The sequence below is a fragment of the Lepisma saccharinum genome, chromosome 11 (assembly GCF_977018435.1).
Source record: "Lepisma saccharinum chromosome 11, izLepSacc3.1, whole genome shotgun sequence".
In the NCBI taxonomy this organism is placed as follows: domain Eukaryota; kingdom Metazoa; phylum Arthropoda; class Insecta; order Zygentoma; family Lepismatidae; genus Lepisma; species Lepisma saccharinum.
Genome location: NC_139239.1, coordinates 31,655,373 through 31,797,133, shown reverse-complemented (window position 1 = coordinate 31,797,133; position 141,761 = coordinate 31,655,373). Strand labels below are relative to the sequence as shown.

The 141,761-nt window shown below is 38.1% G+C and overlaps 1 protein-coding gene across 1 annotated transcript; it reads right to left on the bottom strand.

Moving 5' to 3' along the window:
* Positions 1–25,152: 25,152 nt before the first annotated feature.
* LOC145994700 (long-chain-fatty-acid--CoA ligase ACSBG2-like) lies at positions 25,153–126,076 on the bottom strand. Its single transcript, XM_083130869.1, has 17 exons — positions 125,893–126,076; positions 91,804–92,016; positions 61,725–61,783; positions 61,243–61,292; positions 50,997–51,333; positions 47,216–47,411; positions 46,557–46,658; positions 45,462–45,608; positions 42,618–42,686; positions 39,389–39,570; positions 38,291–38,456; positions 36,682–36,816; positions 34,627–34,776; positions 29,986–30,126; positions 29,264–29,389; positions 28,345–28,465; positions 25,153–25,790 (listed from the first exon to the last, which is right to left on the bottom strand). Exons 2-17 carry the CDS (start codon positions 91,984–91,986, stop codon positions 25,711–25,713), a joined length of 2,244 nt encoding a protein of 747 aa, XP_082986995.1. The 5' UTR covers positions 91,987–92,016; positions 125,893–126,076; the 3' UTR covers positions 25,153–25,710.
* Positions 126,077–141,761: the final 15,685 nt, after the last annotated feature.

Sequence of the window (141,761 nt, the reverse complement as noted above, 5' to 3'; positions counted from 1 at the left end):
GAGCAATGGTAGATGGCATGCAGAATTGATAGTTCTTCCGCTCTTGAGCAAAAAACTACTGAACGAGTGAAATACACTCGAACTCTCAAACTCTCAAACCCTATTAGTAGATGTATTTCCGTAATTTGTCTACAGTAGTGGGCCCTCAAATATGGATCATAAAGTAAATGACGAAGTGAAATTTAAAAATAAGTGAACAGTCATCATCTCCACGTTAAAATGCAGTTTTGTAAATAAAGATGATTATGGGCTGAAACTACTTAGACTGACATTTTATGTTTCTAATTATTTTCACATTGAAATGATGTTCGATTGAATGTTATAACTGCATTTTATTATTTCGCAGAATATGATTATCCTTTTCGGTATGTGAACAATGATGTACACTAGGGTGGAGTGAAAATGGGCTAAAAAATTATTTTTTTTAATTTCAATTAGCTAGATATGTCAAAAGGTGCCAATGGATCAATAGAACACTGTGTAAAAATTTCAAGACTTTTGAACAATATTTTGATCGCCCTTCGCAACCTTTTATTTTGCAATACTAAGCGACATTACAACGATATAACGATATAGTCAGTCAATAGTGACTATTAGTCAGTTTAGTCACCTTAAAACTCAGTTAATGCAATCAAATGCCACAAACAGTTACAAGGTGAAGTGAGAGAAGTCACGTTTCGACTCTAACATCGGCATTAGCTGTCGAGAAGCGATGTGTGCACGGATGAAGCCATCTCACGATTTCTGTCCACAAACAGCTTTCGCCACCTCGGTCACAATCTTCACGTGTCTTTCCACAGCCTGTGCGTGGTTGGAGAATTTTGAGAAGGTGAGAGTTGGAGTCACCACCGTCGTGATGAGATCCCTGAGCTCAGTGTCTGTCATTGCCTTGATTACGGGAGGCTCCGAGATAGGGCAGATGGCCCAGTCGATCACGTTGAAGTATTCCACAGCGTCGAAGTTGAGTTTTGCGGATACCTTGAACCTCTGTATTTGTCCACTGGGGTCTGCTGCAGCTCTGGCCTTCATCACTCGTCGCCGGGCCAACTCACGTATGTGTGGTCGATGGTCCGTCATCATGGCCAGGAGCAGATTCTCCCGGTGAGCCAAGTATGCATTGCGATGAATGACGGGTTCAACGATCTTCTTGTGCTTAGGGCTGAGGTATCGTCACTTGACGAGCATCTGGTGAAGGTGCCTAGCTTTTTCTTTGGTTGACCAGTGGGCTTTTACGGCGAACCACATTGGAGCATATACGCGAATAATGAACGTCACCAGCTTTTTCAGATTCTCTGACGGTTCCATGTCGCTTACATATAATCGGAGGATTCTATTGGCTGTCGTTATCCGTCGTGAGTGATTCAGGCAACCTGGGTTTCGCATTGCCAGATTGACGCTACATTCACCTTTGCCGATGCTATTGTACATTTCCAGTAGATAACGCTGATCTGTTCTCAACTCCTTCGGGTCAACATTGGACAGTTGCTCGGTCAGCTGCACTGGTGCAAATGAGGAGGCAGGCTGTTCGCTACACGTCACTAGCCGCTTTCCGATATCTCCAGAGAATCCGTGCGGGCCTGTAGTCGTGCCATCGAGTGCCTGGAATAGATGGCGCAGGGGCAGCTCATTGGCATGGAGCAGACATACCAGCCACTGCAGAGGACGCTCCAAGGTTTCTTCCAGTCGGAGGATAACGCCCGCTGTGTGTCTCGTGTTCACATTTGTGCCGTCACACCCTACAACTTTAATGTTCTCTGTCTGCGCATTCCTCTCTTTGAAACTAGCGACTATTGACTCAGCTATGTCTTTGCTGGAGCCTGATGGCGGAGTCGTGTGGCTGAAGTACGAAGAACCAGCTTATGTGTTCTTTTCTGTGTTACTTGTTGTCGTCGCCGAGAACTTGTGTCAAAGTTTGATCCTTGTGGCCATCAAAGAATACTGCCTTATGCCAGTGTGAGTGTGGTCAAACTGGTCATCATTCTGCTGAAGTTCCTTACGAGTTTTGCTGCGTTCTCGGCGGATCTTGCTTCGATCGATTACTTTAGATCGGTCGATTGGCGACACGAGACCAAGATCATGCAGAACTGATGTTGCTAATACAGCAGCCGATCCATCCGAGACTCGGATCCGATCGCAATCTTTAGCGAGTGAAGGTAGAGAGATTGTCTTACATTGGCGATTCTGCTTTGGCTTAGTCTTGACTGATTCTGTATCTCGAATGTACTCATCGCCAGTGGCTCTGACCGACGGGTACGTGTCATCTTCAGCACTGCCGGCAGAATCGGCTTGACCTTTGCTCTCAACGGTCCTCTGCTTCTTCGTTCGTTCCAGATTGGCTTCTTCTCTTTCAGCTTTCTTCTTCAATTTTGACGTCTCCTCTTGATCTATACTGCTGATTATCATGTTTTTAGTCCTCTCTGGTCTTCAAGGAAATGACGTTCCTTTGCCGGAACTTTGAATTCTTTTGCGCATTTGCAGTTGAAAACCATGTCGAAGCACTTGAATTTGCTGAGATCAAACAGACTGTTATCTCTGTCGCGAAAGTCCGAGAGTGTCCGTTGGCAGTTGGGTTGATCCTTTTCCCCTTTGTAGACTTTTAGGATTGTGTTGTATTGTCGTGGAACCATCTGAGTTTTTCAATCGATTGTGCGTGAGTTACTGTTGGAAGTGGCCCTTTCCCAGATCTCCTCGACTTCATAGCACAGTTTGTGAGATATGTCCAAAAATGATGGGTATTTTCCATTGTCCGTCTTCAGGTGTGTTCGCAGTTGAATATATTTCTTCATGAGATCTGTGTAGGTCGGCAGAGTATTGGTCGGTAGGTTCCGTGGAGCGCCAAATATCTCTTGTAACTGCCATCTCTCTGAAAATGGAAGTTCTGGGGATGGGGATATCCTGAGGATAAAATGATGTCCCCAGGATATCCCAAGGACATCCTGGGGATAACGTGTGTTGTATAGGTAAGCTATAGGGCAAATGGCACATTTTCCATAGTCTAGCTTCTAAAAATAAAAAAATAAAAAAAATCACTCCACCCTACTATACAACACACGCTATCCCCAGGATGTCCTTGGGATATCCTGGGGACTTAATGTTATCCTCAGGATATCCCCATACAATGTATAGGTAAGCTTAAGATGGCCAAAACCTTTTCAATAAGTAGCTCGCTTATATTCGCTACTTAATAAGCCATGCTGAAATCAAACTGAATCAGGCTACAAAGTCAAGAAAAGGGTTAAAATGCCAATTATTTCAATAAGGTGAAGGCCGATCAAAGAGTTGACAGAAAATAATATGATTTTGTAGGATTCTTACTATGGACAAATGGCACATTTTCCCTAGTCTAGCTTATAAAAATAAAAATAAAAGTTTTTTCACTCCACCCTAATGTACACGTACTTCTTGCACTGTGATATGATATTTGTAATTGCTTAGGCAGGTCTGTCAGCATGCGTATCCATTTTACGTTTTGGTCTGTAGATATTGCATACTTTCATACATGCTGTATTTGAGTCTTACATAATATACAAAACTATTATTTAGAATTGTAATTGCATACAGTGGTTTCCTTCCTTGTATAGGTTTTAGGTTGACAGTGCTGCTTATTCAACTCTGAAATACGGGATGATGCCAATCATTCCACTACAAGTGCGGTACATTCGAGCGTAGCACGCTCGAGCATAGGAGATTCGAACGAGTTTGAGCGATCGAAAGTGGTCTGATGCAGTACTCTAATACACACACTTTCTCTGCATAAGAATCATCAAAAACCTGCAACAGTTTATATTTTTCTGTGCATTTTTGCTATTTTATATCACTACTCTGCCTTTTGAGGATAATTGTAATGAAGATGAATAATGATTGAAATAGATGGAATTGAAAGATTCAAAGCAATAATGGTCAAGTCCACATTTATTTGTTGCACATGATGAAAATAAAAGCATAACTAATGGCTCATTGAAACTTCAAAGAATAGATGATATTCAATTTGACATCATCAAAATTTGGGCAAGCAGATTCAGATGCGTTAAGTAAAGCTTATGAGAAGCCTTCTTACAGAGAGAAAATTGGCGATATTGTACTGCGCACCTTTATTTTGTTATTATTAGTAGATTATGCTATTGATTTTTCGTACTTTCTTTCCTCGTTGGCAAGCCCATCATTTTTTTTTCTCTCTTCGTTTTTCTTAGTCGACCGTTTCTTGTATTTTTCTTTGTCGACCCAGAAGACAGAGAGGCCGTATGGCTACCCCAACTCCTACATTCCAGCGACACCCCAGAATCCAGTATACCCAAACCCCCACATAATTAACTAAACTTTACATTGTCATAATTTTGTTCAAATAATTAATAATCGGATCCTCGATCCATTGCATAGGCATGATGGGTTATTATACATGGAATCATAGAGTGCAATAGCTTCAACATAGATTTTGTACAGGAACAGTTAGGGGTAAATAAGGACACGAGTTGGCAGTTGTGTGTGTTGTGAAAAGAGGGGTCTCCAAGAAGTGACTTTTTTTCTTCTTCTTCTTTTTCTGCAAAATGTAAAATGGAACCATGAAAGATGGGTGACCATTGGTCCAAGGGACGACAGAGGAGCCAAAGGGCGATAAAACTGACGAACTGATTGGCTATCTCTTCCCCTTCTTTAAGAAAATTGTGTTGGAAGAGAAAAAAACGTGCGTTTTCCAAGAGAGTGTGTTTTGAGATCTGACGAGAGGAGGATTGTGAAATTGTGTTAAGTGAGGGAAGGAGAAGAACTTTCGTTGTCCTTTATGTCTTGTGGTGAAGTGGATAAAACACAAGTACAGTGGATGGGAGGACTCATCTTCCATTGAGTTGTGCTACGCCGAGGGGAGATAGCTGATCCAGACAAGTAAGTGAAGCCCGACTGCAGTAGTGCCAGTGGCACTTCGTACTATCGCCCCGCGTCTCCTAGACCCTCACGGACAGAGGAAATGTGAAGATAAGCGTGTGGACCTAAAATTTATCTAGTTGAATCTGGAACGTGCACGAACGGAACTAAACTCAAAATTTCAAATAGCTATTTCATTTATTTGTTTTCTTGGCCAATGGGGTTTTAGTTTATGTAAACAAAAAATGGGTGGGAGAGTTGTACCTTTTGTTTTTATTTTTTTTTATTCTTTGTTTTCATTTCATTATATAGAATAGATTATAATATAAATTCACAGCTATTTATTTGCATTGTTGACTAACAATAGTAATAGTGAATGGCAGCTACCCTTTCCCAGTGTCTGGTCGGAGTGGCAGCGGAGAAGAATGAACCCTGGGAGTCTCATGCTCTGAATATTCTTAACCCTTCGCTACTGCTCTGCCCAGCACAATATATTACACGTACACATTCCTCATATGATCATGATGATCATACCTTGAATCACTTCAGCACACAATGCTTACCCACAGGCACGGTTGGCCCTATTGCACACAGGATCGGTGAACCCCCAGTAATATATGGCATTTACCTCGAGAATGGACAATAAACAATGTCTTTACCTTTCGACAATTTTTTGCTAAAATTTCTACACAATAAGTCATGTACTTGTGTCTGAAACACAGCAAATTCTTTTGCTGAGAAAGAGAAACCGCGAGTCGGTCGCCCTGGTGCAGTTCCTCAGTTGAACCCCACAGGAGAGCTCGTGCCATAGTGAAGGTTCGTGTGGCAGGCAGAAGCTCGGGGTGGCTATATGGGCAAACTACATGGAAGAGGATACTGAAGAACCTTGATCTCCAAGAAACAGACATGCGCAGTTCGTGCTCTCACAGAAGCAGCAGCAGAAGCCAGAAGGCACTGTCCTCGCTGTGAGTGAGACCCAGCTGGTTCCTCCCTTCCAGTGTTGCCCTGTGAGGTTCAAGTTTGAAGCGCATTTGTTACATATTCAATCTTCTCTGTTGAATAATTTTTGTGCCGAATGTCTTGGCATAAATGCAAAATTGTGGCAGAAAAGTATGAGTAGAAATGAACGAAAGCTGGAATTAGACATGATGAATTCAGACTTTTTGGCACGATCTTTGACAAGAAAGGAAGACGTGACAAACCCTGTCAGTGTCAATGTCTCCGGAGGAAGGACTATGTTACGTCATTTGATGCAGTGTAGGTGTTGCTGTCTGCAAAGGTAAGAAATGACCGCTAAAATGCATACAATTAACGGAAACAAACTTTCTCGTCTGCTGAAAGAAAATTAGAGATAAAGTGCCTCGTTTGTACCCCCTGGGAAAAAAAATTATCTTGCTTCCCATCCCTGTAACAAATCCTGACGACGTCCATGATTTTCTAATAAAACACCAAATTTATTTCATGGAGGCACAATTTATTGTACTTAGTTTTAGCCCTAAATTTATTCGCACACCTCTACTATGAAACCTCAATCTAGGAAAAAAATATGTACCAATCTTTTTGCTTTGCGAAGAAAGTCTATTTGCAGAAACTGAATACGTGTCATATGACTTTGGTGAACACCCAGGAAAATAATGCATGAGCCGCACCTGCTTACCCAGCATGTTTTTAACACAGGATCTGATCTATTTGCCCAAAATATGGTGATTTCACGCAATGAATTGTGGGGGAAGTTGTTCTCTTAATATCATTCATTTGGAAAGTGCTTGTGAAGTTGATGTGTCACACATGTTAGAGTGTGTACCCATCACTTGAGAGTCATTTCAGTGAGGTTACAAAAACAAAATATTGAGATAAGCAAGTTTAGAATTCATCACTTTGAACGATTGAACTTAACAGTTTAATTAATGAAAGACACTCACCAAGGAAACCTTTGCAGGCCAGGACTCAATCATGGAACCTTCGGTGACCAGATTGCAAGTTGACTACTCATTACAACCAAGACCATAAAACCTTCAACAACTGTAACATCGGTATAGATTACCAGTACAGTAAGTAGAACTTTTGAATTGAAAAACTTTCTCCTGCTCTTGTTACAACCGATAGACACGAAGGGACACTCACAACGAACACTGATGCCCAGGCTGGGATTTGAACTTGGGGACCCCCAGTGTCTTAGCATTCTGTGCTAACTACTCTTCAGCTATAAAATTTTAACAACTGGTACTGTTCTGATATAAACTTACAAATGTTCCATGAAGTGCTTGAAAGAACCATTAACTGCCTTATTTACTGTGCATAACCAGGTAACCACAATAGGTTTTGCTTGGAAAAGGGGACTGTGTGTTTACATTTACTTTACAAATTCAGTGTGTGAATTTTAACTTTTTTTTACCCGTTTAAAAAATGGCAGAATTTTGCACAAATTACTGACTATTTACAGAAATATCAGTATAATTATGCCAATTTTTATTTCAGTTTCAGTATAATTATGTTACAGATAAACCAGTATGCTTATCAGCTGATATTGAAAAAATAGCGATTAATCGGTCTTGTGCCTAGTGGATTTATTTTGGGAATGTGGTATCTTGCATTTTGTTGATCTTTGTTGTTTCAATTCTTGAACCTCATAATGCATGAAACAATATGAATAAAATATTGATGGGTAATTATGGTGAATTTATACCAAAGCAGATATTACCATCCATGTCACATGGATGGTTCATACTTTATTACAGGCTTGGGCAATTTGCGTGTACTGCAAGCTTTCTGCCTACACACTACACATCAAAGCCTCCTGCCTCGCTTACTCCCCCTCCTCCTTTCTCCCCCTCTCCCAATGCTACAGTAACGCCTCCCTGATGGCGTAGTGGTAATGTTGTTGTCTTGTAATCAAGGGATTGCAGGGTTTAATACCTAGTGGAGGTACACAGTGGTTCAGGTCCTACTTGAAATGGTAGGTTCAGTCCCAATTAACACAAGTGGACTTAAAGCAAACTTCAACACTACAGTAATGATGCTTGCTCTGGGTTCCATGCATCCATAAGAGAGCCTCTTTCACAAAATAAGGCATTGCCCAGGCCTGCTTCTTTCACATTGAAAGGAAAAGCACACATGCTAAGTAAAGTGAATAGAACATTTCCAGAATGTACAGCTACTTATGCACCTACAATGATGCAAAATCTATTGAAAATTCTAAGTTGTTCGGGAAAAGGCACACAAGTCACAAACTGCAATTTTCTGTTGCTTTCATCTATCACACTGAATAAATTAAAGAAAATGCTATAATTTTATTTTGGGCATGTGTAATGATTCTAAACAGTAATGATTCAGCATGTATATCGTAACGTCTGCTATTGAAATAATAAACAAACTCTCTGCTGTAAAACTGCATTTCTTTTATTTTAGTGCTTTTTCTTGAACAGTCTAGAATTGATTATACCAAAATAAAATCAGTGTTGTCATGCATTCCTAATCATCAGTTCTAGCAAAAGGGTTATGGGTTATGTAAGCTTGATAGCCAAATGCTTCTTCTTCTTCTTCTTCTTCTTCTCCCTTATGCCCATTTTGGCATCTGGTTCTTTCAGCCACTCCTTGAAAGAAGTTCTATCCTGTGCCAGTCTTTTCACTTCGTCTGATGTCTTCCCTCTCTTCTGTGCCAGTCCATAAATGTACTGGTTCCAGTTTAACCTGGGTCGTCCCTTCCTCTCCTTCCTTCTGGTTGGGCCTCAAATATTTGTTTTGGTTTTCTCTCTTCCTTCATCCTAATGAGATGTCCCAGCCAGCCTAATTCCCTCTTCTCGATGTTTTCAATCAGTGATTCCTGATTCAAGCATTCTCTTCTTATTATTGTGTTTTATACCATATCTCTGCTTGTCTTTCTTACTGTTTTTCTTAAGAATTTCATTTCTGTAGCAGTAAGTCTGCTCTCCGATTTGGTTTGCATTATCCAACTTTCTGATCCATATAATAGCATAGGGAGATAGACTGTTTTATATATTTTCATTTTTGTTTCTATACTAATCTCCTTTTTACCTATAATGGTGTTACTAATATTATAGTACAGATTATTTGCTTTCTGAATTCTGTGGTTAATTTCAGAGTCCATTTTCCCATCCGCAGTTAGTATGGTTCCTAAATATTCAAACTGTTCTACTTGTTCTAAGGTCTTATTATTCCAATGAATAAGCATCTTTGCTGGTTCTTGTTTAGCAAAATGCATGACTTTAGTCTTGCTAACATTGATTTCCATCTTTTGTTCTTTGAATGGTCGGCCCCACTCTAGGACTGCATTTTGTAGGCTGTTACTATCTTTTGCTATGAGAAAAATATCATCAGCAGTGATCAGAACGCTACATTTTAAAAGTAGCTTCGCTACAGCTACAGCTACAGCTACATTTTCCAAGAAGTAGCTCGCTACACTACTGCTGTTCGCTACTCGCTACTTCGCTACTTTTGCGCTACTTCTGCATACAAAAAAATTAACAACCACAAGGATATTCCAAAGAAGACCCTAGTATGATAGTTGTAGTGACTGGAAAATAGATTCTGTTATATATTATCATGATTCCCGTCATTCGGTAATTTTGATAGCAGTGTTACTAACTAACTAACTCTCTAGCCTTCTTAAACCCGAAGGTTCATGGCTGCAACAACACAGGCCTCCCTTCTGTCCCTATCTTGAGCAAGATCTATATACTCTTTTCCATCCCTACCGATTTCCTTTAGGTCCATCTCAACGTTGTCCCTCCATCTTAGTCTTGGTCTTCCTACAGGTCTCTTACCATCAGGTTTCCCAACAAGAATCCTGTAAACTCCTCTTTCCTCTCCCATTCATGCCACATTGCCTGCCCACCTAAGTCTTCTTGATTTAATCATTCTAATAATATCTGGACATGAATACAAATTATGTAATTCTAAATTATGTAACCTTCTCCATTCACCTGTCTCCTCGTCCCTTTTAGGTCCAAATATTTTTGTAAGGATCTTATTTTCAAATACTCTCAATTTATGTTCCTCTTTCAATGTAACTGTTCTGTATATTTTAACTTTTAGTTTCTTAGATATTAAACGAGAAAACAAAAGTTTATGAAGAGAGAAGTAACATGCCTTTCCTGAATTAAGCCTACTTTTTATTTCCTCTTTAATATAATTTTCGCTTGTTAAGTATTTGAATTTCGAAACTGGTTCAAACGAGTTGTTATCAATAATTAGATTTTGATTATTACCTAACACTTGGTTTCGGCCTGTAAGCATATATTTAGTTTTCTCTTTGTTAACTTCCAAACCTATCTCTTTAGCAGTTTTGAAAAATATTTTAGCATTATTCTTGATTGTATTGATATCATCCCCTAATAAGTCTACATCATCTGCATATGCTAACAACTGAGTCACACCGTTTAATTCTAGTCCTTCGTCAGTTTCTTTTACCTTCTTAACAGCATATTCTAAGGCAAAATTAAAGAGCAATGGAGATAATGCATCTCCTTGTTTTAACCCATCATGAAATGTAAATTTGTCAGACACATTAATACCCACACGAATTTTACTTTCTGTTTCACTGGTGCATACTTTTATCATACTAACAAGCTTCTTAGGTATTCCAAACTCCACTAATATATTATATAATTTATCTCTTTTGACCGAATCATATGCTTTTTTAAAATTAATGAATAGCTTATGGACATTTTGATTATATTAACACTTATTTTTCAAGTGTCTGTCTAATGTTCAAGTGTCTGTCTAATGATCTGTAGTTGATCTGTTACGTTTAAATGCACATTGATAATCACCTATAATTTCATTAGCATATGGGGTTAGTCTTGTTAAAATAATGTTAGATAATATTTTATATGTTGTTGAGAGTAGAGAAATTCCATGGTAATTATTGCAGTTCATTTTATCACCTTTTTTAAACACAGGAACAATTATGGATTCGTTCCACTGTTAAGGTATTTCTTCTTTATTCCATATTAAACAAATTAATTTATGAATTTGACATATTAACGAATTTGCACCATATTTAATTAACTCAGCTGGTATTAAATCTATGCCAGGTGCTTTGTTATTCATTAGCCTTTTAATAGCATCTTTAACTTCAGTCAAGTTAGGTTCTGGAACTAAAGGTTCTGCTGTGTGCACTTCATTTACTTCTGATTTATCTCCTACATGAACATGTAAAGGTCATTAAAGTAGTTCTTTCATCTATTTAGAATATCACTTGGGTCAGCTAGAAAATCACCATCTTTATCTTTTATCAAGTTTACTTTAGGTTGCCACCCCTTTCTAAATTCATTTACACCTTTATATAACTAACTTTCTGATATTTTTGGTCTTGCTGCTTGTTTCAATTTCGTTAATTTTGCTTTTCAAGTAATCTCTTTTTTTACTTCTAAACGTGTGGTTAACTTCTCGCTTTATTCTATTATAATTGCTTAGATCTGTATCATCAGAGTTATTTAACCACCTAAGTCTACCCTGATTTCATATTTCTATTAGATTACGACATTCATTATCAAACCATGGCTTACTTCTTCTTGGTTTATGGTATCCTATACTTTCTTTAGCTGCTGATTCTATTGCATTACGTATGTGCTCCCAATTCTTATATACGTCTGTTTCATTTATATTTTCATCATCATTTAAATCCTGCAAGACATCGAATCTATTGGACAGTTTAATTTGGTAATCTTTCTTTATTCTTTCATCAGCAAATTTTCCTGTATTAAATTTTAGTACTTTTAGATTTTGTTGCTTATGATTTATCACTGAGAGTCTTTCTCTTAATTTAGCAATTACTAAATACTGGTCACTGGCACAGTCAGCACCTCTATGTGTACGAACGTCAATTATACTAGTACGCCTTCTCTTATCAATGAGAATATGATCTATCTGATTATGAGTTTTACCATCTGGAGAAGACCAGGTATATTTATGAATATCTTTATGTTTAAAAGTTGTACTTTTCACAATTAAATTCTTTGAGGTTGCAAAAGTAATCAATATTATACCATTATCATTACTTAATTCATGAAGACTTTCTTTACCAATCGTGGGTTTAAATGTCTCTTCTTTGCCAATCTGTGCATTACAGTCACCTAACAGAATTTTCATATCATACTGAGAAAATTTATCAAAGACCTGTTCTAACTCTGCATAAAAATCATCTTTAGTATTATCATCTTTATCTTCCGTTGGTGCATGTATGTTTATTAAAATAATTTTACATCACCTACCCTGTAAAACTGCATATGATACCCTATCATTAATAAATTCTACTGTTTTAAGAGCAGAGATAATTCTATTATTTATGAAAAAGCCTGTTCCAAAATTATGATTTTCAGTACCACCATAGAAAAAGGTATAATTTTTAGTTTTACAATTCCCTTCTCCAGGCCACCTAACTTCCTGGACAGCTACTACATCTAATTTATACTTAACTATCTCATTAACTGTACACTGAAATGCCCCAGGCCGGTAAAGGCTCAGAACATTCCAGGTGCCTAATTTAATATCCTTATTCCTAATGTAGATCTTATCCTTAGTCCAGGGACCTCCCAAAGTAGTCCCCACCCGAAGATCCGAATGGGGGACTATTTTACCTCCGGAATATTTTACCTTGGGAACATCCATGGCCTCATGTTGCTGTTTCTTGACATGTCTTTTTACAGTGCAGAGTTGTCAGCTCTACGCCTAACCCCCAATATGAATGGAGGACCGCACCTGTCATTGGTCAGCGGATCCCTTGGATCTAGCTGGGAGGATCACATTGTAGTCCACCAACCATACCCCACTTCTGCCGATTGTGGGACGCTCATAGATCCATGACAGAACAGCTCTGTAAATCCCAACAGAGCAAAATGTTGACCATTTCACTCTGTTGGTTGACTAACTGCAGTGAACACGTCACTGGGCGATGAGGTCGTCACATCCCTTCAGTTGCTTATTTTCAATATAGTGTTTCAGAATAACGTACCTATGTAAGCGGCACATCAATTCAAATTTGTTATATGAGTATTGCAATTAGGATGACACAAAATTAATGATTACAACTATACACAAATAAAATTTGGAGAATACTTTATATTTATATATCAACATATTTTCATTGAGAATAAATGTTGATTTAAGTCACATAGTGGTTCGAAACCAGTCTCGATTTACTTATCTGTGCATAAAGTGGACTCCAAATAAAAACTAGGAAAGACGCCTGGAGGATGGGATCCTCCTTTTCATCCATTCCTGACGCTGCTCATCGTCTTTCATCATTCATCCTCATTCTCACATTAGCCAAAAGTGGCAGAAAGCGACTCTAGATAAGATTGATTGACTTTTTGTTTTAAGTCCACTTTATGCACAGTAAGGCTAATCGGGACTGGACCTACAGTTTAAAGTGGGATCCGAACCACTATGTGCCTCCACCGGGTATCGAACCCGGGACCCCTTGACTGTAGATAAGATAATTACTAAATAAAACATTGATCTTCATTGTCATGATTAGAAAGTGTAACAGAAAATCTAAAGGGAAATATATTGAGAAAACTGATATGTAAATCCGAGAGTTCTGTTAACATACTGAGCCATTGATTGCTGGCACTATTACTGTCATTATAGTGGAAAACGAGTCGCTCCTTTTTGCACTGCAAGTTGTTTTTATCACAGTAATTAATGACATTTTGCTGCCACTTATACTAGAGAAATCCACAATATATATTCTGGGGTGGCGCAAACGAGGTATTTCTTTTTCAGGGGTGCCACAAATGAGAAAAAAGTAGCTGTTAGCTGAAATATATTCATATATGTCAGTTAGTTATGTGGATATTAGAATTATTAAGATACTAATGAAACAAATTACGCGGATACCTATACTGCGATATCAAGATATTTATAATCTACATTATCCGTATTTTCATGTAATAGTCTTTGTCTTTATGAACCTCCTGCAAAAGTAAGTGTCATTATCGATTTTTTTTATTGATGTTGCCACATTCAAAATTTACCTCAAAATGCTGAGAAGAAATGTAGCTGTAGCGAAATTTTCACTACAACTACAGGAATTTTGTAGCTTCGCTACCGCTACAACTACAATTTTCAAAATGTAGCGCCACTACAGCTACAGCTACAAGTTTTGTAGCTAGCTACAGTAGCACCACTACAAGTAGCACGCTACTTTCGACCACTGATCATCAGCATATACTAATGCCTGTATCCATACCGGTTTCATCATATAATTTCCAATTTTACATTTTCTTGTTCTACTTTTGCATTGTTTTAGAATTTGACCCATGAATATTATGAAAAGAAGAGGGCTAAGTCCATCACCTTGTTTTACACCTTTTCCCATATTAAATTCCTTGGAGAATCGTCCATTTATTCTAACAGTCCCTTTAACATTGTATCTAAAGATATCAGTTTGGCGGTTACACGGAGATAGGTAATTAACTCTGATACACTTGCTATTCATTTTTCTGCGTAAGTTTTTTTTTCAGCGATCGATTTCGCCACTCGTCTGGTGGCTTCGTCAGGCGTGAACTGTCTGACGACGAAGGCACCAGACGAGTGGTGAAATCGATCGCTGAAAAAAACTTACACGGAAAAATGAATAGTAAGTGTATCAGAGTTAACGTTCTTATATAGACTTTGAATTCTTCTAGTAATTTTGACGTTACTTGGAACTGATCAAGGGCCTTCCATATTTGTCCTCTTGGTACTCTGTTGAAGGCAGACTTTAGGTCAATAAAAACTGTAAATAGTTCCCCTCTCTGCTTAGTATATTCTCTATTGCGTTTCTGAGGGAGAAGATTAGATCTTGAGTTTGGCAATGAGGCCTGAAGCCTGCTTGCTCTTCTTCCAATTTGTCTTCCACTTGTTGCCTTAATCTTTTTTCTATAATGTGTGAAGCTAGTTTCTGGGCCACTGGTGCTAAGCATATTGCTCTATAATTTGAGCAGTATAGGAATTATTACATTCTGTTCCCAATCTTTTGGTGTCCTCTTTGTTGCCCATATCCATTTTTCTATTTCTTTTCCTCTATATTTTATAAATTCTGGATGGATATTATCCCAACCAGGTGCTTTACCAGTTTTTAAGGATTTAATTGTCACTTGTACTTCTTTTAGTTGGATTTCTTCCTCAGCTTCCACGTTCTCGTTTTCTTCACACATGGGTCTTTCCTCGTACAATTACTCTTCTTCTCTAAGGGTTTCCACATAATATTCACTCCGGGTATCTAAAATTTCCTTCATATTGGTTTTCACCTCGTTATTCTTGTTTTTTGATATTCCTTATTTTCTTTCCTCATTTTCCTTTCAAATTTTTCAACATGCCAAAATTTTCTTGGATTCTTTTCTTCTATTTCCTTTCCAAATTGTTCCCAGGTTTCCTTCTTCGCTGTTCTCACTATCTGTTTTGCTGTATCTCTTGCCTCTATATATCCTTCTTTGTCCTCCATTCTTTTGGGCTTTAAACTTTAACTTTTTCTTTCACATTGTCGTTCCACCATCTTGTCTGTTTCTTTTTATTTGTTATCCTTACTATTCCACATATTTCTGTGGCAACTTCAATGAGGCTTTCTTTCATTACTTTCCATTCATTTTCCACGTTCCATTCTTGTCTATTGTTCTGTATTTTTCCTCTAAGTTTTCTTTCAGTTTCCTCTGGAATCCCTTTATTTTATTTTGTTTTTTTAGTGTTGATATCTTAAGTTTGGAAAGTTTATCTTAGTTGGTGCTGGTAGTGGTTTGAATCGGGTCGTCATTACTAGTAGTCTATGTTGAGTACTGAGTTCAGCGCTGTAAAAAACTCTTACGTCCATTTCCTCATAATGGGTGTTTTTTGTATATACGCAGTAGTCTATTGTACTCTGTGCTCCTCTGCTAATTGCTTCGTAGGTAATTTGATGTATTCTTTTATGAGGGAAGGAGGAGTTTCCGATACGGAGTTCATTATCAATACAAAACTCCAGCACCTTATCTCCATTGCTGTTTCGGGTCTTTCAGCAAATACCTTCCCAAACTTCCATGTCATCACCTAATTTCATTTCCCACTCTAGCATTCCAATCTCCCATTATGAATATGGTTTCCCTTGAATTTCTAGCCTCATCTAATGTTTGTTGGAGGGAGTTGCAGTTCTTTTTCTAGTTCGTTTTTATCCTCTGTAGGAGCATATACTTGTATAATGTAAATCCTACGGTTTAATTCCAATTCCAAATTCAGTCTTATTATCCTAGAGTTAACTGTTTTCCAGTCAGTTACTCTACTGTTCAGTCTTTCGCTAATAATAATTCCCACACCTTCTTTTGCTCTACTCCTTCTTTCTATTCTGAATACCTGAGAACATATCCTTTTTCCATGTCTACCTCTCCTGATCCTTTCTTTTCACTTCACTTATTCCTAATATTTCTAGTTTGTATTTCTCCATTTCTTGTACAATCTCCACTTCCTTTCCTGAGAGGGAGGTGATGTTCCAGGTTCCAAATCTCATAGTCCATTTTACCTTGCATTGTCGTCGTTGTATACTCTGTTCAGCTTCTATTCCTATGTTTCTCTGAATATGTATTATTTCACTTCATGTGGGTTATTAGCCCTACGATGAAGCTAGGGCAGTGGGAGGAGTGCTCCCTTTAAGCCTCTGCCCTTGCTTGGTTTTCTTTCTGGGTTTGCTCCCATAGCCTTCGGGTCAAAACCCTTACCACAAGGCAGTGGGGTTGTGGATCTTCCGCCTCTTAGGATGTTGGGACTCTACCGTCTTTTTCCATCTCTAGAGCCGTTGGTCGGTTTTCTGTTAGGGTTCCTTCCCTTAGCCTTTGGGGATCCCTCCCATCCCTACAAGGCAGTAGGGGCAGTGCTTATTTAATGGCGGCACTTCCTCGCCATGTCACAATGTCGTCATCGGGTTTTTCTGGGTTTTTATTGAGGAAGGCCATTCTCCCCAGACCCTGATAGCATTGTCGCCTCAGTCTGGGACTGCTTATTTGGCATTGCCTTATTCGCAGCTAACCACCATATCTGGTGACTGTTCGCTATCTGCCACCTGCAACCCGCCCAGTTGCTAAGGCTCACATCAGAAAAAAGCTTCATAGAGGCTTCTACCACTGGGGATAGCCAAATGCACCACATCAAAATGTTTAAATCCATTCCTCTTGGTTTGTGCAATGTTTTGTTGGCATGCAAGGTAAGTGTTTGTTATATCTTTTTGTGATTTACCTGAAAAGAAATGAACATGAGTAATAACAGATTACACCACCACTTTCTGGGACTTTTATGTCCAATTTGATTAAAAATCATGAAGGCCTGGATTTGCATGTGGAGGACTACAGATATCAGGCCCCCTGCCCAAGGAGAGCTATGATTTTTTTAAATTTGAACCTACAAAAAGCTACGAAAATAACATTTATGATATTTCAAATTCTTCAAGAATTCGATTTTGTTTTTGCACAAATGAATGGGTTCTTTCTGGAGAGAGAGAGAGAGAGAGAGGTTCCAGAAATCTGCAAAATTTGGCAATTTTAGTTTTACGACCATTGATGCAGGGCAATCCGACGTCCTGACTTAGTCTTGCACCACTACAGAGGAACCCCTTGATTATTGAATGGTTTCTTCGAATTACAGTGTCTAATTTTTCACATCAATTTGCAAAAAGGGGAATTTTGAATACTCTTTACATGTGAAACAAGGGTTCCTCAATGACTGCAATAGAAAAGCAACCATATACAGGAGGGCATTTAGCTCTCCACCGGTACGTCAAGGTCTGGTCCCTTTTCGCCACCACTGAGCAGAAGGATTTAAACCTGTCTTCTTTCTTAAACATCAGAGTTTATCTGCAACTCAGGGGTGCCCACAGGGGGGGGGTTTCATGACGTGCCTGCATCATGGGAATTTTTTGGGGGGGAAAAAATTTATACCAATTCTATATATCTTCACACAAAAATGGGGGGGGGGGGGTTGTATCGTCTGATTGACTTCTTATTGATTTCTAGTTTTGGCTATTATGTTTAGTTTTTCTACCTACCTATGGGTGATCGCTGCGATAGGGTTGAAATGAAACACCACTTCTTATGCAATTAGAATCGGTTTGGATGGAGGGGGGGTGCATTAATACAAGGTTAGTCGAGTGGACAAACTGTGCAGAGTAAGGTTGACTAACAACGGCAGTGAGCCTAAAGTATCTAAGTAAACTTATGGTGCTTAAATACTATGTCTGTATTATACAGTGAAGCTACCACGGGGGGGAGTCAATTCTAGGGTAGCAAGGGGGGACAAACATTGATGGCCAAGGACACCTGCAGGGGGGGAGGCACAGAGGAGCAATTACCCCTTCGATTTAAATTTTTATGCAAATAAAAATACATTTTGTAAAATTGTCTTGCTTGCTTCGCTCGTATTATCTGCTTTTCTTGTTTTCGTCAAGTTCAGAGCTGTAGCTATGGGTGGCGGGACTTGGCCAGTGATGTTATTTGCACCCTATTAAATCACTATTGTTTTCAATTGCAAAAGTTGGATCTAAAAATTGTTTTGCTCGCTTCGCTTGCATTCTACTTCCTTTCTGAAATGTCATATATTTAACCTAATGTGAATTGTATATTTGTATTGAATAAGCTTTGAATACGTACACAATTTAGTGTTAGCTTGTTACATATGTATTTTCTATTTTATGTCGCCCCATGTTGCATATGTGTAAAACATATGTTGTACATGAAAGTTACACATGTATCTTTGGAATGCATTTATAATTCATTTTCTGCCATTCAAAAATACATTATTAGTAATGCGAAATTGACGGTGTTGAAAAAATATTTCAAGTCATTTGTTCCAAACAAATGCTTTAGCACAGACTTTACCCCCTTTTGCATAATTTATGAGGATAATAACGTCTTTGATACTACTACTACTACTACCAGTAGTAGTAGCAGTAGTAGTAATAATAATTATAATAATAATAAAGCCATTATTAAAGTTATTATTATTATTGGTACGTTTATCCTGGTACTTGCCCACCCTCCCCCAAACAAAAATTCGTGGTTGCACCTCTGGTATTATATTTTTCCACAAATTTTGTCTGACAAATATAATTTGAGTAATTAATTTGGGGAGGGGGGATGTTCTACCTTTTGGGGGTGAGTGCATCATGGGCCTTGGGGGGGATGGGCACCCCTGCTGCAACTGATGTTGATTATGCCAGTCAATGGCCTTGGGTTAATGTAAATATGAGAATCTGCTTCACAGCATAATTGTTGCTAGATTTTTTTGACAAAAAAATGCCTGAAGTACTTTTGACAGATACTATTATTTTTCCAAAAAACATTCAAGAAATTAAGTGCAATATTATTTACAAGATTCTGTTAATCGGAATTTATTTTACTGCAACTTTTCTTCTTTTCTGATTGTAATTGTCTTGAACATAAATACACAGTGGTGTGACTGTACAACACGGACAACTTTCACAGTGCGTAGAGGACAACAAGGTGAAAACATTCAATGTTACAAGTCATTGGCATTTTCTGTCCCACATGTATGCAACCCCATTTAATAGCTTCTTGGTTGCCACTCGCATTTATTTTTACTGTCGAATACGATTCTAAAAGCAAAAATACGTCATGGAAACAATATTATGCCAGCTGAGACACTGCCAGGGTGAAGTCACTTATCTTAGCCGTTCCCTTAAGATAATTCATTTACAAGGTTCGCACAGACTTGAAAGTCCTGCAACTGGAGGTCAGGAAAACCAGGCTAGGAGTGAGAAGGTCTTTGGAAACACAGGAAATTGTTTAAAAGCTTTCAAAACCTGGAAAAGTCAACGGAATTAAATGACTTTTGCTTACCAGAATTTATATCCGAAAACACATTTCATTTTTTCTTCCCAACAATCTCCCTTTTTGGGGTAATATTGCTTATAAAAACTTCGTTTTATTTTATTTTTCATTTATTTTTAAAAATGTTCAACAAACTTGCATTTCATTTCAAGTTTCTGACTACTCCCTCTCCAGATAAGTCGTCAATTTTTTGTATTGTGCAAAGGTTTCGCAAAACTGGGTCAGTACATGACGGGCAACGTTCAGGGTGCCCTTCTGTGTTAGGAGCTGATGTTCTGCAGCGTGTTGAACAAAGAATGGTGACGTCGGCACAAAAGTCTGTTGAACTTACGCAAGTCAACTGCTCAGAAGGCTATACGGAAATTAAAATTTTACCCATATAGAGTTCGTGTTGTTCATGAATTGAAAGCGGTGTATGTCCCGGCACGGTTGTGTTACTGTCATTGGTTTCAATCATTCGTTTGACAAAATGGTGTCAATGTACTGAATAAAGTTTTTTTTTTAGCAACGAAGCCTGGTTTCAATTGGATGGGTATGTCAACAGCCAAAATTCCATTCATTGGGCAACAGAAAACCCACATCAGTTGCATGAACTACCCTTGCACTCTCCGAAAATCAGTGTATGGTGTGGAATATCGCGACGTCGTATTGTGGGACCATTATTCTTTGAGACAACAGTAGATACCGCTGTGTACGGGGATCTCATAATGCAATTCGTTGCTCTCCTGAAAGAAGACAAACGTGATGCTTGGCTACAACAAGATGGAGCAACTTGCCATACATGTAATGAATCTCTCTGTATGCTGAGAGAATTTTTTGGTGATCGTCTAATATCCAAGGATTTATGGGCCAGTCGCTCGACATCTGCAGATTTTTTTCTGTGGGGTTACTTAAAGGGGAAAGTATACCAAACGAGACCCAGAACATTGGAGGAGCTGAAACGAAACATTACACAGGAAATTGATATCGGTGCTGCAACCCTCAGGAAGGTATCTGAGAACATGATCAAGCGAACCAACTTATGTATCCAAGAAAATGGTGGACATTTCGAACATTTGCTTTAATTTGTAGGGATACCCACATTTCAGGGTTGCAAGGTGTATGTAATTTATTGCATATGTTCGAGAATAACCAACTTTCTCCTTTGTCGTTAAAAGTGCCTTAGTGTGATAGCCTGATGTGAAACAAGTCTTTTAGTGACATGTGACAGCAACAGTGTTGCCCGAGTCCCTCTTAATATTGTGAAAACATCGATTTTTGGACCAGCCCATTTATTCTCTTGTGCAATGTTTTTGAAACTTTGTCAAAGTTCTTTTTCTGTCAAATTCAATAAATGTCCATCCAAATTGTTCGTTGGTATTGTGAAATGTTGCAATAATTTACCTCAATGAGTTCTGTGTATCAATACACACAATTTGCAAAAAAAAAAATTCCTGCCTTTGGCAACACTTTAGGTTATTAAAACATGCATGTTCTTACATATGTTTGTGTATAATTTTTCCCAATATACAGGGCATTCTCTTGGCAGAGTGTTTCTTCTCATTCAGTTTCGCTATTCAGTTATATGGTCGTAAACACCGGGTTTCGTGACTTTTCGGACACACTGTATTTACCAGTTCAAAATTATCATATCAGTGGTGTGTTAAGCTTATATCAGTTTAGTAAGCAAGTAATGGCACAATGACGGAACAGATAGCACACAACACTGCTTAGTCCACAGTATGCACGATGTGATAAACCTACATCCTTAGGGAGCTTTCAGACCAAACTGACAGGTGACAACTCAAATGCAACCTTTCATACCAAAGTGACTCAATACTGTGGCATAGTGTTGCCACGGTTTTGTTAGTTCATCCACAGTGAATACTTCTCTAAATGTGGCTCCATCATGGGCTTTTCCAGACTTTTTTGACCAGAGGAACACTTTTAAAGGGGGACAAATAACCCTAAGAAAGACATTTTTTAACATTCATAGATTTTAAGATATTTGCATTTGTTTCCAGCCAGAAGCACAACTATAATTTAAGCGTTTGATCAAAAATTGGCAGTCAAAATCACTGAATTTTGGACAACTAATTTACACAGCACGTGAAGTGGAAAATTTTAGCTGGGAGTATGTTTGGAGGAGTCTATGAATTGAATTAGCTTGGGGAGGGGGGAGAGGGATGGCTCCTATGATTTAATATTATGACACTGACAGTTTGGGACGGGTGTTCTTTTCAAAAAAATTGCTACTGGGGGATATCTTCACTTCCTTTGAGCACTGATTTTACAGTGTTGCACCAAACTTCTTCCTGCAACGTTTGCTATGAGCGCTTTTCATCCAGTTCTACAGGATATCCACTTTATGGCTGATTTATACCTGTAGAGCAGTTTAGTTCATTGTTTCATTTCACCCGATGTTTTTTGCCTTTTGACTGGTAATTTATCATAAACAACATAGAATAAGTCACACAGTACCAGCCTCTGGTTCCCCTCTCCTTCCACCATGCATATTGCAGGTATGCTTTGTAAGAATCCCTCATTTCTGTCTTACCAACTTAATACAAAATTTTGAGGAAGAACTTCAGAGGAAAAGTAACACATTTTTAAGGTAAATAGCTTTGAAACTTGCAAGCCCTCTAGTAATCAATATATTCCACTTAACACTAACAACAGATGGGTCTTTTAGGCATGGTTTCAATTTTTATACCTTTTTAATTTTTTAATGCTGCAAATGAATGTTCTCCTTCAGTGACTTTTCGAAAAATTTCGAAGGCCTTTGAAATCATTTATTGTAATCCTTTGCTATTTATTAAGTTTGGTCAGAAAATATATTACTTGCGTTGTGGATGGATGGGTCTTTCAGGCCAGATTTTAATTTTTAAATATATTTTTTTTTCTACTGCAGAAATATCCTCCTTCGCCTCTGCTTTTCAACGATTGTCACAACCTTGGAAAGTGTATAGCCGGACCCCATGGCTGAGTGGTTAGCACATTGTGCTGCAATGCCAAGGGTCCCAGTTCGAATCCCGCTCTGGCATGGTTGTTTGTAAATGTCCATTCATCAATTTCATCATTTCATCACTCGTCCCCATCTTCGCAAATTAGCCAAGTGGCACAAACCACGAAGTAAAGTAAGTTGCCTGTTTACTCAGGAAAAACAAATATCCTAAGTTGCAGACATACTGCAGAAAAGGATTTTTTTTGTCGACAATAGTCTGCATAACCATTGTTGCTTATTTCAGTTTGTTGGTTTCAAAGCACAGGTGCCACAATTTCCTGGAACTTTCTGAACGAGTCTGCATGCACACTTTGTTTGGTGCAGAGCATCTGTGTAGTTAGGACTACGAATTTTTTTAGTTCTCACTAGTTCTTGTGAAAAATTGAAGAAATACAATAGCTCATGTACCAAATACATGAAGGCTTACTGCGGAGGAGCTGCAATGCATAAAGGAGGAATTGGAAAATTCTGAAGATTCTGATTCGATTCTCTCAAGTGACGATTGAGGAGATGTTACAGAGGCCATAGAACAAGAGGACCGGGAGCAAGCGGAATATGGACGAGGAAATGCCATTACACGAAAAAGCAGCATTACTGGAAAAAGACGTAGCTACTGATGAAGCCAGATGGTATATCTCATGCAATGACGAAGAAATTTGGTGCTCCATACCCATAGCTAACCCAGTGGGGCAACAAAGCATGCAACGTCAAAGAAAAACAAGGTCCGACATGCTGGGCAGAAAGACAATGTGAATCTCCTGCGTAGACATTCTTTTTTTTTCGAGAACCACTTCAGAAGATTTGCTCGTGGACCAAGGAAGGCCGTTTAGTGTATGTCGACCAGTGCAAGGAACTGACAACAGAAGAGTTGAAAAAATATATTGGACTAGTCATTCTCACGGGCGTATTCAAGTCAAAGAATGAAGATGTGAATGAAATGTATATTCGAGTAGAATCTCTTCCACTATATTCTCAAATAATGAGTCTTGATAGGTTCAAGGCAATAACTCTAGTAATGCATTTTGAAAACTGAGAATAGAAGAAAGCATAGGTCTCCAGATAAGCTCGAACCTACAAGAGATGTGTTTGAGACACTGACTGTGTACCTCCGAGAAGTATACATTCCTGGTTGCAGCATGACAACTTGTCACTTTTAGAGGGTGATACCACATTATACAGTACATGCCGTCAAAACCTGGCAAGTACGGAATCAAGCTGTGGCTGATTTGTGATTCTCAAACAGCTTATGTTTGGAAGGCTCAAATGTACAAGGGAAAGGAAGCTGGAGATAATTGGGAGAAAAATCATGGAGGGGGGAGGGATGGAGGGAGGGGGAGAGAGAGAGAGAGAGATAGATAGAGAGAGAGATAGATAGAGAGAGAGAGAGAGAGAGAAGGAAATTGAAGGCAGTGGAAGAAACATCACATACGATAATTTCTTCACCTGTCTCTCTCTTGCAAGGGATCTACTTGCCAACAAACTTACTCTGGTCGGCACAATGCGAAAGAACAAAGGAGAGCTGCCACCAGAGTTTACTGCCACAAAACAGATTGTTTTGCTCCACTTTGTTTTGATTTCAAGATGATCTCATGATAGCATCATATTGCCCCAAGAAGAACAAGGTGGTGATTCTACTTTCTACGTTGCATGAACAGCCGAAAATAGATGCTTCCACAGCACAGCTAAAGCCTGATGTTATAATTACTTAACATAAAATTTGGTGTTGACAAATTGGACCAAATGGTACGAAACTAGTGTGAAATTAAAAACTCTTGAGATGGCCAATGGTGATATTTCATGACTATCTACATTAGTGCACTAAATGCATGTTTTGTACCAAACATTACATCCGGAAGAACTGTGAGCGAAATTGGGTAGACGTAGAAGGTTCTTGGGAAGGAAGCTCAGTGGCAAACTAGTAATGGATGAGCAAGCCAATGGATGTTCAAATGAAGAGTAAGGTGTACAGAAGCAATCCAGAAGGAGAGGTCACATTTGTCCATCAAAAATCGATCGGAAAACAAAAACAGTGTGCTCTAAATGTAAGCAAAATGTTTGTACTCAGCATTCACGTGTTCTATGTAACACATGTTAATCTATGTTGTAAGTTATTTTTAACAAACAGTAAATAATAAAAACATGAAAATTCTTACAAATCAATAACTAATACTGGACGCCTGATAAAAATGTTACAAATATAAGAAAACTATTATACTTAAAACTCAAGTTGTTTTTTTTGAACATATATGTAATTCAATGTTTGAAGTTATTTTGTAAAACATGCAACATATTAGAAACATGTAAATGGTTAAATATAATTAATAAATAACCTGAAACATTATTTTCAGTCATTGATATAAATTAGAAAAATTGAATGCCTGAAAAAAAATATATATTTCCCTGGGGTCCAATAAACCCGATCAGACATTAACGTATAGTCATTGTAGCAGTCGTTCTAGTGTTAAGCTTGTATTAAGGACAAGTCAAAAAAAATTATATATATTCAGAAAACAAAAACCATTTATTTATTTACAAATATACCATGTTGAACAAATTCATGGCACCTTAACTATGTTCAAAAATTATTTAACAAGTTCCACCTTAAATATAAACATGGAAGAGACTGATGCTTTATAATACTCTACTCCAACGAGTATAAAATATTAAGTACAAACATTAAGTACCTCTTTACAAATATTTCCAAAAGGAGTTTTACAAAAATAATATATTACAATATCTATGTATATAACTTTAAAGAAATATTTTTCTACAATTCACAATCTTTAAACTATTTAGATTTACAATTCAATTAAGGCATCAATTGGAGGTATGCACAGACATTCGAAAGCTTGAGGATATTAATTGTCTTCCAATTACACTTTCATTTACAGACTTGTGCACTTTTTGAATGTTATTCTTTATAAATAGCAATGTGTCAATCGCAAAATAATATCTGTGTCTAAATTGTCATGTCATAGGAAAGTCTGAATCCACTCTGGTGTCCAATTTACAGTTATCTCAAATGGAAGAAACATTAATTCACTTATTCAAGTTGTCGAGTTATGATCCTTGGTAGAAATCTTCTATTACATCTGCGTATTTCTCTGCTACAGTCATTCTCTTTATTTTCAGAGTTGGACCTGCAATTATAACACGTAGTTTGTCAATAGATGTTGCATTTACTACAAATTAGAAATTCTACTAGTATAAATTTAAGAGTTTATAAGTAAACTACAATATAAAATATAATTACACTGTTTGAAAGTAACCACTGTTGTAATATCAAGACACTTGATTCTCTTGTACCAATGTTGCCTGGTTTTCTTCTGGAATTGGAACCTGATGAGCTTTTGAACTCATTAGGTTCAAATCGAGGAAAACAAAATGCAACACTGACTTTAGAAATGGTTTCGAATTTCTTATCACATAAATAAATACACGTAAACGAGTTACTTTTTCCATGAGACTTACTTTTAAAAGGTTTTGTCTTATCAACTTTATTTTACGTAATTACTTGATTACATAACAGATTTGTACTTATTTTTCTATGAAGCATATTGTTACATTCCTGGTAACTCTTCTTACCCTTTACTCCTGTAGTCGTGGACACTGACTAATGGTCTACAATGAAACCTATCTCAGGGTAGGTTTATTAAGACTCCAACCAAGGTTTGAAAAGTTTTAGATAAATGTTTATTTAACCACCTCGTAACTGGAACTTGAAGATCAGCTTCTTGAAGATAAAATAATACTTACTGGAAAGTCAACACTAAGGTGGCCCAAATCTATGGTTTGCAGAAGAGCGGCTTAAACCTATTTCACTTCTTCCTAGATTTGGAGTTATCACCTGAGATTGCCAATTTAGGTTTTAGTTCCTAAATTGGAACTGTCATCCCATTCGACCAACCTAGGGTTTACAGAGGAGCGGCTTAAACCTATTTTACCTCTTCCTAGGTTGGATCGTTCCTAATTGGCCAGTCTAGGCCAGAAGAGCGGCTTAAACCTATTTCACTTCTTCCTAGACTGACACCAGAACAGACCACCTTTCCAGGCCGAAACGCATCGTATTTATACCCAAGTTTCCAGTCTCGAGCACAGTCCTTTAGGTAATTTCCAGATACAATATTCTGAATTATAACAAAGATATTTGCAAAATACATAGTTTGGCTTTGAATAATTTACAAGGAAAGTTTACATATTAATTTGAGTTAACAATTATTTCTTTAACGTTGATAAAATCTTACATTTTGTAAAATACAAATTTAAATGTTCCGCCATCATCTAATCACAATTAGGTTAGTTCATTAACATTGATAATCTTTGATTTGAGAGTTTACATTTACATCATAACAAATGCAATTTGCCTTAAACGAGCCGACTTTATTAGATTAAGTTAATACATTTGATCAAAAGCGCCCTGATTGGTGCGTTCACGTTTGCGTCACAACTGAGCCATACATGTAAATTTATAGATATTATTAAGAAATCAGGGTGACACTATATCTTTTTCCTTTTAACATGTACATTCACAATTATGATTGAAAGTTACAAAATGTGCAGGTTGTAACAATATTTTAGCATGTGCATGCAATTGGAAATTTAAATATTATGATGTTCAAAAGCAAGCATTTACATACATTATCCTAGAATGCTTCTGGATTAATTTACTGTTGTTTATGCAGGTTTTATCAAATTAGCAGATGATGTTGCCTACTACAGAGGTTGTTCGCTTTATATCCGACCATTTTCGATTCGATGCTGCCACCTGGCATATCATGCTGGAACTATGGGTCTGCTGGCAGGAGCAGTGTTGTGTCTGACCTTGTAGGTGTGAGTGTGTTGGTAGTGAATGTTATCAAATGGCGCCGAAAATCAACCGGTATTGGGGGGGTTACATAATGGCCCTTTTCCATGCTAAGTTTTCATACGTACGCATTGTGAAACACTCGGGGTGACTACTGTGAAACCTATTGTGGCCCGTTACACACAACAGGCTCTCCTTGCGAAACATTCACCCACGAAAACCATCAGGAGAAGAGCTGCAAGCAAAGTGTCACATACCGTGACATTGACGGCAAGGGGTGCAGCAACTTTGTTCGTCAGTGCAGGGAAAGTTTCCCCTCATGGCTTTATGGTTGCGACGGGATTCGGATATGAGGGTAAGTTGATATGCAAGGTGGACAAAAACGTGAAGGTGAATACCAGGTACTTCCAAGACTACATTCTGACACCTATCTATCGGAGAGACATCCCACAATTGTATAGAATGGACGCGAACCAGATGATGATCCATATGGACAAGGCTTCGAGTCATACCACCAGAACATCACTAAGTTTTTATCAGGAAATGGCAGAGGAATTAGGAATTCGTGTCATTCCGTTTGAAGACATTCCTGTGAAAAGCCCAGATCCCAGTCAAATGGATTTTTGCGCATTTGGACTGTTGAAACGACTTCAACATCACTGCCCGCGCACCCTGGAGTGGGACAGAATTCCCATGCCTGTCCTGCGCCGGAGCTTGCTGCAATGGAAACTGCGATGCCGGGCGATAGTCTACAATGCTGGGGGTCCAATAGAACATGATCAGTGGTGGTGGCACGGTATCTCTTAAGGTGAGTACCAGTCAAAAATGGTCGGATATAAAGCGAACAACCTTCTGTATTTTTAAAAATTGAAACAGAATATCATATTCACCTAGCTCTCCTCCTGGAATTGAGAAATCCTTTGCAAGAATCTTGAACTTTTGCACTCGCTGAGCATTGGAGATTGCTTGTTTATTTGCACGATCAATACCTTCCTGGATTGCTTTCATTACCTGTAAAAGGAAACGAGTAAAGAAAACCATTGCATTATAACATCACTTGAAATTGAGAATGGACCACATTTCCCACTTTTCTGAACAATATTCATTCCTACCCATGCCTTTTCAGTGTAGCATTCTGTCAATTCAAATATTAAAAATCTGATTTATGAGGTTTGTTCCTCAATTTAATGGCTAATATAAATTGTAATACAAACAAACAGTTTCTTTCAGACTGTTATGAAACTTCAGCTCTGATTAGGCTCTGTGGGAAATTTAATAAAAATTCTGAACTTTTTCTGAGCATTAGGAACCAAGAAGCAACTTTTGTTCCCATGTGTTTTTGAATCTTAAAAATGAATGAATGAATGAATTGATTTATTTTACTTCACGTTTCTGCCACTTTTGACTAATTGTGAAGAATAGAATGAATGGTGACAAGATTAAACAAATGAAGGGACAATCACAAACACACATGGACAGAACAAATCCCACAGAGATTTTACTGGCCATGGGTCAACACGTCCAAGCCTTGTTAGTCCGAAATATAAAGTCCAGGGTGTACTATATGGAAGTGAGGTTGACATTTTCGTGTCTTCAGAAAGTGAAAAAACATTAACCATTCAGAACAAAATGAAAATTCTGGTTAAGTTTGATCCTCAATGCTTGTGGTACTTTCACCTAGAATTTTATTTCTACTCATCAAAACTAAATTCATATAATAATATTAATACATGGAAGCATCAGATCTTATATGCAAAAAGTACAAAACAAAAATTACAAGTCATGCTAGGTTTCTGTAATAAAACTTACATTGCTGTCAGGACTGGAAAGAATTTCAGAAACTGTCGTCGCTGAGCTGCCTACGGATTTGCACCAGTCTTGAACAGCAGGAATAAGATTATCTGAAGGTTCGCCAGTATCACTATTAACATCAGTCTGAAAAGAAAATTTTATGATGCTTCATATCAATATCTCCAAGCTTGCTTCACACAGTATATGCAAAAATCAATTCCAAATTTCTATTGCACTATAGGTACCTAATTTTGACAATCTGAAATTTTCACAGCATTAATGAATACTATTTTTTGTTTAAATGCACGAGAAGTGCAAAAATTTTGTTCAAGAAAAGTATCTTGGCAAAAATGGTTATGATCATTGCTTAGGTAGGCTAATTGGGAATGGAGCTACAGTTTAAAGTGGAATCCAAACTGTCCTTACCAGAAAATGAACCCAACAGTTTGATTTCTGAAGGAGACTACTGTATAAGTTTGTAAATGAAATTTAATAGATCAAATAGTTTAAAAAAATATATATTAGTACCCCCATTTTTTTTACTTTTGTTCACTCGTGCATAAGTTTATTTTCACTCCTAAGTTTACATGGAAAACTGATGCAAGTCAAGGCTAATGGGTTAAAAATGCAGCAAACATGAATAATTAGTAATCATTTTACTTTGCTATTAGTTTTGGTAGCATTAAAAGAAAAAGAAAACTTTGGTTTTTGGATGTTGAATTTACAGAATGTGGACTTACCTTGAAGGTTAATAAAATAGATAAGAACTTCCTTTTGTCTCCTATAAGCATAGCATTGCTGATGCATGGTAATTCGCCTTTAATTACATCTTCGATGAGGACAGGTGGAATATTTTCTCCACCGGCTGTGATGATTAATTCCTGCAAAATAAAATTTCAATAATTACGAAATTTCATATTTCTGCATTAACTTAACACATAGTATACTTGAACATACACAAGTGCACTTCACGAAATGAGGTGTTTCGTTGGACTTCATCCTGATGCCAAAGTGTATTGCACATACAAAGTACAATTTGTAATTTCAGAGAGCTTTCATTCAACTTTTGATCTTGCATTTAATGGATACAATTTGTGTTGATGTGGATGAGTTTGCCTGCTTCTTTAGTTTCCAAGCTCGAAATAATAGAGCAGAGAAAATTGATTTTCTCTAACTTGTGGTAATGAATACCTTAGTTTATTGGCTTTCTTCCTCCAAAATCAGATTTTGACCTTGTTTTACATATATAAAGTTCTGACATCAAGAGTTTGGTTAAAACTCAGGGTTCAAGGTTCAAACAACTTTAATCACAATTTTCACAAACTTTTCAATGAGAAGTTATGAGTTTAGCAAAGTTCTATAAGTCTGCTTTATGCACAGATGGGCTAATAGGCACTGGGCGTACTACAGTTTAAAGTGTGATGCACCTAAAGTGGAAATTTGATTATGAATGAGTTCTAGGCCTCTTTGCTTTACAAATGTATATGACAAACGTGATTAATTACAAAGAATTTGGAAGGACTGGTTTAATACAGGCCTTTTAGCCTGAAGAGGTTTCGGAGGCGGCATGTGGGAGCCTAGGCTAGCTCCTGCTTGTAATTGGATTTGTTTTAAAACCTTCCTCCATGGTGCTGCTTCATTTTATCACCCAAAGATACAATTCTCTATTCACTTCTATAATAACAACAACCATCCGTGGCATAACAGATTAAGGTACCTACCAACTCCCATCCTCACTCCGACCAGAGGTGGATTATCCAACCAGTTATGGGGAGACTTGTAGTCAGCATGACCAACTGCCAGTCAGCACCGTAGGTTTTCTACGACTGGGTTATGCTACTAATGCATAGCTCCCCAATTTTCTCATGATGGTGATTGACCACCGTTCCCATACACAGGCTGAAATTTCAAGACTCAAACCTGTGCACATCCTGTAGCAGGAGCCCAAAGCTTACAAAGACTGCACAGGCACGGTGTGGGACCTGTTCACTTATATCATTAACATTTTATTACTGGGTTCTAGAACATACGTTATATTTCAATCAAGGGTGGATTATAGGGGTGAAAGAGTTGAGACATCTTACCCTACAGCATCTTAGTTCCTTCAAAATATTTCAACTATTTTCATATAAATAGGTATGATCTACAAGATCAAATTTTATTCATAATTTATTGTGATAATAAAAACCCATGTTCAGAGTAAAAATGAGTTTTGAGGAAATACTATACAAAGCTAAATATCTTAAATTTGTAAAAATTAGAGATATCATTGGTATTGGCCTCAAAGTACCCATTTGAATGTAATCGCTGATACCAGTTGGTGCTTTTTAAGGGTCTGCGTATCTCTCAGGGTGTGCAGAGGTTTCACACAACAATTGTTTGGAGTCCAATTATCCTTGGAATTATGCAAAATGCATAGTTTTAATTATTTTAAAATCCAACACTGTTGTATAGTGTGTTCGCAACTAAATTGTAATTCATGTTAGAGGAGATTAAAAACACTGTTGATAATTAGAAGACGTGAGTACTAAAAAGATTTCCACAAAACTTACTTGTAAATGTTCTATTAATTTCGGTGACCTCGGCCACCATTCACTTTGGAAACTATGCTTCACTGTTGGGTTGACTTCCTGTTCCTGTTTCCTTGCTTACCACTAGGGGTGCTGGTGTAACTAGTTCGTCTGCTGCTTGCGATAGGTTTGAGTTGTTGCAAGTGAACAATGTTGTCAACCTAACAAACATCAACGTTCCTCAATCCTTAAAAAATCTCCTCTTTTTTCGGTGACAAATTCAATATACTAACCAGTGAACCTCCCACCCTTGACCTCATATGTGCAGCAGAAAAAGCAGTGAATTTTGCACCCAACCCGCTACACTCTGACAGCACCAAATCCCACCCAACCCACATAAAAATCAGGTCAGTTCCAACACACTTCAAATCTTGGCTGGAAGAAAAGAACTGCTGGTGCATAAAATCTGATAAAACAAACCAGTACGTGATCATGTATCAAGGTGACTACTCTCGCCAGATGCATGAAAAACTAAATAGTGATTCTTACATAACCATCGAAAGTGACCCAACCAAAAAGTGCAAGCTTATCATTAAGCATGCAGTTGAAAGTTGTGTCACACTGAACCAGAAGGATGGCAAACTACTACTCAACACCCACCCATCCCCCGCCATAGCCTATGGCATTCCTAAAAAACACAAACGGGGAATTCCGATGCACCTCGATCGCAGGGCAGGGTTCAACCAACCAACGATCCACTTCAAACTGGCTAAAAAAAAATCTCTGAACACAACCACAAACTGACATACATTTTCTGCAACAGCACAGATGCCAAAGAACTAATAATCTCAAGTGCAAGCCAACCATGCCAAACTCTCTAGTATCGATATAGTAGACAACATGTATAACTCCATCCCGATCGACCTAGTCCTCACCTCGGTGAAAAGATGGCTTGCTGCCAATAAGGTCTCGCAAGTGGAAGTGTGATGTATCCAAGTTATTGCAAATCTGCCTCACGCACAACTATTTTCAGTTTGAAGACAAATACTTCATACAAACAGAAGGATTAGCCATGGGCAACCCCCTGTCCGCACCCATAGCCAACATTGTGATGCACCTAGCCGAAAAGGATATCCTTCACTCACCAGAATACTCTGGTACATACGATATGGCACCATTGTAGTTTACAAAAAGGAAGAAGAAATAGATCTACTTATGGAAAAAACTTAGCAACATTCATCCCAGGTTGAAATTCACAATAGAATGGGAAAAGCAAGGCATTATCAACTTCCTAGATCTAACCATCAAAAGGAGGAGCAAACTGAAGAGCTTTCTCGCACTGCTTAAGTGAAGAGGATTTGAAGGAAGAAGTTACTATGGTTACAGACATAGGACATCAAAATGGGTACACAGTACATCAACTCTACATGGTGTAGCAAAGCTGAAATGCAGGTGCGACAACCTAACCAACACCACCCAGCCAACAGCAATAAAACAAAATGGATTGCCTTCCCTTACCACCAGACTACATCCACCCGCCTAGCCAAGACCCTGAAACAGTATGACAAACTCTCACACAAACCAGTGAACAAAATAGCCAGTGCCCTAAGCAAACACAAGAGATCTTTCCTTTCACCACTTGACAACCCGGGAGTATATAATGCCCAGTGTGAGTGCAACTCATTACATTGGCAGATCCATCAATGAACGTATACAACAGCACTCATCCGATGCAGCAGCAAAAAAAAAAAAAACAAAAAAAAAACTACCGGACTAGCAAAGCACCTCAAGTTTAACAAACACAGGATCGAAAAAGTTTCAGTTAGGCATACAGCGCACACAATGATTGACACAAAAATTAGAGAGATGCACGAAATTCTGCACTTTCCACATGAGCTGAATATAGACAGTGGTCGGGCACATCATGTTTCGCTCCCGCTTTTGCAACAACTCAAACCTATCACACGAAGCAGACAAACTCGTTACACCAGCACTTCTAGCGGTAAGCGAGGAAACTACAGAAACCGGAAGTCAACCCAACAGTGAAACAGAGTTTCCCAAGTGGATGGTAGCAGAGGCCACCGAAATTAATAGAACATTTACAAGTAAGTTTCGCGGAAATCTTTTTAGTACTCACTTACATCTTCTAAATTGTAATGTTTTAATTAACTCACGTGTAATTCTCAGAATATTTTTAATCTGAGCTGGTAGATTTATTTGGGTAATGCAATATTATACATTAATGTTTAAACATTAGAATTTGTGGAAATTGGCAAGTGGTGTCAGTTCAAAGTCACATCAGCCCAGCTCTAATATAAACAACAAACATGTAGCAGAAATGTGAAATTACAAATTTGCAATTATTGTTGAAAATTTACCTGCCAAAAGTCCAGAAACTGAATAAACATAGCATAAAATAAGAAAAATCAGTTTTCGCAGTTCTCAACAGCACTGTCAAGGTTAAATTGGGGGGGGGGGGGGGAAGATAAGTGTGAAAGTCTGAAAGCTCATTCCCTACCTTCTACCTGATCTTTCACATGTTTTAGTCCTGCTCTTTACATTTACTTGTATTTTGCATTCAGACTTTTTTTCTCTTTCCTGCAATTTTATGGCTGAATACAATGAGGATGAATGTTAACTAAATGTCACTGATGAAGGGACACTATAAAGGAACACTTATGCCAAGGTCAGGACTTTAACCTGGAGCCTTTGGTGACAAGATCATGAGTGAACTACTCAATGCAGTTAAGATGAGAAAGACAAACTTATGAAATGCCTGACATTTCTTAAAAACAATGAACAATAATTGTGTGCTGTGTTTCTTATTGTGTTGACAGAATAGATCAGTTTGTAATGAATTAGGAAGTGTACCTTTATTCTTCCAGTTATATACAAAAATCCATTATTGTCCACTGTTCCTATGTCACCCGAATGTAGCCAGCCTTCATCGTCAAGAGCTTCAATAGTTTTCTCCTTCTGAAGTAGGTAACCCATGAATACGTGTCGTCCTCCCATACAGATCTAAAAGAGAAAATTATAAAACAAAGTGAGCATTTTGACCAAATTATAAATCAAATCAGTTTTGGTCAGTCCAAAGGCAAGTACTTTTATTTTTCCATGTTTGATTTTACAAATTCATTTAATTATCAGAGAAAAATAAACACTAATGTATGATCCTAGAATTCAGATACGTCAATAGATATACAAGAACTTATTTTCATGTACAGCTAAACCCCTCTGCTTCCTTCCAAAATGTAATAAAATTAATTTATATTCACAACTTATGTGCATTCTTACAGTTGCAATACATGGAAATTCTGAACAGTACTAATTTGAAATAAAAGTACAATATACACCAATCAGGGGCTATCTGCAAAGCCTGAGGCACAGAGACAAATAAAGAAGAAAATTAGATTAGATAATTTGCATAAAATTTTATATTTCAATAAGATGATGCCAACCCTGATTTCTTGATAGTTGGCAACCTTGCACACCTCCTTTGATGAATTTATGATATGAGGTAATGAAGAGAAGGAAGTGCATGTGTTGAGTGCCAGTCTTCACACTTATTCTGATCAGTGCTGTGAACCCATTGTTTCCAGCATTGAATTCTCCCAGGAATGGGAAATTTTGGCACTAAAAAGAAATTCCTCCTGGGACAAGAACGGGACTGTTATAATGAAGACTTGCAGATGCGTAGAAAAAGAGCTTGTCCTCTTCAATCAGGTAAGGTGTATCACCACATTGATGAGAAATTTTTGGTTGTGTAGTTGGGGAGTAGCCACTGCCACCGGCAGTGGCTTGACTGCAGCTAAAAATTAAAAACGACAAAGGCAGGACACATCTAAATGGAGCTTAAATTGCATTGGCAGGCATTTAGAGCATGTGGAATTCTTTTAAAGTGAGGTTGTGTGTAGTGTAGTGAGTGAATGAAATGAATGAAGTATATTTTTGTGATTTATATTACGTGCTGTGTTGTGAGTAGTGACCTAGAATGGGTGACATAAGTAATGAACTATTCAGAAGGACACTATTTACTCTTCTTCCATGATGATATGCTTAAAGTTGTGAAGAATTGGGATTAACATCTCCATCTACAACTGCGATGGTTGAAAGAAGTTTCTCTCCTCTAAAGAGGATTAAGTCTAGAGCGACAAGGGCAAGTCTGGTCGAGTAATTTGGCTGTAATTTCTATAGAAAAAAGAATTATTCTGAAAATGAAAGAGCGGTCAATAGAAACAGGTTGTGAATGTTACCATGAAATTTACCAAATAGCAGAGAAGAATGGAGTTCCTGTTCAAATGAAGTATTGAAGGTAAGACATTTGTGTTGTATTTTATACTCGCAAGTAGGCCTACATAAATATTTAACAATACAGTAGGGATAGAATAGATGAATTGGTACTCTATTGGTATTGGCTAATAGAGGCATATCGATGCATCTGTAAAATTACTGATAATTTTACAGATCCAATATATCTATAAATAACTTGCAATTTACTTCAATATTGTGCCATTTTGTTATAATTTTTGTATATAAACAAATATCCATGCTGTATTTATTTATTTTTTATGTCTCTGTATGCAGCTTCCTTTGCAAAAGCTTGATTCATCTGGTAACATACATTTATTAAGGGGATCAGTGAACATTTGGAATTATATATTGGAATGGTAGAACATTGGTGAATGGTTATAGGTAAATTTTATATCGGTCCATCCCTATAATACAGGCAGCTTTTTTTTTTTATTATTATTATTATTATTATTATTATTATTACAAATATGTACGAAATTTGCAATCCTTTCCTTACTACTGTTATTTTAGAGTTACAATTTTGTAATTTTTTGTGAGGTATGCATTTGTAATCACAATGTCCCATTACTTCAAAGTTTTAAAATATTAATGAAATTAGCACATTAACTTTACCTCTCCTTGATGCTTTGCGTCTTCCTCATATATCTTTGTATAGGCACCTGGTAATGTTTTTCCAACACTGCCAATTCTAAACGAGTGAGGGTTCCCAAGAGTATGAGCTCCTGCTGCTTCAGACATTCCAAATGCCTGTCAAAAAAAAAAAATAATAATTAAAATATACCTAAAATGTGATGCCGCCTTCAGGGTCGTGAACACTTACTACTTTAATAGCATGAAATTTTAGGAAAATAAAGTTTCCTCCCTGTTCTTGTAACATTCATTTTGAAGGTCCACTGCCTTCATTATCATAGGTTCTGGCATATTCAATTCATGCATTCTTACGCTTTGACAGAACTCCCACCAACCAATTTAACCCCATAAGGATATGCGTATGGGTAAAATTTACCCAGATGATTTAAATAAATATTGTGATCATTTTTAATGAGTGCCTCAGGCCACTTTCTCCTTGAATCCACTGCGAGACTGACTGTTACACACACATGCTGCTATAGAAACACTGCTTGGGTAAATTGTACCCACTGTGTGCTCGTGTGTTTCAGTTTGGCATTTCAACGTGATTTTTCCCCTAATTTTCATCAATTGTGTAACAATAAAAATGTTCAAAAATAATAAAATTAGTTTAATCAATAGAGGTATTATTTAAATGCTTTAAATCAACCATAATTTGGATTTATGAAGCAATTTTGATTGTGGGTAAAATTTACCCAATGCACATCCTTGCATCTTAGTGGAGAATGAAAATCCTGATAGGTTAACCAATGCAGGAATGTGTCCCAGAGCCATAACCAATGACAATGAAGGCAGTGGATCTTCAAAATTTACCGGTCGCAAGAATAAGAACTATGTGGAAAAACACTCAGCTTTTCCACGCAGTATATTCACTACACCATCACAAATTATGAAATTTGTTGACTACCAACACACAAGGACATTATCTAAAGATTGCATTGTCAAATGAAGATAACCAATATGAATTGACTCAATTATGGATCCACAGATTTTTTAAAATTACTGCCATCCATTTCACTATTTTTCTCTTGGCTTTTGTCGAACATTCAGGCCAGGTTTTAGACATTTGGAAGCATAAGGCTATGCTAGTAGTAATGAAATCATGCAAAATTACCTGTAAAATAAACTCAAAAACGAAATTGAGTTTCTTTTCCAACAGCAGTTACTGAAGTCTGAATTATCCTGTGCATTATACAAAATCATGGGAAATCTATTAATTCTGCTGCAAAAATGTATTCTTTCCACAGGAATAAACTAAATCTGATATAACTACATAAATGTGATAATAGAAAGGAAATTTTTATTTTGTGTACTAAGCATAGTTTTTACATGCAATTTAGGCTTGTATTCGCCATTTTAACACCCAAATGCCATTTTATATATGGCTTTTGATCCTGAAATGCATCCAGTTTTTGCACTGAAATTCTGATCTTTAATTCACCATAAATATCTGACCCTATGGAAACCAGAAATTTTGAATTTACACTTTTTTAAATGCCAGTAACACCTTAAGAATGATTAACATCAACAGATGCGATACAATAAGTACTCTCAGTTATGGCATGATAATTATTTCAATCAAGTTACTCACCTCTGTAAGAGGAATGTCCAGGCTGTGAAAGAACTTCACTACATCAGGCGATATAGGTGCAGCAGCTGACATGAACGTTTCGCATCTGTCCAGACCAAGAGCAAGTTTTACTTTCTTAAAAACCAGCTTGTTTGCTATGCAATATCCCAAAGTCATGCTGTCTCGCCTGTGTAAAAGAAAGAGTGTGTGCATTAGGGAAGAAATGGACACTTCTCAGGAGAGAACATGAATTTATCAGCATTACTCTTATAATTTCTTATTCTCTTATCAGCAAAGCTAGTTATTAAACCACCTATTAATTTCATTGGCCATTGCCAAATACTTACTGCAAGTCCACAAGATGACGAGACTTAAATATAGAACTTCTCAAAAACCAGTTTCACAGATAAGCGAGATCTTCATTTCAGTATAATAATCAGGATTGCTTATTATCACCATCTTTCACATCTTTTTCTTTACAAATTGAAGTTTTCCTTGGCATATTCTGCCTAAGCATTTTGTGAAAATAACCTGGAATAACTAATGAATATCATGCAGATTTTTGCATAAATGCAAGTTTTTTGCAATATGCTTGTAACAGACTAATCTACAGAAAAGTATCATACACAGTTGGGGTTGTTTTTCCTTGAATGAAAATTTTGTGAAGCAATGCACATTTAAAACCACTCAATTGAAAAACTACTCAGAGGCTTTATAGGCAGAATTACCTTCCGCTAAAGGTTAATTTTTTTAAGTTCGAACCGAAGTTTTAAGTTCACTTCATGGAGAGATAAGACTAATTGGGACTCGACTTACAGTTTAAAGTAGAATCTGAACCATTCATTATATGACCTTCAACTCTGGACTAGGTGATGTTACTACTGCATTATCAGGGTGGCCCCAACTATGCAATTTCATACCAGCAATTACTCCAGTAATTCATGTTCCTTTTTGACTGAAAAGCCATATTAAGGGAAGAATCAAGTGGCAATATATGATGCACAGGTGGTTTTTTTTTTTTTCAGGATAGGGTGTAAATTGGAATTCCCTAACAGTAATTTTTGGTTGACTGTACAAACTGATATCTTTGATTTATCATACAAAGAAAGCATCACTAACCCTTCCATTCTGTTCATGCTATGCTCCAAGCCCTTGCCTTTCGCCCACACAGCAATTTTGCGCTTCCATCCAGAATTCTGCCGTGCAGTTTCGATCATTTTCTCACTGATTTTCTCCCAAACACGAGGAACACCTAGGAACCTAGTTGGACGAGCTTCCTTCAATGTGTTTACAAGTGTACCCTGGAATGAACAGAAGGAAAATTATTCAACGTTATAATGGGTGCAACAGCACTGAGGTTATTTGCACCTTTTAATGGAGGAAAAGAGTCCCCTTTAGCAAAAATAGAAATAATTGGACTGTAGATAAAAATAAATATTGCGGAGATCAGCATATCAAGAAAACACTAAAACATATCAAGGAAGTGAATTCATTATTTCATTGATAAAAACAGACATATTTGTTAGAACATGGTGAAACACGTCCAAGAACTTATGACACTATGCCATAGATAAAATTTTATATAGTCATCTAGAACAAAAGCATTTTGTACAAAGTACAACAAATCTAGTACTACAAATGCTACACCATTTATAAAAGTAAGAAATATTGCACTCAGGACACAGATGGACAAAACAAAAGAAGACATTTTAAGTGAGACAGAAGATTGTACTGGTTGTGGTTCCAGACAGCATGACCTCAAGCTTGCAGTTTCCAGGCAGTGACACTTTCAGGGATTGGTGGACCATTGTGTAACGACCCTGCGTGGTCGCCACATTTAACGACCCTGCGTGGTCGCCATATTATATTTTGTTAAGAAGAATGCATGCTATATGTCCCTCCGAGGCGTACGCTTTTAGTTTAAATGTGTTAACGGATCCACCTCTATGTATTATTTGACCCTGCGTGGTCGCTGTATTCAGTAAACGCTAACGGATCCACCTCTACGTTTATTAGCTTCGCTTATTATTAGACCCTGCGTGGTTGCTGTATTCAGAAAATGTTATCAATTATTGTCATATACACTGTTCAACACGTTGTTTAGAATTACAGAGTCCTGCGAGGCTCATTATTAATTGTATTGTCTGAATGCGCACAGTTTTAATTTATATTAACACGTGCATCTAGTGATTTTCCCACTAGTGTTTTCTTAATGTCACTTCTCGGATGTTTCTCAGTACCAAGGTTGCAATATGTAAAAAAATGAGTTAGCAACGCGTACTTGTAGTTAAAATTTTCACCACCCATGCGCCACCGCGACTATAAAACCCAGCGCAGGGAGACCGGAGCTCAGTTGGCTCCCTGATGTCAACAGGCAAACATCCAGGGTTAACTGGCCTCCCAGCCTGAGAACTAGAAGCCATCCCAGAAGGAAGGACGGAGAAAGAAGAAAGAAGAAGAAGAGCCTAGCAGCAACCTACCTACCTGGTCCGCTCGCTTAGGCTGATAGGTGCCCAGGTTCTACCTGCCTGGCTTGTCTGGGAGCACCCGGACCTTCCTTTCTAACCTGCCGTCCCTTCATAGGAGACACCGGTTGGCTTGCCAATTCCCAGCTAACGCCGGGGGTGTCGCGGCATCCTTTAATCCTTTTACCCTGCGCCCGTTATTCGGGAGTACCGATTGGTTTCGGCCAATTCCCGGCTGTGGTTGGGGTACTACGCACAACCTACTCTCTTTTACAGGGCAACCCGTGACGTCAGCGGCGACCAAGGCCCTAAATAAAATTAGGTCCCCATACTCCCCCTGGTGCCTCACAGCGAGGAATAAATTGGATGTTCCCTGCCCCCCTTATCTCTTCGAGACCAAAGGTGGTACAAGAACGTGCGTGGTACAGGTAAAAGCACGTGTGTGGTACAAGTAAATGCACGCGCGTGGTAAGGGTTTCAGGTAAAGACACGTGTGTAAGTGTGCAAACGGACACCCTTGTGTTGAGACTAAAATAAACATATATATATATATATAGTAAGCTGGTATAGTCTTTCCTTACACCCAGCAAGCCCCGAGATATTTCTGAGTCCATGTTCTACGGCTGACAAAAAGTTAGCGCATATGGGTAGACTTTTGCCGTCCTCCTAAGTGAAGTGTTTAGAGTGTGGTAATTGTGTGTAGGTGGGACGTTGCAATTGGAGGAATGTCAAAGTTTTATGTGGGCCAGATCTTCAGATAAAAAAGTAACTTAATGTCCATATTGCCATTACAAGATACAAACATGAAGGTTCCCATTATATTCATTGTGACCAATGTTTGGAAAGTTACTCATTTTAAAAAGTAACTATGTTACAGTTACTAGTACTTGAAAGATAACAGTTACTTTTACAGTTACTTTCTGGTGGAAATTTTCTTGCAAACAAATTACACTTAATCAATGATCATTAACTAATAAAAGAAATGTATGAAGACTTACACATGCTTTATTTATGTCAAGGTTAATGTCAAATTTTTCAAGGATAAACTTGAGATAGTTACTGAATGTTTAACAAACAATAGTTCTGTTAGTGCTATTAGATTTGATTCCCTATTGGGATAACTAGACGCAGAAAGACAGATGGAAGCAGGATTATCCCCAGAATCTGTGGATCAAGGCTCTGCAAAAGGAGCGGGGGGAAATCGAGTGGGCAGAGCTAAGTAGTACACACTGCTGCAAGAGCTGGTAACTGCAGTTGCTTCCCACTCCCTCCATGCAATCCCATTCCCTCTCACGTGTCCATTGGTGAAGCCATCGGGTTACTACTTGTGCAGACACTTGTTTTCGTTTGCTTTCTCCACAGATAACCAGGGTAGATTATAGTTGACCACATGCAAATTATTTTCTAAAAATGGCCTTTAAAAGAACCATTGAATTTATTTTCTAAATAAATATGACAAATTTACAGATAACCACAAAAAGGTTTCGCAAAGTTTGTTTTAGGTCTACATGCAAAGCTAATTTAGGCCTTGCTGTATAACTTAAGATAGCAACAAAATTACTAAAATATAAATAAAACAAAAAAAATGCCTAAGCCCCGCGACAGGTTAACTTTGCAGCAACTTTTCACATATATAGACCCAAACGTACGAGCAGTATACAGTTCCGCTGCAATACTGCCGATTTTCTCACTGTCTGTGATTTGAATAGCTCGGCGGTTGAGGCAAGACTGGTACGGGAGAGACTGAGCGCCGTTTTCGCGTGTATTAGTACATAAAACCTGCTGCAAACTTAACGTGTCGCGGGGCTTAGTTAGTGTTATGAAACATTTAAATTGATAAAACTGATGAAAAACAATATATATACAAGTTTGATATTGCATACCTTAAGAGCATCTTTATCTGCGAAGTAAACTGTTCCTGCCATAGTTATTGCAGCATATATATCCACAATCTGCAAATAGAGAAAATGAAGTCCTATTTTTTAAATGTTGATGGAAACCCTTTTTTTCCCAGTATTGGGAAAAATACTCCTTGCTAGAAATTTTCTTCCAAACAAATTATACACAATGAATTATAAATAATTTAAATAAAAAAAAGATTGATTTGGTTTATTTTAAATCACTTTTCAGCCACTTTTGGGTAATTGCGAAGATGAGGGTGGGTGATATGATGAAATTGATAGGGGGACGCAAAGAATACCAATGACCAGGCCGGGAGTCTAACCTGGGACCCCTGCTATCTTTCAATCTTTCTGGTGATGATATAAATCTCTCCATATTTATATTGTTACAACAAATAAATTATAGAACAAGGAGGAAGCTTGGCTTTAATGAATATTCATTTTATTATACTCTGCAAGCAACTTCCAAATGAATGTGTATTCCACCCAAAACACTCAATTAAAAATTACAAATTGCAATATTGCATGGATGTTTAAATATACTATGCAACAAAGCCTAGCTTCTTTGCCACGGGTGATTCCATGAAAATCCTTTTACTTTAGCATCCAGAGAACACAGTTGGAAAGTGTTGCCAAATTTAGTTCTTCCCCATGTTAAAAATTTTCAAGTTAACAATAATAGTGGTGTGTATGTTACAAGTAACTAGTTACATCCAAGCACTGCTTTTCATTCCTTCAAATAAAAGAGCTTGAAATTCCAAGCTTTGAACTCAAAACATTAAAAATCATTTTGAATATTACTCCTGTGGCATCCTGAGAAAGGTTCCCAAAGTTTTAATTCATTCAAGAAAAAACTTAGAGATTTTTCTGAAAGGAGTGATAATATACATTCCTTCACAATTTCCCCTGATGAAGTCAAATTTACAGTGGCATATGCAAGAGGGATGTTAGGTGGTTTATATCCTTTCCTAGTAAATAAATAAAAACAGCCAATATGCAAAAAGATCTGCAAGATATAGCACTGAAAAATCTAACCTCATCTCCTTTCAAAATGCCTGGACAGCCACTGCCAATGTATGCTAGTAGAAAAAACTGAAAACCTTCTCTGGACACCACAAAGGGTGTTACAATCTGGCACTGTTGTATGTATCTCAAATTATCTAATTTCCGATATAAATTAGATAAATTTATTCTCTTGTGATTCATAATGAACAACTGGGCAAGTCAGATATAATGAAAATAGAGATGTGTTAATTAAAATTGAGATGTGTTAATGCAATAATTTCTCAAATACGCATACACTCCTTCATAGTTGCAAGCGACTTCAGTCTATTTTCTTCACTATTGGTAACTTATAGAAAGAGACTACAGTCGATTTCAAATGATCTTGTTGCTGTTGATGTTGAGGGAAGTTGCCTTGTAAGAAAAGCATTACCAGAACATGTTGGCATCTCGTGTTTGGCATTTCAACTGTTTATCACAGAAAGAGCTCAATATCATTCTGAATAATTAAAAAAAAAAAATCTATCACCGTGTGTACGAAAGCAAAATGGCTGCACTTAAAAGTTTTGACACTCGCTGATCTCAAGGACAAGAGTTACTAGATGATATTGGCATTCCCAGGATTTTCAAAGTGGGGGGTTCCGTATACTTTTCTTTAGTGGCCAGCCCTTATTTTGCCATCTTTTCATGCCTCTGGATTTTTTTTTGTTGTTGTTGTTTTGGTTTTAAATACTGGAACAAAAGTAAGGGTTATGACCTATACCATACCCCCCTATTGGGTATGCCACTGCATCCACTTCAATCAGAATAAAAATAAAACACCAAGGGGGAGAGGGGGGCTCCCGACTGTGGTCCTTTGTTCAAAGAATAATGATAGTATTCATATCAGTACTTTAGAATACTATTTACAAATTTATGCAATTCTTAAAATATCCCCAAAAAAATTATGCAGGTCACTTGTATCACTTTGCAAAATCCCGAAGCGAAAGAGTTAAATAAATTCTATAAAAGCTTTAACTGAAAACAAAATCCTGAACAAAACATATCAGATGTATGCTGTTTGAACTCCATCTTGTGGGAAAAGTTTAAAGATCATAATACTTTCTATGATTTCTAAGTAATTTTTCCACATGGAATTAAATTAGGTGAATGGCAAATTTAGTACAAAATAGTAAAAAATTACAGTGATGTGCAGCAAATGTCGACACTTGGGGTAGTAATTAGTGGCAGGCATGCCCAAAGGAGGTTTGTATTCCCATTCATAAATAATAAAACTACATCCCATGTTATACATACATATTTTACAACTAAAAAGTTGTGGTGTAAATACAGAGAACCTAAAAGTACTGCATAAAAGTACTCTACCCCCCCCCCAAGTTCTTTAGAGGATTTACAAAGGAATCTAAGGGAAATCAATCCCCTATCTGTTCCTATAGATAGGAGATCGACTGGGCTACCCAAAAGCATGGGCTTTCAACCATTGCAGTGGGGGGTAGAGGAGGAGGTAGAGGCAGAAATCTTCCCTTTCCCTTTGGATAGCTGTTTCTACCTGGAACTGGTGAGGTGTAGAAAAAGCCAGCTAGAGTTAGCTCCTTCCAGTCTTGCCCACTGATGGCATCGAGGGACGAAAAGCACGTGAACAGAAAAGTATTGCGTATGAACTGTGGCTTCAACAAGACAATAAATATTGTGATTTGAAAATAATTAAGATGCGAGATTGATTGATCTATCTCTGATAGACTAGCTACTTCTCAGTGTATGTCACTAAAACATTACAATGTTTCAAGAAGTGTTATAATTATATTAACATAAAAATGTTATTACCTGAGCTGCAACGTGACTAAGTGGAAGGTAACTGACTAACGATTCTTTAGTATCTTTCCCTTCCAGGTAAGAAGCAACACTAGCAGCATCCCATGTCACATTATCATGACTCAACATAACACCTTTCGGATTTCCAGTGGTTCCGGACTGAAAGGGAAAAATATTAACTTGAAAAATTGCAAAACATTTGTTGGCTAATTAATCCCCTTAGACACTATTTTAATTGTGTAATGATGTGCAAAAGGAATATGCAACATGCAGAACTGTAAGAAATAAAAAATACAACGAAGGAAGAGATTTTTCCCTTAATTTTTATTTAAATGTGTAATCTTTTTTTTTTGCAGGTATAAACTCAGTTAATATAACTGATCAATAGAGGCACATATTTTTGTTAAATAGAAAAGCAAAATTTCGGTATAAAAACTGAGTCAATTTCGGGTTCAAAAGCGGTAAATAAAATAAAATATCGGTGTTATAGCGGTGAATAATCACATAAAAAATGCTATATAAAATGACATTTTGGTTTTAAAATTGTGAATATAATCCTAAATTTGATTTAAAAACTACACTTATTCCACAGAATTAACATTTCACTTCTAATAGCCCATTTATGTAGTAATCCCGAGTATTAAGTTTATTTCTGTGTAAAGGAGTCAATTTTTGTTTCTCCAATATTAACAGCAGAATTAATATTAACAGCAGAATTAATCAATTTTCCGGGAATTGCATAACTCTCAGGATAATTCAGACCTTAGAAGGTGTCGCGTCGGTGAATAAACCCTAAATTTCGTGTTTAAGAGTTAATTTCGCTTTTTCCAGTTCATTTCGCATTATTTCGTGACAAAACATGGTCACAAAATGCATCTCACACCTTTAGAAAACATTAAAAATTAACACTACAATGTGTTTTTTCAAATTTAGTTTTTTCGTCAAAAACGAAATATGCATGCCCCTACTGATCAATATTCAAGTTGGGTTAAACTAACAATTTCCATTTTGAAACAAAGATATAACAGTTACTTAAAAACTTCAATATTTGAAGTTCTGTTGAGAGAATTTACGTATGAACAAGTACAAGATACATGAACTAATTACCGTATATACAAGGGTACAGCACTGGTTTATTGCTATGCTCTTCAACCTATCTTGCAAGACAGCATCTGATTCTGCACTTCCTATTTCCATAATTTGTTTCCACTGAAAGTAAAAAAATATATATATATACATTTTTTTTACTTACTTCATGTACATTTTTATGTAAAAAATAGTAACTGGCTTTCAAAAATTGCACAAAAGATTTAAATCAAATACGTTCAATCTGAAGTTCAAAAATATATGTGTTATCAATAGATGGACACACGTAATAAACATTTTACTTAACGCAATAGTTTGTATCTTTCAGAAAATTTAACTGATATTCCATAGGATTTAAGCTTATTTTCTATTCTTCCATTTAAGTTTATTTATTTCCATTTTTGTCTGAGCAACTTTTAATTCGAAGATTTAAAAATGATTAATTACAAAATATTTCATTGCATATCCTTCCCACAGAATGCAGTTACGCAATAATCACCTTTACAATTCAGCCTTTTTTATAACAATTACCTGTGTACGGTAGTGATTACGGTACACCTTTGACACCCAGACAATTTTAGAGCCTTTCAGGTATGACACTATCAAAATCCCTTTATATTTGAATAAATGATCAAGTGACAATGACACTAAAGGTCTAATTTAAAAATGCTTTAACTTACACTATAAACTCCTTCTACAGATGGTTCACCATTATACTGAATAATTGCACGTAGCAATGGAAGCTGGTCCTTGATTTGTAAAATCTTCTGGAGTTGCTTATCATCTTCAACAACAACTATGTTTGCCCTGCTGTCTTGCAAGCAGTAGAAGCAGGCTTCAGGAGAATTAGTAGTGTAGATTCCTGCAGCAAATCCCCTGAAGAAAAGATAAATGTTTTATGGTAGCCATTGTGATAGGAATAATGCAACAGTAATTCAGGTGGACATGCTCTTTGTTTAAGGGTAACCAACACTAGTTACTTGAAAATTAGTAGCCATGTTTCTAATCTAAGATACACCTACTACTACTACTACTACAAAAAAACCCACCTCTTCCAGCGCTTAAAAACATACGACAGAATGCTACATTAGAATTTTCCATAGTATCAAAGTGGAAAATAATGGCCCGTATTTTCTATATTCCGATAGATTCAGGTATTGTTGTTGTTCTTGATTAAGACTAAATTGGACATGATGCTTGAAATCTTCGGTGAACAATAAACACAATGACTTTATAGTTACGTCAAAGAGCAAAGAATAATAGTAACTGTATAATAAGTAACGCTGTGTCTAGGCGTTCGAAATTGGGGCTCCAAATTTCATTCTAAGATTTATTTTCAGGTTAATATAGCAAAAAAAAAACTGTTCAGCTTTTGGAAAATTCTAGTCTGTCTTCATCTGGGCCTATTTAAGGAATGGGCCTAATGCTGCAGCAACAATAGCACCCACCTTAATCCCGCCCTGAAGGGAACACAAAATTTATCATCAGGTTTGAACATGCATGGATCCAAAATTGGGTTGAAAGTGCCATAGACAAATATTAAAATGTCAAATACAATAATTGTAATGTTAAGTAGTAACAAACATGAGTAAAAGTGACCTGATTGATATCTTGCAACTCTTGTCTTGTATTCTCTCGCACACACACACACGAAAGAGCGAGAGAGAGAGAGAGAGAGAGAGAGAGAGAGAGAGAGAGAGAGAGAGAGAGAGCGAGAGAATGGCAGATAATTTGATACATTCTATACCCTATATACAGCGTTATTTATATGTCAGTGTCACATTTGGGGAACATCGTGTACATGATGTATGAGACGTGCAAGTCCGAATCATGTACGTATGGAATCAGAAACTCTCTAAGTTTGTGTCACGTGAACAGCGCATGTTGTGGTGACGCAGTTGGCCACTAGGTGGCAGCAGTGTAGAATATGGCGTTCTCAGGTAACGAGAGAGCATTTTGCATGATACAGTTTGCGAAAACAGAGGTTACTGTGACTGTTCAGTGGTGATTTCACTCGTTTTCAGAAGGATCCACCAGATCGCAGGACCATCAAGAAGTGGTATGAAACTTTTGAGCGCACAGGATGTCTGTGTCTTCCTAAATTACCTGGAAGGCCGGGACCGTCAGGCGCCACTGTTGAAAGTGTTCGTAAGTTGTTTGCACGCAGCCCTCGGAAATTGACAAATCGTGCAAGTGTGCAGCTGGGAATGTCTCAGTCGACTGTGGGGCGTTTTGTTCGCAAGCAACTGATGATGAAACCATACAAACTGCAACTTGTACAGGCGCTCAAAGAAGGTGACAAGGAGGTTCGCACAAAATTTGCCATCGACATGCAGGCAGCAATGGCAGACGATTATAATTTTGGTGACAGACTCGTTTTCAGCGATGAAACTACGTTTCACTTGTCGGGGAAGGTTAACCGTCACAACGTGCGGATTTGGGGAACCGAACACCCACATGTGACAGTAGAGCATGTGCGCAACTCCCCATAGATAAACGTGTTCTGCGCCATGGCAAAGGACAAGGTTTACGGGCCCTTTTTCTTTGCAGAATCCACAGTGACTGGCATCACTTATCTGGATATGTTAGAACAATGGCTTATTCCCCAAGTGACAGCAGACAGAGGTAACTTCATTTTCCAACAGGATGGGGCCCCACCCCACTTCTATCGACTCGTGCGTGCGTACCTGAACAAGAACTTACCGCAAAGATGGATTGGATGCATTACTGACGATGACATCACATTGTTTCGGTGGCTGCCAAGATCCCCAGGCTTCACACCTTGTGATTTCTTTCTCTGGGGATATGTGAAGGACAGGGTGTTCATTCCACCGCTTCCAGCTGATTTGAACAACCTCCGAGTTTGCATTACAGCAGCGATAGCAACGATAGACCGTGACATGCTGGTGTGGGTGTGGGCAGAATTGGACTATCGCCTGGATGTCTCCCATGTAACCAAAGGTTCACACATTGAGCACTTGTAAGGTATGACAAACATACTTTTTTAGATTGTCTTTCTTTTTTTATATCATTCATGCTGATGTGTCATGTATTTATTTCACAATAAAACTCCGAAATGTGACATTGACTTATGAATAACCCTGTATATTCTATATATTAATGGTATTCAAACTGTGCAGCATGCCTCACTGGGTAGGCACCTAAGGTTCAAAGGGTAGGCACCTAAGGTTCAAAGGGTAGGCACGAGAACTTCCGAAAAAAATATTTATTTTCTCCTGAAAGTTTAAATTTATTATCTGCACGATTTATTTAGAAATAAGCATGTTCTTTTGTACGACCTATACAAAATCTGAACACACAGGTAGAGAACAGTTCTGGCAACAGTATATGACTCACAATCAGAATGGTTGTTAGAATCCTGAGCAAGCCTTCAAAAGGAAGTTGCTGCTTTCGAAGATAAAATACTGAAGATGAAAACATTGGTGATTGCTTTCCTGCATTGGGCATGTAGAAACAGGACTACAAATGGAGCACTTGTCACGACTTCATCCATCAGATTCGATACACTGTGACGTTAAGCAAGCTCATACATTTCACTGACTTGACTAAACATTGCAATATGCCTGTTATCCTGGTATTCTTACTGTCTGTATTTATCCTGCAGCTTATAAACATATGTAAAAAATTGTACATCACATTACCTGTATTGATCACACATTCAGTTTTCCTTATTTGTATGTGCGCCATCAGTAAATCAACACATGAAATTATCCTGTGTTGATCATTCATGGCCACATATATTTACCTATTAATATTATTATTGAGGGGAGGTGACTGCAGATTTTGGCACCTGAGGGGAGCCACTATCTTTTTTGAAATTTTCAAATGTAGGATCACTTGATATCTCAGTACCTGTTCTAGGTCAGGCACGGACTGACTCAGGATTATTTTTAACACTCATTTCATAGGGCGTTCTGTCACTTGCTGTTGAGACTAACATTGCTAACAAATGGTCACTAAAAAGTAAGTGAAAATTGTGGGTCAGCAAGGCAGTTTGTCTCGTGTTATTCATTTTATTTTCTATATCCCGGTGAAATGTGCATGTTCTGTATTCAGAATTTGTCAAGCAAGACAGACAAGACATGTGGTTATCTTGTCATCTGCAGACACTTGGAAGCACCTGCAAAATGATCTTCTCAAGGAGTATGAAAGGTGAAAATATGAAGAAAAATAGTTGTGTACAAGTAGAAATATCTAAGGCTATAATAATAAATTAAAATTGTTTATTATTGATTTTGGTTTATAATAAACAATTAGTTACTTTATTATTATACCTACAAAAATTTAAGACAATGCACATGAAGTTAATAGTTGCTGAAATTTAATAATTATGACACTCAGGCTGAAACAAAATAAATTGTCATTTTGAAGTCATAAGTCAATTTCAATACTTCAACTACTAAACATAGTATGATCTAGGCTCATGAAATTAAGACTTACCCTGCAAAAATCGCTGCCAAGTCCGAGATGAACCACTCCGGAGAATTAAAGCCTAGAATGCAGACCGAATGGAACCTTTGCAGACCAACTTTTATAAATGCTTTTGCACAGGTGCACACATCACCATAATATTCCTTGTAAGTACGAGACTTCCAACTTTTGTCCTCTTTGTAACAGTAGGCTTTATGGTTAGGATACTTCTCTGCAACACGCGACATCAGTCCTGGAACTGAAATAGGAGGAATTGCAGACATTCCTCTTTCGCCAATCTTCAATTTCACAGCTCCATCTGGTTCTGTTGTGTACAGGTTGGAGGTCAATATAACTTGGTCTGGCCCTGAAATGGAGAATTAAAAATTACCACACTGGAATTTCATGGAGAAGATTGTATTAACTCAACTTGTGGACTCATAGTTGAAAGCTGTTCAGATAATGCATGCATCTTTAACCAATCAATTTTCCTAAAATTTTACTAATAATTATATTTATTCATAGCCCTACCCACATGAATATCCATCACATTACTTGTACGAATAAATAATTCAAAACACACTAGCCAATCCAGTACTGGGAGGTGTGCACCCTTAATACCAATGACATAATACCTGAAAACACAGGCGTAACTAGTGGCAGTTCGGACCAACCCCAGCCTTATCACCACCTTGATTTACTTCCTTGCGTGTTTTTCTAAAATGAAAGTTATTTGTTTTGTGAAAAAAATAATGGTATCTCTTAGGTAAAATATTTGTATTCTGGAGCAATAGTTTTTAAAATTTAAAACCATTTTCCTATGAAAAGCTACTGCATACACAGTATTAGTTATAGATCAAATTAGTATATCAAATTCACCAAACATACAAGTCAAACAATTACACTATTACAAGAATACCTGAAAATTCGCCAAGTTCTTGCTCACGCATCACCCAATCAAAAAGCTGCTCAGCAGGTCCAAACTGTTAGAAGGCTGTTGCATCATGGAGTTTAGTTGTGTGTGTCGCCAGTGTCAGCGATTGGCTACAAAAGGAAATATACTGTCTTTGCCTCCTCCCCCGGTTTTGGAACCCAATCGCCTCCATTGTGTCACCATAATACTATGATGCCACTTGTTTCACAATTTCTTTAAAAATGTGATCAAAAATAAATGTACAATTTGTGAAACTGCTATTTTACGCTATAATTATTTCGGCGAATAAATTGGAAAAGTTTTGAGAACCAACGAAAATTTTTATCAGAACAAACTATAAATGAAAATGAACCCATCTGGATAGTCTTCGAATGGATAAAGAAACATTGATTTCTTAATGGTCGGCTAAAGTGTTTTGTGGTGTAAAACTGTTAAAGTGTACTGTTTTGGTTCCGTTGAGCTTTTAAAACGGATGATACATGTTGAAATCTGCAAAAAATTAATATCTACGGGACTTTTCAGACTGAGACAAGCTAGGTGTCGCTCGGACTGCGCCGTTTTCTCAATAGCATGCACAGTGCTGCTCGTCACTTCAGTCTGATACACCTTTTTCAAGTGGCACTTGTCGCTTTGATCTAAGAGCTGCCAAAGGCATATTTCACACATTCATGCTACAAGCGGCACACGTCACTTTGAAACTAAACAATCAACATCAACCTTAGCCATGACAAGCCGTATAACCCTATATTCATGGGCGTCCGGAAGGGGGGGCAAGGGGGGGCCGTGGCCACCCCCTGGAAAATGAAAGTCAACCAAAAAATATGTATTTCATACATATAATTTCATTTTAGCCACAATAATGTGTGTTATTTATTGCATGAACACCATAAATTCAAATTTAAGCAATGTGTTTTAGGGAACAACACTATTTTTGGGGAAAATTTGCCTTCGTTTGCCCCCCCCCTGGAAAAAAATACCTTCCCTGCCCCTCCCTGGAAAAAATCCTGCGGACGTCCATGCCTATATTGGATTAGTGAAATCCCCCTTGTTACTTCGGCGTAAAATCTTCCTCCCAGAAACTGACAGCACGAAAAATAAACTTTTTTTTTTTTTCCCGAGGGGAGGAGGGGTTCTACTGTGAAGTGATGTCTCATAGTACCTACCTCAAAGTTACTACAGACAACGTTCAATGTCTATTTCATTTACTTTCGTTACCGTAAGAAGTGAAAGAAACAAGCTGATTTTAATATTTTAATGACAGTGATTAAGACGACTAGTTTGGAGATTTTGAGCGTGAACTATCGGACTTCAGACTGTTTCATTTACCCTTTCTGCTCCTTCAAAGCAAATACGGTAGATAAGGAAAGTAACGAACAGTAGTTAAGAGCTAAAGGGTTATTTTTTTTTTTACCAAAATGTTTCAATTCAAAATGGTAAACAATTATGCCATCGCAACTAGAATCAACACAATGAAATAAGTTTAAGATACTAGCAAATGTTTAAAAGGTTATTTATGCATGCGGGCGATACAGAAAATGGAATTTGGCAAACTTCAGTGCCCCATTCCTCAAGTTCATTAATTCAAGGGTCAACCTTACACGATCAAATACGCTTTTGTAGAATTATGAACAATATTAATTCAAACAATTACGTAAAACAAAGTATACAAGTGGCCATACCAAAACAATTAGTACAAACACCTCGAGGTGCATGTTTATAATACTTGTGCAAGTATCTTGCGTGCGTTATCGGTCCACAGACCCCAGGCTTTACGGCAGTGGAAGTTCGCTCCTTACCTAGCATGCGCACGCAGTTCGCGACTGATAGGGACGAAAGCACATTGAACTTAGAAGACAATTCCATGTATGAAATTATGTTCGTATAAGCTTGTTACTTACATAGTCTGTAGTGTCAGACGTGATTTTGTTTCGCGTAGACTTTGACCTTAGGAAACAACGGGTTCCATCGAGGGCTGAACAACGAAGAACGGTCCTTCTCGTTTGATGTCATGCTCGGCTCTTTCGATTGATTGCTGGCGGTCACCTTTAAAAGCATTCCCGCTGGTCAGTGTTTCTATACCCTGTCGTCAGGAAGTTCCTGGTTCGTTTAAGATATCGCCAATTTAAGAAGGGTTCGATTTTTCGAAAAAATCTCTCCAAAGTTAATTTGTGATACGTTCGCTACATGTAAAATGAAAATTATTATCTATTTATTTGCAGTAGGATTACAGTTAAAGTAAAGTGCTCCCCTGTGCTTTGCACCACACCATGAAGGCGAAGGGGTGTGTGACGCGATGTGATCAGCATCACGCCCCTGACCGCCTTTAGCCCCCAGTTTTTCCTCCAGGTATCCACTTTATACGACGCTGGGTGGGCGCCGGACCCGCTTTAACAGGTGGAAAAAATCCAGGTTCTCTCCCGCCATGTATCGAACCCGGGCCTCTTGCATAGTAGTCAGACGCCCTAACGACTTTTTTATTTTTTAAAGGAAAGCCCCTAAGCGGAAGCACTTCCCATCACACTTCATTTACTCATATCATTTCATTCACATTTCTATTTCAGGACTTTTCAGGACAGACAATCCGGGACTCGAACCCGGAACCCCTGGCGTAGTAGCGCGCTCTGCTACCCACTCCGCCACGGAGGTCGACAACGACAGCTACCGCGTAAGCTTACAATTTACTTTCTACTGATTCTCTACCTATATACCGGGTATCGCGTAGGTATGGAACCATAGGTATTGTTCATATTACCATTTTCTGTTATAGATAAACCATGGCACTGAATAAGGATGAGCGAATCCAAGTTATTTTGCTGGTGGGGACTTTGAACACATTCTTGAACTGTGTTGTACAATAATAAGTTCCTAACATGAACTTTTTTCTCCTATGGGGTTTCAGACTTCAGACGGTAGAACAGATTTTTGCCCTCATGTGTTAATGTACACAGTTATGCTAATAATTAATATAAAGAAATTAAAACCCATCCAATAAAGAAAATTACATAGGCTATGTATATAATTGAAATATATGAAAGAAAAGTAATGAGGAATAAATTAAGCAGTGTCAGTACTGGTGACTTTTTTTTTTGTGTCGATGTGACCAAGGTTTAAGTGGGAGTTAAAAACATTCCTGACGGGGTTGAAAATTTTACCTCTGCTGACACTGATATTTCGGTATATTGGGTGGATCAGATAAACTTCCCTCGTTAATTCAAATCCTGCTACGGACGATCTTGACTAGACTACATCTGATAATTGATAAACATCAAATGACATCCATGCGAGAACGGCGCTCAGCATCTTCCGTGCGAGTCTTGCCCCAACCGCCAAGCTGTTCATATCAAAGACTGAGAAAATCGGCAGTATTGCAGCGGAACTATATTCTGCGCGCACGTATCGGTCTGTATATGCGAAAAGTTGCTGCAAACTTAACCTTTCGCGGAGTTTAATTTTCGTTAACAAGTTGATCAGGCATGGCTGTATGGCCTGAGCTGTTAGAAATTGTAAGCTTTAATGTAGCGCGTCACAGAGTGAGATGCTGAAGTTAATTTACGTCACAAGTTAACGCACATAATTTCCTATACTCTTGTATCTGGAACAAGGCCGCGCATAACGGAAGAGAAGGGGAGAATACGAGTTAACAGAGCAAAGCAGTGCGCGCTGCTGCAAACTGCTGGTAGCTACACTCACCTTCCCCCAACCCCCTCACGAGTTGATTGGTCGAGCCCTCTCGAGTTACTACTTGCTCAGATACTAGTTTTCATTCATTCGCTCTAGAGATTCCCGGGACAGTGTGTAGGAAGTGAAAGAGAGGCGCCGAATTACCTGTTGCTATCGGGACACACTGGGAAGGAAAATCGTGTAAGGAAGAGAGCGGCGATTGGGTGCCAAAACCTGGGAGGAGGGGAGAGGGACAGAGGAGTTTACTTTCTCTTCGTAAACTAGGCTTAGCATCAAATGTATTTATTAAATGTATGTAGACGTGCAGTTAGTTTATGTGCAGGTATTTTATATTATGTTCAACATAATTGGGGAAATTATCCCGTGCTGAACAAATATGAAGAAAGTTTACATTTCGTGCATACTGGCTCCTTTTTCAAATATGTTGCAGCACTGACAGCGCGTGCTCGTGGTAAGTAAAGAGCGTGGTTTCGCGACGCTCAGTACCTGGTACTTATATCAACCAATACAATAGCCACAGAGATTAATGACTAACAAATCCAAGCTGGATTCTACACTTTTAAAAACAGGAGTGAACAGGCTAGAATAACAATGGCCTTCCGTTAACCCGTAACATAGAATGGAGGCGGAAACAATGTTCAAGATGCGCATTACACCACCAATGCTCATACATGCAAGTTTCCGATTATCGACTTTTGTTTACAGACGAACTTTCCGTTTTTATGAGCACGCAGCGTTTCATCCCTTGCTAATATATTAATGGCGTCTCGAGCGCCAAGATCTTCAGAGTAACTTTGAAAGTAAATAAAGTCGCATTTCGTTCGCTGCACGAAACAGTTATTTAATCATCAGAGTCATACAAGTGGAATGAATTAAAAAGTGGGTGGTGCCCTGTATCCTTTGCTTGCGAAATCGCCTTTCACCCCGTCCTTAAAAACTTGAGAGGGGCGCGATAAGGTAATCTGTGCATAAACTAATTAACAATAAGAAATATGTAGTAGGCAAGCTGTTCCGGGTTCGATCCCTGGAGGGAACCAAGTCACCCAATGCGCCTATTAGACTGAGTTATTGCTCCAAGAAGTTAGGATTTGACTTTCCATATTGTATGTCGGTTTCCTGCCTTTTCAAAGTTAATCACAAGAAGGATAAAGTATGATTAGATTAAATTGATGAAGAGGTCACTAGTCACAAAGGAATCCCCAGGCTGGGACTCGAACGCCGAACCTTCTATGTAAGGATGGTACCGAGAGGGACTTGCAAAAATGGATACGATCCACATCCTTCGAGACGGGACCAAGAACGAGAGAAGGCCTCTACAAAATCGAGTCGAGACAGTATCAGACTCTGGGCCTACTAGACATGTGGGTACGATATTGAAAATTTTGCCGAAGCCAAATTTACTTCACTGTGCGACTTCTTCAAACACACCAAGCGAATATGATTTTTCTTCATCAATCATATTTTGTTTGCAAAATCAATCCATTAGTGTCGATGTGGAGTCTTGATGCGTGGTTTTATATATATTCAAGATGCGTTCAGTTTTCGAGAGCTCATAGCGTCGAAGCGAGGCGTCAAACTTTGTGAAGAAAAGATATTTGCCTTGATCGCGTTTATAGTTACAGACGTGTCTGGATTTTAATGGTCCCATTGAAATTGAATGATTTTGTTACAACCCAGAAGTACAGCGCCGTAGAGAGATTACTTCCGTAACATCTTTGGCTGTTCTGCATTTCAGTTTGGGAGAGAGTCGTAACCCCCGAAGCCACCAATCAAGAAGCGATCCGCTGACGTCATCTAAACCCAACACCTATCGCTAATCTTCTTGCTCACGCTCTACATTGTTGGTAGGCTCGCTAGTTAGACTCGCACGTGAGCTGGAGATGTTTCGAAAGTAATTGACTACCAGAAGTGTCCGTGACAGAACAAGTATCATCTCGTCTCAATACCACCCAATACAGAGTGTACCAATCACTTCACTGACACGCAATAACAAGCCATTGATAATTCATTTGGCAAATAATTCGTTAGTTTACACAGTGCATTATGTGAATTCACGAATACATGCGTGAGACCAGTTTCACATTATCCAGAATTTTTAAAAATTCTGACCTAGAAGAAACAATTGTTACACTGAACCGGAACGATTTCTACAACTGCATTTCCCACTTACACAAAACAACTCTAACTAACTCTCTAGCCTTCTTAAACCCGAAGGTTCATGGCTGCAGCAACACAGGCCTTCCATCTTTCCCTATCTTGAGCAAGATCTATATACACTTTTCCATCCATACCGATTTCCCTTAGGTCCATCTCAACGTTGTCCCTCCATCTTCGTCTTGGCCTTCCTACAGGTCTCTTACCATCAGGTCTCCCAACAAGAATCCTGTAAACTCCTCTTTCCTCTCCCATTCGTGCCACATGGCCTGCCCACCTAAGTCTTCTTGATTTAATTATTCTAATAATATCTGGACATGAATACAAATTATGTAGTTCTAAATTATGTTACCTTCTCCACTCACCTGTCTCCTCATCCCTTTTAGGTCCAAAGATTTTCCTAAGGATCTTATTTTCAAATACTCAATTTATTTTCCTCTTTCAATGTAAGGGACCAAGTTTCACATCCATATAATATTACAGGCAAAATTACGGTTTTGTATATTTTAACTTTTAGTTTCTTAGATATTAAACGAGAAGACAAAAGTTTATGAAGAGAGAAGTAACATGCATTTCCTGAATTAAGCCTACTTTTTATTTCCTCTTTAATATAATTTTCATTTGTTAATATTACTCCTAAGTATTTGAATTTGGAAACTGGTTCAAACGAGTTGTTATCAATAATTAGATTTTGATTATTACCTAACACTTGGTTTCGGCCTGTAAGCATATATTTAGTTTTCTCTTTGCTAACTTCCAAACCTATCTCTTTAGCAGTTTTGAAAAATATTTTAGCATTATTCTTAATTGTATTCACATCATCCCCCAGTAAGTCTACATCATCTGCATATGCTAACAACTGAGTCACACCATTTAATTTTAGTCCTTCTTTAGTTTCTTTTACCGTCCTAACAGCATATTCTAAGGCAAAATTAAAGAGCAATGGAGATAATGCATCTCCTTGTTTTAACCCATCATGAATTGTAAATTTGTCAGACATATTAATACCCACACGAATTTTACTTTGTTTCACTGGTGCATATTTTTATCATACTAACAAGCTTCTTAGGTATTCCAAACTCTAATATATTATATAATTTATCTCTTTTGACCGAATCATATGCTTTTTTAAAATCAATGAATAGCTGATGGACATTTTGATTATATTCCCACTTTTTTTCAAGTGTCTGTCTGATGTGAAAAATTTGATCTGTAGTTGATCTGTTACGTTTAAATCCACATTGATAATCACCTATAATTTCATTAGCATATGGAGTTAGTCTTGTTAAAATAATGTTAGATAATATTTTATATGTTGTTGAGAGTAGAGAAATTCCACGGTAATTATTGCAGTTCATTTTATCACCTTTTTTAAACACAGGAACAATTACGGATTCTTTCCACTGTTGATGGATTTCTTCTTTATTCCATATTAAACAAATTAATTTATGAATTTGACATATTAATGAATTTCCACCATATTTAATTAACTCAGCTGGTATTAAATCAATGCCAGGTGCTATGTTATTCTTTAGCCTTTTAATAGCATCTTTAACTTCAGTCAAGTTAGGTTCTGGAACTAAAGGTTCTGCTGTGTGTATTTCATTCACTTCTGATTTATCTCCTACATGGACATTTAAAAGGTCATTAAAGTAGTTCTTCCATCTATTTAGAATATCGCTTGGGTCAGCTAGAAAATCACCATCTTTATCTTTTATCAAGTTTACTTTAGGTTGCCACCCCTTTCTAAACTCATTTACACCTTTATATAACTGATATTTTTATTTTTGCTGTTTGTTTCAATTTCGTTAATTTTGCTTTTCAAGTAATCTCTTTTTTTACTTCTAAACGTGCGGTTAACTTCTCGCTTTATTCTATTATAATTGTTTAGATTTGTATCATCAGAGTTATTTAACCACCTAAGTCTAGCCTGATTTCTTATTTCTATTAGATTATGACATTCATTATCAAACCATGGCTTACTTTTTCTCGGTTTATGGTATCCTATACTTTCTTTAGCTGCTGATTCTATTGCATTACGTATGTGTTCCCAATTCTTATTTACATCTGTTTCATTTATATTTTCATCATCATTTAAATCCTGCAAAATATCAAATCTATTTGACAGTTTAATTTGGTAATCTTTCTTAATTCTTTCATCAGTAAACTTTCCTGTATCAAATTTTAGAACTTTTAGATTTTGTTGCTTATGATTTAAAACTGAGAGTCTTTCTCTTAATTTAGCAATTACTAAATAATGGTCACTGGCACAGTCCGCACCTCTATGTGTACGAACGTCAATTATACTAGTATGTCTTCTCTTATCAATGAGAATATGATCTATCTGATTATGAGTTTTACCATCTGGAGAAGACCAGGTATATTTATGGATATCTTTATGTTTAAAAGTGGTACTTTTCACAATTAAATTCTTTGAGGTTGCAAAAGTAATTAATCTTATACCATTATCATTACTTAATTCATGAAGACTTTCTTTACCAATCGTGGGTTTAAATGTCTCTTCTTTGCCAATCTGTGCATTACAGTCACCTAACAGAATTTTCATATCATACAAAACAACTTCTTACAATGACTTAGGTGATCAGGCGCTCCAAGTTTGATGGAGCTTTCAGACCAAAGTGACAAGCTACAAACTACGAGCGAGACGCCCCTTCCCCCAGGCTTAAAAAAGCCCCTTAGAAACTGATAGATCTAACAAGACTTTTATGAAAATTACTTCCGAGCAATTCTATCGACGCCAGCTTGTGCTATAGCATTGCACTTCCTAATATATCTTATTGTGGACAGCTATCAAAGGTGTGGATTCCGAACATTGTTAATTTTAGGAAAAGTATTCAGATAATTTTCTATCTTCATAAAATGTGCTGAACTATCTGATCAGATGAGCATTCACATAGTGTAGCTCACTTGTGTGCCGAGCTAGAGTTTATGGGAATAATATCTTCACTTCTCCTTTTGTTCAGCTATAAAAAAACGAGATTGTAAAAAATAAATACAGGCCAGACAACCACTACAAGAAATTCCTGGAATGGCATTGTGTAGCATAGGCTGCTGAATTTGTAAGTTCTGTTTCAAGTTCACTTTGTGCACACATAGGCTAATAGAGACTGAACATACAATTGAAACTGATCAGAAGCAGTGTGTGCGTCCATGTATCGAAACCGGGATCCTTTGCTTACAATGCAACGACGTTAACACTACGCCATCGGAGGGACATGTGTAGTGTACAGTCGTGGAAAGAAATACTTCCCGCATTAAGACTACTAGTATTAAGCCTCTATGGCGGATGTAGTTTTCTCCATGACTGTACATTCGTAAATGAATTTTGCACGAAAGAAAGAGAATTAAGATTCAATATTTCTAGTGAATCAGAAGAAATGCAAAAATCTGAACACAGACGATTCAATTGCTCGCGACAATTCCTTCATTGTTAAATAATGGTATATTTTGACGAACTACAACCATAGGTATGAAGTTTTACATTACCTTCTAAGCTCTCCGCAGGCATCTTACTCTCTGTTACTGCTTCCTGGACCCTGAAAAATGTAAAATTAAAGGTTTCAATCAATTTCACTGTCAATATTAACTTACACATTAAAAGCGATACAAAGTACATATTCACCATTATAAAGAACCAGATAGTAATTCATCCTAACTATGTAGTTAAGTTCTTTGAGACTACAACAATTTGAGATGCAGATAATTTGTAATATTTAACAGCAACTGTAATTAAATATTCTGAGTAACACGAAAAACTTAACACTACAAATTTGTTTTTCTTATTTGGTCTGAATTGCGATTTAAATGTCCTTTCACATGCTCTAGCATGTCGCCCACCAGTATAGTTACGGAAGTAACCACCAGAGCCAGCAAATTTTGAGGGTTACAAATAGTACTTTGCTACAGCCATTTCTTTCTATTTCTAGCACAATTATTAGTTTGAGAAGAACAAATTAGAAGAAACATACCTTATTAAATTGCTGTCTCCATTCAGAAGTTTAGTCTTTGTCTCTCTCACGTGAGTCTCCTGCAAAGAAAAATATAATATTGTTTAAAATACAACCATACACTATGTTCTCTACATAAACAAAATCAAGCCCTGATTAGTATTTATTATTTGAAGTCGAGTTACACTTAAGCTTACAGTTTATTTTGCACTGATTATTATGTAGATGGCGATGGATATTACTATTATAGTGAGATTATTTCCCTTAATATCGCTGGGCGTGTTCTGTATTTGCAGCTTGCGTGCGAGCACAAGAGCAGCTGTCCTGTTAGCGGACAGTTCATGGAGCGAACAGGGCATGGAGCGGACACAACTTGATTGACATGCTATAGTGGAACCACAAGCAAAACAACCTGCACAGACCCGCGACTCCTGTGCACCGTACTCCCGCGAGGAGGGGAGGGGGAGAGTGGACCATGCTTCCTTATGGCCCGAGCTGAAGGGAAAGCTGCGCGGGGACTTTTCGTCCAAGGTTTTTTTCCTTGTGGTCAATCTACATCTAGTGAACTAATCAGAAAATCTAAACCTCCCGCCCCCACGCGCTGCTGGCAGGCAGAAACCAGTTCATGGAGCGGACACATGCAGGGCCGGATTAAGACGAAATTGGGCCTGATGCTTGAAATCTTCGGTGAACAATAAACACGACGACGTTATAGTTACGTCACAGCGCAAAGAATAATATTAACTGTAATAAGTAACGATGTGTAGGTGTCCGAAATTGGGGCTCCAAATTTTATTCTAAGATATATTTTCAGGTTAATATAGCAAAAGAAAACTGTTCAGCTTTAGGAAAATTGTCGTCTGTTTTCATTTGGGCCTCATGCTCCAGCATCAATAGCACCCACCTTAATCCGGCCTTGGACACATGTTCATCTACCTCCCCCCCTTGAAATTGTTACTAAAGGGTGGATGGATTTCTATTTACGTCCACTTTGTGCCAAACAAAACTTTCACATATCCTTACAATGAAGTGCGAAAAGGTCTATACTTAGTGCCAGCCGGGACTGCGTGGTAGTGCCTCGCACCAGCAATGCGACAGGGGGGTCCAAAGACCCACGGATGCGACAGACCCGCACGGATAACCGTACTCTGCCTTCAAATTGAAGGCCTAGCCACATCAGCAGCATTAATCGGCTTCGTCAAACACGTACATTTTGTGCTACGTCAAAAGTTCTTTACATGGTATCAATCCAGTTTCGGAACGAAGACGTAGTCTTCAGAAATTTAGGCCTAGTTCCATCAGCGGCATTAAGCGAAGCTGCTTCGTCAAACACGTAAGTTTTGTGCTACGTCAGAAGTTTTTTACATGCTTGCAAATCGTTCGTCCAACTTAACATATTTTATCTCTCTCTTCACTCCCTCCAAGTTGAGCTCCATTCTAAAAATTCTCATTTGATTCGATGCTGGCTTCGTCGGGCACACATTGGTGATCGGTCACAATTAAAATTGAATATCCTTGGTCTTCATTGTACCTTTGCATTTCGTCGATTTCTCATTGACACAAAGCCACGTTACAACAGTAGGTTTGTTTACGCGAAATTTCCGGTACGAATATCCGTTCAACATTGCACACTGTTTCCCTTTCCTGGTCTCTACGATCTCCATATTCTTAAATTTCGGAACTAACTTAACAGGAACGAACAGCTAGGTTAATCGCACAAAAAATGAAAAAACTCGCAGGAGACAGGACAGGAAGTATGAAGCTTCCCGGTTAGCGGTGGAGGTCAATGAATACGTGTCCGCTCCATGAAATGGTTCAGACCCTGCCAGCAGCGCGTGGGGGCGGGAGGTTTAGACTCAGGGAGGTGCAGTCTGGCGTTCGGAAAAGTTCGGAACCATTCGTAAACCTCCACGGATGACGTCAGCCACGGGACATGTCAAAGACGAGCACCAGCAACGGCATAGGAATTCACACTTCTTCCGTGTTTTCGGAAATAAATTTGTTTTAAAATCGAATGAATGTTCTAGTGTGTGTATATAAATAAATGTATATGTATAGAGCAGACTATATCTAGTAAACTGTGTCGCTGAAAGTTAACTATCAATAGAATTACATGTAATGAAAAGCGCGAAAGCCGGGTCGGAGGTGGAGCAGAGAGGTTTGTTCAGAATTTTCTATTTGAGTGGTGTAAACTCGTGTTTATGGGGGTGAAAAGTTATACTTAGAGCCAAAATTACCACAAAGTTGTCCTTTTTAAAACATTTGTGGGGTGTTAGGGCGAAGTTGTTGGATAAATCACTGGGACCGAGATATTACAACTTCATGTTTATAATCCAAAAGTTACTTTTTTAGCACTTTCATCCTGCAGTGTTTGCAGTTTCTTTATTTGTTCTTCGGCACATTTTAATTTCTTTTTCAGAGTTTCCAACACACTATCTTGTTGGAGATTGAGTACTGGAAATATACCCAATATACCCAAAGTCTCTCAATTATGTGCCATGCAAATTCTTTTGCGAGGAGACAACTCTTCAAGTCTGTCCAGTGCTCGCTTTCGAATCTGACGTTTAGTGGCACGTAAACTCCGATCAATTATGCCATTTGGCTAATTGAACACTACTACAATTCACCACACAACCACGCAAATTTAAACATGGTACAGCGTTTCTAATAAGCTGCGGTCCACGGGTAATAATACTCACAGCAGTTCTGCTTTTAAGTTCCGTTCGTAATTGGCATACAGAAAATGCAATGAGCACACTGTCGCTGTTTTGGTGTTAACAGGATCAAATCTCTTCACTTTGAAACCCACATCTTGCACGTAATCGGATCCTTTAGGAACGAAAAATAGCTTACACCCAGGCACGTATCCAGGAATTCCTTTTGGTGTGGTGGGTGAACACCATTTTTAAGGGGTATTGTATGTTTAAGGCCAGTGGTGGCAATTTGGTTCTAAAACTGGGGGGTTTGCGAGGAAAGTTTACTTTCTCTTGATAGACTAGGCTTAGCATTAAGAGGACATAGTGTGGAGGCAAGAAAATGGGGAGCAACTATCCTCTAAATCGTCGTCACTGTTTAAGGCTCTCATTTTAATCACAACGTGAAATCGGGACATTTTTTACCACTCGACTCCTGTTTCCATGCTATAACTTTGTGTGCAGGAACCATCTCAGTATGTGTGTTTATCAATTTCTTCTGATCAGGATCAAACCATCTGTGTACCAGAAGTGCTTTTACGAAGCTGTTACACATACACGAGATGGACAATCCACTCGACAACGCGAGATTCAAGCTGTGGGCTGCGAACTGGACACAGACAGTTCTCGAATATTTCTCTCTGATTCGAGCCTGAACACTACTAATGTGTCTTGTCCTCCCATGTTTGCAGCAAGTGTGCAAAATTGTTGTCACAGCTTCCGCAGTCTCACACATCGGCACGAAACAAAGGAAGTCTTCTAGAATACAGTTGGATCGCGAAAGAGTTAATGCACAGTGAAAACCCTTCCGTTCCCAACACATCTAATGTTTCGTCTCCCAATATGGTTAAATGCTTACTTATTTATCTCCAGTGATGTGCCCAAGGGAGGGTTGGTGGGGTCATAGCCCCATTTGAACGTCAAAGACAGGAAAAGATGGCAAAATGAGGACTGACCACCAAAAATAGTATACGTAACCACTTTTCCTTCCGAAAATCCTGGGAACGCCACTCGTTATCTCGGACACATTTTTTGAAATCAAGTCCCCAGAAGTTTTTATGATCTCGTATTGGAGACTGAAGTAAAGCGCCTTGAACATGATCAAATAAATCATGAAATAGTCCTTGAATTGAACACTTAAAAGGCAATGAAGTCAGAAACAACGCAATTTTTCTCATTGGATCCAAGATCCTGTCAAAGTAATATCTATTTAGGAATGGTTCTAATTAACGCATATTTATCCTCATTATATTCTAGAATGTTCCGCAGATAAACGATTCATAGATATTGCCAGTAGTTCGACTCCTCTTATTCAAGAACATTCCCTCTCGCGTCTTCCAGAGATTAGAAATTACAACGAATCGCCCTACGTACCTTTGATGTGCAGCTTCCAAAACTGACAAGTCTCTACATAGTGCTCAAGTTCACTGCGACAGCACTGAAAGCTCAAGTAAAGTTTACGTGCAATATTATCAACAACAGGGTAATTCTCCGTCTTGCTTTCATAAGTATTTCTCTCCTTAAATTATCGTCCCATTATTCAAGAAGATAAAAACCTAATTTTATGTAGTGTAAACTGAAAAATTACCTGAGGGGACTCGAGCCACCTGATCCCCATCTTGGATACGCGCTAGTAACAATAACAGGGTTATAGAACATTCTCAGTCATATTATTGACGAAGCCGAAAGCCTAATTTTATCTAATGTAAACTGAAAAATTTCCTGGAAGGGGGGGGGGGTCAAGCCCCTTATACCAAACTTTGGATGCGTGCTATTATCAATAACAGGGTTACAGAACATTCTCCGTCTTGCCTTGATAATAATTTCTATCCTTAAATTATCGTCACATTATCTTATTTCACACAACAAGAAACCAAAATCCTCATTTTATCTAGTTTAAACCGAAAACTTTTGCTGAGATATGTGCCTGTCCTACTGTATTTGTTGCGTTGTTCGGGCACAAAGCAACAGCACAATTGCGCGGCATTTTCCTGAAATGTTATTGTTGTTGAAAAAAATTCTCCACTATCACACAAGAGCTACAGAAAAAGAAAACACAAGGCACTTTCACGTTCCCTCACACAAATGCAGATCCTATAACAAGCGGAAAGGTCTGTGACAGCGTCAGTTCTGTCCCGTGAGTGACGTCAGGGTTGGGAACGCCCACGACCCTCTTTTTTCAGCTTCGGGAGGGAAGACTGCGCTACTTTCTCAACTATATTATATACTTACTTTGGGTTTAGATTTTCTAACTCATTAGTTCAGTACATGTCAATCAAGTTGTGTCCGCTCCATGCCCTGTTCGCTCCATGAACTGTCCGCTAACAAGAGGACAAGCCACAAGAAGCCACCAAACAACAATTGAGCTGTTGACGTCATATCAACCCAGCGCCTATCGTTAACCAACTTGCTCACATTCTACACTGTAGGTAGGCCCGTTAGTTGGACTCTCCGAGCACGCTGGAAATGTTCCGGGGAAGAAAACAAAAGATCACGAATTTAAGGCTGAAGACATCAGCAAAGAGTAATGATTTCCTGAGTATAAAGTTTGCTGAAACATTTACGTAACTTTTGTAACGATTGAAACATGAATAGGAAGTGATCCCATACAGGAAATTTAACGATTTTTCTAGTTTCAACAATGCAGTCTTGCACAATTCTTTAAAACCTTTTCAGGAATAATATCGATGGTCACAACTAACGCAAATATGGAAAACTTGCATAGGGGCTATCACGGAAAGAATATAAGGTATATATTTAAAAATTAATACTCGATTGCTAAGTTAGTTACATATTGTATTTTTAGAATGTTAAGTAGAATGATATAAAGTAGTATTTTAATACTTTAGGTTTCATCGTTATTTTCTTTTTCTGCGTTTGCTTTTAATAGAAATAAATGCAGAAATCCTTCACACAACTAGCCCTACTTTGATGAAACGGCAATTCAGAATCGTGTGCAAGTTCAATGAAGTTTGGGAAAGTGCCAGAATAGAAATAACGGAATAAGCAAAGCCGATCAAGCGTTGCTACATTGCCGAAACAATACTACGACAGTAATATTCCGATAGAACTTTTAAATGCTTTTCTAAGTTTTAAACTCTTACCCTTTTCCCCTTCGCATGTCATTGGGCATCTCACTTCCACCAGTGGTACGCGTACCACATGCTGAAAACCACTGCTCACGAACGAGATGAAATCAAGAATGAGGAAAAAGAGGATCAAAACTGCTCCAAGTGGCCCCACAAAACAAGGTAAAGTGCCCTCTTGGTACCGACAGGTTAAAGAATAACGCTTTCATAATTTATTTTCTAAATAAGAGATTGGTAAATCACTTAAAACCATCCCTAACAAATATAAACAATCGTCGAACTAAAACAATAGAATCTTTTCACCCTCATAGGGCCCCCTCCCTCAAGCTAATTGCGCGTCCCCCATATTATGTCAATCCCCATACAGCATTTAATCACGACAACGTGTCTACTGCTATCGTGTTACAGAGTCATTTTCTTAGCTTTACAGCCATAATTTTCCGCTGCCATCCAACAACCGTAATAAAATAACCATGACAGTTTTTTAAAACTGTAACTGCAATTAATGCAATTTTAACGGTACAATTTTTAGTACACACCAGGCACGTTACCAACGAAGATGCTCGTTCCCCAGAAATACTACAAATATCTAGTTTAAATAGTGTATATTGGTAATTGATTTTACTTCATTAGCAGGATGAAACATTTTATAATAAGTTGTAATATACTGAGAAATTCAATTTCAGGGTTTCTACCCCCACTTCTTCGCCTTTAGATGGTGGCTGTTGATAAGGGATGAGCTCTCCCCGAAATAAAATTCTGGCTACGGGCGAGGTGCACACAATTGAAGTTTATAGGTACCGTATGCATAAATAAAATAATTGAAATTTAAATTTGATGCTTTTTTCTTTAATATCTGAATATTCTATTTTAGGCCTTCATAATTACATACATTATGGGCGAGCAGTGGCGGCGATTAAGTGCCAAAACTGGTGGAGCAAGTACAATTTACTTTCTCTTGTAAAACAAGGCTTAGCATTAAGATGCCATAGTACGAGGGCAAAAAGTACGGGGACAACTACACCTGACGCACCCTTAATCGCCGCGACTGTGCACGAATGTTGTGTGTTCAATATTCCGATCAGGTAACGACGACATTTTTATTTCTTATTCTAGACACAGCAGAGATGTGACATCAATGCGCATGCGCTCGAGACACAAAGGTTTTTAAATTAACAGGCAAGATTTTAACTGTAGAATAATTTACCGTAAATATTTACGGCAACTTCTAACAGTACACACAGCACGGAAGACTAATGTGTTTGAAGAACGTAAAGAAGAAATTACCTTGCAGTGTTTTACTTCTGCCTGCACTGGAAATGGAACAAACTCGGTATCGCATAATGTTCAAATATTGCATAATGCGCAAGACCAATGTTTGACGCAACATCCGCAGGGGTACAAAGTTCTGTCAACAGCACGACGCAAAACGTCACGAAAACAGCTTACGAGGCGTGTTAGCATTCAAAACACAAACCCAGCACGGGCGTTATGTCCCCGGTGCTGGCGCGAACCCCTGGCATGTGACGTTAAGTTGCTGGTCAGTGTTGGGAGAAGAAACTGTAGGATGGATATTGCCCCTTCACGTGTCGCCAGCAGCAAGGACCCACAACCGAGCACGTTTCCTCCAACACACTCCCCATGTGTATGCCTTGCTTGAAGCATGCATCCTTGAAATGTCCGCAGAATCATTGAACTCGAGCCTGTGGGATGCACGACATGCCGTCCGGTTGATTCGAAGGCAATGGCATAACTGCAAACAATGGATCATGTCGTGGCGGTGCTCGATCCTCTCATCTATACTTTGTTCCGGGAATCTCTGGAGCGAGCAACTAGCGACTCAAGGAGGCTTGACCAATGAACAAGCGCGAGGGAGCGGGTTGTATGGAGAAGGAAAAGCCACTGCAATTACTAGCTTCTAAAGCAGCGTGTACTCCCTTTGCTACACCCACTAGCTTCCTCCCCTTTTCTAGCTTTATCAGCCTTGCTCCAGAGATCCCCGGGATAGAGTATAGCAAATTTTTCGTAAAGCATCTCCCCCTCATCGAAAATTTTTTTTCACCTCAAGCGCTGCGTCATGGTTTATTCACTCATTCGTAATACTCTACTTTGTTTCGGGACAGGCAGACCGCCAGTGATTTATCTACACCCCTAACAAAACTAAAATTACCCCCAACTTCCCTAAATTTTTCATGAAGAGGCAGATTTTGGCCATTTTGGCTCGAAATTTTCTCTTACGCACCTAAATACGAACTTGCCCACCCTTGTACCCCTCCTGCAGCACATCATCCCTAACCTAGAAAAAAAAAACAGTTTCTCCAACACTCGAACAAGGATGCCTTACTTCTTAGAATTGCTAATATCCTATTTTATCTCTAAATTCTCTTTTGGGGTGACGTGCTTGAAAATGTTTACCTGACCTGCATACATGTATTAGACTTTACAGAGTATTAATGTAAAGGAGAGCAGTGGTGGCGCAGCTAGTAAGGCTCCGAAGTGCCACGCCGGAGATCGGGTGGGTTATTTCAGATGAGAATTTTTTGAGTATCTGGAATTCACCCAACCTATAATAAATGGCTACCAGAGACGTAAAAGCGGTCGAAGCGTGGTGCTGATCACATCACCTCCACAAAATGGGCTCCATATAACGTCCTATGACAGTGGTCAAATGCACGAGAACTTGGAGAACCACAAAGTATATGAACCAACATCAAGCAGTTGGTTACTTCGGTTTCATTAAGCAGTGACCCGTGAATACATCATGCTACGATGAGAAATAAGAACCGCGCGTTCGTTTTATATAAAACTTAATTGGACAAGAGAATTCGATCATTATTTTATTTTTATTTGTTTTTCATTTTAGCGGTTTAGCGCAACCGGTCATTTAATTTCTTCTAGCGGGATGGAAGATTCCTATTAACATTTTGAAAAAATATTGGCACGTTGTATAAATACACGGTAATACTAAACTTTAGTATGTGTAGAATATGACGAGGTGAACATTTCGTGATTAATAACATTCTACCTGTAGTTATTGAAACGAGATGAAGAAAGCAGGCTTTCCTGAAAAGCTTGTAGAGTCCATGAAAAGATTGCAACGTATACAGGAAAACGAGACAAACTAGCCTTTATGTATGCCCGATTTTTATCAAGGAACGGCAGTGCATATCACATTTCTCCTACAGGTAGCTTCGGTAGAGGAACCAGTCTGGAAGAACATTAACCTTGGAAAATGTAGTTGATTTTCCTCGCCACTTTCCCCCCTATCTCAAAGCTAAATGGCGCCAACAGATAGGGTCCGGTTGGCCAATATTCCATTAAAAGAATACTGAACTTCGGAACCTGGACCGGGGGGGGTGCGGGGGATGGTATCCCCCATCTGTCTCATTGTCACCATGTTAAACTAAGGAGCCCCCCCAAGCTAACCACAAGACTCGACCAAATATCCCCAAGCTAACATTTTCCACCTCGTGTTTCCTCACAAAGCTTGCGTTAGTGTCACCTCAAGAAAGGGTATAAAAACTTCCCCTAACATTGATTTTAGATTTAGGACAAGTCTTTAGAACACCTCGGATCGAAGTAATATCAGTCAGCTACTTCAATATTTCAAATCCCGTAAATATCAATTGACAACACATTATCCCGTATATTACGATTGATTCGCATGTCAAAATAAGAACTTACAAAGTAGGGACTGGTTTCCCCTATAATATAGGTCCATTATGTACAGAGTTCTCTCTGAATAACTCCACCTTAGCAGCCGGAGTGCAGCCATTATTTCAGAGCTGAATCGACATTTCCGTGTCTAAGCGTGCTCTCGACCAGTTATTTGCAAGACGCGTAATTCTCCATCCTATCAGTCGTCCGAAAATAACCCCTTTGGTCCAGTATTCCTTAAAAAACGAAGGAAAAGACAGGAAAAGATGGCAAAATGAGAACTCGCTACTAAAAAAAAAAAGTATATGTAAGCCCTCCCTTTCGAATAGTCCGAACGCCACTGATGAATTCAGTTGTATGAGTTTGACTATTACAAATCTCCATGGCAACCATTATGGCACTTCCAAAAGACAAATAGTTAAAAAGATTAATGACTGCAAAATTATGTGTCTGGAAAGTATTTTGCGTATTCTTATAAATGATTACACGGTCAGTTACATACATTAATTTTCAATTTCTCTAAAATTTCGAACAATTAACAATCAGAGCTGTAAGTGTTCATGTGGTTCCGAACTAAAAATATCACATTGCAAACAATAAAAAGCAGGACAAACAATAAAAAGCAAACAATAAAAAACCGTTCGAAACGGGTAGGGGAGTAGATCTTAATTCACTCGCACACACAAGGAAAGTGGCATATTAATTCCTTTACCAACTGGTTAAAAATGTCAAATTGCAAAATAGTTGAGTTTGTTTTACTATGTTTAAGTTTTCGTTTAAGTTTTCCTTTTTCCTATAAATCATATACTTATGTTTGTCTTGCAATGTTGTTTTACTTCGTTGTGCACATTTTATTAGTGTAGATCTGTTAATGGTCTCTTGAAAGAAAGAGAAAGGATGCAACATTCACAAATGCACACATTTCCTTCGTCATTATCCTTCGTTCTTTCTATGAGTTTTTTATTATTTCTTAGAAAAGTACGTATTATATAAGATAAAACTAATTGTGTATCTACGTTCTTACAACAAAAATTCTCCCCTCCGGAAATTTTTGATACGATTGCTTTTTTGTACGACAAAATTGTTGTTGGGGGTATCCCTCTGTCCCACCTCGCAGGATATCGCACTGATAGAGTATTCGTTCGGAAGTGCACAAAGCGTTATATTTCCTTCTTCCAGTGCAATCTGAGCCTGATTAGTAGAGGTCGTATTTGTATGTAACTACATATTCTATTCCTTTCTACAACATGCCTTGAACAGGAAAATGTCGACGAATTATATAACTGACGTGATTTTGCATAAGTTTTGTTACATATTTTTACATATTTGATTTGTTTACATAAAACATATTTCGGTATTTATTCCCTATTTTGATCCTTCTTCCTATATTTTCGATCTCTAAAACATGAAGAAAATTTGTAGCTTCTGTGATATATTTTCTAATCAATGAGATGCATAGTGCTTACCGTAACCTAAAATTGACTGGCAAGCCGAAAGACAGACTGAAGACAAAAAATATTACTGGAACTATTATTTATCGAAAAATGCTGGAGTCTCCCCCTCCCCCCCTTTCCGGTTACATATTTTCGTTTCGATTTTATGTTTAGGCAAAGTACCTAGAAACTTGGCATCGGTGGGCAAGAAAGCTACTTTCCTGTACGTAGCGAGTTACCAATATGTTCCCTTGTACAAAAAGTACAAAAGTAGCTGTGTGTTTTAATTCGATTGTTCTTTTTGTACAGAAGCTTCTTAACAATTTGTTTCGAAACTTACGAAGAGATCTTACACATTTACATATTCTATAATAATTTGCGATGTGAAAAGTAATTAATAGTTTACAATAATGGTTTCTTAAGTATGTACACTTTGATGTGACTTTTTGAGTTTATAAATTTGATACAAATTTTAATTTGAACAACTTATGTCCTTAAAATTATGTTCAAATAAAACAAATATTTAGCATAATTCTTGAAATTGCTTGGATAGTCTTATTACATATTCTTTGATACTACATATTTAGCTACATCCTTTTGATAGTACGTATTTAGGTATGTATTTTGTCAATTATTGTTACATATCTTGTACTTTGAAATTACATGAAAATCCGGGCTCTACTCATGACAGTGGCCGGAAGCCCAAATGGGGAAACGGCAAGGCTGGAAGCAGGAACTAACAGCACGGAAGTTTGATTCCCCCAGGAAGTTGAGCAGATGTCGCTCAAAACTGTTTCTCCAGTCCGACCGCACGCCAACTCCTACCGTGGCAACATGTGCGCCCCCTGTCAGCTTCGAGTCGGAAACGTCAGGAGTGCGGTTCTAAAGGTTCATCAAGATATTGACTACCCACCCACCAATTACAGATAGTGACAATGAAGGTCTGCGCTTCACCCCTGAAATGTCCACACGTTGCAGAGTTGGGGTGTAGCGTAACCCGAGTATGGCGTCACTTTTTCGGTACTTGCGTTAGTAACGCGTTGCGGAAATTACACTAGTAATTGTACTTTGTTAATTTGCGTTATGCTACCTTGAATAATTCTGAATTGGACGATTTGAGAGAACGAAACATGCTTTGTTGTGTTGTATTAAACTTGTAGATGTAAAGTTACATTTGGAAAACGCACTGCAGAGAATGCGATACATGTATACGGGTCTTCGTATTATAGGACAAAGTAGGAATTAACCCTTGGATTAATTTTATGATGTATAATTATGATCACATTATTGTAGATACAAAATTACGTGACAAAAGAAAAAAATGAATGTAGATAAAGTGATTAATAGCTATACTGAGATTTATAACCATGACGTCAGAGATCTATCTCATTGAATTTATAAATTGCATTGATAAAGGGAACCAACAGGATGAATCGCTGAACATCAGCAAAAGGATTTGCTTCAGTAACGGCTGCCCCTTACCCTTTGAGGCAGGGTAACTGCAACACGTTCCTTTTTATAACTTATCAAACTGACACTGTCAGTGAGGAAAGATTGATGGGAGAATATTACATTTTCCAAACTAGCTACAGCTCGCACTTATCTTATCCATCTAAATTTATTTCATTAGCCCATTATCTGGATCAATTTGCTTATGAGTTAACTGGCAACTCGAGATATGGGTGTCTAAAGTACGATGAATATACGGCAAATAAACTCCTACACTCAGTGATCTTCCGCCCTTTGAGGGCGTTTACTGTATTGTAAAACATAGTACTACAGGATGATCAAAAGGTGCTTCGTACTTTAAAAAAGAAAAGACAGTTTGTATACTTTTGATTCACAATATGTTGTGAAGGAGAATGGGCAAGAAAGAAGTGTAGTAATACTGAAAGACTTAAAATTGTGTGGAAAAGCTTTGATACTGTATTTTTCCCCCCAAAAGAAACATCAAAATAAAGTGCTAAAAGGGAAAAGAGTTTCATGCACGAAGTAATAGTAAGTTTAGCTTTGCAATAAACGAGAAGCACATTTACCCAGTGTACAATCGCCTTGGAGAATGTTGAAACCAAACACTATTAAGAGGAGGTGGGCTTTGATGATAACGGTAGGGCCTCTTCAATTTCCCATATTGGATATGAACTTCCCTTGTGGAGAAATCAATCATGTTGAAGTGCCGTATCTTTCTTCTCCCCTCCAGGCGCTTTGTTAAACTTCTCGGCTGGCAATATTACTCAACAGCACGATAAACTTTATAGACTGAACTCGGGAACCGTATCATTCAGAGCTCACACGCTTGGCAGCGTATGAACGCGTGAACGTCGTCGGGTTGCGTCCGCATCAGTCACAGAGGAGTTGACATCGGGTGTGGATAGATAACTCCGTGGTGCACTCAAAAGGATCAATTCCGGGATCAAAAGTCTATCGCACTTCCTCACAAAGTGAATGGGCAGACATAACAAAATCACGTGTTGCCCAACTTGAAAACCTAAAATTCTTCATGTGAAGCAACTCAAGCAAATTAATTTTGTACATTTTAAATTCAGCATCAAATATTGAATACGGGATTCGCCAGTTCGATTCCTAATGGGAAGGTATTTCAGCGGTTCATATCTACACTTATTATATAGATTAGTACATATTAGCTTAGTGCAGTAATATTGGATCAAATTTTTAAAAAATGAAAAAGACAAGCAAGAAATTTGTATTTGCCTTCCTAATTTACTAAAAGTCCCCTAAAATTGAACCTGTGTTACGGACGCCATCTTGTAAAATGACAGCCAATATATATATATATTTGCTAATATTTCCTTAACCGTTGCAGACACGGAAAAAGTTTTGAACCATCCAGTTTATAAAATGGGAGTTCTTTTGTTTCTATGACGCAGACTTAATATCGTTCATGTCTTTGTGTATAAACGTGAAACTTAAAAAGTTAAGCAATTATTATGTTCATATTAGCCTATATTTAATATCGACGCACCAATGCCAAAAGAAAGACGAAGCTGCAGGAAAGGGACCGCCGGGCCTTGAAGCGTATTGTGACGTTGCAGAATAAATCAATGGCCTCCAAAGTGACTACATAACTTAATCAGCACCTAAACACCCCGTGTCATGCAAAACAGTGAGGCGGGAACTGCATCAAATGGGTATCCATGGGCGTGTTGCTATTGCCAAGTCCCTAATAACTGAGACGAGTGCTCGAAGGTGACGTGCATGATGCAATGACCACAAAATGTGGACGTTGGAGGCCTGGAAACATGTCATTTGGTCAGACTAGTCACCCTTTACCCTCTTCTCCACTACTGGACGCATGTTTGTATGGCGAACACCCTCGGCAGCATACGATGTGGGCTGTCACCGCCCGACTGTCAAACATGGTGGCAGCTTTATTATGGTCTGGGGCATTATATCATGGTATTCGGCAGCCCCCTTGTCACATTACACGGTCGGGTCTCGTAAGCAGTGTATAGAGAACTCTTGGGTAACCAGATCCACATAATGGTACAAACCTTATTTCCAAACCGGAATGCCGTCTTCCAGGATGCTGGCACTGTTCAACAGTGGTTTCCAGAGCATACTGATGAGGTTCAACATCTTCCCTGGCCCACCCAGTCCCCAGACCTGAATATCATCGAGCCTCTGTGGGCTGTTTTGGAATCCAGGGTTCGACGTCGATTTCCACCTCATTCGTCTCTGAGCTAGAGGCTGTGCTGCATGAAGAATGGCTTCAAATTCCACTCACCACCATTCAGGACTTGTATCGGTCTATTCCGTTCCGAATCCAAGTTGTATTGCATGCTAAAGGTGGCCCAACACTGTATTAATACATGATGTTCCGACTTCCACAGGTGTTTCCATTATTTTGTCCAATACCTGTATAACGTCGTTGTGTTTATTGTTCCCCGAATATTTCAAGTTCATGCTATCAATTGATGCAGCATCAGGCCCAATTTAGTTTTAATCCGGCCCTGTCCATGGACGTCCAGAAGAGAGGGCAAGGGGGAAGCCCCTCTTGGAAATTGACAACCTAAAATTATATATTTTACAAAAATTTCATTTCATTTACAGCAACGGCGTTGCAGAATCATGATAATTTCAAACTGAAGGGGTGTCTTTTCAGGAGGCAGCGCTATTATGGTGGAAAATTCTGCTCCTCGGAAAAAATCCTGCAGATGTTCATGTTAGCATCTTCAAGATCTCCCCCCACCCCGCCCAAAAAAAAGGGGGGAAGGGGCTTTCAGCAACTTCCAAGCATAGTTATTGATACATGAACACAAAACATTGCTTGTGCTTGACGTTTCTCTTTCGCGTGCAGAGAAATGTGCAAGGGGAGCACTGCAACAGCTGATACGAGTACAAGCATCGGTGCAAAACGAAACTGAAGGTCACCAGGAGGAGTATCCAGTAAACTTCTCCCAATTGTGCATGCAGCTCATTGGGGCTCCAAAATTAACGGAAAGAAAGCGAAATTTACTGTCACAGCAATCTGGTTCCAATGCAACTAAAACCTGATCAGCATTCACGATACAACCATGAACTTCCCAACAATTCAAATCCGATCAGAGTTACGATACTACTACGTAACAATACTCTGCGTGGCATGCTTGTAAAGCATCAAAGTGTGCAAATACAGCTTTTACGTTACGAAAACAGAACGAAATACTACTTGTGCAAACAAATACATATACCCAGCACCACTTCCACGAATGCATGCATAAGTGATTGCAAATTACCTTGTACGGGTAGCATGAAGAAGGGTGAACTTTGCGAAGAAATCCTGCCGACTGCCAATTTCATTCCCGCGGTGCTGGGAGTTTAGTAAAACAAAAAGCAAATGGCTCGTGAAACCGGTTTCTCAGCTGAAATCCTTCGTCCGGAATGTTCCGTCACAGTTTTCAGGTCAACACCAACCATGCTATTACTCTTCGGACACTGAAGCAACCAGATACCTATATTCCTTGACCAGATACAAGGAAACATGGGTCCCGAGGGAACAAGATGCATTTTTTGCTCATTGTATTGTGTAAACTTTCACTGGCCTCTTGAAAAAAACAACATTCAGCAATGGTCACTTGCTAAGGTTACTCTGGGTCGTGCGTTTTCTGGAATTGGTTTGTTTTTGTGCCTTTAACACGAAGGTGACTTTTGCGTCAGAAGTCCAAAAGCGTGGACTTCCGCAACGCTTAGATTTTCTACCGGTCACCGTTGTATTGTTTCAAGGTTAGCGATTACGACACAGTGTTGGTGGAGATGCAACTTCTTACAATGTTTTCCGTTCAGCTAAAATACACGACAAAAGGTATAACTGACATTTCATCTCCATCGGTTAATCGCGATGAAGATTAATGATATGAAATTGATGAAAGAACACTCAAATGAATGCCCTGACTACTTGAGCCTTCGATGGCGAGGTTGGGAGTCTATCTCCCAATGATCTAGGCCACGGAGTCCCCTCCCCCGAAAATGTACAGCTTTCAGCACGTGAATGATCTTATTCCCGGAGACCACAATTTTTTTTAAAATCCACACTACAGTTTATTTTATCAATTTTCAGAGTCCTCGATTTCGCAATTACTATTAATTGATTTTTTTGGTGTTCAAAATGCAACACACCAATGAGAATCAGCAAATTAATTTATAATAAAGTTGACCAGAGGAAACTATGTACAAGATTTAGTTTGTTACAGTGGTCGACAACTAATTCAAACCTATTTATATAGTTGTCAGAAAGTCTAGATATAATCCAACTATTACTGTTCATGATTATGGCATAATTTATTTATTATTAATTTATAGTTTATTAAAGTTTAAAAATTAGAAATTTATTAAGAGTAAAATTGTTGGAATCTGGGCATAGAATTGAAAGAATTTACGGACCCGCGGTTTCACCAAGGTTGAGAACAACTGCCAGTCTTCACAAATATATCATGCACTCAATATCTGAGTTTCAGTTTGCAGCCTTCTGTTCCACTTGTTCCCTCCCCCCTCCGCACAAGTGGCAACCATGAGCTCTAATTGCAACTTCTGGCTAGCCCAGTGCCCTGCCGACCGTTCATAGTGGATTCCAAACTCCTCCAGCCTCTGCGGTGTAAGACAACTCATTCACGAGCCACTTATGAATGTACCTTACAACTGGGGGGGGGGGGGGGGTACACCTGTAGCCAGTACCATATTTAAGCCCGTAGACGCACAAATTAAATTTAAGGCGGCCATATTGTCTCGCTTTGATGTGATCGAGCGGAAGTTAGTATTAAAAAACAAACTAACACAAAAGCGAATTAAATACCAGAAATAGAGGTAGTTTTCTGAAAATGAAGGCCACAAAATCAGTATGCAATGTTGAACATTTAGAATCAGTTGTTGCAAGCGGTTGGGTTGTTGATTTTAACCCAAAGCTGAACACAGTTGAAAGCCTTATGCAGAATTATATTTAATATAAGCATAACAAATATTACTTGCATACAATTAAGGAGAAATTGTAGCATAAGACAAAAGACAACGGCACTAGTTCTACACAAGGGTGAATGCACGTGCGCTACTAATAACGTACTGTGTCCATAAATAATCAACAGCACCTTCATAGAATTATGTGGAAGGGTGGCACTTAAACAACCCTAATGGGCGGCAGAACTTTAAATAGGACTACCTGTAGGTAGTGAAGTTAACTGCACATGTAGAAACAGGGGTGCCAATCCCCCTAAGGTCAATGGCGCATCCCCCCCAAAATCATACCATGTGTCCTCCCTAAATCATATCATGAGTTCCCCCAAATCATTCGCGCCCTCAAACCATATCCTAATCCCCACAAAGTATTTAATTACAACAGCGAGTCTACCAAAAGTAACTTTTTCTTAGCTTTACTGAACACTACTTGATCTGCCCCCTCCATAAACAGGTGTGCCCATCACTCAAGACCGCCCCTAAAATCGTTCATCATAATCCCATCAAATTGGATTGGATGAATACGTAATAATTTATGTCTATTTGAATGAAATACCATGTTAAACTGTCCATATTTTTTTAATTGTTTGAGTTTCGAAAAAACTTAAACTTTGCACATTGATGGGTTAAATGTCGTAAATTAAATTATTTAATATGCATATAAATAGTGCTTGTGAGTGGGTTTATAAAACTAACAATTTGAGTAACAAATTGTTACACAGCTTAGGATAAAGATAGAAAATTCAACCTTGGCAAACCAAGTTACATGCTCCAGCCGTATCACCGATTCAATTATTGTTTCAAGAGACATTAGAGAACCCTAGCTAGGAATTCTTAAGCTCAGGGCCATAATATTATACGGTTCCTCTTTCAAAAAACTCAGCTCGCACTTAAGGTGTAAAATTTTTACATATATTTTGGAAAAATTTACAAATGTTGAATTTTATATTATTTGAAAGGGAAAATCCCCAAAAAAATATCGATGGCGCAGCCTGCGCCATAATCCCCCCCCCCCCCTGTGGGCACCCCTGTGTAGAAATCTAATTGTGTTAATAACCTCAGGAAGCTGAGGAAAAATTATATCTTCCATTGCCTCTGGCAAGAATAGCGGTAACCTACATCAACTTGCAATGGAGTTGCATATCGGGTACGAGATGCCAAGCGACCGCCGTGCATTCTATGCACTTTAGGGAAAGCTCAATCATGCCATCGAATTTTCAACTTAGTCATGGTCGGGAACAGACACATAAGACCTAAGACGTGAAGTGCCATTGGTCGCTGAATGGAGCCTCGTTGCAGAGGGCGGAAGCGGAAGTAGGTCACTTGGCTACGGCTCAAGGGCAATTGCAGAACGTTCCACATTACGATTCAAGTCCTACACAAAATATTCCCACTTGATGTTTACAGCAAAGGGCAATATTTCATAGAGTGACTTCTGTTCGAGTATTAAAGCGTGATTATTTTTTCAACTGCATGTATGGCAATTTTTTTGTAGTCTGCACTCGATTTTAATGTGGAGAAGTAGTTATCGAGCGCACTAAAAAGCCACATGTTCAAATCTTCGGCAAGGAATGAACGTTTTTCACGGTCTGTTCCTCCCTACAATTCACCATTATCTCCGTGGTTCCCGTTACCCTACACTGTAGAAGTTGTGGTATAAAAGTTTGATAACTTTACGTCCACTTTTATGCTCAGGCGACATACCTCCACCGGGAATTCAACTCTGAATCGTTGACAAGTCTTCAGTGTTAACACACTGCCATCGGGTAAACCCAAAAAGGTGGTGTAGGTAACACTAGTACACACTGGAGCAAACGAACGAAAACAAGTCCTCTGCGCAAGTAGGCTAGACCAATGACCCCTTAGAGGGGAAGTGTATGGAGGGTAAAATGCGGCTGCAGCTACCAGCAGTTTGCAGCAGCGCGCACTGCTCTGTTCCGACCACTTACTTTCCCCCTTCTCTACAGTTGTGCGTGGCCTTGCTACACAGATTCCCGAGACAGTGTGTATGCAAGGTTTTACAAATACTTAGACTAGTGTAACATAACACCACTGTGGTGTTAACGCAAAATTTGGCGTTGTTCGGCACCATCTTTGGCTGTCAAATACCGTGTACAAAGGCCTTTATACCTTCGTGTTATACCAATTGTTTAACTTTAGAGGTAGAAAACTTAGAGAAATAACCAGAAACACAAGAAATATAATTATCTTACAAACAGCTGAGGAATAATGGGATCCTATTCCCTCAAATAACAGTAACAGTACACCTTCCTGATGAAGACAATAGCCGCGAAAGGGCTTTGAACAAATTTCACCCATATTTTAGTGATACAGATTTCATCCTCACGCCATTGACAATTTACGCTGTCATCAGCTAAAGCTTGTTGACCTTGCTATAAACCTTACGTAACCTTTTCATCTGGGAAAGACCAGCGAAAAACCATTTCGTGACTAAACATTTAAGGTAATTTCAATAGTAGATATTGGGTTTTATATAATTTCAAACGAAATCACTAAAAACGTTCTTGACGTTAATAGTACTTTTGCACTGTCTACATTACAGTTTTTTCTTGGTTTTTTTATGCCATGCTTTTCATTGCGATATTCAAATCAAAATTGCGCAAAAATCAAAACACAACATGTTAGAGGAAGCCTTGGACAAGCAAGTTCCTTAACAGGAGGAAAAAAGTAATAATTGAGCGAGTGATCTAATATAAGTTTGCTACTATGTCCACCGAATTACAGTAGAATGCAAGACTAATTAAATCCTTATAAGATTACATAAGATATTAACCATTCTACATGATATTGGGTATATATATATATATATATATATATATATATATATATATATATATATATAGGTAGAAACCAATATCATATTGTATTTCGATTTTCAACGTTCTATGCTGCTTTTCAACCTCACGAGGAACACTGTCTGGATAGACAAACGGATGACATAGTAGGATAAACCCACATTAATACTTCACCCAGAATTCCTATCTTGGTGCGCTACACTGAACACAACAGAGGGCAGTACAAAATAATTCCCTCAAATCCGTAGGTTGATTTAAGGAACGAAATCAGCTTTCCAACTGTTCCTCCTCTTGGCGTCACTAATTATTTGTACAATAATTTCTCAAAGGAAAAAAATCACATATTTTCACCTTGACTAAATAATCTTCAGAACTCTCGCTATAAACTTTTGTAAATATAATTAAGACATCTTTCTTAATCATCTCTTAATCAATCCTAGATTTATGCTGTTGCAAGTTATATTTTCATTAAATGGTTTACTAAGATTTATGAAGTTCAAAATGTAGGTAGCTCGTAGCACCGATTTAGGTTTTTGTAGTTTAGAAAAACTTTCAGCACTCGTCCCCCCCCCAAAAAAAAAATCTGCTTCATTAAAATTCACAAGTTCAGGGTATTTTTGTTAACATCCTGGGACCTGAGGTTCATGTTCTGCCCCTCATCCCCCCTCCCCAAAGTAAGGCTCCAAGTTACGCTGCTGATCGGCACGTGCATTATAATGTATAATGAAATGCAGCTAACCTTCAGATATGAGTGCATTGTGATTGATATAACCTTTGTGTTGTTGCAGTAACCCTGAACCACTTTCCAATTTCCTTTTAGTGAAATTTACAAACAATGATTGTGACCACATAAGAAAACTCATTCAAGAAACAAGATTTCCTATTGCAGAATGAAAATTTAGTATTTCTTTATATGTCTGTTTTATATTTTTTCATCATTATAGCCCTACATAGTAATATATTATATATATAGGTACCTAACCAGTAAATATTATGGCAACTTTTAGTTGCTACCTCATATGATGTTACATCTGCAAGTGTGTTATTAGTTGACAAAAAAAATATTTCAGTGCAAGTAGGCTAATCGGGCCTGGACCTACACAGTGTAAAGCGGGATCCGGACCACTGTGAAATAGCCTCCACAGTGGATCGACCCCGGGATCATTTTGATTACAAGACGACAGCGTTACGCCATCGGGGAGGTCCACTACGCTATTAGGTGAGTGCCAATCACGTTACAATATATTAACATGGTGGTGTAATACCAAAAGCATGTCACATTTCAGTAGTGATACGTGAATACATATCCAACCAACTGGGAACGAAACTTGCGACAATTGCAGGGCATCCTCTGAACAAAAAAAGCAATAAAATCTTGGAAATATAATGCACGACTTAAGGGAGTAGTCTTCATTACCATAACTGCAGTGAGTTTTTGAGCTGAAACTCGAGGCTATTTATATGCCTTGGACGACGGGTCTGGTATCGCATTTGAATGAACACGCACTTTAAAGTTATCGCAGCGAAACTGGAAAATGCATTTTGCGCAGCTGGTGTACGTAAAGGAGATTTTAAAAAGTTTTACCATTTTTCAATTGTATGTATTGAACGTACAATGCTATTTGGTAGTAACTGACAGCGGTTTTCTTTATGAATGAGGGGGAAACACAAATGCTGACACTAAACACATGAAAACCTTATTATATGTAGGTATGGGTTTGTCTTTAATATTGCGTGATTCTAAGAACACTGAGACACTACGACGTCCAAGTTTGCGAGATGAAGATCACACTGAAATACCTTCGCGCAGAGAATATTTGATTGCAACTTTTCAAGGAAAACTCTTTATCGGTGATTTCCTGTATGGGTCAACTACACTAATAAAAATTGAACATACTTTTGAAGGGAAATCTGTTCATCTAGCCCATAGAAATGGTTAAGGTCGCAGGCAAGTGAACTATGAACAAAGATTGCCACCCAGAAGATCACGAACTGACAAGGTCTATTCTAGTTTCAAATTCTAATCGCTCCCAAAGAAACCGTGGCCTGGAGCGGAAACTATCCATCATTGACCAAAGCAATGTATAATGCCTAAAACCTGGACTTCGAAATCAAGCATAATATCTCATGGATACAGCGGTTTAGAAATAAGATTGTTAGATGCGACTAGAGGTTCTGATCATAGAGGGCAAGGCACCTTCTGCTTCCCCCCCTCAAATTCACGTAGGACACATTTTATGTATATTTACATGTATAAAGTATTGTTTATACCGATCTTGCCCCCGCCCAAATTATCTTAAGTTGGCGCCTCTTGTTCTGATTGATGCATTGTAGGACATTTACAACACACACGGTTTGCGAGTAATGGCCTACAAACATATCACTGGTGTAATTTTCTCGTTTAGAGCCAGTGTTGAGTGCTAGACTTTCGATTTCACCACCGAAATTCACGGGTTTGAGTCACAACCTGAGTATGAGTGGGTGTCTGTGTGCGCTCTTCAATTTCACGCACTCATGTATCCCCCCCCCCAACCAACATTTTCACAAAGCATCCCCCAGCTGTCTCATTGTCACCATATTAAACCATAGAAGCATCTCCCACTCCAAGGCTCGACCAAAACATCCTCCCGGTTAAGAATTTCCACTTCAAAATTGGCAAAATAAATTGTAGGTGAATTGTCAATCTCCATTTTCATTCAGATAGTTTTCCACAATTTGATTAAAATGAATTGAAATAAAAACGTCAACAAGTAGAGGATAACATCTGTTTCGAATCAACAGAATTTCATTCCTTGAAACAACACAGTACGTAGAGCACAGAATAGAAAACTATGAAAACGGCGAGGGGCAATTTGACTACCATTATCTTTATTGTTGGCTGTTCCAGAGAGTATACTTCCCAAATGCATAAGATAAAAGAGTATGAGTGGGCTTAAGGAGACTCAATTTCAAACCTTGAAATAAGTGACAAAAACTTGTGCTACAGGCGCTGTACCTGTGCTGAGAACTTTCGTCGTGAGAGTGGGACTAACAAAAAACGGGACGTTCCCGTCCGAGTTTCCATAAAACCAACCAAGGATTAGAACGAGGAACACGACGCAAAAGGTAACATGAAGAGCGCAACACGTCATATCGTTTCGGGTCCACAAGTGTTCACCCACTGTGAAATGGGGAAATGAGGCTATTCCGCGTCACCAATGTGATCTCACCGCTTGCATCGCGCCACATGGATCATCCGGGAGTCATCCAATGGCTGCGCGGCTCGTAGAACACCTTTGTGACGCAACAATGACGTCGTTCAATTTCACAACACCAGTTCCTTGACACGCTGTAATATACCAAGGCAAGTTCGGTGCAAATCTTTCCGTCAGGGCCAGTAGACCGCGATTTCACGGCACGACGCAATTCTGAACGTTGTTATAAAACAGCAGAGTTTCACTTGCAATCATGTTACAAATTTGTACCAGGAGGCTTTAAGGGGGAGGAGCACCTCTGAAGCAGGCCCATATACATGTGGAAGGAAGCCCGGATTAAACATCGTGAGCCCCCCCCCCCCAAGTTTCAATTCTTTCACGCAATCGTGAGCCCCCCCCCCCAAATTTCAATTCTTTCACGCAAAGTTATGTCCGATGATTAGCATATTTGTTTAGATTTCACTGCATTTCAAATCTCATTTTTTTCCATTTTGCGGCCCTTTCATACAGCGGCGGCGCCAGGATTAATCATCTATGGGTGTTGAGGGGGTGCGGAAAGAAATTTAATGGGTGGGATGCTGAAAATAACGAAAACATGAAACACGCATGCAACCTTTCAAAACTGGGGGAGCAAGGTGCCAAGATGGGGGAGGGGCAAGGACAGTTTACTTTATCTTGGTAGATAAGGTTTAGCATATTGCGGGGGCAAAAATAGCCAAAAGCGGGGGTCAACTGCACCCTAATCGCTGCCGCTGATTAACAAATTACTGACTGAAATGAAATTGTATGTGTGAAATATAATAACTTTAGATTGACATTCATTTTCCAGGGAGGCTGTACCCCCTTACCCTTCCCCTGGACGTTCATATGTATTAAGTCTCATACTACAAGAAAGTGGTCGTACAGTGTAAACATTCAGATACACGTTGCAGTCTCATTGAACTATGTAGTGAAATACAAAATGAAATTATCTTCGTCTTTAAAAACACAATTTTTTAACCTTTTCAATGTAACCCATGGAGATACAAAATATAACCCATAGAGATACAAAATACGAGTATATAGACACTTCAGGCCAAAACGCAAAGTGCACAGCGATTTCGTCTTCGTTAATATCCCTTCTACCGCACTATCCCCAACAACCAACTGTAAAATTTCTTCGTGAACATTGGGCCTCTTCCTAACGGGTTTTGCAAAAGCCTGAAATGGTACGTTTACTAGACATGTTACATGGAACAAATACACAGAACGTATTAACACGAAAACTACCCTTCATGTTAAAACTCGCAATAAATAATTTCCCGAGCACGACTTGATGATACCTTTAAAGCAGCTAAAATTTGTGCTCCAGTGTGAGGAAGAACAAGTAGGCGGAAAATAAACAGTTTATCAACAATGCAAGAAAGAAAAAGGACAACTAACATTAAACTGTAGGCTGTTGCATACAATAATAACGGTCTTACTTCAGTAGGTACTTAACATTCGGCGCTCAATATGACGACATAATATGACACTAAGGGTTAGTGTTTTCAGTTGAACGTAGGGGGTGCGGAAGAAAATTAGGGGGCGCGCAAGCATCCCCACGCGCCCCCTTGGCGCCGACCCTGCTTTCAGAGTATTTCCTCCGTGGAGCCCCCCCCCCCACCTAACCCGCCACCTAAATCGGGGTCTGATCTGGAAAATCGGCACTAGCGAGAAAAGTTGATTTAACTAAAGTTTTTTTTCCTTTTTGGATACGGGGCCGTTATGGGGGAACAGTCTGCAAACAACTATGATTAATTGGTTTAAAAATCGTTAATCCGCTCCAGCGAAAGCATCAGGTGCTCACTTGCACAAAGTATTGTTTAGATATTGGTCAACCGTATTACTAGTCATTCAAAATTACTTTGTAGCTGATGTGGTGATTTATTCACTCAACAGATTCGACATTAGTAATCAAACAAATATATTTCGGGTGCAAGTTAAGACAGCAAAAGACAAAGGGTAAGACTGATCAAAGTCATGAACTCATGGGTTCACGAGTTCTACAGTATCTATACCATAAAAAGTGTTTAACTGTGGATTGAAATTAAGTTTCATTAGTCTTGTATGGCTTTTAATGCTTGTCCATCACAATTGTGTATATTTTCAAATAAAGATAGCAATAAGCATAGAAACAATTCATAATGAAGTTATTTACTCAGATTGAAGATCAACGTACCCACAGTTTACAACGAAAACTGCTAGTCCATGTAACTGAATCGACCAGGTATATTTATGAAAATAAGGAAGTAACGGTCTCGTATTTCGGACGAATTGGCTTACCAACATAGGCCAAGGGTTTGTGGAACTTCACACGGTTTACACATTGCTATAATGTCTAGAAAGAGTAGTATACGTACAACAGTCTCCGAAATTATTGCAATTACTACGTATGTCGTCATGCGCAAGATCATGTGAGCAACTAATTATAACCAGGCGTGTATTAAGATTCCCAACTCTCGTTCTGACGATGTAAAAAGTCAATTAGGTCTCAATTATGGATGTCATATTTCGCAAGGAGCGAAAAACAAAGAAAATGTCTGACCTTGTGTCAAGGTAGCAATAATGAAGCGAATGCTGAGAGTGCAAGGGGAAGTTTTCCCAGGACGTTGAGCCTTTGCCATGTGCAGGGTCATATAGAAGGACTACGCATTTTTACAAGCGTAACTCACTGGTGCGGGCGTATTCTATATATTGCTTACAATATTGACTTGACTACAGTGGGGTTAATGGACTACAAGTATGTTACCTCAACAGAGTTGCTGAGCAAAGTCTACTTTAAATTCCTTCAAGCAATCTTATCTAATGGAACAAAAAGCTGTTACATTATCAATTTTTCAGCAAAGTCACCTGGATTACGAGGAAACAAAAGTTCGCAGTATTATATAACAAGGCAAAATGTATACAGTTCTAAAACAGTAATGTTAAAAGCTTTAGCTCCTTCTGGGAATGCTAATCCGAATGCTGCGGTATCCCTCAGATCTTGCAAACAAAAACGCATCGCTATGCCTTTCAGACTGTTCAGTGAATGTAATAAAATAAGTGCAAGTACTTTATCCTGCAAATGACTTTGCTAAGAACCTCAACAATCTTGTTTTAATGACTGAGAAAGATCGGTTTACACAGTTTATGGTTTACCGTGTTGACGATTCGTACATCGGTAGCCAAGATCTCAACTCTAGTGGAGGGAGCTTATTTTTTCAATTTTTCTCTAGAAAAGTTTGTCAATGTAGACATTTGTATATGTATGTATTCTAGTTGTGGCAAAAATGTAAAGAAAGCAACGTGAAAAAATCAAATATTGTGCAGTTTGTTCTTTATTATGTATAAGTGGGTAAGTGACATTAAACCATATACAAAATATTACACCGCCCATAAAGAATGAGTCTTATTGTCAACTTGATGCACATGATACGCACTGCTTCATGTGCAAATAGTACGAACCAGAAATTAAGATTTTGTACCTCTTGCAGCGCAACCAAAGATTAGTCTGAATCTTTGATCAACAGTTGGTGAAACATTTGTATTCATGTGTAATTACAAAAATTAATCTCAAACGAAAATTGCAAGGGACTAATCAACAACAATGTTTAGTTTACCAAATGTGAGTGGAGATTAGATTTACAAAGATGTGTCTTAGAATGAAGAGGCCCACTTGTAAGGTATTATTAATTAAGCAAACTTATTAAGATCACGTTATTGAACTGAAACACCCCTTTACTAATTCACCTGTTCACAGGTAAAAAGCCTTTGAATACTTCTTTCATTTGATGCCAAAACTCTACAAGAAATACGTAAAAATCAGAGGGTTAATCCAGGGAGGACTGCTCCCCTGGAATACACCTACAGGCCCGTGAATACATCCCAGTCACCATACGTGCATTGCTGTAACAAACGTGGGGCCAAAGCCGGTAGTCCAGGGTGCCGAAATATAGCAGAGAAAATTTTATATAATTTGTTCTTTGACATCAAAATATGCAACAGAAATTGTAAAGAAAGTACAACTATGTTGTTTTTATAGGTAGATAAGTATATTGATACACTAACATCTTATTTACATAATGGTATATGACATTTGCACGAAGAAATAACATTGTTTACAAACCAGTAAACAAGGGAGTGACATGTTAATTTGTTACCAGAAGATCATGGATTACACATCACAGTCTGGGCAAATTAAAGGTCCTTTATCATCCTCAGCAAGTCTCCCCCCCCCCCCACACACACACTACGTGAACAAATGTTTGATTTGCGCATGTCCTCCACGGTATACTCCTATGCAGGCCATATTGAGTCTACCTTACATAGTGTTATATTTCCTTTGTTATAAACTGTACTTTATATTAAAGTCTATACTAAGTACATTGTTGTAAAGTACAAATTATGAGCTATCATATGTACTAGAGATATAAACACCTATCACTTGGAAGATGTAGCAAGTAATAATTTGATATTATTAGCCTAATATACTTATTAATTATTAATATTATATCACGTAGAATACAATCACGAGGTTCAGCTAGTTCGCTTCTTTGTCTTCAAGTTATTGTTCTACGTATAATTACAGCCAACAGGTTCAAGCATGTCATTCGGACAGTCTAAATGACATACGTCATTTGTTGAATTAACCATCTAAGTACGTGGAAACAGCAAATAGGCCATATTGGCTTCACGTACCTTACATGATGCCGGGTGATGGCAGAGTTTGTTCAGGAAGTATGAAATACGGCGGTAATTATTTTTGTATACTATATTTGCATTAAGAGGCAGGCAAATATGATTCATTTTTACAATATTTTTTATCAGAAATACTATTTTATTAACGATGTGTTGTAAGTTGTATTAATTGTATTCAATATATAATAAAATAAAATAAAAGTAAAATATCCTTTTAGCTGTAGACGCATTACGATACAGGGAAGAAGTTCTTTGCGCGCGAATGTTAAAATAGCAAGTGAGGTGACGAAGTAAAGATGTGACGAATTCGGTACCGGGGTACCAAAATGAAATCTTGCCGCAGGCAAAAGTCTTGCAACGGGCACATGTGACACTACTACAAGCGTAAAGTGGGTTGCAACCCTCTAATATTGAAAGCAAATGTAAAATACACTTCACATCACGATATACCGGTATTTCGTTTTATGTGGTTGTAGCACATGTTAGGAATATTCTTTCAATACTGGGAAAACGTGTATGATATATCTTGCTACCTTCAAAACATCACAACATAAAGTCAACGCGTTATCCAGCATATGTAGATGTGATGTGGCGTAGTGTGAAAAATCAGAAAACATTCTTAGTACGAGAATTCTTCGTACATTCAGAAATTAAGTTATGAGCTTTGATTGCATCTGTACAGTTTGGGTACAATGTATAATGGCAAAACTAAAAACAACAATGTTCTACGCAGCCAACTGCAAAGTTAACGCTATGAGCCGGGCTGCTTCTCTGGGAAGCTAGTAGGCACAGTGACGAATTGTTTGAAGCATTGGAGCTTAACATTCCTGCTCCTCCTCCCTTCTCTCAAAATGGGCAAAAAGCACGGATAACTTAAAATTACCAGACTTCTAGATGATTCAATTAAATTTGTCGAGCCAACTACACAAGACATTTGGGATTGTACCTCAAGGAATGAATGCTGAAATGTCACGAAACTACCAGTTTCAACAAAAAGAACAACTCTAAAAAGGGTTATTTCTTACCTTTGAACAGCTGTCTACACTCGGAGAAAAACGCGCGAATATTAATTTCACAGGGAATTATGTAGGCACAAACATAGGCTACACCTCCACTCTGAAAGGTAATTCAAGACTGGTCTGATAACGCTGAGTTACGTCTAATACTATTGATCTTTTACCCTTATCGGAGCTTATGACATCAATGATAAGTAAATATCAAACTCGGCAAAATTCACAGCATTGTGCATCCAGTGACAGAAGGCTGATACAGAAATCTTAGGATGACTTCAGCGATTGTCAAACTATTGAATTAAAAGTTTCTTTAACTCCCATTGTTTGCAGAAGGGTGAGCGAAGACTTTTCGGATTGAATTCTACTCGTTACTGCACTAAGTAAACAATGTCCATGGTGTCGAACTAATATGGTCAATAAACCCGCAATTTAAAAGGAATTTTCAACAACGAGCCATAGACCAATATAAACTGCAAATACAATGCAGATACAATAAAACCAATGAAGGAATTAAAATGGGAGGTGTACACTAGAGGGAAAACATAACACTTTGCTGGATATGATAGAAGCAAGCCAAATAAGCATGTTCCGAATGACATTGGTTTACTTAGACATTTTGCGATTTTTAATTAATTCGTTAACCTTATAACATGTGATCTGTTAGTTGCGAAAGAAAATATTTTGCAAGTTTTGGTTAAATTAAGTTACCTTTTAGGAGCTAAAAAAAAGTTCATAAGTAGCTAAAGGAAAGTGAAGTGCACACGGAGAGTAGCAATTTCTATTCGCTGTTGCAAGAACACTTTCGGTCACCAGAGTCTAGGAGGAATTCATAGTGCTTCCAAAAAGAGAGATTATTGACTGTTTAAATTTTAAAAAGTAACGCCCAAGTAGGTATGAATTGGCGTCCGCAAAACCAGTGTAAATCCTTACATTTGTTTTTGTAGATTTTTTAAATAAGCATATATTAAAGTATTTTCGTGGCTAAATACAAAAAAGAAACGCACGAGAACATAAAATTGCAGAATTCGCATTTTTAAGCTCTCAAACTAAAATGTCAACTTACCTCCACAGTTGACACAGTATGGAATCCGTTAACTAAGGTTGTGGTTTTCTCGACTGTGTGGACAACATCGCCATTGATGTGGTTAGTAACAGATCCATTCAGCAAAGGTGGATTGACGGCCACCTTATTGAAAGCAGACTTAGGACCATTTTTCTCGACAGATTCCGGGTGTATCACATCCATGGTGCTGTATGTGTTCTAGACGGCACGAAACTGGAAAAAGAAATTACAATGCATTTTTAATAGTTAACACAAATATGTTGTAATAACACAATCTATAAATAAACTTAGGACTTATATACACAAAAGAGCAGAAGAATTAGAGACGGGTAAAGATACCATCACTCATACCTGTAGCATCAGAATTAATCATGACTGATTTCTCATCCCTCATTCTAAGACGATAAAAATCTCAAAGGTCAACTTCGAAGATTGGAAAGTAAGATTTTCAAATGTGACTAGTAAAATTAGCACTCAAGGTACAATTGATAGATTCAATATTTATACCTTTTACATTTACAAATTTTAATATAAAACAAATAGTTTCAGAGGTACAAATAATATTGTTAAATTAGTAAAGTTGGTTCAAAATAATGCGGAAAGAGTAAAATAGCAAACAAATTTTCCAAACAGTAGTCCATTTTTTCCCAAATCTGTACCGGTATAAATTTGTCAATCTGATTCTAAATTTATATTTGATTCCTTATATATTAACAAGTTGTTAGGACTGTTGAATTTTTGAAAGTTTATTCTAAAGCCTAATTTGTGTAGGACTCGTTAAGGTGACTGATGGTGAGAATGCCCTCAACTTCAGTTGATAAGAGTTACATGCGATTGTTTCTGAAATACACACGACTATACTTCAATTGTAACAACTTAGTAACGGCCCCGTCTATTTCGTTGCACTTTTTGACCCTAGGTGTAGTGTAGGTGCATTCCAGTGTCAGGCTGGTGCAAGAACGTTCCTTTGATTGGTTAGCACGCACCACATGACACCGTACACTGCTTCCGAACGTAGTGCAAACTACATGACACTAAATCATCGAAGTAGACGACTCGGTGCTACACTTTGAAACCAGCTCTAGAGGTGTTGAGTGCAAAGAGTCAAAAAGTGCAGCGAAGTAGACGGTTTGTTAATTGACAAGAAAAATCTGTTACCCGCGACTCGAGCTGAAATTTGATAAATGTCAATTCCTGCAGCGTCATCACCCTAAAATACTATAATCTGCAACAGAATTCGCGAATGGTAAACCTACATACTTTTATTTTTACTGTAAGCATGTTGTAGATGTGGTCGGACAGGACAAACTTAAGAAAATGCCAGAACGAAACTTTACTACCAGTTGTCACTGCTCACGGGACTGAAATGGCATAAGAGTTCCCCATGGTTTCATTAATACTAACTTTTAGTTCTAGTTGCATTTCACAGCAATTCAGCTAGCCAAACAAACTAACGTGGATAATGGAAAGAAGTTTTATGATCTGACATTCCTGCAAAAGATTTTCTTTAAAAAAAATCTGGCAATAAGACGATAAGGGCACAATTAAGTTGTAAATCTAGATACTGAGGAACGAAAAACAGGCTAAAAATTGCTGAATTTCTACGCGAAGTTAAACTGGTATTTTGTACTTTGTCGTGTACCTTACAAGACGAATTATCAATTAATATATGACTTATATATTCCAATTCTACAGATAACCTAGGTTGATCGTAGACTACATGTCAAACATCTCCCACGACACACTGAAAATTGACAGTTTTATATGAATGTGTCCTATGATGATTAACGGTGTAATAAAAACGTTAAAGATTAACACCACGTTGCTAACCTGAAACAGTTGTTTTTTTTTTTCCTAACAGTAACATCTGATACAATCTGTTTCACGATTAGCCAAGTGTGGCAGAGAAGCGAAATCAAATAAAGCAAATCAATCTACCACATACAAAATGTATTTGAATTATGAAGACCACAGCATAACACTGCTCAAAATCACAATTTTGATTTCTGAATTCGTTTTGGTGTAAATTTCTAAATCTTTTAACAAAAACGTTCACGAGAATGTCAATTGATTTTAAAATGTCTGGGTACATGAGCGCTTTCTATGTTGTTACAAGAGAAAGAGGTACAAATACAGCGGATTACAATTAATCAACGAATCCACAAATTCAACATGTGGGAATTGAGGATGTTGCAAATTTTGAATGTCCACTAAAAGAAATTAAAGTTACGCCGAAAATGTTATGAAGAGAACATGGTCCCAAAACAAATTCCACTAAAAACGACATACAATATAACATTACAATGTAGGTACGTAATGACTATCAAAACTGATAAATGCACAATCTTTACAAATATGTAGAAATGTGATAAAATCTAATGTGGTTTATCTAAGAGACGTTAGGTTCAAGTTTCAGTATGCGTGCAAAGAGCACACTCTTGAAGATAGTGTTAAGTTGTTTCTTAATAGTCAAATGTCAACCTAGGACAACGAAAATTAAACGCAGTTTCTCCAATTTAGGAATTTTGATCTACATTCTTCACTTATCTTCAACATTCACGACATTCAAGTTCACGTTCTCAAAATTCAGACATGACTGACGAAGGCTCAAGTGTTGTGAATTAATCAGTTATTTCTTATCTTTTGAGCTGTTGATCATGTTTCTTTCTTCAAAAATCTTATCTTAAAAGAAACAGTACAACTCAATTGCTATTGTTCCAAACGCATGTATACTTAATAATACATGTGTCACGATTAAATAAAAGGTGTAGAATGAAGGAGTCATGTCCGGTTTTATTACAATATAAATTAACCAATAACCGATAACGCTGACCAGTTTAAGTATTACTTCGAAGAATGTTCATATTTAAAGGTACACTGAGCTCATTTCCGATAGCATTTCCAGGATACCAAAGTTTACCATCAACACTTGGACATCGCTAACGTACGCAGGATTTTTTCGGAGGGGAATGGAATTGTAAAGATGTTCGGGGAAGAGGGATGGGGGGGACGGAACAAACTACAAAATATTTCGTTATCACCATTTTAAACCTTAGTTTTGAAAGTTGTTCAAAGACCAAAATGATAATCGGGGTTATTTCAAGATGAGTTTGCATTTACCACTTTGGTTTCATCGAATTCTTTAGTTTTTCATTTGAAATGATTCTATCAACATTTCGGAAGGGTCTGTAGCCCCATCAGCTCCCCTCTGTGTACGCCAGTGCTTGGCATGTCTATGTCTATGATTACACGAGTTGAGAACTTTAATGACAAATCTATAAATTTCCATTTACAAACTAGATTCGTACCAGGTAACTCCACCTACCGAATGCCAATCGCTTATCAGTGTATTTTACTGATAACACAGGCCTGCGATGAAAAAAATACAAGGGAAGTGATAGGTGAACTTTATGTATTTTGTCGTGCTGAGTTCAAAAAAAATAAAGAAAACTGTCCATCACGTCACGTTTTCTTGAAAAATTTAATTGTACATGGATTTGTATGAACATTTACCATAAATATGTTGTTTCGGCGTGGAATAGCTTTCCTCCCTGCTTGACCATTACAAACTATGTAAGAAAACTTTATCTTGCGTATTTTGGCATGAAACTCTGAGACCAGGACAAATCGTGGGCTCCTCATAAAGTGTGTGTGCAGTGTCTCAATGATCTACGCTTATGGTTCAACGGAAAGAACACTGCTTTACGCTTTGGAATTCCTATGACATGGAGGGAGCCGAGAAACCACTGTGATGATTGTTACTTTTGTGCCTGCCATGTCCGTGGGTATAACCGAAAAAATCACAAGCTAATCTCTTATCCTGAGAACATTATATCGGCCATACGCCCCGTTCCTCATGTACCTGATGTGCCAGTGCCTTTGCCTCCAACTGATTTACCAGTCATTTCTTCAGAGTCTCCAGACTCGGAACATCCAGACGGTCAAGGCTCCGATACCGAATGTAAGCCCTCTGGAGACTATTCACCTCAGCCCTTCTCTCAGGTTGAACTTAATGATCTGACTACAGATCTGGGCCTTTCGAAAGAGGCAGCTGAATTGTTGGGCTCCAGATTGAAAGAAAACATTTATTGTCCAAAGGAACCACGTTTTATTGGCACAGGAATCGAGAAAAGGACTTTGTTCAGTACTTTGAGAAAGCGGAGAACCTGGTCTATTGTTCTGATGTTCCCGGATTGATGAGCAAATTTAATATCACCTACGATAAAGATGAATGGAGGCTGTTTATAGATTCATCGACAAGGAGCCTGAAAGCTGTCCTTCATCACGGAAGCCAGTATGCATCTGTACCAGTTGCACACTCGGTACATTTACAAGAACGCTATGAAAACCTGGCTTCGTCCTCAACAAAATAAAATATTCCGACCACGGTTGGACCATTTGCGGTGATTTGAAAGTTATCTCCATGCTTCTTGGTCAACAAGACGAATATACAAAGTTCCCATGTTTCATTTGTGAGTGGGACAGCCGTGCAAAGACTCAACATTGGGTCAAGAAAGAATGGCTAAAAGACAATCTTGAACCAGGCACCAAGAATGTGATTCGGAACAGCTTAGTTGACCCAAAAAAGTATTGTTACCCCCGTTACCCAAATTAGGTGTAATGAAGCAATTTGTGAAGGCTATTCCAAAAGATGGCGATTGTTTCAAATACCTGTGCAAAAAGTTTCCAGGTTTATCTGCAACCAAGTTGACAGAGGGAATCTTTGTTGGTCCAGATATCCGCAAGCTCATGAAGGATAAAGACTTTGAGACTAGCATGACAACAACGGAGAAAGAAGCTTGGGTTGCCTTCAAAGATGTGGTCAGTAAATTTCTGGGAAATTACAAGGATCCTGACTATAAAGCAATTGTTATGAATATGCTGGACAAATTTCAAGCGTTGGGTTGCTCCATGAGTGTCAAACTACATTTCCTTCACTCACATGTGGACTATTTCCCCGAAAATTTAGGAGCAGTCAGCGAAGAACAGGGTGAAAGGTTCCACCAAGATATTAAAGATATGGAGTGCAAATATCAAGGACAACGGAACAAGAACATGCTCGCCGACTACTATTGGATGTTAACACGAGAGAGGCCTGAGATTGCACATAAAAGAAGAACGTCAAAAAGAAGTTTCAAAGGCAAAAGGGTACGTACGTAAATATAAACTTTGTGTTTGGTTTTGTTGTTTGTTCAGTTTACAATTTGTGTCAAACGTTCATGTACACATACATTGCTCCTCGTGGTCAATAGTCTATTTTATGTACGTTACCTTAATAAACACAAATGAACATAATACGTTGGTGCTTTTTTTTCTAGAACCTTCACCATAATGGGATGTTAAAAGTGTAAACTCAAGAGAACTTTGTGTTTTTCTCTCCACCAGAGGTGGCTCGTACGATCTGCCAACAGTGGTTTTCTTCCATTTAAACCTATACAAAATAAAATCAATTGCTAATAAATCAATTTGCATCACCAAGCATCAATTTTACATAGATTTAAATGGATCAAAACCACTGTTGCCAGATAGTGCATGCAAAATTGTTCGCGAAAATTCCTTTTTACATAGGATTTTAGCAAAAATATCGATATCGATTGTACAAAAAATCCTGACGTGATGGAAAAAAATTGAGGTCATTTTCGAAATCAGCACACCCAATAACATAATACTCAGCGTACACGTCTCTTGTATTTTTCAACAACTTCAATTTCGCAGGCCTGTGTAATTAATAGACCACTGTGGGTGTGCGGTAAGCACCTTTGGTCTACTTCAGTGCGTTACAAACCGAACATGAAAAGTTAATTGTTCGCAACGTGGGTGAGTGTTTCTATGAATTATGTCTATTTCGTCTCCACCATATGGCTGTTAATTTACTGCCATAAAAAAAAAATACCAATATACATAGAGAATGCCAAAATCGGCGCTCTTGTGTCTACATAGTAGATTAGTATTTAAAAAATATACATAAAAAACAGTCATGTACGACTTTAATTGGACGCTTTGAAAGCATCACCTAGACGACAACGCTTGAATCGGGATTGTCCATTTCATTCAACAATAGATAACAAACATATCAATATCTGAATTCTGATATTTAACTCCGTAGTAGCGAATGAACGTGGTCTATCTGTGTGTCCATTCAAGTCTTAAGTAAATCTCCATTTAACGTGTAAAGGACTTCTTTGATCGAGAAATTTTAATACGTTGTTAGGTTACAATATTTATATGCATTAAGAATCTGTTCTGTGAAGACAAAGAAATTGTCAAAACCTAACCAGTATTTAATTGCATTTTCGAAGCTATTCAATGAGCATTATAAATATGACATGTAGATTTCTTCCCATTAAACACAATGTTAGGCTTATTACGAAACGCAGTAATTTATTCCCTATCTACACAATTTTGATGGAAGTTGAACCCTACGTATTTTCATTTATTATCCAGCCCTCAAAAGGGGCTATTACAAAGAACAAGTAAACTTAATGGTACAATGCCTTTGTTACTTCGTCTGATTTGTCTGTTACACTACATATACATAATAAGTAGCCTCCATTTCATATAAATCAAACCGAAGCAGGAAAAAAACCATGCCTGGAAAGAACTACATAAGGGCATATAAAAGCCATGTACTTTCATTCAAGCAAAGAAAGCACCAAGAAAACTGCATTAACATTCCTTGGAATGTATTTAAGATCAGAGTTAATGCGCTGTAACTGCAAGTGAATTCTATTGTTCCAATCACAAATGGAACTTTTATCGATTTCTGCCTATTGTTCAATTAGATACGGTGACAATTTTCAATGTCACAACTACGATGTGAACCACGATATGAATGGTTTAGGAGGTCGAACACCAAAATAAAATTTAATGCCATGTTCAGTACCAAGAAATTTTAGTTAAGAACTGTATAACTTCTCCCAACATCTAATTTTAATTAACTGTTTAATTTGAATAAACGTGTTAACAGACGTTTTATTGCTTTACTGCAAAACTAAGTTTATTGGCAAACTCTGTAGAAGAGTAAATTTGCGAAAATGAACCACCGTATTTTCCTTATCATCTTCATTTTATCACCTTTTTTAAACACAGGAACAATTATGGATTCTTTCCACTGTTGAGGGATTTCTTCTTTATTCCATATTAAACAAATTAATTTATGAATGACATATTAACAAATTTCCACCATATTTAATTAACTCAGCTGGTATTAAATCTATGCCAGGTGCTTTGTTATTCTTTAGCCTTTTAATAGCATCTTTAACTTCAGTCAAGTTAGGTTTTGGAACTAAAGGTTCTGCTGTGTGGACTTCATTTACTTCTGATTTATCTCCTACATTTAAAAAGGTCATTAAAGTAGTTCTTCCATCTATTTAGAATATCGCTTGGGTCAGCTAGAAAATCACCGTCTTTATATTTTATCAAGTTTACTTTAGGTTGCCACCCCTTTCTAAATTCATTTACACCTTTATATAAATCTGATATTTTTGTTTTTGCTGTTTGTTTCAATATCGTTAATTTTGCTTTTCAAGTAATCTCTTTTTTTACTTCTAAACGTGCGTTTAACTTCTCGCTTTATTCTATTATAATTGCTTAGATTTGTATCATCAGTGTTATTTAACCACCTAAGACTAGCCTGATTTCTTATTTCTATTAGATTTTGACATTCATTATCAAACCATGGCTTACTTTTTCTTGGTTTATGTATTTATGTGGTTAATTTGTATTATTGTATATCTATGAACATTGAACACTGTTGGTATATAACTAGACACTTGACATCTTATGCATGTAAAATTTAAAAGCGGTGAAAAAGTTATTAAAAATAGAATGACTATGATTCAGTATATCATCTATTATGAAAGCATTAATCTCAAACATTTTAAATGGTACAATACTTTACGGATTCATTCTTTGCTCATTTACCGAAGGGTTTAAGTTCACCTCTCAACATTTGGACACAACATGAAATGAAAAGAACATGGTTCCAAACCAAATTCCACTGAAGCGATATCCAATATAATAATCGAATATAGGTACGTAATGACCATCTAAACTGATAAATGCACAATCGTTACAAATACAAATTAATGTAAAATTTGTAAAGGCTACATATATATTTATAAATGTTATCCCATTCCTACCAGCAGCAACTGCACCTAACATTGCCTTTGTGTTCAACTAGACACAAAACAATCAATGTCATTATCTAGTTGAAGCGTGCGACAACCGTGACGTTCTCAAAAAAGCTAACAGCAAGTCGTGAAGATTTACTCTTATTGACACGGACAGAATAAATAACAAGCACGTTCCACAAGCATCCGATATAATGCAATTCAAAGGAACGGACTTGCGTTGTGTTTGTATAACAATTTTGTTAGATCTGAAAATTGAATCCCAGGGAATACCTTGCGCTTGTACTTTGGCATCTAAGCCAAATGATTAATCCATTATATCCTGCTATACGTCTCCCCATGCCATAAACAGATTTAACAAAAGAGATAATAGAAGAGGTTCGATAATTGTCCACTTCAGCATGACAGCTAATACAAACTGAAGTAAGACATCGGTATAGTTTAATATGATGCTACTGCTTTTAGTTTTGCAGTCAACCCTCTTGAATCAAGTTATTCAGAACCAGCTTGAAGCCTAAAATATATCGCAGAAAGGAACTTTTCAAGGTCTGGTGTGTGAAAAACATGTAAACTATTTGGGAAAACTACGTTTTGCACTGAACTTCATAACCACGGAGAGTACAAGCTGGTTCAGTCTTAAGGCACACTGTATGTTCTTCGTAGTGTCAATCAAGCACTATATAACCAAGATTTGTGCACCATACAGCTCGAATTTACTAATTTATTGTTCACTTGGAATTAGAAATTCCTGATATGAACCAATTCCCTGCAATAATCAAATAGTGACTAATAATGGAATGATTCGAGGATCAAAATGAATGACATTTTTACACACATTGGGAAATTCACTGTGTAATTATCAGAATGATTTAACTATAGTCATGATTGAATCCTACCATATTTTTGCCTTGTATAATTCACTTTGACTTCTGAATGCACATTACTAATCTTTCATACCTTTCTTTTCTGGCTAATACAACCACCTGCTGAACAGCATACAAAAATTCTCCTACTGTTTTAAATCTACTACAACTATGTCAGCTGAATTTTGTGAAACTGTAGTGTAGGGCTATGCATAGTGAGTGTACTTTAATCTTGCATGCATCGAATTGTTTATCTTCCCTAGTCTTATGCGATTTGAATTTAAAGAAGATAACAGGCCGAATCCACTCAGCCTCTATATTTTTAACTGCTTTTCTTCAACTACCTGCAAAGCTATGAGTACAGAAGTAGAAAGCGTGGAGTCTGAATGCAGCATGAATGGATTAAAGGACAACATCCGGCAGATGACTTTGTAACCTTGAGACGAATTACACAACACTCAGTTCTACGGAATCAGAGAAAAACTGACCTTCAACTGTAACCCGTGGGTTATCGAAAGAAATTACCCGTATCAAAACTGTAGACAGAAAACCCAAGTTGTTAGATCTAAGGGGGGGGGGAGGAAAGCCTTTAAGCCTTTGGAAGGGATAACTTTTACTATATTCAGGACGACCTGTCAAGTATCTCAACATTGTGATAACATTTAATTAGTCTAAATGTGTTTAGTTTACAGTCGAGACTCAAGATATCAGCATTATGAAGTTCTTCGGTCATTATAGACATCCGTTGCTAACCTAACCAAAGGAAAAATAATAATGTGATAACTATTCTTTGGCATTCTTTTGAGTTGTGTTTTAATTGTTGAGTGCAGACAATTGAAAAGTGAAAACAACTGGTCATTGAACAAATTTGATTGTTAAATTTTGGTCTGCCGGTTTCAAATAAGCCTTCCAAATGTTACCTGCATGTACCATTTTATAGATAGCTACATGATATAATTTTTCGGAAATTTTCCGGTTATGATGTGGCAACAAGACGTTTTAGCTTTGTGGGTCTGGGACACTGTCATATGATAAACCATTACATGAAGAAATGGTCAAAATGCGAAAATTGTGACGCTGATGATGATCTCATTCACCATTAGTTGTGATCGTGGAAAAGAATTCTACGACCACTCAGCAAAACCAAGTTTAATGACTGTTTTTGTTAGAGTGGCAATTTTTTGTTGTTCTTTTTTCTTTAACCTAAGAAAAATTTCCAAATGAAAGTAAAGTAACAAAATATTTTAGTAGGACTACAAATACGAAGTTTCCTCAACACTAACTTCAAATCAGTGGAATGAACTCTGTGGTAATCCACAGAAATGGAATAATTTGCAGCTATATGTGCTGGATTTTGAAGGAAATTGAAAGGAACTAAATTGTGTTCATCTAGTGTGGTTGGTCTCAATGAAATGTTCCTGGACATAGGGTGTCGCATATCACTTAAGCAGCACCACCTGAATTCCTACGTGCATTTTCCCCACACAATCTTGCTGTTGATAAAATATGATAGATTATGCTCGTTCCTATAAGCAGATCCTAGCAAATTGCAAATCTTCGATTGTCCTCTCGCTGGCAAGAGTGTAATGTGAAACTGAAATCACATTACTTCTGTTATCGGATGCTGTTTGTGAACTACCTATCACTATGTAAATAGACAATCATCTTGTACACAAACACACCCATATTTTATACGTTACCCACTTCTGGAATGGCGTTCAAACCTTGTAGCTCACATAACTGTCAAGCCTCCATTGCTCTTCAGTGCATACATTCGACGGTAATTACTGAAAGCCGAAATCCTCAAAATGTACCTAAATGGTAAGGAACAGTCCATATTTCTTTATCTGTGTATAAAGAACTTATTTTCAATAAGTGACAACTAACGGGTATCATCTTTCCAAATGAAAAGCGTTGCAAACTCAGCACATGGGAGTCCATAGGCTTATCGGCATAGGCTGCTCCAGAGGGGTACAAGAGGATGATTGTGCAACCCTCCTTTTCAGGTCATCGTCCCTTTCCACACCCCAAGTTTGTCTCTAATAATAAATATTACATATTCAAGTAAAGGGAATTATTCGATTTTGGATGGTGGTAGCTGTGTAAAGTCCATATTTCTTTATCTGTGTATAAAGAACTTATTTTCAATAAGTGACAACTAACGGGTATCATCTTTCCAAATGAAAAGCGTTGCAAACTCAGCACATGGGAGTCCATAGGCTTATCGGCATAGGCTGCTCCAGAGGGGTACAAGAGGATGATTGTGCAACCCTCCTTTTCAGGTCATCGTCCCTTTCCACACCCCAAGTTTGTCTCTAATAATAAATATTACATATTCAAGTAAAGGGAATTATTCGATTTTGGATGGTGGTAGCTGTGTAAAGTGTAATCCAGTCCCGATTAGTTTCTGTGTAATGTATTTTTTTAGTTACTATTCGAAAAAAATATTTTAAAGAAGTAAAGTGCATTCTAATATTGTTTCATATAGTTAGTAGACTTTAGGGTCCATAAATTAGTTACATGTTTCTGATTTTATTACTGTTATCCATATTATGGTAATTCAGTACTCAATGAGTGGTGGTAATACTTATCAACTATAAGGGGCTGGATCCCCAGTGTTGACGGAACGACAATTTTAATTTCAATCAATCATAAGTACTGACAAAATACTTTTAATGTTTGAAGGGCTAGAACCTACTTCAAATACTTATACAAGCAAAAAGTGCAAAATTAATAAAGCAACATTACCAGAAACAAGAAATAACAGTAGAATATTTACAACATAAAAATGACTCTTCCGCTAAGAAACTGAATCGCTGTGTGTATATAAGGATAAATTAATACATAAATGGTGGTGCTCTTTCGATGAAATTCACATCGTGCCCGTCATAGTAGGTTCATTACCCCAGATGCACTCCTAGCTTCCAGATCCTTGCCTTGTTTGTGCTTCTCAGGCAAATATTAGTCGAGATATAAACGGCAGCTCTAAAATCTAGGAAACATATGTTGGTTGAATTCAAGAGACTTGCCTCAATTGGAAGCAGAAGAAAGTGGAAGTAGTACTCGCAACACAGCTTAGCAACAGAGCCAAGACAATGGAATTCTTTGCAAATTATGAAAACATTCGGATAGGGTTTAAGATAGCGTTTAAGTGCTTCAGATACGCCTTTTAACTGCATGCTCGTGCAAGGGTCGAACAGAAAGAATTAACTATTGCAACACTTATTGCAACACTTAGCAATGTCATTGACAGTCATAGAACTAGAATGGGGAGGAGGATTTGTATGCAACTAACCTGTCAAAATATGGAAACAAATATGTACTTAAAACGCAAAATATGCAATAAATTTCAAATGTGTAACGAAACCCGAAACATTAATTGCTAGCGAGGCTGATATAGCAACAATGAGAGCGAAAGGAGAGGATACTTTTTCGAGATGGTAATTTTTGTATGCCTTTGTATCCGAGTGATACTGACATGGGGTTCTGCACATCGGACAAGGTGGGAGAGGGGGTGTAAAGCTGGTCGCCCACTGAGATGCGGCGAAACACTGAAATATCCTGCAACAGAACTTCTGCCGTCTGCTTCTATTGAAATCAAATTGTGTAACGCGCACGACAGGGAAGAGCACGGAACGGCGGAAGCCGGAATTTCCATGCCAGAGGTCTGCAGGTTATCTTAAGAGTTATCGCCCACTGAGACGCCGGAAACTGGTCTGTTGCCGCGATTCCCGCGTCTGAGCGTCAAGCTTTAGACAACAATGTTTAGGGATTGTGCCAAGACAAGTCAGTCTCTCGAAAACTAGACCCGACCTTGTCAAGACGAGACAGACACACCTGTCATACTTCAAAACTACAACTACCATCATTGGTAGTCCCGACATCACGTTACGCACATTCTGCACAAGCATCACATTTCTTCAACACAAGACACGCCTCCGAATCCCACGCACCATCAACAATAACACTGAGCAGGTGCTGAGTGAAGTTTTTGCAACTGCCAAAACCATCACCAACGCTTGCGGATCAAAGCGGCGTAGAGCAATGAACCTGTCGCAAATAGGTCAGAGGACAAGATCTTGCGTTGAGAACTGCCCTCGTCGAGAGCCGTGCGAAAGAAGCGCGGAAACCTGTGTTCCTTCCTCTTGCTTCTGGCTTCGTGCTTCATTTCCTGCTCATTGATTACCCAGTGAAGTGAAAGTGCTCCGCGGACCTCGACCACAAGAAGTGGTCAACCACGTGCGAGTGCAAGCTACTTCAACTTCCCCTAAGCTCAGAGCCCTTTACCTTTTGGCAGTACAAAGGCAAAGCAGGAAAGATAGAAAACACTAACAGAGATAGACCTATTTGAAAGGGTTGAACAAGTCTAAAAACCTGAGTAGTTTGGTTAAATATTTTGAATCAATGATAGTCAAACATTGTGCTAAGACTTTCAAAAGATCTTGAGAACGTGATATATGGTTGAGGAGGACCTACGCACAGTTTTGTGTGTTCACATAGAATTAACGCACAGCAGCTATGTCCAACTTACGGCCCTCACCGGACTGTTCGATTTACAACTACAAATTGGTATTTCTTTGTAGCAATGCCAAACATGCAATTTCATTGGTTTTACTCAGTGGTTAAACGATGTTTGAACGAGCCTTGGGGATAGCTGGGAATAATTTAACATGGTGACAACGAGACATCTAGGGGGGATGCTTTGCGAAAATTTTGCTAGCTGGGAGGATACAATCTCCCTACAGGCCCCCCCTCCCCTTCCCTCACTTTGATCGCTGTCTTGTAACAGACAGTTTAGAACTTTGCTTTATAGAATCCCTATGCCAACAAAACAAGTGATACCTTTGGTCAGAGTACAGTGCATATCGGGATAAGGCTGAGGGTGGATAGCCAACCCCAACCAACACTATCCTCAGTTTAATAGGCCACTGTTACTAGATATTCCTAATGCCGTACTTCAACAGGCTAGAATGTAGAGTGAGTGTATAAGTATTACCAAACAAACTGTTCACCATGTTTAATCAATTTCATTTAACGACAGCTTCAAATATTGAAACAAAACTACAAACAAGCTGCTGACAGCCTTTGCACCAGCATTTGTAGCTCAAAATCCATTCCTTAAAAACACTAAGGATGAAAGAGAAAAATTAAAATTGCTATGGACAATTTGCCGACCAATACTTGTGCATCCCACGGTATAATCAACCGCAAAGATGATGGTAGCAAATTTTCCGTCGTTATTTCGATCTTTTTCTTCACTGTGTGCGCTTTCAGGGAATAGAATTGTGCTGGAAAAGTTTTACTCTGCTCATTCGTACTCTGCTTTCTTGAACCACACGTTGCTGAAAGCTGATTGAACGGACAGGGTGATGGACAATTTGCCTACTCTCACATTTGCCGTTGTCTGCACATGCAAAATCTGTCGCAAATCAAATGACCTCGGCATAACCTCATACTGCAAAGGTTCCAGAACCGTAAAGCATCCAAGGTCACTTGATTATTATCTTCTGTTGTTGCTTCAGTCAGTTAGCGCAATATGAAACCAAGAGGACCTTGAATTTGCTACGAAGTTCACGATTCTTTTCCGCAGGAAAGCGAACACCAGCTGTAGTCCTTGAGTGAAAGTGGGCTAACAATAAAGGATGGCGTGATAACATAACGGTGGAAACTTAAAACTTATCGGCGAATTCGCAATAAAAATATGGCAATTAAATGCAACTAGTCTTAATTAATATTGTATTAGTTCTTTAAACATTACAGCTGAAGAGGTCCATGGCAAATGAACGGTAAAGAACTGCCGAAGTAGACTATCTGAAACTCATTCTAAACAAACTTCAATTCATACGATCTACTTACACAGGCAACTCGTCGGCTACTGGTGTGTGGCGTACCTACTGGTCTGTAGCAGATTACAGATTCCATTATCTCAATTACAAGAAACAGCTGCATCATAGTACTAGAACATATCTTGTTGACTTCCTTACTTCATTCTTAATCTTTTCTTCGACTAACATTGATTCATGCAACGTTTTCCAATTATACGTTAGTAATAGAAGGCGAAGATAACATGACAATAGTGTGAATAATACACTTGTGATGATGGATACGAAGTTTATGAAACGAACTCAATTACTGGGCAAGGGAGTAGGGTTTTAGCATGATTTCATTCCGTTGAAAGCTCCAAGTGGACGAATATTGACGCAATACTTGCATTGTAATACAATAATCTTACGTGAAGACGATATGATGAAATTGATGAAGGGACACTCGCAAAGAACACCCATGCCCAGGATTCGAACTCGGGACCCAGAGCGCTGTGCTAACCACTCCGCCACGGAGGTCTGCTAATTAAATCTGTGCGATATTTCGATATTACAGAAATTACATTTATTCTCTCGATAATAGGAGTGGTTGAGACTACACACTGCATAGCGAACAACTCCCAATGTGCTGTGAAACCCCTATTTTTGCTTATTTCTATCTAAATAACAATTCTCTTATATTAGATACCCAATATCGATATCTACAAATCGATATCGCACAGCCCTGTATTGCTTGATTTAAGTCTCAACTTTTATCTGGCTTCCATACGAGTTAACAGGAATCTAATTCAGAACCAGTATCACCAAAGGAGAGACGTTAATCCCTACTAATGTGCACAAGTTATTCTTTAGTAAGTGCTGATTTTTAAAAAAGTAACAAAACTACACAAAATTATGAGAATTTAAATGTTACGTCCAGTTCAGAGTCAGGCTTCTGTCTTAGAACTGTGGAATAGTTTGTTTTTGAGAAATAACTTGAAATTGTAAACAAAATTCGGTTTGTCATGCAACGTTATTCAAGAAGATGCGTAGTATGTTTAGATGAACGCTAATACATTATTAATTTTAGTAAGATTATGTGGCCAGCTATTTTATGAAAAACTGTCTACAATCTCAATTCCAGAAGATCCTTTTTCATTATTGAAGCCACTGGGTTGATTTTCAGTGTATTTTTTTTCTATATCAAAAGGTATAAGGATATTTTTTTTCACTAATAAATCAGCTGGAAAGAAGCAGAGGGCAAAATAGGTGTTAAAAAGTTGCGACAAACTAAGTATCCAAGTTCACACGGAAAATAAAATTTATCACGATTCACATCAGCAAGCTAAAAATCATAGCCCTGTTCATAGCAGAAAGAAATTAGTACTTTAACATGAGTTAATTGGATAATAAAGGGGAAATTAAAGAAATTAAGTATTTATTAGGAAGGTTTGTGTGATTTCGATCTCAAATTACCTTGATGTTACCAGTGATACTTAAAACAGACCAGGGACCACGCTATGCTCTCAAGGGCAATTAGCTGTGGGAGGGATGGTGTTAATCTTGTCTAGCTTAAACGCTTCCAAATAAACTTTAAAGTGCCAACTAAGTAAGGGTACATACACTTCAGATTCACTGTGCCTAATTCTTCCCTGTTGAAAGCCAACCCTGCCTCCTTACTATTGGCAAAATTTATGATATTTCTTCGCACCTCTTTAATGGGGACGATGTCCCAGTCTCCCTTTACCTTCCTGCTACGTCACACCTCCGCTCCTTCCGGTTCAACAGATCATCTGTACCAGAGTCTGCTAGTAATCTGGAGTAACGCAAAACAAATGTGGCCCACATTCTCTCGCTACTCTCTAAGCCCTTTGCAGCAGACTGGGTGCATAAATATGGTTAGTGAAATCCATTTTTTCTATTGTTTTTTGAGTCGCTTTTATAACTCTTGGCTTAACCGCGACGAAGAGCCGCACTGTTTAACCTCTTGATTTTTACCACAAACTTATTTACCGAAAAGGAATATAAATTCTTTGAATTTCAGAGTGTGTTTTAACGATTCCATAACCTTACATTCCCTTAAACCACTAACGCCTTATGTGGCAATTATTCGTGAACTGCAGTTCGAACATATCCATCCCTACAAAAGCAATACTTGCATTGTAATGCAAGAATGTTTGCTTTTCCTATTAACGAATCTTTTCATGTTCTAGGCCAGGAAAATGCTATTTCATCTAGCACACGAACTTGAAACTTATCTACCTGAAGACAAGTGCCATCTACTTAACCTCTTATTCCTATTTGCCGAATACTCAGAGCTTCACATTAACGGAACGGGATAACTACAGAACAACATGCTACCTAGCATGTTACGGTTTCGTGATGAAGTTAACTTGGAGAGATATCAGCGCCAGAACGAGACGAAATATTTGTATCTCAGAATCAAAATGGGTCAATGTCTTAGGCTCCCAGCTGTAAAGGAACTAAGGTCATTAATCTTGATGACGGCCAAGTAACGAGACGAATTCAAATAATTTTGAAGTTGGGTCACACTTTAAGGTTATCGGTGTACGGATTAGTTACGGTGAAATGGTTAGGGTCGCAGGTTGCCAGATTGATGTATGCCATACATAACTAGCTTACTCCCCCCGCTCCTATTCCTTGACCTGATTGAATTCCAGAATATAACTTTTCTTAAAGACCGCGAAAACTTCCACTTTTCGAACGATCTTTCAGATTTCAGTTACGTACATTAACAAATGTGAACCCCCTAGCAAACTATAGAATGACTCAAAATTTAATCTACATTAATATTAAGAAGTGTTATTACTATCATTCTATTTATTTAGTAACAGTTGCGAGTGTGATCTGTATGTCTGGAAAGAACAAAATTTGATAAACAAGGTCAAAGAAGACTACAAAAGACTGTAGAATAATCATTCCCTTAATATGAAGCACAGATTAATTCTGGCGATTCTTTTGTAATGACATTTTATTTGTATACGTTCAATTTGGTGGTCCATGATTACAACATTTTAAAAAATATATATATTTCAAAGGCGCAAACAAAATCTTTATTTAGGTGTGTTTTTCCGGAAAACATAACCAACTTGTCACCACGTTGCCTTGCTGGGTTCAAATGTTGAGACTATGCCATAACGTGAAAATCACAAGGCTCTGACCAGTTACATGTAAGATTTTCTGATAAATCCGAGAGTTTGGACGTTGTAGTTCTTAATCGAAACAATTTACTACAGATTGTTCCGAATGAGTTTTTGTTTGGTGAATCGTCGGATCATCCATGTAAGAAGTGGTTTATCAAACCAACTGATCAGTAGGGAAAAGCTACAAGTTCTCTTACATTTATTTTAAAGGTGCATAAAAGAGCTTTGGCTTTTCGCACTCCTTTAGTACAGCCGACAACGAAGACAGTAGTACGCGAATTCAATGTCACCATGTTCCATCACAGTTTACCGAAACTTGAAAGTCAAATTAAAAACACAAGTAGAGGCAAATATCAGCTTTAGCATTTGCACTATTGATTGATTTGCTTTATTTTACTTCGCCTTTTGTGCCACTTTTGGCTAATTTGCGAAGATGGGGATGAATGATTGATGAAATTGACGAATGGACACTCAAATATTCATGCCGGGATTCGAACCCAGAACCCCTGGCGTCGTAGCGCGATGTTCTAACCACTCTGCCACGGGGGCTGGCAGCATTTACACTATATTCCACTTCTTAAAACGATAGGATTTAGGGGGAGGGGCGACTGAAATAGCTATGGATAATGTTCCTACTGCTAACTTTAGCCGCTGATTGTACAGCGATGCTTAACGTGCAACTGTTTCAAAAGAACGGTTATCTGCGACAGTGCCACAAGAGTATTCTTAAGAACCGACCTTTCCAAGTATACAAATCTTATCCTTAACGTTTCCTTGTCCGCGAGTTCAATGAATGAAATGTTACCCACGCACGACTTATCAGCAGCCAAACAAAAGCTGTGTACTTATCCATTTGACCATCTTTGAAGGAGGGCTGTAAAGTGCTGCATTACAAAGGCGACCAAAATAAATTGCTAATATTTATTGACTTAGCATGTTGGGGAAATTCGTGATGCGGGAACATGAATAACTTGCTATTGACCGAGTCAAACACCTCAGGACAAAGCACAACAATCACCTTAACTGATTTTCACAGGTGTAGAGGTTGCGGTACAAATCTGCACTTTGATCTTAAAATTGACAAATGCTGAGCACCGAGTTCCAAGAACTGACTTCGGTTTATAAGAAAATGCTCAGATTGTAATTTGCCTTGCACGAAAGCCTTATCCCACAGTTCTGTCAACGTTCCGGGAAATCGTAATTTCCACAACATGAGCGAGCAAGTGCTTCCAGATGCACGGTATGACCCGTGGAACGATGAAATTCCCCTCCCTTCAGGAAGGAAAGACACATTAAAGTTACATCTTCAAATGTTAGTTCTTGCGATTTAATTAGATACAACTAAGATTTCCACAATGTATGAATCCACGAAAACTAGAAATAGTATGCAGCAGAAAACCTCTGAAAAACAATGATAGGGCAGAATAGAATCTATGAAGTCGAGAAATTTTGCTACCTTGGGAGTACACTAATATTAAATAACTGAAGATGCAGAAACGAGATCACAAGTAGGATAGTACAAGCAGAGAACTTTACCAGAACAAAATTTACCTAAAAGAGCATAGATATAGTTAAAAGGAAGATATTCGTTAAGCCATATGTCGAACACAACACTATATGGATACGAAACCTTGACAGTGGCTGAAGCTGAAAAAAGCCTTCGGAAAATTATCGAATATCAAAAAAGACCCTGAGCCAACAAACGCTAAACAGATACGAAAAATGCCTGCATAATTGTCATTCGCCAACTGAACGATTCCTGGTCCCATTTCACAAATGATTTGGAATGAAATTTAGAAGCCATTTTTCTCAAATATCGCCCCCTCCCCCCTCAAGAGGTAAAAATAAAATTTAGTCTATTCATGGCAAATTATATTATCTAGGCATTAACAGGCTTGCGCTTGGGAGAATCTGATGATTATATATATATATAAAACAACTCAGTTTTGATATCCTTTCTCCCTTTGAGAGATTCGCCATGAGGATATACCGTACCCAACACTTTTACCCGCAACAGTCTTCTAATCAAAAGTTTTGCTCCTTTCTTTACTATACGCGAAAAATTTTGACTGGCGTCAGTCTGGTTTCAAGGCTATGTCGAAACCCGTAATTTGGAATTTATACTATCATTACCTCAATTTTGCGTCTATTTTTATACTGTGCACAAAAAGTTCAGCTCCTTTCAAATTATGGTAACCTAGCATCCAAACATCCGGTTCGTTATTCAAAACCAACGAGAAACTTCAAAGTTTTGCGTCTGAGGAAAGAATGCAGAACTTTTCGCGTGAAAATATAATAGTCTAACCATTTCAATGCTTCTTCCGGCGATATGCAAACTTCAACCATTTAACCGTAGAGTGAAAGGAACAAATTTCTTCCATGCAGTACAAAAACACTTAAATGGAACAACCACTTATGAATTTTCTGTGAATAAAAATAGCCAAGTCAGACACTATCATCATTATCATTGCTAGAGGTCGAGTAAGAGGAATACCCAACTAATCCGGAAAGCAGTAGAAAATTTATTTCTGACGTCAGTATGGAAGGTAAAGTTATTCCCGGTGTATTGCACCACCCCATTAACGTAAATAGCAGTGTAAGAAACATTCCTTAAATGTTGCTGTTACGACTCAATGTGTACACACACACACACACACCCACCCACACACACACTGCTGACCCCTGGAACCTTGAAAAAGGAAACCAAGAACATTGTGAAAACTTGCTTTGGGTAATCTTCCACAGATTACAAGTTAAAATAAGCTACATAACTATTTAGTTCTCACCAGAAAGATGAAACCTCGAAGTTTGAGCTTACAATAATCGAGATAATTATCGTCAGGGGACTTGTGAAGGGCGAAAAGAAACACAATTTCCTTGTGTAATCATGAAAAACTAGCTACAGTCACGTCAGTCTCGCGTGTTTGTTTGGAAACTAATTTCAATGGACCTCACAATATGGTGACGAAATGCCACCGGGTGTTTCTTTTTCCTTCTTTTGCGCAAATTGCCCTATGGAAAAGTATACTACTGGCCAGCACGGTGACGTAAAAACCCAAAAAGTACGAACAGAAATTGAAAGGATAGCGGACCAAAAAAATTCGATTTGAATCCCGGAAGTGGGTGTTTCCTGCAGGCCTTTTAATGGGAATGGGTTACATTTCAACGGAAGCCATAGACGTAAAGTGAAAAAAAAAATGAAAAATTCGCTGTAATGAATTAATTTCAAAGCAGGAAGAAAAAATATCAAAATGTAGCCAGAGGTGGATTTACTGTAGTGTATCCCGTGCTAATTAAATTGTGCGCCACCATTCTTGTATTTGTTTCTTTTTGACGTCCCCATTCTGGCTCGAAAGGCAAATCGCGGCTGAGTAGATGCAATTATGAAGGTGCACAGAAATGCACCCACACCAGGACTCAAACCCGAAACCTACGCTGTCGAGACAGTTCGCCAATCAACGCGCTAAGCCAAATCACGAATAAACCGTAAAATAACATGTAATTAGTAATTTAGTTTTTATGACCATAGACAGTGCAAATAGATTTTCAAATGTGGTTTAAAAAAGTCCAGAAGTTCTGTAGAACAGATTTTAAAAAACCCTATGTTCTTGCCATGGCTACACTGTGCGAGAGAGACACTATCCAACAAGCACATTTATATTGTTTCTATTTATATACATGCAGTTGGTGTTTAGATCTGGAAGTCTTCGCACAAAAGCGCTTTCTTTAGTCCATTGCCCTAGACTGCGGGAGAGAGAATACTGAACAGTGATCCAATAAACTGATAACCTGTTTCTTTGAGTGATCTCAGCTTCTTTGAGTGATCTCAGCTAAGTACCTGTTAATATGCACACTGGCCTCAGTTGTGCTATAATTCTCTTCTATATAGATCATAATTGTCCGATGCCGGTGGAACCGTACTTTGGACAAAGAAGCTATATAAAGAAGCGGATTGGGGCACTATGAAGTTGCATCTAAGTCCTCCCCGATGGCGTAGTGACAAGGCTTGTAATAAAAGATCCCAGGTTCGAACCCCGCAATATAGTACCGTGGATCAAGCTCCACTAAACTGAAGGACCAGTCCTGTTTAGTCTATACGCGTATAAGTAGGGACAAACTGGCTTTTAAAAATCAGGACGATACAGATTCTCGGTCTCGTTCAAGACTTCAGTGCGATATTGAAAAATGTATCGAATCGAAATTTACTTACATCTTCAGACACATCTACCTGATTGACAGTTAATCATATATTTTGTTCATAGTTTTTGCGAAGTTGATAAGACTTGTGAGAATTGTGAACTTGTTTGGCTTGGTTGCACATATATTCAGGATAAAATTAGGTTTTCTCCGGATCGTAGCGTTGAAACACAAACTACAAAACGAATTTTATATTTAAAAAAAAAAAAACTTTTTCCTCGATGACATCTACACTCTGAAGGTGTGTGCAATGACTCGCTGTCCATGTTGTTTATTACTATACATACAAGGCTCGAGACTAAAAGGAGATTGGAGTTTATAAATCGAGAGGAGAATTGCAAGGGAAAAAAGGCAATCACAAAACTAAATTCAAGAAACAAAAAAAGCTCATTAATCAGTTCCAATGATCTTTATTTCCTTGTAGACATGCACTAGATAAATAGTGTAAAACATTTACTGTTTCTCTATTTCTCAAATTTCGTATATACATTCATGCAAAGAGTGCTACGTTCATATAGTTAAATGCGCCTCTGAGAACTGCAAGTGCGCTTTATATTACAAAATGATCTATAATTAAAGAGCAAACAGATTTAAGCTTTTGTTTACTGACATTTTCACGCATTTCATTCATTTTATGTAAAAGGAGACCAAGGAGAAATCAAAATTTTCCATTTTTTTTTTTCAATTAAAAATCGTACATTCAACTCCGAAATGCAAGGACAAGCAGTAAGTAAATAATTGCATCGTAAAATTATAAATGCTTCCGCTCGGCAAAACTTAGCGGAACGGGCATCGCCCACGCACATTTATGTGCACAAAATGAGCTCTCCTCCTTGATCCCGAATTGCAAGGGAAAAGGGCATTCACTAAACTAAATTCAAGAAACAAAAAAAGCTAATTAATCAGTTCCAATGATCTTTATTTCCTTGTAGACACGCACAATTTTCTATATCGTGAAGGTACTTTTTGCCACTGCGACGTGTTTGTAATAAGTTAAGTTATGCAGTGTGCATTGCACATCGTGCCTTGCAGGTACTGGGAAGGTGAAGGTACGACTCCACACTTTCTCACCTCTGACACAATCGCCTAAACTTCCCAGAATAACCCAAGGTGCTTCTTGACAAGAGGCTGCGCAACAGAGCAAATGATACACACGCACTCAACGCAAAAATTCAAAAAAATCACACCTGTAAACAAGCTAGAGGTTTTACGGAGGCAAATATTGGTCTAGTCTCGAAATTTGAGACCAATCAGAGATTACCATGATTCTGCTGATTCATGCCTTAGCGTAACAACATACGTAGTACTTAGGGTTATCTTCGGATTGCACTGATCATAGCGAGGAAAGGAAAATTACCCTTTAAGAAAAATCTAGGCGAGAACTAAACAAGATAGTGAAAAATTTACTTCAACCAATTTTACTTCACTATGCTATTTCCTCAGGTGTACCAATAACGTAACTACTTGATTATTTATGGATACGCCACGTTTTGTTCATAGTAATTACAAAGTAAATCCATTAGTGGCAAAATCCTGTTGTTTGTGGACAGATAACGTCGAAACTAGGCGTCAAAAAAAAATGTTTGCCTTAATGACCTCTATACACTGCAAGAGTTGGTGCGTTAACACGTATGTTGTCTATACTTTATATTTCGAGATGCGAGATGAGAACACGACAGGCACATACAACTCTAGGCAATGTCATTCTAGTTTCGATATAGTCACTAAATCAGTCACCTCGATAGCGGAACTAAAATCTCATTTGTATCAGTTAAATATGCGATCGTATATGCACTTCACCAGGGTTATGTAATTCTAAGGGAAAAAGAGTCATGTGGAATTCAGAACTGCACCAAAAAAGTTCACGCGCACAGGTTTTTTTTACGGAGAAACAAACAGTTTTACTATTTGCACGTAATAATTACGTTTGCAGCACTGCTTCCCAAACAGGCCGCACTGCTTACTTATACGAAGTCTTACAGTCCTCCAAAAGCAAATAAGTTTATGGTTATGACAGTAACAGTTCGACACGGTTCAACATGAAAATGTTATCTTGTAAGAACACTTGCTAACAGCAATATATACCTACACGTTTCTAATTTGAATAGCCAGTCAATATATTTTGCTAAAAATGTTAGTCTCGTAAACGCAATGTGTCAACTGACAAATATTTACAACTTTTTGACTCCAGCAACGCATTAAAAAACATTAACTGATGCACTTTTGATGCATCCGAATACAGAGAAATGCATCAAAGGGTACTTTTATCAGCTGCTGTTCCTGTACTGAAAGTGCATCAATTAAACCGATCAGACAACCAATACAAAGAAACCAAACTTACTCGTTTAATGTCTCTCGAAGCAAAAGTGCACCAAACTTCATTTCATGCATTTCGAGTTGTTGTGTACAGTTAGGAGTAAAAGTTAATTTTGTAAGCACCAGTAAGAAATGCATTATCTGTTCTCGTATTTCCATCAGCAAGCTCATTCACACCAACATAGTTTGCCCATTAATTTTATGGTCTGATAAATATCTGACCGCTTTTGTTTCTGAGTGTACCCTAGCGCCGAACTAAAACAAGAATTCGATGCACCAAAAAAAGTCAAAATATGGAAAACCATGCGAGTTTTTACCAGATCTGAAGGTGTATCAATAATTGAGAATTAGACCCAGAAAGCAGAACCCGTACTTCATAAAGGAAAGTTAATGCACTATAAACGTGCCTCGCGATATTAGCAACAAGGAAATAGCCAAGTGTTTCCGTCAGTAAACGACCAAGGACGGGAAACTCCCTTTACTGGTAAATAGGCTGATTCCTCAGCCAGTATGACCATTCGCCCATTCTTTTCGATAGGCGTTTATGAAGAAAACTGCTTGGCAAGTATGGAATGTTCAATATTTCCGTAAGAACCCTCCACCCTTGACAAAGAAAAATGGGGAAAGAAATAAATATTTTTCTCTCTATTAGTGTGCTCTCTCCTCACCACCCTCTGCCAGCTACAAGCCCCCGCGACAGCTACAGGGTTGGACTGATTTATTTTACTTCGCTTTTCTGCCAGTTTTGCTGATCGCGAAGATGAGTGGCGAAGAGATGAAGTTGGAATGACAAACTTACACATGGACAACACATGATCCGTAGTGTTATCCTAGCTGTGGGTCTACCCGCCAGATCCTAGTTAGCCTACAAAAATGCAGCCCAGGGTGCACTACGTGGAAGACAGCTACAGGTTCTCAACCAACGGTGGATCCAGAAAGAAAATTTGCGAGGGGTCCAGTAGGTAAGTCTGATTCTTCTTCAAACCATATTAAACACATACTAATATACGTGTTTGTGTGTGGTTAATTTATTATTATTCTAGTTGGAACATCAAGCCGATTTGAGATTTGTTATGCAGAAGTGTGCAATGGGATAATGGGATCTTAAGTAGAGGTGCTATCAGCAGAAACACGTACGCGTTTTATGGTTTTGAAGTTTAAGGACATTTCAATGATTTAGTGTTGTTAAGACACCTTTCCGATATGTCAGTGAAGTACAAGCTCTCATAACTTGCGAGATAAACAATGAAAATAAATTATGTATCTTGTCTTTAATCAGATAATCTTATCAGATTTATTACAAATACTTGCGCAGTTTATACGCCAGCCTGCTCCTTTGCTATTCCAAATTTATTTGACTCACAGCTGTCGATAAATGATAAGCTAGCTGTTCCTTTCACCAACTTCATGAAATATAGCCAAAACCGATAAGAGAAAAAATTCTACATCCCCTTTACAAATACAGAAGTACTGTACTAGAGAAACTCAGTGAATGGGGAGGCGGGGAGCAAACAGCCAATCATTATATGTGTTTGCCAAATTCTCATGCTTCCCACTTTTTACGTTGAACACGAGGGGTTATGGTCCCAACTACTCTCCCCTAAACATGCCACTGGCAGATCGACACGCAAACAAATGTCAGCCATTTATAATGCACACACACACACCTATGCAACACTGGGGATAAAAATATTAACCCTGTGTCTGGAAGAATTGTTGGGTATTAAAATCTTCAGTATTGGTAAACATTCTGTATCTTAACGCAAAATCATTGGAATATGTGAACTCATTAAAAATATGTAATTAATACTGCGGCCAATCAGATTGTTTCGTTCGTTGCTGTGATTTTTTTAAATATAGCACTAGTAAAAAAAAAAGTATACAGGAAAGCACTAGGAAAAAAGTATACAGGAAGCCTTGATTTAACGACTTGAGATTAAGTGAAAGTAAGGTGACTGGACATTATGTCAAAATTACGAACTTTTAAAGAAATATTTTCAATGTCTATCCCACAAATATGTATGTGCGTTATTCAATAAAAATTGCGTAAATAACCCATTTTGTGTATATTTGTATATACGGTATATACTCTACATACAAAATCTAATATACCTCACAATATGTGTGAAAATTCAGGTATGTCGTTCCTATAGCTACCTACCGTCAAGCTCACGTTGTGAAGAAGCCACGCTACCCAAGTACCGATAAGCTACGTGCATAACAGGTTAGACCAAATGCTCTTTACTTCTTACATATAAAGATGAGAGCGCCTCAATGACGATTCTAACCAGTTCGGGTAATAGACATTTATTTATTTCTTCTCTAAACAACATTGTGTAAATTTACCTGTGTCACTGGCCCATTTTACTTGAAGGAACATGCAACAAAAGAGCAGTGTTATGAAGCACTGCCTTTTTCTCATCACCCTTCAAATGTCCCTGCAGTCTCATGATTAACCATATCAAAAATGTTATCACTAGAACATATTCGAAACTAGACATTTGAACGTTCACTTGACCAGCAAAGTACGAAAGCAGATAGCGATATCCTTACGTCCTTGCCCCCTCACTGTTCAGGACATGCAATGTTTTCTAAATAGAACTTAAATCCGTGACCGTATGCAAAACTGTACTCTAAACGGACTGATATGAGTTTGGATATTTGTTTTAAGTCCACTTTAAGCTAATCGGGACTGGAGCTACAGTTTAAGTGGGATCCGAACCACAGTGTGCCTCCACTGAATATCGAACCTAGGACCCCTTTATTACAAGGCGACGATGTACCACTATGCCATTAGGTCCCTAATCATGTTTTACGAATGTAGCACATTGGTGTATCACACAACCCTACATAATTCAATAATAATAATTTGCTTTCGCTATCGTATTCTTATCTGTAATGGTTTTGTGGCCGTCATAAGGCTATGTTCCACCACTGGTATTAGAGAAAGCAAACTAAGAAGAATGGCTTTAAGAGTTCTAAATAGGAGTAATTATTCAGAATTTGGAATATTGTAGCAGATATTCGAAACGAGAGAAACGGAAGAAAGATCCAGTGTCAAATTTGTTAAGTTTTAATTTCCCGAACAGAAAAAATATTGAAAAAACAAATTCGATGGAACAACAAATACGAGTGCGTACACACACAATTTAGAGTAATTATTCACAGGAGTAACGTTTGCCAAGAATAACTAGGAAGGATATATGCAATAATGTCAACGACCTGAAATCAGATCAAGATTCTGATGAGAAACTTGACAGCCATGAGAAAGGCCATCTACAATATGGATGGATATGTAATCTACAAACAATAGCATCTAGTGCGGTTATTCCGGATGGCAAAGGTGGCGACACCTTTCTCGAGGACATAAATTAAAGATTGGCAAGTGAGTAATTATTTCATCTGACAATGCTCACCAGTTGTTATTTCTGTGGTTATTTACAAATGAGGGGATTTTCAATAGTGCAGACAAAATATAACATCACCCAAAGAATTTGATCAGTGGGTAATTAAAAATCATTCATTATTTATCTAAAGAAAATAGTCTTTAAAGGGTTTGAATCTCGAGCAAAGTATAGATATTTCTGTATTAGTAATCTTCCTTGCAACTAACTTCGAAAAGTCAACCATTAAGCTATTTGGAAGGAGGGGTCGACAACACGAGAGAACAAAACTAACTTTTCAAGGCGAGATGGCACAATCGAAAAATAAAATCATTCGATATTTCCAAAGTAATTAGTAAAAATTATATTAGTGATATACCTCAAGCTGAAGTTATTCTGGATACCTCTATTTTGTAATGGCCCTTGTGGCGTTAAGTATGCTTTCACCCATCTCCCCAATTGAAAATTTTGGACGAATCGCTGAATCTAGTAATTACTGCAACTACAAAACTATTGATACTTTAAAAGTCTTCGCAAATTTTTCCAAGTAAAAGCTCCATTTTGCTTTTTAGCATATATGAAGAACACTCCATTATTACATGTTTCTAATGTACGAAAGGTAATCATGTTATGTTCAGTTCATAAAATATCAAAATTAATTAAAAATTTGCAACTTACTAAATATTTTTGAGACAATGTTGTCAATATTTGAAATTCACAAATGTATGTAAACTTATTCCGAAAATAAAAATAAAATCAACAATATATAAAAATAGCCACATGCACGCAATAAGTTGGCATCTAAACATGCTGATTGGCTTTTTAACATCCTAGCCTGAATTAAGAAACTACTGGTTAAAATTCAAAGACTGCTTCACACTTGCTTGTCATTCCAATATATTTTTTTTCTTGTTCAATGTCCCTCTTCTCCATTAACAGGAAAACGCGCTTTTCTCGATCCAAGATTTCACTATTTGACCCCCATTTCATGTTCTATGTGAAGTTTGGTAATTCGAGTTACACTTGTTTTTCCATGTGTATTCACGTCATGCAACACTATCCACTATTTTCTCGGATTAATCGAAAATACCGGGAAAATAACTACGAAAAACCCAACGAGGATGTGATATCCTTTGTCATTATTCTGGCCTTGCAAGAGCTACATTCGGCAAAATCATTTAAGCTTACCGCCAATTCCCTGCCGAACTGGTCGAATGGATAATTTAATTTATTCCTTAATCCTGCAAACCTACTTTCTACCGCATGTATCGTTAGTATAAGAACCGCTATTGCGGCGTACAATTCCAGTTTGTGCGAGGACGGAAGACCAAATTAAAACTTGTCCCGCGACTCACTTTCACATGTGAACCAGGTCTGTTTTTTATCCATGAACAATGCTTCCAACCTTATCAGTCAAAATATTTCTTCACGGTCATTTCGCAAGTTATACGCAAAGCATGCCATATAGTTTATGTACGGCCACGGAAACTTGTAGATTGTAACATCTCCACTGAACAACAGTGGAAGATTAGTAGAAAGGAGAAAAAGACAAAGGCAAGGAGATTAAGAAACTGGGGAAATAAGAGGGTGGAGTGGAAAATTCTCCTTTTTCCTAGGAACACTCACTATCTATCTCACACACACACACACACACACACACACACTTACATGCACGCAGGGGCGATTCCTCCTCACTTCCTACAGTCTCATTTATACTTATTTCCATTTCTCTACTTTTTAGGAGTTTCATAATAAGGTAAAGGTAAAAAAAAAAGGTAAAGTGTTGCTCTGTGCTTAGCACCACGCCATGAAGGCGCCTTATAAAATTATAAACGCAATGTACCTACAACTGACTAGGTTAACTACTGTCAAGAGCTGTCTGCTGTCGCTCGCTCCAGCCGCAGCCCAAAGACGCTTTGATGAACCTCGTTGATAGCATTACAAACTGATGCGCGAGGAGTGGACGGGGCAGGTTGAGTTTTTTAAAGACCCAGCGAGGATGCACCAAGAGTTTCCTCAATCAGTGATGCTAACCCCAGCAAAATGGTACTAAACCTAGCACAGTTTGATCTTTGTTGGCACCTAAGCCAAGCGTCAGGTCAACCTTGCAGCAGGTTTTAGCATATGTGGATCCAAACGTGCGCGCAAGAATATAGTTCCACTGAGACGGGTTCTATTCCGACACAACTGCATACTTGCAAGAAAACAGTTATTTAATTTGTAATATACAGACAAAATAATACATCCATTAGCAGGTATGGACTTAATTGGTTGCAATCACTGTGCAGACGAACTTAGAACCGCAGATTCGCCAACTCGAATCTGTATTGCGTTGAAGAGACATTGAAACTTTAGAGCGAGTCGAGCGAGACTGAATGCGTTGCAGAGCGCGTGCAATCGGCGATACCAGTGTTGCACATCCCACTATTTTAACCCTATGTTTATTGTAGAGCGGCGAGAATGGCTGAATCTCCTGTTCAGCGCGCGGTTTTACCCGAATGTTATTTTGGGCTTCATCCGAAAGGAAATGTTCTTCAAAGTCAAGCAAGTTGTTTTAAATGCATAATCCTCCTTGCGGCAACAAGATCAAAGTAAAACAGGGCGTGAGGTGATTTGCCGTCAATGTGCACACGAATTGTATCACGGGTGTTGAATGATTTGCGGTTTGAGTTTAGCAAGAGGAAACGATTGTTTGTTGTTTGACGACAAAAGAATCTCCGCGGTATTAAAAGGTATCGCAGTGAGAAGAAACATGTTTATTATTTGGATGAGACGTCCTTCAACTCTGTGGGTGGGGGAAGGGGGAATAAACCATGGAAAGATACCACCATGCAAAACCACCGCCAGGGCTGAAGAAACCAACGATGGGGGGAAGGGGGAGGCTTATTGTTTCACCCACTGGCGGCAATGAAAGCTTTGTTGAAGGCGCATATTTACTGTTCCGCGCAAAGAAAGGGAAGGGTGATTATCAGCAACAAATAGACAGACCAAGATTTGAATCCTGGTTTAGTGAAGTGATTCATAAATTGAAACCAGAGTAATAGCGACAGACAATGTACCTGATTGTATTTATCACCAATAACAAATCATGCTTTTTTGGTGGTACAACTTGAAGTGCGTGTGTCTTACAGTAACGGATGTATTGCGAACGAAGCAACCAAGTTTTTCATAAATCTATTTCTTTCTAAACCAAAAACAATAATTTGTCATTAAATTCAAGAGGGGCCTATCGTTGTTTACTTTTATCTTTGTTTATTTTTATTTTTGCGTGCTCGAAATATACACACATGCTCTCATGTTTAGAAGTTGTTTCGCTCTTATATTAATGACACATTTATTAAATAATATATGCGCAGAAAGTACTTTTAAAATGTTATGTTTCAGGAGACAAAGAGAAGCAAAAATACATTCCACTTGACATGCATGCGGGTTTTGATGTGTTGTGCGGTTGGCAATACTGTAGATTTTCTCAGTGTCTCCGATGTAAGCAGCTCGGCGGTTGAGGAAAGACTGGCACGGAAGATTCTGAGCTCAGTTCTCGCGCGGATTGATACATAAAACCTGCTGCAAGGTTAGCCTGACGCGTGGCTTAGCACCCTGCTTTTGGTATGATGGTAAAATCTACCATAATCTGTAAAATAAGTATCTGAAATCTAATTCAAAGGAATGTTTTCAGGAAATAAAATAAAATTATGTCCAAATCTTAGTTCTACTTCACCAGCGGACATCTTTCAAATAAAATAGTGCGCGTCTATACACAGCGACAAGCTTTTTACAACCATGTCACGATCCATCCTCTTATTTCTTTAAACAAACAATTTCCTCAAACAGTTTCAAACCATTTCGTTTGTTGGGCCATTGTACACAATTTTGTGGGAAAATTAACATTACATAACTGTAGTGAATAATAAGTAACACAAGTTCCAACTCGCAAAGTATAGATGCATAATTGAACTTGAAACTACAGTTATAGGAAAAAAATAATAAATACTAGCACAATTTAGAAGCATTATAGCATAATTTCACAGTTCAAGGAGCACTTTATTAACCTCAATTCACAGCGGGACAAAATCTAAATTCTTGCAAAATCTAAAATATCGTCAATGCTATTTTCGTCGGTTTTTATAGGTTCACATTAAAATATTTCCTAGTTCAAGGGGGGCAAATAGCCCCTTGTCCTACCTTTCGAAACCTTCCTCGAATTACCGTAACTTCTTCCTCCACACCAAAAAAGCCACGAGTCGCCACTGCATGCACGTTTTGCCCATCTGTTTCTCTTAGATTTTTATTTTAACGTATCTGTGTCACTTCCTTACTTCCTATGTCACCTGCCTTTAGAAGTCATTTTTCAACTTTTGGCTAATCGCTGGTCAGTTTATCTACAAGGCGCACACAATTTATGATAATTTTGGATCTAAATATACCCTCACCCCAGTGGCGTGCCCAAGGGGGCGTTGGTGGGGGTCATAATCCTCCCCCTTTTGGTCCAATATTTCTAAAGAAAAGAACGTTAAAGGCAGGAAAATATGGCAAAATGAGAACTGACTAATTAAAAAAGTACCTATAACCCCTCCCATTCGAAAATCCTGGGCACGCCACTGCCTCACCCCCATCCCCCACAGTTGGGAAAATTATAGATAACATCTGGCTACACTTACTGAACAGAAAATTGATTCTGGCGACGCACAACCGATACACCAGTAAAACCGGCAAGAAAGTAATCAAACTTTAAAATTGTTTAGGGTTATTTTTTTGTTTTTATTATTGTTTATGTAGATTTTCTAGTTCAAGGATGAATGATTAATTCCCAGTATCTTTTCAGAAATAGCGGCCATTTTGCACTGCTATTCTTTCACTTCTGGCTAATCGCAACTATGAGGGGAACAATTGGATGAACTTTATGAATGGGCACGCAAAGAAACACTGTACATTCACACTCAGGTTAGAGTTTAGGTGGCTACAGCCGCGGGCCTCCATATGCAGAGAGCTCCACCGGGGGAAAATTGCATTGAGAAAGGCCACATATAAAAAAAAATGTGGTAAAAATGTCACCAATCACTTGATGTATAGGGGGCCTCACAATATTGCAATCTCCCAGTCTGCTCATGCCCAAGTCCGAATTCGAACCCTGAACCTCTGGTAGTGAAACTGAGTAAGAACACTCAACCCACACTAGCACCGACGCGACAGGTGGCAAATTACATACTTAATTCAGTCAAAATAGAGCATACGAGAAAACACACGGATCTGTGTAAGTAGCTTCAATTTTAATACACAGCAATCCTACAAGTGTTTGCAGCAATGCAACTGACAACTTAAGCACAGTCAAAATTACATCAATAGTAATCCATGTATAATTAAAGTGTATATATTCCCCTCCCCACTTATCCTGCAAAAAATGGTGCTGCACGTATTTTTTGCCATAACCGTCACGGTGCACAAAAAGTGTAACATGAAACAAAACGGGACTTACAAAAAACACATTCCCAACAGCGTGTTAAGACAATCTTGCGATCCTGTTTTAAGTTTACAACGAACAACCATGTAGTCAAATCCTCTACCATAGAATTTCTCTGGGCAAATTATTTCACCTTTCCTCTACAGCCACGTGGAACATTTCCACGTAGCTGACAATCTTAAAAACGTGTCCTAATTGTGTTGTCAGGTGCAAGTTTCACCAGAACATTCATTCTACGCGATTGTCAAAATTCGTGTTGCAAAAGTGTTTCCTCCATTATCCGGATATGCCCTTCCCTTTGGCAAGACCCGCCCCCCAACGTAATACTCCGATGTACTCATGTCTCGTCAGCATTTTGTCTGACGTCTCACACGGAAGTAATATGCATGTGGGAACGTTAAACTTGCTATCTCGTCAAAACTAAACAAAGTTGTAACTACTCCACGTAAGAGACAACTACAGTTCATTCAGAAATTAATGTTAACTATATTTTTCAAGCAAGTGCAACAATCATGAAACTGAATCAATGACCGGTACAAAAACTGTCACATCCTGCAGCGTGTTTGACTGTTCTTAGAGCCTATGATACACAAAGTTTAAAAATAGGACGGTATCGTATTTTGTGACGCGAGAAACGTAAACCAACAGTCCAATGCTTGTGGAAACCAAAAATATACACTTCGCGAGGGAAACTTTAACTTCCAAACTTGTACTGGAACTGCAGCGAACCACAACACGATTTTGACTACTGCAAGTACACGAATTCTAAACTTACCTGGATTGTTGCGTTTGAGGAGGGTCACAAAGACTTTCAATGCGGCACAGAAAACTCTCACTAACGACGAGAAGATGTGGCTACAATCACACGTATACAATAGACGCCAACAGTTTGTGACCAACTCACGCGTTTATCCGCGTCGCACATGCCCAACTTCGCCGCCAGATCCGTGACCTGAAGACCGAATGAACTTTCCAGTTCTGCGCATGCGTTGTTCTGACTCCTCCCCGCATCAGTCAGGCCACCCGTTGGAGTGAGTGCTGCCGGTGTTTGACCCTCAACAAGGCCAGGGAGAATTCGCAAGTTTGCTGTGGCGCAGGGACGGGAGGGTAATGGGGTAAATTATACCCCTCCTACGTTTTTTGAAGTGGTACAGTACCCCATAAATCAAGGGCGCCCGCAGGGGGCTCTTGCTCCTCCTGAGATATCTGTGAAAATTTCATGTAATTCTAATCGTGAAATTGTAGCGATGTTACGTTTTCACAAGATACATTAGAATCATGTTGACTGCCTGCCGTAACCAGGGGCGTGCGGGAGGGGAAAAATGGTCGGGACGGGATTGTGAAGGAAATATTAAAAATTCTGACGTTCGGGACTGAAAAATTCTCCATTTCCCGACCAGATCGGTAAATTTTCAGTGAAAATCTCGAATTGCACACACTATTTCCCCTTCAAGTGACTGTTTTTGCACTTCTAGAATAAACACTGTTAATTTCAAGAAATCCCAGACACTTATATTGCGGAAAATATCAAGAATTAATCTCTTTTAAACAAGATCTTTTGGAATTTCTCGGCTGGTCGGGATTACGAAAAGTCGGAAAATTATTTTCCTAAGTCGCGATCTGACCTTGATAATTTACACCCCGTCATTTTGAATTATTACTATTTTTTTTACAGTACTCTTCTGCATGTAGAAACGTGGAACAGAAGTACCATGAAGGACAGTAGAAGGACAGCCAATTCTCGGCACGTACTTTGGTAGAGGGTACATAAACTGAGACATCTTGTTGCAATTCAGAAAAGGCTATTGCAAAATCTCAGACGCCAAGGACGGTAAAAAGATCACTCAGTGCCATAAAACCAAAGGAAATAACAAGATATTTACTTACTAGAGTTCACTTTGTAGCGTACACTTGATATTGTTTATCTATTTTACTGCTCGTTTCAATTATCACAACATGGGATTTCACTATCTTTGAAACGTACATAAATTATTACTTGTTTTCACATTCCGTGATTATGAGCAGAATGCAATACTGTATTCCGTCATTTTGTGCATAAATAAATAAATTGAAAATGTCATAATTTTATCACACATTTTTTTGCACATATTTCAATAGCCCTACACAGCAATTGTATTTTTTAACTTTGAATAATGAAAAAGTCACCTTCTTCTTTGTGGTCTAATTTGGAGACGAGTCCAAGATGGTCTTTTAAAATTCGAGAGGAGAATGAAACTAAATCTTTCGAGACAAGATCGAGACAAATCTCTGTAAAATTAGACGAGACTTTGTATCCGAGGTTCTCGGTCTTTTTTTATCTTTGGTATGGCATTAGCAGAATTACCTTAAAACAAATTTGCATTACTATGGGAAGTATTCAGGCATACCCAAGTGGTCCCGGGTTCGATACCCAGAAGAGGCACATGTCACAGTGGTTCGCATCCCACATTAAATTGTAGGTCCAGTCCCGTTTAGCCTTTCTGTGCATAAAGTGGACTTAACAATTCAACAAGTTATTCAGACATACCAAGCACATATCTACGTGAGTATTTACAGGTGAATCTTAATCTTATAATTATTTTATTCTAATATCGTAATTGTGTACGTATGTGTTGCGAGGTTGCCTATACTCAGGATAAAATTCCGTATTTGGAGGGTTCGAAGAGAAGAAAAAAGGTGTCAAGTAGCAAAGTGTCGTAATGACGCTGCGAAAGTTTTGTAAGTTGAAACACTGCACATATTGCTAAAACTATATATTAGGTGGTGCGAGATGAGATAACGGACAGGGCGTAGTCGCCTTATAATCAAGGGGTCCCGAGTTCGAATTCTAGGGAAGCACATTTGTTTGGATTCCACTTTAAACTGTAAGACCAATCTCGATTAGCTTATGTGTGCATCAAGTGGGCTTAAATCAAACTTCGACAAACTTTCGAGACTTCACACCAGGGCCTCCCCGCTGACGTGAGTAGGAACGTCGTCGCTTTGTAATCAAAAGGTCCAGGGTTCGATACCAGGTGGAGGCACATAGTGGACTGGATCCAACTTTAAGCTGTAGGCCCAGTCCCGATTAGCCTATCTCTGTATAGTGGACTTAAAACAACAACCCAACCCAACGAGAACGAGACAGGCATTTACAAATCGTCACGAGACGGAACAGACATTTAGTCCAGACGGCTCGAGCGCGTAAAATGGTCCAGGTTCGATCTCTGTAGCGAAGTTCCCAGGTTGGAGTCTTGGCGCTTGCTAGTGTTCCTTCGTCAATTTTAACTAATCATCACTCATCCTCGTCGTCGCGATTAGTCAAAAAACGACAGAAAAGCGACGTTCTAATTACCAAAAATAGACCTTGCCACACAATAGACAAGATGAGACTGTCAATCTCGATATCATTCCTATTTTAATGGAGTAGGGATGTTTGGTTTCTAAATAGTAAAATGAATATGTACAGTTTTCCGGTTTTACATTTCATTAAATTTCAAATGAGCCCAGAACGAGGCTTAGAATTTGATCTGTTCCGAAATTAGCTGTTTTTAAAAACAGTTAAAACTATATCTTCAAAATAACCATAACATTCTAAATAATAATAATAAATGTGTGTGTGTGTGTGTGTGTGTGTGTGCTTGCTTGTGGATTGAATGAATGTTTCCATGCAACTTTATAATATTATTATAGTATTCTTTATTGGTATTCAACTCGGACTGCAATTCAAGGAATGTCCCCAGCTTTAAATCATCAACGTAATAAGACACACATTTATTGAACAGGCTACAGAGAGGCTCAGAGACCAAAATACAGAAGAAAATCGAAAAATATGGCAAACTTTTTTTGTAGTATTAGTAGTAGACGAGTAGAGAAAGAGGCCGATGATCTTTTCAAGCAACCAGGGATAGATGCTATTATTAGTGATGAGATATTGTTGCTTTGAAGTTGAGGAAAAGTGGCTGACCGAGGATGGTGTATGACTACAGCTAAAGATAACAAAAGTGATAAAAGACCAGGACTTGAAGCCGAAATCGCATCGGGGGAAGTTCTAAGAGAATTCGTTTGTATCGTCTACGCTATATCCGCTCTCTTTTTAGGTTGAAAGTTCGACGAAAGCGCCAGACGGGGTTTCTTTTCTTGGTCAACAAAGCCGGTGTTTTCCTTTGTACAGCTGTTTCGGATAGGATTCAAAAAATGTAAATAACCGCAGCATACCATTTCTGTTTGAATAATAATAATACCAAAAGTACCGCTGAGTACTAGTGTATGGGAATAACAATATTACCAATAACAATAATAATAATAATAAAAACTAAATCGATTGTATTGTTACTTATTATTATACTTCTAATGGCATATTCACTTCAATAGTGGCGATAGCATATGCTTTCCAGGGGATTAACATTTTGATGTGCCATTTTCAGTCCTTATGGTGCGCCATGAGGAACACTGTTCTGTGGGAACAAGGTTAAGCAAGACGCAAAATGATTTCTTGCTCATTACGTCGTTATTTCTACACATGAGAAAAAAGAAGTCAAGGTCAAAGATTAACTCCGTATTTCGTAGTAATTCTTTGAACTAATAAATTTCTGTAGTCTTGTGTTGTTGCCCAACAGCAACAGTAACGCAACGAATTTAAGGAGGGAAATCAAACTTTTGACTTCCTCCCCTTCTTTTCGAAATGTATTCGATCCCCAAAATATATCTTGTAATTATCATGGGAATGCAAATTAACTCGGACACAGGCGGTACGAGGATATAGTTCATTCAAACCAACGCTACCATTGGATGTACATATTTATTCAGCCTTACACATAGTGTAGGTCACCAAACTTCAGCAGCCATGGAGCTACTTCCCAGATTTGCAAATCCGTGGCAAGCTACCAAGGTGGATTTAATGTTTATGATTTCTTGGTCCATGAAACCCTCAAGATATAATGAAGCTCTTTCTTAATAGACGATGGAAAATTTCATTGTAATATCGTCAGACTTTCTGGCGCAGTAGTGATAGGAAAGTTATTTTAAAAAGCATCTGATACTTGCGAGTAACAGACTTACTTGTGTTTATTTGTGTCTCTGATACATAATAGTAAGTCTTCATATAGGCTATTAATGTGACGAGACGAAACACTGAAGTCTTCAAATGCAATTATGACAAATTGTAATAAAGCGTGGACGTTCTAAATTTTGCATGCAACGAAGAGATTATGCAATTTCATAAAAATCCCTTCATCTTAACATCCAGAGAAGACACATAATTGAAAACAGGGTTTCCAACTTCAGCTCTTCCCACACGTTATAAATTTTCAAGTTATCAAATTTAAGTGGTAAAGTATCTAAATTTAAAAGTAACTATCGATAACGTTTCTTCTATTATACAAAAGTAACTCTGTTACAGTTACAGCTAATACTTACCTTTCTATGTAGCTAGTTACAGTTAGAATTCCTAAAAATAAAGTTATAAGTAACTAGTTATTTCCAAAGCTATGGTTTCTCGTGTGGATGACTCTCAAAGATTTATGTTTGATTGAGTTCTTGTTTTAAGTCCACTTAATGCAGAGATAGATTTTAAAGTAGGATCCGAACCACTATGTGCCTCCACCGGGTATCGAATCCGGGATTCCTTGATTACACCCTAAAAGATTTATGTGGGTCAATATTTGTTTATATTGACATTGTTATTATGTGCTCCAAAAAACGATCCTCTCATAAATTCAACCTTATATATACAATTTCATTTTACTTTCATCATGAAATTTATCTTGGGCCATGGCCTACTCTGACCCTCTTTTGGCGCGCCCATGAACATTATATTCACATCATGACTGAACAACGACACGAAACCACTGTGTGTGTCCAATTAAACCTATCGTGTATAGCTTATATAATACTTAATACCAGGGTTTAATTAGGTATCTGTACATTGTTACAATATTATTTATACTGTGATAAGTACAGCTTTTGTTCAGTACATTTTCACAGTTACCATCCCAAGATTGCGGTTGCATAACAAACTAAAGAAAAATTGCCCAATGTGACCTTCACGTTGATGACAAGTAAATGGCAACTTACTGTCCTCGTCTCTTTCAGTTTTCGACTTTAAGTATGTAATTTGTCAAACTTGATTTAACACAAATCATCCTTGAGACCAGACAAAGATTATAGCCTTATGGGGAAATGATCTACGGAAGAAAACATGGCGTTCCAATGATATCACAGGAAGGACTGTTATACCCTGGTCAGCCTTACTCATTATAGGTGGGTTTCATGCAGGGTGGATCAATTTAAATCAGGTGATTTTCTTGAAAAAAATCACTGATTTAAATCACTCTTTCAAATTCTTTATTCTCGCCCACGCAACCTGTGGCAGCCAGTGGCGTATGCTGAGACCAAGATCAGGGCTATCTCCAAATATAGTAGTGTTTCAATTTTAAATGAAAATGTATCCGGCAAAAAAAAGAGGGGGGGGGGTCTCTTCCTCATTCATTTTGGATTTTTTTGTTTACATCGATATCTTGCCATTAAAAACAACAATAGTAGGCAATGGACATAAACTATTTCATGCTTATTTATAAAGAGGAGCGGTCTATAACATGCAATATGTAGGACCTACATGCGAGTATGAAATAATAATTAACTTCTTACCTTACTTGAAGATAAACTCCATTCTTCTCTCCTTTTCCGTGAATTTTTTTTTGTCACTTTATCGAAGAATGTGTCCTCACATGAATTTCTGATGTTGATTAGAACCCAGGCGCGGCTCGTGCATTATTTACCCGGGGGTTCACTGAAGTCATGTGACATATATTCAGTTTCCGCAAAATAAACTTCCTTCGCCTAACAAAAGGATGGGGGGCGGGCTTAAAAGATTTGTCCAGAATTTTTTTTATCTGGGAGTATAAGGTTTTGTATTAGGGGTGTGCGAATAAATTTAGGGCTGAAACTACAATAAATTGTGCCTTTATGAAAAAAGTTGAGTTTTGTTGGAATGGACGTCCTCAAGTAGGGGCAAGTAATATATTTTTTCCTCAGGAGGAGCAAAAAACACTCCTTCAGTCTGAAGTTACTGCAACGCTTTTATAATAATTACCAAAAATTACTGTGACTGAAATTAAATTATATGCGTGTAATATATAATTTTTGGTTTACATTCAATTTCCATGGGGGGCTGCCCCCTTTTCCCCTTCCGGACGTCCATGCCGACTAATCAGAACTGGTCCTACATTTATTAAAGGGAAATGGCAACTAATGGCATGTGCATACTAGAAATCGAACCTGAGACCCTTTCATTGATACAAGATAGCTTTGTTCAAATTTGGGGCTGGTCGACCAGCACACGCTTTTTTTCAGTGGACAAGGAAGTTTGTTTAAGTTAATTATGTGCATTTCTATCGGTCATTTCTTACCTGCGCGGACAGCAACGCCTACACTGCATTAAATGACATAACCTAGGTAAAGTCCATCCCTCGCTTCACTCGCAGCTTCACTTAATACTTTCCAACAAGTATCCAAGCACTTCAAAAACTAACAGGCTTGAGACGATTGACACCGAGCGACAGCGAGTCACGTCTTCGCGCCATTCTTTCTCTTTCGCGAACCCGAAGTGTTTCCACCTTTAAGGAAAAACCTCTGAATGTATGCACGAGCTATTTTGGTAATGTATCTCCTTTATTTTAATTCATCGCATCTAATTCCAGCTTTTATTTGTTTCCACTCATCCATCTCTGCCACAATCTTGCATTTATTCCAAGAAGTTCGGTACAAAAATGATACAAAGAGAATATTGAATATGTAATGTGTGCGCTTCAAACTTGGACCGCACACAGCAACACTGGAAGGGAGGAAGCCGCGAGATCGGAGCCTTGTCCCGCGCCTTCTGCGAGAGAACGAACTGCGCATGACCGTTGGGTGGCACATAGGTTCTTCAAATCTCACCTTCCATGTATTTTGTCCTATACCCTCCTCGAGCTTCTGCTCCCGCACGAAGCTTTCACAATGGCAAGAGCTGTCCTGTGGGGGTTCAACTGAGGGTCTGTATCGGGGCGGCCGAATCGCGGTTTCTTCTTCTCAGCAAAAGAGTTCACCGTATTACGGGCACAAATACATGACTTATTGTGTAGAATTTTTAGCGAAATAATGTGAAAATGTAAAGACATTGTTTATTGTTCATTCTCGAGGTGATTATCGTATATTACTGGGGGTTCACTGATCCTGTGCGCTATAGGGCCAACCGCGCCTGTTAGAACCCCTATCTCAATAGACATTATAGCTAAATTGCTAAGCCGCGTTTGTCCCTGTGTTGCTCATTGTGGCCCCTAAATGCACATTCTTGCTTCCCCAGAAATGCTATTGCATCAATTAATCTTCTTATAATAATTCTGTTTTCCTTCACTTTTTCATTATGCAAACTGTCAGCAATCTTCTTTTGCAAATTCAAGGAATGATCAATTCTTTGAGAACCGAATGTCTGTAAGTTACTGAACGCACGTATATGACTAAGTGATTTTTGGTGTTTATCGCAAGCAGTTACCAAATAGTTTAAATTACTAAATCCTGTTGTATTCTAAGGACTTTTGTCGGTAGAAAAAGCAAACATGCCCAGCAATACAACTTATTAAGTGCACTCGACCCAGTCAACCAAAGATATTTTTGGTAGCTGGTCTCGTGAAAACGCCTAATATATACCTTATTTTTGTCTTTCTGCACGACTGTAAGGTCCGGAAGAGGTGGAAGAGGCTTACCTGTCTATTATTTGCATCCTATCCTCGTAAGGAAGCCGCGAGAATGGCGTCTTTGAGACAAGTTCGGTGATTAAATCCATTTTCACACGCCCACGGAACAAAAACACAGACCAACACAACACATGTCAAAAACACAGCACAACAAAACGGCCTCGATCACTGATTTTTTTTTAAAAAAGGATTCCCATCCATGAACACGATACGCGGGCGACACAAAGAACTCGGATCTCGAACACAACAAGTTTGACCATATATCCCTTCTTTTTGCGGAAACTACCACCGACCCGCGTGGTTGAAAACACGTGCGTGAATGGTTGCTATGACAACATGGATTGTTTATGTTGCCAAACGTATTTCATTGGGATGACTCGGGCCGAAACCCCCACCGCGAGGGCGAAGGTTTTGACATTTTGACAGCGGGGGGAGGTGGGAGGGGGGTTGCTTGAAACAGAAGTAAACAGGATGGCAACATGGCTGACGTCATCAGAATGTCCCATATAGCTGCGACCGGCTGCGACCACAGTCGAATTTCATGGAGAAGCAGAGTGCCACCTTCAGGGGAAAATCACTAAATTTGGCGGATTTATAATGCTTGTATGTGACGAAATTCATGGAACTGGAAGAGAGACGGGCAATGCTCGAAGGGATGGAGGGGGGGGAGGTGATGTAATTTTCATGAGGCATCCCCTAGCTTGAATAATTTGCATTGACACCCCCGCCTATAATTTCTTTTCCAGCGATCTAGCGAATTTCGTATTTCCATTGTTGGCAACACTACAATATCGCCAGGATGCAGCGAAGTCTTCACTCTCCAGCGCTTGGGTTTGGAAGCCAGCACGAGGGATCACCAAGGTCGTCCCTGCCAGCACAAATACGTCATAGGTTGAAAGGACCGCCTGCTGGTTCAAAGACTTTATCCTCAGACGAAGAAGCCTGGCGATAAATAAAGACGACCTTACACTAGCGCTTTCCCCCTTGGTCGTTACTTGAGAGTGAAGCATCGGTTAAATTTGCGAGTCGATTATTTCCTGTATTTTAATATGGGCTTCGGCGATAGCCTAGGTAGCCTAGAATATACGCGCCTGGTGGCAGCCCACCATCATGAGGAAATTGGGAAGCTTCGAATGAGTAAGCGTAATCCGGTCACGGAGACCTACTATAACGGCTGGGGATACGTCGGGCTAACCCCCCGACTATTCCAATACTGGTTGAAGATCTCCACGCTTAGAGGTGACGAAGGAAAGCGTGGGAGGGAGACCGGCAGTCGGTAGGTACGCCTAGGCCCTTCATGGGCTATTGCGCGACAAAAGTTCACTCAAATATTAATATATTTTGTCAAAATGTTAAAGATTAGGGATTAACAATGCTTTAAACAGCAATTGATTTTGTAATGTTTAAGAATATTATAAAAAATAAGTATCCTCCTCCGTAGCCGAGCGGGTTAAGGCGTTCACTCGTCTTGAGATCGTTCGCTGCGGGACGGCATAGGTTCGATTCCGGCTCTGGTCGGAATTTATTCGGCCTACGTATAGGGCCGGTGGCAACCCACCATCGTGAGGAAATTGGGAAGCTCCGAGTGAGTGAGCGTAATCCGGTCGAGACGACCTACTATAACGGCTGGAGATACGTCGGGCTGACCCCCCCGACTATTCCAATACTGGTTGAAGATCTCCACGCTTAGAGGTGAGGAGAGAAAGTGTGGGAGGGAGACCGGCAGTCGGTAGGTATGCCCAGGCCCTTCATGGGCTGTTGCGCGAAGGATTATTATTATTATTAGGATTATAAAAAATAAGTATGCCGTTTTTTTTATTATTATTTTAGTAATCTGGCAACCCTACGGTGAGGGTCATCATGGCTGTTTAGATTGTAAACCTATGTTTTCTAGCGAAACTATAAAGAATCCAAATTACTGCAGTGCGAGGTTCAGATATTAATGTAAAATAAGGATATTGGAAATGGAACCTGTGCATGTTGTAAGTTTTTATATAAAGAGTCTGGGTGTTGTTGTCTTAAGGGACATTCAAAAAGTAAATGGTTAAGTGTTTGATTAGCTTCAACGCATTGACAGGACGTTGATGACACAATCTTTAAACGAGCCAAATATTGATTTACTAATGCATGGCCTGTACGCATTCTTAATATAAAAACAACCACTGCCCGAGGTAGATTCATCATGTTTTAGTTTCACTGGAAGAAAGAGTTATTGAAATTATTATTAGTTTCATTAACAAACTCAACAAACATTTTCATAGTAGTTACACTCAGAAACAGAAAAATGTATGTTTACGTATATTATTTATTTGCTTTAATCAAATTGTTCAAATATTTTACAGGGACATCTACTAGAAAAAGCCTTCCTATAAAAAACATATATCTATGTGCATGGTGCCAAAACCATGCAAGCAATTTAAAGCTTTTTTTTTTTAAAAAAAAACAACATGTTGGCAGCAAATTTTACCACAATGCAACAGTTTGTGATGTTCATGTAAACCATATGACCAATGATTGAAATAAGGAATCATAGATGGCAGCACGCGGAAGAAATATTAGGATCGCAGATTATAGTAACAGTGCGCACGCGAATTGAATAGAAGTATTTGGTGAACTGAAATTAATTGTGCTTACATAAATTATGAACTGAGATAAACAATGGAGATGGATAAAGGCGAGATAAAGAAATGATCGACAGGTGCAGCATATGTGATTGTATGTAAAGATTAATGAAGTTAAAAAGCGATTACAATTTTATAATCTCTGTCTTCTTGGTGAGAAGGAGTTTTCGCAATAGACCTTTTGGTTGTTTTCCCCGATGGCCCCCAAGTACTTCCGTTGCGGCGCATCTTTTGCTGATCGAGGTCGAGCGCGGGACAGGCGGCGTCCTTCGATTAACCCCTTATTCTGCTTGTATTAGGCTATTGCCCAGCAAAATATTGATTCGAATTATTGTTGTATCTATGATACAGCCCAAAAAGAAGGGAAACATAGCAGGGAAGATACGGGAATCAATCCAATGTTTAATAAATGAAGGAATTTGGATATAGGTGCCTTGGTAAATAAGATATATATTTACTGGAAGAATAAAATATATGATTTCATCGATAGAAGAAGAAGTTTATAGAAGAATAAGTATATTGATTAGTAGAAGAAGAAGTCTACTAACGAAAAGAAGAAGAAGTATATTGATTACTAGAAGAAGAAGACTATCGATTAGTAGAAGAACAAATCTATTAAACAATTGAAAATTTCGTCTATCAACTAATAGAAGAAGAAGTCTCGTAATCAATGTGAGAATAAATATATTGAAGAAGTATAAGAAGAATTCTATTAATTAATGGAAGAAGAAGCCTATTGACAAATAGAAGAAGAAGTGTATTAAATAATAGAAGATGAAGTTTATAGAAGAATAAGTATATTGATCAATAGAAGAAGAAGTTTATAGAAGAATAAGTATATTGATTAGTAGAAGAAGAAGTCTACTAACGTATGGAAGAAAAGTATATTGATTAGTAGAAGAAGAAGACTATCGACTAATAGAAGAGAAAGCTTATTAACCAATTGATAGAAGAAGAAGTCTATTAACAAATTGATAGAAGAAGAAGCCTCTTAACCTATAAATGAATCAACCGATTAATTGATAGAAGAAGAGGACGTCTTTCACATATCCATAAAGAAGAAGAGGGAGCCTATTAGCAGACGAAAGAAGAAGCTTGTTAGCCAAATAGAAGAAGAACTCCATCACGTATTCAGAAAGATGAAGAAGAAGAAGCCTTCCAATAGATGAAATATGTTTAATAGATATATGTGACCAAGAAACAAAGAGAGTGCTTTAAATACAATCCTGTATATAAATTTAATGTAATATGAAAATTAAGAATATACGGTGCATTGTATCTTCCGTAGTAGGTTAAACAAGTTGTTTCCTTTGTTTCCCTTTCTCATTCTAAAATAAGTTATCAATCAGTTTTAGTTGCCCTGAAGCTGGCCTAAGCTTCTCCGGGACGTGGCAGTGACTTTCGTTTTGTTTTTATGTATTTGTGTAATTTGGCCATTACTCCAGTGAGCTTATCACGGCCAAATACTTTTGGTTTCACATGATCGGGGAACATCCTATTGAGAAGAGGGCAGGGTGTGAATAAACTATGCACATCAGCATTCTATCTCTATCATTTGACTGCTACAATAATTTTGTAAAAATGTGTACAGTTAATTTTAACACAACATTCGCTAATTTGGTTAGTATCTCTGTGCAGGTCTTGAGTAATACTTATAAGATCTGCCTTTTGTTATCAAAACCGATGTACTTACTTTTTCACGTCATCCTGTTATTCTGTATTGTTATTGAAGTACTTAAATACGTTTTTAGTGTAGTACTTCGCTTAGGGTGTGATTTCGGCAATCTTCTGTATTTTAAGGGCCTCCCCGATCCCGATGGCGTAGTGATAACATCATCGCCTGTAATCAAGGGGTCCCGGGTTCGATATACAGTGGAGGTACAGTGGTGCAGTCCCGATTAGTCTATCTGTGCATCAAGTGGACTTAACAATTCAAATTCTATATATTAATGTGTGACAAACAAATCAACTTCTTCAATTTTATAATGTATCCCTTGTTCTTATGTGCATATAAAGATATGCAGATACAACATTAATTTGAACTTTAAATAAGTTACATTCAGTGTCGTGAACAACTACTTGATAGCTTATAGACAGTATGGACTACTTTAATTTTACTACATGAAACATTGCTCTGCTTTAATTTAATTGATATATATTTTGTGTTTAAATAAAGGTAATTTACAATCTCTTCATAAGATAATAATAATATAATAATCCTTTGCGCAACAGCCCTGAAGGGCCTTGGCTTACCTACCGACTGCCGGTCTCCCTTCCACGCTTTCCTTCGTCACTTCTAAGCGTCGAGATCTGCAACCAGTATTGGAATAGTCGGGGGGTTAGCCCGACGTATCCCCTTCCGTTATAGTAGGTTTCCGGGACCGGGTTACGCTTACTCATTCGAAGCTCCCCAATTTCCTCACGATGGTGGGTTGCCACCGGTCCTATACGTAGGCCGAATAAATTCCGACCAGAGCCGGATTCTAACCTACGCCATACCACACCGTACGATCTCAAGACGAGTGAACGCCTTAACCCGCTCGGCTGCGGAGGAGGACCCTCATTGATTGATTGATTGATTGATTGATTTATTAGCATCCATTCAACTTTACAAAAGTTTGGAATTGTTACATTGTACATGTACATTTAGAATACATCTATAAAATTATAGGCATAATATAATATAAAATACAATAGATAGTATGAGATATAAGATATCATATAAAGAGAATAAATGCATGCTCAATGTTATTTTCTTGAGACAAATTTGCTAAAAATATGTTTTCTATATTCAATGTTCGCTTCATTTGCTATGACATTATGTACACACATGTATATATATATACACACACAAACATAAATTGAGCATTAAATAGTCACATATACTTACATCTAGATAAATTAAATCGAACAGCAAAGGAAAAATAAAAAGATAATGATGATAGGGCAGTTCTACTTTGTTATATTATTGTTGTTATTCCTGTCATTTACGGTGTCAATGTACTCTTGCACTGTGTAAAAACAATGTGCCTTTAGGAATCTTTTTAGATGTAACTTGTATACTGGCAATGACTTTATATTTTTAAATGCATTTGGTAGCAAGTTAAATAAGCGTATACTATTATATGTTACCCCTTTTTGGTAGAATGTGGTATTGTGTAATTCCATATGTAAGTCATTCTTTCCCCTGGTGTTGTAGGTGTGGTAGTCCTTATTTGCTGTGTGTGTATTTTGACAAATTTTCATGCTTGTTAGGATTTCATATAGGTATATGCATGGAACAGGTAATATCTGTAATTCTTGAAATAATGGTTTGCATGGTGCATCTGTTGGAGCATTTGCCAGAATTCTAACAGCTCTCTTTTGTAGTCTGAATAATGTAATGCTTTTGTTCATGTTCCCCCAGAAAATGATGCCGTACCGTAATACAGAGTGAATGATGCCATAGTATAGTGTTTTTGCTGCTTCTAGATTTACTACATTTCTTACTGTTCTTATCGCATAACAAAACCCACTAACCTTGTTTGCTGTAGCTTCAATGTGTAGATCCCACTTTAAATTTTCAGACAGTTGTACGCCAAGAAATTTTATGTTAGATACATATTCTATGTCCTGATCTTGAAAGTTAATTTCTGGAGTTTCACTGCTACAGCTGTTGATTTGAAATCTAATTGCATTTGTTTTTTTAGTGTTTACCACAAGACCATTTTTTTCTATCCACTCCGAGATGTGCGTGATTGTATTCTTTACGTTGTGTTTTAACCGTTCTGTGTTTGTTCCTGCTATAAGAACAGTTGTATCATCAGCAAAGAGAGTTGTGTTTGCATCTTTACAGTTTTGTGGAAGGTCATTGATGTAAATTAAAAAAAGTAAGAGTCCTAAAATGGATCCTTGGGGGACACCATATGTAATACGTTGTTTCTTTGATCGATAATTTTCCTTGTTATTATCCTCATCGATGTGAGTTATTTCTACTATCTGATTCCTGTCCGTTAAATATGATTTAAACCATTCTTTTGCTACTCCCCTGATCCCATACTGGTCCATTTTTTTACCAAGAGTTTGTGGTTGACAGTGTCAAATGCTTTTGTTAGATCAAGAAAGAGCCCTACACAGTGTTCTTTTTTATCCAAAATGTCTCTAATTGCTTCTGTGAACGTGTGTATAGCAGATTGTGTAGATTTTACTTTGCAAAAACCATGTTGTTGTTCTGAAATGATGGAAAATTTGTTAAAAAATGTTATTAATCTATTGTACATAACCCTTTCGAGTATTTTTGAGATGACTGGGAGAAGAGAGATTGGTCTGTAATTACTCATTTCATTTTTTGACCCTTTCTTGCGCAGAGGTTTTATTATGGCAGTCTTTAGCTGTTCTGGATATTTACCAGTAAAGAGACTTAGATTAACTACATGACATATTGGGCCACATATGTGTGCGGCACATTTTTTTATTACAATGTCAGGTATCTCATCTATGCCGGCAGAATAATTGTTTTTCAAGCGACTTATTAAGCTAAATATTTCCTTCTCGTCTGCTGGGAGTAAGTATATACTAGAATCTACTTTAGTTATATTACTAGTTTTATGATTTTGTTTTTGGATGTTTTTTGTTATTTTTTCTACTATCCCAGTAAAGTATTTATTGAAAGTTGATGCTACATCTTGGGGATTGACCACGCTTTTGCCTTCGTGTTTTAGTGATATGTTGTCTTCGTATTTTTCTTTCCCTACCATACCTAATTCGGTTTAAACTGTAGGTCCAGTCCCGATTAGCCTAACTGTGCATAAAGTGGACTTAAAACACCAAATCAATCAACTATGGAACTTTCAAATTCTTTTTCCTCATTCAGGTAGTTGAATTGTTTGCTCCCTTTTGCCTTAATGTTATTTTTTATGATATGCTTATGAATACTGTTTGATCACACTGTTGCAAGAGCATGCTTTAAACTTGTGAATTCTTAGAAGTTACTAGCAGAGCTAATTTCATTCTCAGATAAGAACTATGGTCCATGCACCTTTGCACCAAGGGCTTTGAAGTGTACTTCCGGCAAGATTGCTTGCCGTGATGATAACTATCTTCTTCCTCGCAGACGTATAACACGTTCCGATACAGTTGCCCTTCTGTAGTCTCTTTTTCATGGCCAGGGTAAAGTTCGAAATGACGTCGAATGACCTAAAACCCGGATGCAAGTGTAACTTGCACAAGATTAGTCCTATCTCGAAACGCCACGGAAAGTAAAGGAGTAAATACTAACATTCTAACATTTGGTTACAAGCAGGCTGGCAAAGTCTCAATATTGATTCCTG

Bases quoted from the DNA above. Each gene is read 5' to 3' on its own strand.
- LOC145994700 (XM_083130869.1), bottom strand. From the start codon at position 91,986: ATGGATGTGATACACCCGGAATCTGTCGAGAAAAATGGTCCTAAGTCT. The intron at 61,293-61,724 runs GTATGTTTCTTC...TACATTTTTCAG, and splicing joins GGAGACAGCAATTTAATAAG to GGTCCAGGAAGCAGTAACAG. The intron at 42,687-45,461 runs GTAATAACATTT...CTCTATTTGCAG, and splicing joins TTAGTCACGTTGCAGCTCAG to ATTGTGGATATATATGCTGC.